The sequence below is a fragment of the Lactuca serriola genome, chromosome 2, assembly GCF_051521515.1.
Source record: "Lactuca serriola cultivar US96UC23 chromosome 2, Lser_US96UC23_V15, whole genome shotgun sequence".
NCBI classification, from domain to species: domain Eukaryota; kingdom Viridiplantae; phylum Streptophyta; class Magnoliopsida; order Asterales; family Asteraceae; genus Lactuca; species Lactuca serriola.
The window spans coordinates 143,315,024-143,455,623 of NC_136409.1; the positions used below are offsets into that span (position 1 = coordinate 143,315,024).

Sequence of the window (140,600 nt, forward strand, 5' to 3'; positions counted from 1 at the left end):
TTGCTTATGGATAGTTACCTTATCATGTTAGATCAATATTAATCCGATTATATGATATTTTTGACAATATTTTTGATCTAATTGAAGATATTTATCAATTAATAAGATAATTGTTTCCTTATAAGATAATTGATTAATTATTTTGAGTAAATTGATAAATTGTTTTGCAAGAAATCATTAAATAAATAAAATATGGATAATTATTTGATTAAATGTTAATTTGAATTATTTGTTATTTGATCCTTGTTGTTATGAAAAGTTTCATATTTTACCCTTTAGGTTTTATAGTTTAAATTTGAACCCAAAAGTTTTGTTGTTTTGAAATTTAAATAGTTAAAACTCTAATGTTTTGAAAAAGGTTTCAAAAATTGCCCTCAAGTTTTGGAATTTAAATTTTGATTAAATAGTTTAATTTTGATGTATATTTAAATTCTAAACCCTAATGTGTTGAAATGTTTCAAAACTTGCCCTCAAGTTTTGAAATTTAAAAGTTGATTAAAAGTTTAATTAGGAATGTTAAATTCTAAAACTCTAGTATAGTTTTGAAAAAGTTCAAATCACACCCTTATGGTTTTATTAATTAATTAAGGTGTATAATTAAAAGAGGTTTAATAAATCCATAAAAGCTTAGGTTTACAATTTAATTGAATTAAAAGTATAATTGTTAAATTAGACCACCTAGTATTTTGAAAGTATAAAATACACCCTATACTATATATAACATTAAAAGTCTAACATTATATATATGTATGAGTAAAAGTCAGTCTTACCATTAGTAGGCCTCATTCATGAAGCTGGTCTATAAGGGGCGTTTAAGGAAATTGCCTATAAAATGGCGATTGAATGGGTATCCACTCTTACCCACCGCACTCTTGACTAGTGGAGGGTCGTTAGCCGAACGGGTAGGATAGGACCAATCCTTCCATTATAAGTATAATGAAGTATAAAGTAACTAAATGTTTTCATAAAATTCCCAATCTTGGTTACTTAGGCAAAAGTGAATTTATGCAATTCCATGAAATTACACTTTGTGCCCTTGCGAAGACGTTAGTGAAGCGTGTGTGGTTTACCGGCACACTAAATGGTTCTAAGCAAAGGTAGCAAAGGGTGACTTAATGTTTGTCATAGTTCGGTGGAGCGTGTGTGGTTTACCGGCACATCGAATAGGTGACTGTAACATGTGAGGGCACCATGTAAGTTTGCATGGTTATTCACACCCGCTTTGTGATCCTTGGCATCCCAGTCACAAACAAGAGGGGCATATCGAGATTTAAACATGCCATTGAAATGTTCAATGAATCTCAAAGGATCTAGGAGTTTTCATAGATTTAAAACTTAAATTCTTTTTCGTTTTTCGTGGTGGAAATTAGTGAATCGTCATTCACTTACCTTCAAATATTCTGCAATTAGGGTTACGACATCCCTCTCCCGAGTTGTAGAATATTGTGTTGGGTCCTAGCCTTAGTATTTCATTTGGGTGATTTACTGAGGACTCAATAAATCAACTAACTTGAATTCGTTTTCTCCCGTATTGTAGATGTCAAAGTTCGACAACTATGGTCTTCCCAAATCCCGTGGAACAAGCATTCCACATGAAGATGATATTCCACGATTCGATCGAGGAACAAGAGATCATGCTTCACTTCCTCCTCCTCCTCCAATTATTCTCCCTAACCCACAAGTTCAAAGGCTTGAAAAGTTCAAGATCACTCAAGCCCTTTTGGCAAGTAAACATAAAGAAGGAAAACCGATGTGTGCACACGTCCTAGGGATGAAGTCACACATTGATAGGTTAAGAATGTTGGGATCCGTTGTCTGTGAGGAAATGGCTATTGATTGGGTTCTTCAGTCACTTCCTAACTCGTATAGTGAGTTCGTAAGAGAGTACTATACGATGAACCGCGACGTGACCCTTATAGATCTCACCTATATGCTTATTGCTGCTGAATCAGCAATGGTTTGGCACAATAGAAAAGCAAAGTTGATCGGTGAATCTGCCTTCAAGACCTCTATGGATAAAGAGAATGGCAACGAAAGACATGCTATGATCGAAAAGTTTGATCATAAGAGAAAGGCAATGTTTGAAGTAGTTCCATGTTCTGTTCCAAAAGAGTCAATTTGCTTTTATTGCCAAAAGAAGGGGCATTGGAGACGAAGTTTCCCTATTTACCTAAGAGATCTAAGAGATGGGAGAGTCAAAACGTATGGCTTTGCTTTAGGTAAAATCCATTGACTAACTCTTTTAATCTTCTATTCTAGATTCTTAATACATAATGTGATAAGATTACAATTGATGTTTTGTAGGATCAAAGAAAAGAAAGAAAGCTTAAGGGAAGAAGTGAGCAGAATCTAACCATGAAGGAATAGATTTCGATCGTATTTCTCAAAGATTAGATTCTTAAGCTACTACTTAGAGTTAGAGTTAGATTGCTAAGAAAGATGTATTAGCATAAGTTTTTCAATGAATTGCATTGTAAGGACAAATTTTTCCGCAATAAAATAAATTTTGATTTTAAATTTTATTTATTTATCCTTATAATGGCGTGTATGAAAAATTGATGTTAAAATGTTTCTATTATTAGCAATAATGGATTTGGTTCTTATGATGTTATTTATGGAAAGTCGAGAATTTACCAAATAGGGAGAGTTTCTCATCGCCCAAAGTTTCAATTGGACATAAATTTAGAATCACGCAACTTGGTTGCACGATGAATGAGAAATTTCATATTTGGAAATTAGACAAATTCATTGACAAAGTGTCAAGTGAAGGACTAGGAGATCGAGTACACAAAGTTGCGTATTGATCAAGCCCACCATAAGAGTAACAAAGATATTCGTCATGATTTACTAAAGGTTTAGTAAATATGATTATAATTACAAGATTAAGTGTAATTCTGAATTGATTAAAGGGTTTAGATCAATAGCAGAACGAATAAGAAGAATCAAGTAGGCAGAAAGATAAAAGTTTCTTCATTCTAAGAAGATGGGAGAGTACCTTTTATGCTTTATGATAGGTCTTAATGATTAAGAACCATATCTCAATTGATCCTCTAAGTGAGTCTTAGTACAATTGTATGTCTAAGAAGAGGAATCAAGAATTGAAGAAATGGTGAAATCAAGAAGTCAATCATACTTCGTTCCGAAAACAAGTCTTAAAGTTAAGATTGTGACAATGAGTGAAAAGTATTAAGAAGGTTTATAACATTCATCAAATGTGGAAAGTTGTGATGTCTTGGATAAGACAAAGACCAACTAGGACCAATTTATGAAGAGTTTTGATAAAAGCTACACTAACTCTTGAATATTTGTTTGTCAAGAAATGCTTATTGACAAGAGAATTGTATATGTCAAGGAGTCAGTGGGAGTCCTAATAGTCTTGAAAGGTTTCAAGAACAAATCAAATAAACCTTGTCGATCCTCACTAGCACACGAGTTGAGGTTTACGACCTATCGTGTTGACATTATTTTGATTCTGTACCAATCCAATCGAGTTAATTATGCATGTGAGTTCTATGAGATCTCATTTTGAACGCATAAAAGGCAAAGCACCTTAATCAATGAAAGGTACATTGATAGGAAAGGGTGAGCTGCTTAACTACTTGGAAGACATGGTGGGAAGCTGTGCTACCATAAAGGCAAGAAATCGAGATCAAGAAAGTTCGATCCATAAGAGTTTGAATTTGTCGTAAACTTTGGTTTTGACAAATTCACATGGATAGGAACAAATACACTGTTTAAATCTAAGTGTCATAAGATTTCCTCCTTCATGAAAATGATTGTGAGGAAATGCTTTCACTAAGATAGATTGTAAAATTGCATTCTCGAATTCAATTATGGTTACGACATCCCTGTCCATAATTTGAATTGTGAGGTTTGGCAATTAGTCTTAATTGTTTAGACACACATATGAACTATTGAAGGCAAATGTGTATAAGTTCAAGAAACCTTGATAAAAGATTATCAAAGCACTAAGTATTAGAAACATGAACTTAAGAAATTCAATAAGCATTGTTTTTCTGAAAGTTAAGATGTTTATGAATACATGTCGAAGCTAGTGGGAGCATAAGTGTTATGTTTTATAATAATCATCAAGATAGTGGGAGCACAAAAGTTATGATTGTATGATTATTAAGGAAAGTATTGCAAGGTTAGCAATATTAATTATAGAAAACAAGAGTCATACTTTGCAAAGTCGCAATAGTTGAAGAGTTGTTTTGCTATAATTAAGGGAGAGAATATTATGCTTCATTTCAAATATAAAGGTTTAGGTTGAGAAATGTTAATAAATTTAGTCAAGGGTACATAGTGTGTTCTTAAAATTTCGATTATGATTACGACATTCCTTTTCATAATTCGAATTTTGAGAACATAGCAAATAAAACATTGTGCGTCGTGTCCCATACGCTTCGGGTATAGGATCGATTGCAAATGCTTTAATGTTTGACCATTCTAAAATTTTCCAAATGTCGAGCACATTTAGAGGTAAAAAGGACTAGAATCGGTTTAGACTAAAATAATTAAACAACTATCAAAGGACAATCCAAGTTCGATGAGGATTGGTCGCTTGTGAGTAGTTGGAAGTATAGTATTGGAAAATATGGAAATGTTTCCATATTGGATAGACCATATCGACATCATTACGAATAGATAAGATTCTATTAAGAATGAGTTGTCATATGGAAAATATGGAAGCGTGTCCATATTGGGAATTGAATATTGAAAAATCTATGACTAGATTAGAAACCTTTATGCAAAGGGATGTTCGAAGGAAAGTACTTTGAGTGAGAAACATCATATCTAAGGAATTGTCTTGCAACAAACTCCGATAGAAGACTTTGTAATATCATTGGAAATAGTCTTTGTGACTTTGGTGCAGTGACATTATGAAAGGATCATTGCATAAAATGTTAGAATCTAGCATATTCTATAAGTAGCAAGAATTTGATATTCTTAAAATTATGAAAAATGGATTTGGAGTTGTGAAATGAGAATGATTGGAAATGTGTCCAATTTGGTCTATTTCACAAATTAAGAACCGTAGGTAAACATTGTGTGCATGCTAGGAGCATAGGACAAGTGTAATAATTCAAGTAAGAAGTTGATTACCCGAAACGACAAATAATGAGTAATCAATATGGTGATAAATAAAAGGTGTTTTATTTATGCTCAAAGGATTGAGGCCATATGGGATTAGTATTATTCTTGTGTTTCACATTTGCATGTTTTGACTTCCAGAATAATTTAGTTTATTAAGAATAATCGAATTATTCAAACGGGCCACAGTTGTTCATATGTTGGAAGTAGATATGAATGAAAACTGTCGTGAATTGGTGTGTGGATTGTCTAAAAGAGTATTAGACATAAGAAAATGTTTGTTGCAACGTTCATGAGTGCTTATGAATATGATTTGAGCATTGGATTAAACCCACGCTCACTTGGATCACTCCATGAATTGTATCACGAGTGATTGGTGAGACGATAACATCTTATATTCTTGAAACCGAGATGTGTGAGTTGTATCTTGCGAATCGGTTGCACATTGATAATATGAAAACGCACCAGTAACTTGGTGTTATAAAACATATTGTTGTGTGTAATTCGGTGAGTGAGTGCAAGCAAGCATTGTATCAAAGTTTATCTGTTCCTTTTATCCAAGGTAGGATAAAAGCGATATCTTTTGGTCCCCTCGATGATTTAGTGATGACAAACGTAAATGCTCGGCCGGGCTAGGGCTAATTTGATTTGTTCAATTAGTTAGTCGTCATAAATCGGGAATCGAGATATAGTACAAAGAGAATGATTTGAAATCATATCTCATACGATATCTAGAATGGAGGAATATATGATCCCTTATCTAAGGACACGCGTATCTGATAGGATCAGAGTTGACAGCGGCTTTGGAAAGCTACGATTGCAGATCAGGATCTGAAGTCATACGCATAATAGTTATTAGACTTATCCAAGTGGGAGACTATTGGATTAGTGTCTAAGTCCATAACTATTTTGGTATGTACTTGACCCGATGGTGCATGGTCCTTTTGGGTTGCCTTCACCAAAGCAACTTGATAGGATGAATTATGGAGAGAAAGGATTAAATATGATTTATTAATATATTATGGGAATAATATATTAAAGGAGAAATCATATTGTTTAATTAATATTAGTCAATAATTAATTGGTAATTAGTTTTGTGACTAAAAGAGATTAATTAAACTTAAGGGACTGGAATTGTAATTATAAGATAATTGCAATTTGGGCCATGGATTGCCTTGAATCAAGAGGTGGACGAATTCTATGGGGAAACCCATAAGGAAATCGTCCATGGGCTTGATTAAAGGAGTCTATAGGTTGCTTAGGGCTTAAGCAACCAAATTAGGGTTTCCTTGTTAGATAACCCTAATAGCCTCACTATATATAGAACCCTTAAGGCTCAAAAAAACGTGGGGGAACTTCTTTTCTAGGGTTAGAACACATTTTGGGCAGCCTCCATCCTCTCTCCACTTCATCCTCTTGCTTATGGTGTTTGTGAACCATTAGAGGGGTGACACTTGTGACTCTAAGCCTTCCAAAGTCAATTCAAAGGAGGAATTGGGATTGTTATTACTACATAACAATTAAGGTAACTTTATAATCCTATTCTAATATCTAATATGATTACTTGAATGCTAGAATTAGGGTTTATAGTCTTGGATTCAAAGCATGTACAATAGAGAAACCTAGATCCAAACATTAGGGTTTGTATGAGCACATATGATGTCTTATGACCAAAACCCATCAGCCTTCCCCTTCGGTCTATTTCAACCGGATATTGGGGACTATTTCACCTCCTACCACTACCATATAAAATCATAACATGCTGGCACATAGAACATATCAGATAATGGCACACCAGACAATTATCACACAGACAATCATCTAATTACAATCTCCTACCAGTGGGCCGACATTGTGGCCTTAGACCAACTTCTACTGGAAGGTAACTCACCTCGAAAACCTGAGTGTCGAACGGGAAGTAACCTCTAACAGCCGCTCTGACTCCTGGCTATCATAATCATAATAATACTTAGTCAACATCTATAATGCCACTTAGGGTAAAATGACCATTTTACCCCTTCGTCCGAGTGGAACATGCTGGATTAGTGTCTAAGTCCATAACTATTTTGGTATGTACTTGACCCGATGGTGCATGGTCCTTTTGGGTTGCCTTCACCAAAGCAACTTGATAGAATGAATTATGGAGATAAATGATTAAATATGATTTATTAATATATTATGAGAATAATATATTAAAGGAGAAATCATAATGTTTAATTAATATTAGTTAAGAATTAATAAGAATTAAGTTTGTGACTAAAAGACATTAATTAAACTTAAGGGACTAGAACTGTCAATTGTATGATAGTTGAATATTGAGCTAATGGACTCCATATTAAAGGGGTGGACGAATTCTATGGGGAAACCCATTAGAAATCGTCCTAGGCCTTTAAGGAAGGAGTCCATGGGTTGCTTAGGGCTTAAGCATCCAAATTAGGGTTTCCTTGTTAGATAACCCTAATAGCCTCTCTATTTAAAGGACCCTTATGGCTCAAAAACGTGGTGAACTTGTTGATTAGGGTTTCCACACATTTTGGGCACCCTCTTTCTCTTCTTTTCTTCATCCTCTTGCTCTTGGTGTTTGTGAACCATTAGAGGAGTGACATTTGTGACTCTAAGCTTTCTAAAGTCAATACAAGAAGGATTTGAGATTGTTATTGCTACATAACAATCAAGGTATGATATAAACCCTAATTTATATGTTATGTTGATTATCATATGCTAGATCTAGGGTTTATAGTCTTGGATGAATTGCATGTACAATAGAGAAACCTAGATCCAAGCATTAGGGTTTGTATTAGCACATAGGATGTTCTTATAGCTAAAACTCATCAGTGGTATCAGAGCCTTGATTGGTTTCTATTGTATTGATGCCTTGTTAACTTGTTCATGCTTGAAAAATTCGATTTTGGTGAGTCTGCCTGATGAACTCGGCGAGTAGGCCCCTACTCGGCGAGTCCATAGGGGTACTCGGCGAGTTCGAGCGTCAGAAAGACAGGATTTCGGGATTTCTTGCTGTTTTACTCATGGATACTTGCCTTATCTGTTTTAGATCATTAAAATCTGATTTTATACATTTATGAGCATATCCTTGATTAAACAAAAGATAATTACCAATTGATTAGATAATAACTTCCTTATATGATTAAAGTTGGATTATTTGTATTAATTGGGTAACTTATTTTGCAAGAAATTGAAATTAGGTCAAATATAGATAATGATAAAATTAATTGTTTAATTTATATTATTTGTTATTTGATCCTTGTGTTATGAAAAGTTTCAATTTTCCCCTTTAGGTTTTATAGTATAAATTTGAACTCAAAAGTTTCGTTTTGAAATTTAAATAGTTGAAACCCTAATGTTTTGAAATGTTTCAAAACTTGCCCTCAAGTTTTGGAATTTAAAAGTTGATTAAAGGTTGAATTTAGGAATGTTAAATTCTAAAACCCTAGTATTGTTTTGAAAAGTTCATATCACACCCATATGGTTTTATTAATTAATTAAGGTGTATAATTAAAAGAGGTTTAATAAATCCATAAAAGTTTTGGTTTACAATTTAATTGAATTAAAATATATTTGTTAAAATTGACCACCTAGTATTTTAAAAAGTGTAAAATACACCCTATACTATATATAACATTAAAATTCTAACATTATATATATGTATGAGTAAAAGTCAGTCTTACCGTTAGTAGGCCTCATTCACGAAGCTAGTCTATAAGGGGTGTTTAAGGAAATTGCCTATAAAATGGCGATTGAATGGGTATCCACTCTTACCCACCGCACTCTTGACTAGTGGAGGGTCATTAGCCGAACGGGTAGGATCGGACAGAAACCTTCCATTATAAGTATAATAAAGTACAAAAGTAACTAAATGTTTTACAAATTCCCAATCTTAGTTACTTTAGGCAAAAGTGAATTGATGCTATTCCATGAAATTACACTTTATACCCTTGCAAAGACGTTAGTGGAGCGTGTGTGGTTTACCGGCACACTGAATGGTTCTAAGCAAAGGTAGCAAAGGGTGACTCAATGTTTGTCATAGTTCGGTGGAGCGTGTGTCGTTTACCGGCACATCGAATAGGTGACTGTAACATGTGGGGGCACCATGTAAGTTTGCATGGTTATTCACATCCGCTTTGTGACCCTCGGCATCCCAGTCACAAACTAGAGGGGCATATCGAGATTTAAACATGCCATTGGAAAGTTCAATGAATCTCAAAGTATCTAGGAGTTTTCAAAGCATTTAAAACTTAATCTGTTTTTCGTTTTTCATGGTGGAAAATTAGTGAATTGTCATTCACTTACCTTCAAATGTTCTGCAATTTGGGTTACAGCATCCCTCTCCCGAGTTGTGGAATATTGTGTTGGGTCCTAGCCTTAATATCTCATTTGGGTGATTTATTAAGGACTCAATCAATCAACTAACTTGAATTTATTTTTCTCCCGTTTTGTAGATGTCAAAGTACGACAGCTATGGTCTTCCCAAATCCCGTGGAACAAGCTTTCCACATGAAGATGATATTCCACAATTCGATCGAGGAACAAGATATCATGCTTCACTTCCTCCACCTCCTCCAATTATTCTCCCTAACCCACAAGATCGAAGAATTGAAAGGTTAAATGTCACTTAAGCCCTATTGGAAATGAAACATGAAGATGGTAAACTCGTGTGTGCACATATCCTAGGGATGAAATCACACATCGATAGGTTGATAATGTTGGGTGCGTCATTCCCTGATAAGTTGGCTGTGAATTGGGTTCTGCAGTCACTCCCTGAATCATATAATGATTTCAAAAGAAAGTATTATATGATGGATCATTATGAAAACCTTATTGACCTAACTTACATGCTCATTGCTGCTGAATCAGAAATGATTTGGCAAAGCAATGGAGCATATTTGTTGGGAAAGTCAACCAACCATGCTTCCAAGGACGTTCTAGGAGAACCGACATGCGTTTGCTGCCAAGTGAAAGGGCGTTGGATACAAGTCTGCCCTAAGAGCCTGAAGAGTCCAGAAGATGGGAGAGTCAAAGAGTATGGTTGTGCTTCAGGTAAAATCCACTATCTAACTCCATTAAGTTCCTATTCGTTGATTCTTAATGCATAATGTGATAAGATTGCATTTGAATGTTTTGCAGGATCAGTGAAAAAGAGAGGAAGCTTGATGGAAAAGCAAGATGAGTCTAATCACGAAGAAATGGATCTCGATCGCATGAATTTGAAGATTAGATTTTGAGCTTAGAAAGTTATGATAGAGTTGTTAGAAATTTTTCCTTATGACTACATAGTTTTCTGTTGATTTTGCATTATAAGGACAAATGTTTTCCGTTGCTTTTATGAATAAAATAAATTTTGTTTTGACTCATTTATTTATTTATTTCCTTGCAATGAAATCGTTATGAAAAATTGATGTTCGCATATTTCTACAACAAATGGATATGATTCTCAATTATGTTATTTATGGAAATGTCAAGAAGTTACCAAATAGGGAAAGTTTCTCATCACCCAAGTTTCAATTGGACAAAAACTTGGAATCATGAAACTTGGTTGCACGATGAATGAGAAATGTCATATTTGGAAATTAGACTAATTCATTGACAATGTGTCGAGTGAAAGACTGGGAGATCGAGTACACAAAGTTGTGTTTTGATCAAATCCACCACAAGAGTAACAAAGATATTCGTCATGATTTACTAAAGGTTTAGTAAATATGATTATACTGATAAGATTAAGTGTAATTATGAATTGATTGAAAAAGTTTAAATCAATAGCAGAACGAATAAGAAGAATCAAGTAGGTAGAAAGATAAAAGTTTCTCTATTCTAAGAAGGGATAGTACATTTTATCATGTTTTATGATAGGTCTTAATGATTAAGAACCATATATCTTAATTGATCCTCCAAGTAAGTCCTAGTACAATTGTTTGTCTGAGAAGAGGAATCAAGAATTGAAGAAATGGTTAAATCAAGAAGCCAATCATACATCGTTCCAAAACAAATCTTAGAGTTAAGATTGTGACATTGAGTGACAAATCTTAAGAAGGTTTATAACATTCATCAAACGTGGAATTGAAAAAGTTTTATTCTCGCACATTTGAAATTGGAAAGTTGTGATGTCTTGGATAAGACAAAGACCAACTAGGACCAATTTCTAAAGTGTTTTGTCTTGATAAAAGCTACACTAACTCTTGAATATTTGTTTTGTCAAGAAATGTTTATTGACAAAAGAATCTTATATGTCAAGGAGTCAGTGGGAGTCTTAATGATCTCGAAAAGTTTCAAGAACTAATCAAGAATAAACCTTATCGGTCATCCCTTTCCATGATTCGAATTGTGAGATTTGGCAATTAGTCTGAATTGTTTTAGACACACATATGAGATATCTAAGACAAAGGTGTATAAGTTCAGGAAGCCTTGATAAAAGATTATCAAAGCATTGGGTATTAGAAATATGAACTTAAAGAAATTGAATATGCATTGTTTGTTTGAAAGTTAAGCTATTTCTGAATGCATGTCAAAGCTAGTGAGAGCATAAGTGTTATGTTTATAATAATCATAGTGATAGTGGGAGCATAAATGTTATGCTTGTATGATTATTAAGGCAAGTATTGCAAGTTAGCAATATTAATTATAGAAAAACAAGAGTTATACCTTGCAAAGTCGTAAGGGTTGTAAAGTTGTTTTGCTATAATTAAGGGAGAGAATATTATGCTTCATTTCAAATCTAAAGGCTTAGGTTGTGGAATGTTAATAAATTTAGTCAAGGATACATAGTGCGTTCTTAAATTTCGATTATGACTACGGCATTCCTCTTCACAGTTCAAATTGTGAGAACGTAGCACATAAAATATTATGACAGAAGATTGATAAAGTATCAAATCTTTTTGTAAGACATTTTGCATCGTGTCCCATACGCTTCGGGTATAGGATCGATTGCAAATGCTATAATATTTGACCATTCTAAATTTTTTTCAAATGTCTAGCGCATTAAGAGGGAAAAGGACAAGAATCGGTTTTGACTAAGATAATTAAACAACTATCAAAGGACAATCCAAAGTTCGCCGATGATTGATCGCTTGTGAGTAGTTGGAAGCATGATATTGGATGGACCATATCGACTATATTATGAATAGATAAGATTCTATTGAGAATGAGTTGTCATATGGTAAGTATGGAAACGTTTCCATATTAGGAGTTGGATATTGAGAGTCTATGTATAGATTAGAAATTTTATGCAAATGGATGTTCAAAGGAATGTACTTTGAGTGAGAAACATCACGTCTATGGAATTGTATTGTAACAATCTCCGATAGAGGACTTTGTAATTCCATTGGCAATAGTCACTGTGACTTTTGTGCTATGGCATTACAAAAGGATCATTGCATAAAATGTTAGAATCTAGCATATTCCATAAGTGGCAAGAATTTGATATTCTTTCATTTGTGAAAAGGATTAGGAGTTGTGAAATGAGTATGATTGGAAATGTGTTCATTTGATCTATTTCACAAAGTAAGAACCATATGTTAGCATTGTGTGCATGTTGAGAGCATGGGACAAGTATAATTGTAATTCAAGGAAGAAGTTGATTACCCGAAACAACAAATAATGAGTAATCGATATGGTGATAAATAAAAGGTGTTTTATTTATACTCAAGGGTTTGGGACCATATAGGATTAGTATTATCCTTGTGTTTCACTTTGCATGTTTTGACTTCCTGAATAATTTAATTGGTTCAGAACAGTCAAATTATTCGAATGGACCACAGTCGTTCATATGTTGGAAGTAGATATGAATGAAGACTGTCATGAATTAGTGTGTGGATTGTCTAAAGAGCATTAGACATAAGCAAATGTTTGCTGCAACGTTCATGAGTGCTTATGAATATGATTTGAGCATTGGATTAAACCCACGCTCACTTGGATCACTTCATGGATTTTATCACGAGTGATTGGTGAGACGATAATATCTTATATTCTTGAAACCGAGATGTGTGAGTTGTATCTTGCGAATCGGTTGCACATTGATAATATGTAAACACACCAGTAACTTGGTGTTATAAAACATATTGTTGTGTGTGATTCGGTGAGTAAGTGCGAGCAAGCATTGAATCAAAGTTTATCCGTTCCTTTTATCCAAAGTAGGGTGAAAGTGATATCTGTGGGCCCCTCGATGATTTAGTGATGGCACCTAAGCGCTTGGCCAAGCCGGGACTAAATTGATGTGTTCAATTGTAGTCTGTTGTCAGTCGTCATAAATCTAAATTCGAGAAACAGCACATAGACAGAGAGAATGATTTAGATCCATGCCTCGGTCTATACGATATCTAGAATGGAGGCATATATGATCCCTTATCTAAAGGACATGCATATCTGATAAGATCAAAGTTGACAGCGACTTTGGAAAGCTACGATTGCAGATCAGGATCTGAAGTCATACGCATAATAGTTATTAGACTTATCCAAGTAGGAGACTGCTGGATTAGTGTCTAAGTCCATAACTATTTTGGTATGTACTTGACCCGATGGTGCATGGTCCTTTTGGGTTGCCTTCACCAAAGCAACTTGATAGGATGAATTATGGAGAAAAATGATTAAATATGATTTATTAATATATTATGAGAATAATATATTAAAAGGAGAAATCATAATGTTTAATTAATATTAGTCAAGAATTAATAAGAATTAAGTTTGTGACTAAAAGACATTAATTAAACTTAAGGGACTAGAACTGTCAATTGTATGATAGTTGAATATTGAGCTAATGGACTCCATATTAAAGGGGTGGACGAATTCTATGGGGAAACCCATTAGAAATCGTCCTAGGCCTTTAAGGAAGGAGTCCATGGGTTGCTTAGGGCTTAAGCATCCAAATTAGGGTTTCCTTGTTAGATAACCCTAATAGCCTCTCTATTTAAAGGACCCTTATGGCTCAAAAACGTGGTGAACTTGTTGATTAGGGTTTCCACACGTTTTGGGCAGCCTCCTTCTCTTCTCTTCTTCATCCTCTTGCTCTTGGTGTTTGTGAACCATTAGAGGAGTGACATTTGTGACTCTAAGCTTTCTAAAGTCAATACAAGAAGGATTTGAGATTGTTATTGCTACATAACAATCAAGGTATGATCTAAACCATAATTTATATGTTATATTGATTATCATATGCTAGATCTAGGGTTTATAGTCTTGGATGAATTGCATGTACAATAGAGAAACCTAGATCCAAGCATTAGGGTTTGTATGAGCATATAGGATGTTCTTATAGCTAAAACCCATCAGAACATTCATAAGTCCTAATTCTAGCTTATTAAGCCCAGCCCTCCCATGGCCCATCAAGGACTCCCTAAGGGCCCACTAATTTCCCAATTTCCGAATTGGTCCTCAACCCCCAAATGGGCCCAAAAAGTTATGAGTCCTAATATAATAATTCCAAAAGGTCCAATCATGGCCCAATAGGCCCAATACTATAATTCTAGATTCCCAAGTCCAAACTTATAGTTCACAGTGGGCCATGGGGCCCAAAAGTCCAGGCCCATTTTTTTAAGGCCCAAAAGCCCAAAACATCCATTTTGCATGCGTACGTGCAGCGTACTTGGCACGTACACCCAGCGTACGTTGGCCTTGACCAAAATGGGGAGTTGACCCAGTACACGAGGCGTACCAGGGAGTACGCCCAGCGTACTGTCCAACTTCTTTGGGACTTCATTTATGACTTAATCCGTTAAGTCTTTACGTCCAAAATGCAGATCCAGGTCCTTTAAGACCTCCTAAACCATAAAGTCACGAACTTTATGTGCTTGCATGCATGATTGGGGTCAAAACATGATTTTGGTCCTTTTAACAAACTTTAAGACCCACTAACACTTGCATGGTTGTGGCTTAACCATCAAGGTCTGATTTTTATGACTCTTAGTGCTTCTAAGAGCCCAAAAGGACAGTTATTATGGTTTGAACTCATTAAGATGCAAGAAGCCTCAACAATGGAGTCCAAAAGTAACTTTAAACACCCCTATAAACAAATCTAAGAATATAATGGCCAAGGTTGGAACTTGATACCTCAAATAAGCCAGGAATGGTGCTAATCTTTTGGATCTACAAGCTCTTGGTGGATCCTTGCTCCTTCTTCAAGTCCCTTTCTCTTCCAAAGCACCAAAACTACACCAAAATACTCTCAAATAGCTCCCAATTCACAAGAACACACAAAAGTAGGCTAGGGTTTTCGTGGAGGCTGTATAAGGGTGAAGGGTGGCCGAACAAACAGGGGTAATGTTCTTTATATAAGGAGTAAACCCTAAATTTTAGGGTTTAAGGAGCTACACACATACGCTTGGTATTTTGTGAGGAGACTCGGTGAGTTGGAGCTTAGACTCGCCGAGTAGGATCGCGGTTCTGGAAGCGGGTTCGCGCCTGGACTCGGCGAGTCCACGCTGTTTAATGAAACCCTAATTTCCCGGTCCTAAGCCCTATTTAAAGGACCTTATGGCCCTTCATTGCGGTTACCTTGTCCTTGAGAGCACCTAAACAGCTGAGAGTTCTTGTGAGTGAGATAACAGGCCATTATTCACCAATTTTGTGTGTATTTGCAAGAAAGGAAGGGGGAAATCAAGATAGGAGAGTTGGGGAGCTTGGATCTACTTCCATTTCGTCAGAGGAAGCTTATTGAGGTATCATTCAGAGCTTATTCTCGTATTTTGTTGATATGGTCAAATCTAGGGTTTCTTCATGCCTTGTTTGACTTGTATTTGGAGTGTGAGAGGTCCCATGGGGATATGGTACCTAGATCTGGACCTTAGCAGGTCCAGAGAGTCCCAAATGCCATGCTTTATGTCCTCCTTTTGGGTTTGGAGACTAGGGTTTCCATCTTGGAGGTCATCTCTCCAAAAAGAGCCTTGTAGGTGTTGCATGGTAGCCAAGACTGTGACTTTACGTGATGAATGAGCTTAGGAGGGTCAGATCTATGAGTTGATGGAGCGGATCTGACCTCAGAAGCGAGATTGAGTTGATGCATGGCATGGACTCGCCGAGTCCGAAGAACAGACTTGGCGAGTAGCATGAAGATTGTCCTTAACCGCCCAGCGAGTGGTCTTGCCGAGTTAAGGGTTGACTCAGTGAGTCAGGGAGAGTTAGAGAGGGTTGACAGGTGGACTGAGTCGACCTGGAACTCACCGAGTTGTTCTTGAGACTCGGCGAGTTGAGTCGTGGTGGCCCCGCGATTCATGCCAGGTGGGACTCGTCGAGTTGGGGTGTACTCGACGTGTCAGGAGGGGATCCTAGAGAGTCAGTGAACACGTATAGACTCGCCGAGTCGCCATAGTGCACTCGCCGAGTCCGGTCAAAGTTAACCGTTGACTGTTGACCAGAGTTGACCCGTGTTTACTTGATAGGGGTAGTCAACCTTAGTGGTAAAAGTGTTAATTAGAGACATATGATGTTATAGGAGGATCGAGCACGAGTGATTTCCGGGATACGCGAGTTATCGAGATATACGAGGTGAGTCTTCTCACTATACTTTACCTTGAGTAGGTAATCAGAGTTATGTGATAGAGTATTTGTATGCTATATGCCTGTTATGTGTTGTACTGCATTATTTCTATGTGATTTATGCTGTGCATGTTTATAGAGTTGGAACCGGAAGGTTCCCAGAGTTAGAACCAGTGGGTTCACAGAGCAGGGTCTACGGACCCACAGAGTTATAGCCTCGAGTGGCTAATATGTGTTATGTGTGGTATTTGAGGAACTCACTAAGCTTTGTACTTACAGTGTTAGTGTTGTTTGTTTCAGGTACTAGTGATGACCGTGGGAAGGCGCCGGCTTGATCTATACACACACATGGGATTTTTATAATATGTGATCTTGGGATTTTGTATGATATGGATTGGAGTTTTAAACTTGATGTTTTATGAACATTTAAATGAAAATGTTTTTATTTCATGCGAAAAATTATTTTGAAATTCACGGTGTTACAATTTGGTATTAGAGCCTTGGTTTGAGGGATTCGAGTACCCCTTCGGGCGTATTTGAACTCAAACTGAGGATTTGAAGAGCATTTTCAAAAAGAATAAAAGATTTTGGAAAAACGCAGAGCATAGTGTGTGTACGATCGGTTCGCGCCCGAACGGTGATTTCCCAAAATACCCTCATATTATGTGCTATTGATATTGATATGATGTATTCGCAAGCTAGAGTAGGCTAAGTATTCCTATTAGGACTAGAGTGGCCTGATTTGTGATGCCTTAGCCTAGGAAGAGGTGAGCTGCTATGAGATGCTTGAGAGTGAGTAGGTAGCAGCGAGAGGCTTATGAGAGATCTATTAGAGAGTAGCCTGTGCATGACAGAGTACTTGGAATTTGGAATCCGAAGAGGAGGACTTGGGGTGTATTCTGATACGGTGCAGACAGTAGTATTGGGCCCGTACTACTGAAAGCACCGGAGCGGTGTACATCCCAAGTAAGAATCTTTGGAATACCAAGGATCAAGGAGGGATGAGTTGTCGAGTGTGAGTATGCTCGAATGGATTCTAATTTATCGTATGTTGTATTTCAGAGGTAGATCATGGTGAGGACACGTTTGATGCCTGAGAGCAGTGATACCAGTGATGAGGAGATCCACCGGATCATCCACGAGGAGGTGGTTGCGGCCATCAGGGCAGAGATACCAGAGATGTTCGGGTCTATTAAGACCATGCTGATTGAGACTTTTGACGAGCGTTATGCCGCTCTTTCTGAGGTTGCTGTTGCAGCGGCCACCGCAGCTATTGTTGTCGCTAGGCCGCAAGGTGGTGATGCGTTGTTGTTCCGGGAGTTCAGCAACACAAAACCACCAGAGTTTGATGGGACCCAGGACCCGGTGGCAACTATGAGGTGGATTTCTGACATAGAGGGGTGTTTCTTCACTTGCTCATCTCCTGAGTATTTGAAGGTTCGGTTCGCGCTGAACCAGCTTCGCTTGGGAGCGAAGGACTGGTGGAAGTTTGTGACGGCGCACTTTACGCCTGCTGAGCTTGCAGCAATGAACTGGGAGAGGTTCACTGCCATGTTCCAAGATGAGTACGTTCCCCAGGTGGAGAGGGAGCGTTTGGCCCAGGAGTTTCTGACCCTCAAGCAGGGTACTGAGTCGGTTACATCGATCACCAGGATGTTCCATGAGAGGGCGATGTTCTGCCCTGAGCACGTGTCCACCGAGCAGGCACGTATGAGCCAATATCTGAGTATCTTGAGGCGAGACATTCGGGATTTCGCGTCGAACTCCTCGTACCGGACATTTGCTAAGCTTCAGGCAAATGCCCGGAAGAGGGAGATTGAGCTAGAGACTCAGGCCAGGGAGGAGGCAGAGTCTCAGGGGAGGGATCGACGACCGGCACAGTCTCAGCCGGCAGCCAAGCGGGCCAAGCCCGCTGATCCCAAACCAGTGAGCCAGAAGGGCCGCACTTGTGGGAAGTGTGGCAAGGGTCATGATGGAGTTTGTAGAGTGGGATCTTGCTACAAGTGTGGCAAGGAGCGGCACATGGCCAAGGGGTTTGCGGTGTGTTTTCAATGCAATCAGACCAGACACCAGAAGGCAGAGTGTCCGCAGTTGCGAGGATTATCTCAGGGAGCACCTCAGGGATCTGCCCCTGCCGCCATCCGAGCTACAGAGAGTCGGCCAGTGAAGGCCGAGGCGCCGAGGGCACGAGGGAGAGCTTTTCAGCTGACCGCGGAGGAGGTCCGCGCAGCACCCGATGCCGTGGCTGGTATGTATTCTTTCATATATTTATTTTGATGTTGAGATATTATGCTTATATTATGTTGTGCGTAGGTACTTTTCTTGTGAATTTTGTACCTGCATTGGTGTTATTTGACTCGGGTGCGAGTCGGTCTTTTGTATCTTTGGCCTTTTGTCAGCATATCAGTGTTAGTCGTGAGGCGTTGAGTCAGCCTTTAAAGAGTGTCCATAGCTGATGAGAGGGTGATATATGCCACAGAGGTTCTCCGAGGGTGCGTAGTCGAGATTTTCGGTGTTGAGTTCCCGATTGATCTAGTTCCTATTGCGATGGGTGATGTCTGTGTCATTGTGGGCATGGACTGGTTGAGCCGATTCGGTGCGGTTATCGACTACGAGCGACAGCTGGTGACCATACGAGACCCTAGTGGGGGAGTTCTTTCGGTGTACGGCGAGGGTAGACATTCAGGATCAGCGTTTTGTTCGGCCGCTAGGGCGAGGCAGTGTTTACAGCAGGGCTGTAAGGGTTTTGTGGCGTATGTGATGGATACGCGGGTGGATTCCGAGAGGCCGAGTTCAGTTGAGGAGGTTCCGGTGGTGCGTGAGTTCCCGGATGTATTTCCCGATGAGTTGTCGGGTGTGCCTCCTATGAGGCAAGTGGAATTCAGTATCGATTTGGTTCCGGGGGTTGCGCCTATCGCTAAGGTGCCCTATCGTCTTGCACCTCCAAAGATGCAAGAGTTATCCTTGCAGCTTCAGGAGCTGCTGGGAAAGGGGTTTATTCGGCCGAGCAGCTCGCTGTGGGGAGCGCCGATCCTGTTTGTCAAGAAGAAGGATGGTTCACCCAGGATGTGCATTGATTACCGGGAGTTGAACAAGCCGACGGTCAAGAACCGTTACCCATTGCCGAGGATCGACGATTTGTTTGATCAGTTGCAGGGAGCATCTTGGTTCTCCAAGATCGACTTGAGGTCTGGATATCATCAGGTTAGGGTGCGAGATGAGGACGTCCAAAAGACAGCGTTCAGGACGCGTTATGGGCATTATGAGTTTGTGGTGATGCCTTTCGGGCTCACCAATGCCCCGGCAGTGTTCATGGATCTCATGAACCGAGTGTGTAGGCCGATGCTGGATCGGTCAGTGATTGTATTTATCGACGACATTCTGGTATATTCGAGATCTAGAGAGCAGCATGAGGAGCACTTGAGAGAGGTTCTCGGAGTTCTGAGATCAGAGAGGCTTTATGCCAAATTCTCCAAGTGTGATTTATGGTTGCGGGAGGTACAGTTCTTAGGACATCTCGTTAACCAGGAAGGGATATTGGTCGATCCGGCCAAGGTTGAGGCGGTGATGAGTTGGGAGGTGCCTAGGTCACCCTCCGAGATCAGGAGTTTCCTAGGGTTGGCAGGGTATTATCGGAGGTTTATCAAGGATTTCTCTAAGATAGCAGTGCCACTCACCAGATTGACCCGGAAGGGTGTTGCTTTTTCATGGGGCCCCGAGCAGCAGGCCTCCTTTGAGTCACTTCGCCAAAGGTTGCGCGAAGCCCCGGTGTTAGCTCTCCCGGAAGGGATGGAGGACTTTGTGGTATACTGTGATGCATCGATTTTGGGGTTGGGAGCGGTGCTGATGCAGAGAGGGCATGTGATAGCATATGCATCGAGACAGTTGAAGCCTCATGAGACGAGATATCCCACCCATGATCTAGAGTTGGGGGCAGTGGTGTTCGCCCTCAAGATTTGGCGTCACTACTTGTATGGGGTTCGGTGTACGATATACACGGACCATAAGAGTTTGAAGTATTTGATGGATCAACCCAACATGAATATGCGTCAGAGAAGGTGGTTGGATGTGGTCAAGGATTATGATTGTGAGATCTTGTACCACCCAGGCAAGGCTAACGTGGTAGCCGATGCATTGAGTCGCAGGGCGGAGAGCACACCGCTGCGGGATGTATGTTTGAGATTGACCGTGATAGCTCCAGTGTTGGATGCCATTCATGGGGCACAGGCCGAGGCTGTGCAACCTGAGATGTAGAAGAGGGAACGGGTTGTTGGTTTGGTTTCAGAGTTCATTACTGATGGTCGGGGGCTTATGACATTTCAGGGGCGTATCTGGGTACCGTTTGTGGGAGGGACGCGTACCATTTTGATGGAGGAGGCACATCAGTCGAAATTTTTGATCCATCCGGGGGCCACTAAGATGTATTTGGATTTGAGAAAGGAGTATTGGTGGCCCTGTATGAAGAGGGATGTCGCGTGGTTTGTTGAGAGTTGCTTGACCTGCCGTAGGGTTAAGGCCGAGCAGCAGAGGCCGCATGGTAAGTTGCAGCCATTGGAGGTTCCCGAATGGAAATGGGAACAGATCACTATGGATTTCATCACCAAATTGCCAAGGACTACCAAAGGAGTTGATACAATTTGGGTGATTGTGGATAGATTGACGAAGAGCGCTCACTTCCTTGCTATCAGCGAGAGTTCTTCAGCAGAGAAATTGGCGGAGGTGTACGTGAGGGAAGTGGTATCTCGGCATGGGGTGCCGATCTCGATTGTTTCAGACCGTGATGTGCGTTTCACTTCCAGATTCTGGAAGAAGTTTCATGAGGAGTTGGGTACTAGACTGCATTTTAGTACTGCATATCATCCCCAGACAGACGGTCAGAGTGAGCGGACGATTCAGACGCTCGAGGACATGCTCCGGGCATGTGTGTTGGATTTCAGGGGTAGCTGGGATGCATATTTGCCCTTGGCAGAGTTTTCCTACAACAACAGCCATCATTCGAGCATTGGTATGCCACCCTTTGAGTTGTTGTATGGGAGGAGGTGTCGGACCCCCATTTGTTGGGGAGAGGTTGGACAGCGGGTGATGGGCAGTACAGAGATCGTGCTTCAGACGTCAGAGCAGATCTAGCAGGTCAGACAGAGGTTGTTGACCGCTCAGAGCCGACATAAGAGTTACGAAGACAGGCGCCGGTCCGAGCTTGAGTTCCAGGTCGGCGACCTTGTACTCCTGAAGGTCTCTCCTTGGAAAGGAGTGATTCGATTCAGGAAGAGGGGCAAGTTGGGGCCCCGATATATTGGTCCTTTCCGTGTGATCGCGAGGGTAGACCGGGTAGCCTATCGTTTGGATTTTCCAGCAGATTTGGGGCAGATTCACGACACTTTTCATGTGTCACAGCTGAGGAAGTGTATAGCCGACGAGTTAGCGGTGGTTCCATTAGAGGATATTCAGGTGGATGCGAGCCTGAATTATGCTGAGAGACGAGTGGCCATCAGAGATCGGAAAGTCAAGGTTCTGAGGAACAAGGAGGTACCCCTGGTGTTGGTTCAGTGGCAGCATCAGAAGGGGTCAGAGATGACCTGAGAGCCGGAGCGTGAGATGCGTGAGCAGCATCCGGAGCTATTTGCAGAGCGAGACTTCGAGGGCGAAGTCTAGTTCTAGTGGGGGAGAATTGTAACAGCCCAGATTTCCAGGTATCTTTTATTCATATATTTTTGGTATTTTGTGAGGAGACTCGGCGAGTTGGAGCTCAGACTCGCCGAGTAAGATCGCGGTTCTGGACGCGGGTTCGCGCCTGGACTCGGCGAGTCCAAGGAATGGACTCGGCGAGTCTGCGCTGTTTAATGAAACCCTAATTTCCCGGTCCTAAGCCCTATTTAAAGGACCTTATGGCCCTTCATTGCGGCTACCTTGTCCTTGAGAGCACCTAAACAGCTGAGAGTTCTCGTGAGTGAGATAAGAGGCCATTATTCACAAATTTTGTGTGTATTTGCAAGAAAGGAAAGGGGAAATCAAGCTAGGAGAGTTGGGGAGCTTGGATCTACTTCCATTTCGTCAGAGGAAGCTTATTGAGGTATCATTCAGAGCTTATTCTCGTATTTTTGTTGATATGGTCAAATCTAGGGTTTCTTCATGCCTTGTTTGACTTGTATTTGGAGTGTGAGAGGTCCCATGGGGATATGGTACCTAGATCTGGACCTTAGCAGGTCCAGAGAGTCCCAAATGCCATGCTTTATGTCCTCCTTTTGGGTTTGGAGACTAGGGTTTCCATCTTAGAGGTCATCTCTCCAAAAAGAGCCTTGTAGGTGTTGCATGGTAGCCAAGACTGTGACTTTACGTGATGAATGAGCTTAGGAGGGTCAGATCTATGAGTTGATGGAGCGGATCTGACCTCAGAAGCGAGATTGAGTTGATGCATGGCATGGACTCGCCGAGTCCGAAGAACAGACTCGGCGAGTAGCATGAAGATTGTCCTTAACCGCTCAGCGAGTGGTCTTGCCGAGTTAAGGGTTGACTCAGTGAGTCAGGGAGAGTTAGAGAGGGTTGACAGGTGGACTGAGTCGAGCTGGAACTCGCCGAGTTGTTCTTGAGACTCGGCGAGTTGAGTCGTGGTGGCCCCGCGATTCATGCCAGGTAGGACTTGTCGAGTTGGTGTGTACTCGACGTGTCAGGAGGGGATCCTAGAGAGTCAGTGAACATGTATAGACTCGCCGAGTCGCCATAGTGCACTCGCCGAGTCCGGTCAAAGTTAACCGTTGACTGTTGACCAGAGTTGACTTGTGTTTACTTGATAGGGGTAGTCAACCTTAGTGGTAAAAGTGTTAATTAGAGACATATGATGTTATAGGAGGATTATAGCTCGGAGGATCGAGCACGAGTGATTTCCGGGATACGCGAGTTATCGAGATATACGAGGTGAGTCTTCTCACTATACTTTACCTTGAGTAGGTAATCAGAGTTATGTGATAGAGTATTTGTATGCTATATGCCTGTTATGTGTTGTACTGCATTATTTCTATGTGATTTATGTTGTACATGTTTATAGAGTTGGAACCGGAAGGTTCCCAGAGTTAGAACCAGTGGGTTCACAGAGCAGGGTCTACGGACCCACAGAGTTATAGCCTCGAGTGGCTAATATGTGTTATGTGTGGTATTTGAGGAACTCACTAAGCTTTGTACTTACAGTGTTAGTGTTGTTTGTTTCAGGTACTAGTGATGACCGTGGGAAGGCTTCGGCTTGATCTGTACACACACATGGGATTTTTATAATATGTGATCTTGGGATTTTGTATGATATGGATTGGAGTTTTAAACTTGATGTTTTATGAACATTTAAATGAAAATGTTTTTATTTTATGCGAAAAATTATTTTGAAATTCACGGTGTTACACTGGGCGTACTCCTGGTACGCTTGGCATACGTGCTTGGCCTCTACGCTTCCTTTCCACGAGTACGCTGGACGTACATGGCAATGTACGCCCCGTGTAAGCGGCTTCCTCAGCCCATTAGCAAGGCCCAAAGTCAAAGCCCAAACCAAACCATTCTACACTTCAGTTAGGATGAATAATACTAATACCTGGAAAATCTCGGATGCTACAAGGTCCTTTTTTTCCATTTACCTGTAACTCTTATTCAAATAAATGTGATTACAAAAGTGAAGGAACAATTCACACTTGATGAACATCTAAGTTCTAAGATGATATTCTATCAAATTGTAACTATGTTTAGATTGTTAACTGTGAATGTTCTATGTGCTACTATTTGGTCTAAAGGTATATTTAATTATACATATTTACTCAGTAACATGATATTAATCATCCAATATTTCTTCGGTCACTTTTTTCTTAATTTTTTTCAGGAGCTGCTATTAACACCTTTATTAAGCTTCATGAGAAAGCGTTTATCTGCCAAGGTATTCATCATTTCCATGTTGTTAGATCTTATCGTTGTTATCTGTTTTGTTTCCTTTTACAATTGGATAATAAAAAAATATTTAAGGTAACTTCTCATAAAACAAATATGGCATAACTTTTAGACCAAACCAATGTGACTAAGATCTTGTATTGATATGTTACGCACAAATAGGAAAATTTGTGTGGAATCTTGCTTGGAAAGGAAAAGTTCCCTTTACTCTTGGAGAATTCAACTGCCAATTATTTTATGAAAACTTTATCAAATAACTCATTTGACCATTTTTGATAAAATTTTTACTTATTATTGTCCATCCAGTTAAATGGAGCTAAAGCATCATCCTTCGAGGTCATACTTGCATCATAAATTGGGTGTTTTGCATTTTTATACATTTGTCTCTTTTGATTCAAGGTAACCAATTCTTTTATTGCAGCTCGAGACATTTTGGAAATGAAATTATTGGGATCGATTTGGGTACCACAAACTCATGCGTTTCAGTCATGGAGGGAAATGTAAGATCTACTTTTCACCTTTTCATGAACACACATGCGCTGATTTTGAATATTTCATAAAATAAAAATTGTTGTTTCTCTTTTATATAAAATTTGTCTCTTGTGATTCAAGCTAACCAATTCTTTTATTGTAGCTCGATACCTTTTGGAAATGAAATTATTGGGATTGATTTGGGTACTAGAAACTCATGCGTCTTTGCTGCCTTATGAGGCAATAGGAGCTGTATGGGTACCTGATTTGAGATGTTTTAGTGGCCAATTTTTATATTTGACATGCTTTAGTTATAAATTTTTATATATGTATGATTACTGTGTACATATTGGTAAATTGGTAATGAATTGAGGATTGGGTTATTATTGTGCAGGGAATACAACCTATCTCACATGCCAACTTCTGGCCTTAGCATGATTATTATGTACACCACCTCTAGATGTTCGTATGCAGATTATATTGCAGCGTGTAACCATATATTGATCCGTCTTTCAAGAAAATTTAAACCTAATTTAGTTCTATTTTCAGCAGGATTTCATGCAGCTTAGTTCTACTAACTGTCAACATTCATAAAGTTATGTCTTTCATACTATATATATTTTTTATTTGTATTTTTGAGCTGATCCACTTATAGCTTTTTCGAAAGGCATGTCTTAATGATTGATTTGGTTATAATAAAATTAAACGTGCGTACCCACGAAAGGATCCGGGCAGAAAAAGTGTAATTTTTAGAAGATGATTTTGGAAGTGTTCGATCAGGTGAACATAAGTAATTTTATTATATTAGAGTTTTTGTCAAAACTGACACCACATTTTTTTTGGTAAAAAATAGTGATTTTAGCGGTTTTTGTCCAAAATGGGTATGCATATTGTTTTTTTGATTAAAAAAATAATAATTTTAATAGTTTTAACCAAAATGCCACTATATACTGTTCTTTTAGTAAAAAAATCATGATTTTAACATTTTTTTTTTGTCCAAAATGTCCATGCATACTGTTTCTTAGATTAAAAAAAATTATTTTAACAGTTTTGACCAAATCGCCCCTACATACTGTTTTTTTTAATAGTTATTTTAAGAGTTTTTGATGAAAATGGCCCTATATACTTTTATTTTTTATTAAAAAATAATGATTTAAACGGTTTTTGTCCAAAATGCCCATATATAATGTTTTTTGGGTAAAAAATTATTAATGATTTTATAGTTTTTGACCAAACTACTCCTACATACAGTTTTTTTGGTAAACGTATTGATTTTAAGAGTTGGTGTGTATACTATTTAACTATATCTAATCTTCTATATTAATTGATCAATGAATTAGCACTTCTGTTTAGTTTAATATTATTACAAGGTTTCATGGAAGTCCTTAACCTAGGACCTTAATATTGAGATTCCCTTGTGGTTAGCATGTGGAGGTGATGGTTATGTGAGTGAATAAATATATAGAATCAATAATTCAATATACCATTGGTTCATTACAAGTCTGATTCTAGGATCCTTTTAGTTGGTTCCGATCTCAACTTTGCGAAGGTGGGTAAGATACTTATTTTTTTTAATTTTATTTGTATTTTTTTCAACAGGTTTCTTTAAATATATTTTCTTATTATGTGTGCCCACATCCTATATATTTTCTTTTAATTTTTTCATAAAAGATTCGTGTAACCGATGTATAATCTTTATATTTGGTTTGAATTTACGTAAGATTTGTTGGAAAGATGTAATTCGTTGAATACGGTCACTATTCAGTAAATATTGAGGACTGGGGTATATGGACAACTACATAGTTAAACTATGCTTCGTTGCCTTTCATGGTGATACGAATGAAAGACATAGAAAGAAGCACAAGTAATCGGCTAAGGTGTATTTCTTCAATTTCAGTCATTTTACTATGTTTCTTACATTCTCTACAGAAAATTCCAGCAGGTAGAAGATCTTAAGCTGATAAATAACAACGAACTTTTAAAGTCCAAGGAAATCACTAATGATTTAAATAAGGAAGTAGATGCAAAAAATATCGAACTATTAAATCTCCAAACTGCCCTTGACAGGGGCGTAACTATGTTTATACAAGGTAGGTCCTAGGACCTACCTTTTTTTAATGCAACAAATGTATATAGAAAAAATGTTATTTTTGTTAAAAAAACCTACCTAGTTTTGCTAAAAGACCTACACATTTTATTTTTATTTACATAAGGAACCCCGTGGTTTTTGGTTCTAGATTCGCCACTGGCCCTTGGTTAGTATTATGTTGAAATAGAAGCTAAGGTAATTTAGTACTCGGTTTTCTTTTTCTTTTTAGTTGGTGTGAATGTGATAACGGAAAGCTGTGACTTCATATGAATGACTAAATTGTAATGTCAGCTCTTAATATTGGTGACAAATACACCCCTGCTACTTTATTGTTGTTATGATCTTCTGTATTCCAAAGTCAATCGGCTTCACCCTTTAAACATTTTTTCCCTCCCGAATAATCAATCAACCATGTAGTGCATGTAAACCCCTTTTGGAAATGGTTTAATTGAATCCGACTCCCGGCAACACGGGGTCACTTTTCTAGTATACCATTAATTATACACTATAAACAAACCTATTAATGTATTACCTTTAATTTTTTTTACATATCCAATTAATAAATTTTAGAAACAGACTAACGAAACACATACTAATTATTATCCTTCTTTGAGATTAAATCAAGAAAATCGGTCTGATGCTACGTTCACACAAGTGTCTGCAAAAAACACATACGGAACCGAACTGCAAAAAACAACTAAATCTCCTTTAATAACCTATAACATTTATAACATAAAAGAAAAACATACATCAACTATTTGACACCAACTCAACATATTTTCTACATATTTCAGCGGCGAGGCATAGAAACTTTTTTCATGGGCATTCTTCAAACCTAAGTTACCTTATTTACACCCAACACCTAAAAATTCATTAATGAATGTAACATAAATGGCAACCATATTCCTATTACAATTATAAGCTAATTTATTTATACATACTAGGAATATTAGTTTCAATGACATGTGGAAAATCAATGGTTGCCATTAAACGACCAAATATAATCTGTAACAAGAACCAACTGAAGAGCATCTCCTAATTGAACCACACGACGGAAACAAAGGCTTCCCAAAGGATGTTCTTAAATAAAGAACCATTAGGCGTACCATGCAGCCTAGAAAAACATTTCTTTTTGAGAAATTAACAAAAATCATTTCAAGTTATATATGATATAAAAAAGATGTGAAACCTATGTATTACATGAGTTTATTAAAAATAAAAGTTTAATACAAAGTTAGAGTGACATAATCAATTGGATGTCTATGTGTGACATCAATGATTTAAGCTTTAATTCTAAAAGATTTGAAACACAAAGGAAATAAACAACTATCGAACATTTATTCAAAAATTTAATATAATTATATACCTTCCATTAGTAAAATGTGGATTTTAAATTTAAAAAAATGAAACACACAAGAAAAATGACATGAAAAAAATAATTCAAAAATCCTTTAATCCAGGTGCTAAAACGTGGGTGTTTTGTATCCATTGAAAAAAGATGGGTTGTAACTGTATAGCATTTGTTAAATTTAATTAAAAAATTTCAATTAAATTGTTAGTTACTAAGTAAGGAAGTGAGGTGAATAATTTTTTTTAGGTGCTTTGGTCCATCCCATATCGATTGGTGTAAGAAACCGGGAAAGGTGAAGGTGGCTATAAAATACAAGGAACTACATTACAAGCAAAAGTCATGGAGAGGTCTGCCAATTTAAGTCTGAGCTCCTTAAGGCATGGTTTCCTCAAGAGATAGGGCTTAACCTTTACTGAGTATTAGTCTTTTTTTTTTTCTTTTTTCTTTTAAGGTCATCTCTAATCAAATCGACCTGTTACAACTTACTGAACCATTCTCAATCGAGCATACAATTTCACATGTAAGACATAACATTTTCTCTTAATACAATTGTAACTAAATAATACCAAATAGAATCTACTCATAAAATTGATTTTCTTATAGCTTATACACCAATATATTATGTTAATAAAACAGAACAGATTTGACAAATAAATTACCCTTGCAAACATTCCAAATCGGGTATTTTATATGTTGGATAGAAGAACATCAATCAAATCCCCAAGAGCTTTAAACGAGGAACCATTTTCCATCAAAGCTTTATTGCTCTTCTCACTCATTTCTTTGACCTTTTTCCTCAACTCACCATCACCACCGTCCATCAACTCCCTCACACCTCGCTCCACATCCTCCGCCAACACCAGATCACCACCCTTATCTCTACTATCCAACCTTATCTCCACACCCAATCCCAGCTCTCGTACCATTTCAAAAGCATTCAATTGTTGCTCTCCATATAAAGGCCACGTGGCAATCGGTACACCATACAATATACTCTCCAAGATTGAGTTCCAGCCACAATGGGAGACAAACCCACCAATCGATTTGTGTGCCAGCACACTCACCTGTGGGACCCACCCACACAACAATCCTATCTCAGCAGTTCGATCAATGAACCCATCTGGAAACAAAGACTCGTCAAGATTTTCATAATCGTTTGGAAGCTTTAGCTTCGCCTTCGCCGGTTCACGTAATGCCCATAAAAACCGGTACCCGGCTCGCTCCAAACCTTTAGCTATTTCTCTCACCTGAACCGGGGTTAAACTCCCCATGCTACCAAAACACAGGAAAACAACAGATGATTCAGGCTGGCGGTCGAGCCATTCGATGGTCTTTTCATGCCCAGACCGGTTTGAATGCCACTTAGCCGGTCCAACATGGTCGATAATCGGTCCAACCGGGTATATTGGAGGCAAATCCATGTAATTGGAAGAGAAAGAGTCAAGCGCGTAGGGTTCGAGCTCCTGAAACGTATTTACAATGATACCCCTGGTCTCTTTGTATCTAAGGGTGTGATGTACAAACGTCGAGTAACCAAATTCGTCTTTTTTGATACAGAACGATGGGAAGATGTTCGACGGAATCGCATTGGCGTAACTAGGTACTGCTAATTCGGTGACGAAAGACTCGGTGGCTGGCAAGGTTGTGAGGTGGAGCATAAAGCCAAGAGACGCCGCCGGAGACGAGAAGAAAAGGTAACACGGAATGTTGAGATCGTTGGCGACGTCGATCATGGAAGTGCAGAACATATCGATGAACAATCCAACGAGTGGCACCGGTTCCGAGTCGGAAACAGTAGTTTGGAGGTGGTTGAGTGTTTGTTTGATTATGGGTTTGTGATTTTCTATATAACCAGAAATAAACTCGATGCCGGAGCTGTACTGATCTGGCGGCGGCGAGTCAACATGGTGGAGCTGGATGAATCGGATTTGTTTGTTGGCGATGCGTGATTGGATGTAGTCGTCGAGGATTGGCCGTTGCGGCATGGAGATGGCGAGAATTACGACGGAGATACGACTGGGATGGTGGTTGATGAGGTGGGTTGCAAACTCCACGGCCGGTATAAGGTTGCCCATGGACGGTGTTGCGATGATCGCTACCTCTGCTCGCCTCATTTCTTGAACTTGGGGTTTTTCTCCGGCGACTATGGGAAACTTCATCAATTGTAATACATACTCTGGAATTTAGATCGATGGTATTTATTATCTTATATTGGTACATGCAAATATCAAAATATGTGTGGACTGAATCACTTACGTGTTACGTGCTTTTGTTGTTTTGCGTTACAAAACTTTTAATTTGCATTTAAAATTTATGAAGTTTTCAACATGCAATAAAGATTTTAGAAACTAACAATTGCGTATTATAATTGATAATTAATAATACACAAGTATATATAATGCAAATATGTTAATTAATTTATTATTAAAGATATTAAAATTAATAATTTTTGTACATTTATAATTAAACCATTTAAAACAAAATTTTTTCAACGTAACGCTTTTGATCATTATGTGTAGGATCAAAAAAAAAAAAAAAAAAAGTACTAAAACCCATATAAAAAACATGTTTTGACGTTGGTGTTGAAAATGGCTCTATACGATATCGTAAAGCTATATGGTATATGAGGGTACTAGTTATAACCGGTGGAAACCATGATCGGTATATTTAAAATTTTTATATAGATAAAAAATAATAAATATAAAAAAAAACAAAGATATCGTCGCTTGTAAGTAATTATGAGTTAATTTGTTAAACAAAATAAACATAATAATGTTATTATGATATGATTTTGTATTTTCAAAATTTGAATTTGAATTGAATTTGATTTGTTACCATAAAAAAAAATAATAAAAATCATAGAAAAATGTCACGTGTCAAAAAGACATTCTAAAAAATTAACACGTGTTATTTTTAGGTTTTATTTATTAGAAAATATAGATTAATGATAAGATCAATTCTCTAAAGAATTCAAAATTTTGTTCACCATAGCGTTTCAATGATGTGTGTCAAGCAAAAAAGACATCCAAAAACACATGTAAAAAGAGGTTCAAAGTCAATAGAACCCTTTCAAAGTGTTTGCTAAGAAGTTTTCCTTCCCCCTTTATTAAATATTAGGTTATAACCCGTGGACACTACGGGTGAAAAATATTAAAATAATTTTTAACAAAATTTTATGGTAACTATTGACCAATAATAATAATAAAAAAAATAATTTATAAATATAGTTGTTTTGTCTGTAAGTTCATAATGATAATTCATAACAATATAATTAAAAAAATTAGGGATGTACCCCCGCGTCGCGGGGGCTAGACGATATTAAATGAGAAAGCCTAGAAAATAAATATAAGAAATAATCATTTAACAAATTCAACACATATATTTGGATAACTCTCATGGCTACAAATTCACCATAATAATTGACTAATTTATTTTGAATGCAAGGTGGAAATGCGTCTTTGACTGAAATATAATTGTACGCTTTCGAACAAAAACCAAGAGAGTGACCCCAGAAATCTACAAACGTTTAGGAAGATTAAAAAAAACTCCTCTATAATTTGGATGAGTGAAAGAATCTCAAAAGCCTCATCAACGCTACAAACAGTAAATAAACAAAAGTAAGATGCTATTTCATGCACCTTTGGCTTGCTACAAGAAGCAATTCTAAAATCTAAGAAGTTGTTCAAGTGATGACATTATTTTCATATCCTTTGGAAAAACTTGGATAACTGGTTTCTTGCCATCAAAAGAGTCGGTCCAAGATGTGGTAAAATTTACATGTAAAATTCAGAAAGCGCATATAGTTTTCCCCTAATTTTTATTAGTAATTCATTATTCCTTTTTCATACATGAGTGGTGTCTACAAGTGTCTTTTGGCACATTAAAGGTTCAATCTGATGTTACTATTAAAGATGAATATAGAAGGTTATTAAAATATATGTAATTGATATTTCAAAGTAACATGCTCAAATAAAAAGAAAAAAATAAAAGTAAGATGCTATAATAAACATATAACTGAAAAGTACATTACTATTTCTTTCCTTTAATAATGCCTTTTCACTTTTTCCGACTTTTTATAAATTAAAGTTTTAGCGTTTACCTAACAAAATCAATCGATTGTCAATCTGATTGCAAAAATTAAAGAAAGCATAGATTCTTTTTTGAGCAGCTTGATTATTGACCTGCTAAAATTACAGAAAAACAACATATGAAAAGAGATTCAACAACAACCTAGTATGGTACATATGTAGCATAATCCCCAACAGAACCATCCTAACTTTCAACAACATAGACAAAACCAGTCGTACTCATCTTAATAGTGTTAACAAAATGAAATTGCATGCATTCATGATTTTTTTTTTCAATTACACACACACACACACACACACACATATATATATATATATATATATATATATATATATATATTCAATCTCACTATGTTGTTAACAAAATGAAATTGCATGCATTCATGATTTTTTTTTCAATTACACACACACACACATATATATTATATATATATATATATATATATATATATATATATATATATATATATATATATATATATATATATATATTCAATCTCACTATGTTGTTAACAAAATGAAATTGCATGCATTCATGATTTTTTTTTTCAATTACATACACACACACACACACACATATATATATATATATATATATATATATATATATATATATATATATATATATATATATATATATATATATATATATTCAATCTCACTATGTTGTTATTTTCTTCATTAGGATTTGAAATTTTTTACATGTGGACAACAATAAGATTTTGAATTGTTAGTTTCCTTTTCCTAATATAGAGGATAATACATACAAAAAGAAGGGATGATACTATGGTAACTACTTTTTTATATCTAAGTGGATTATTAATCATTAAATTCCTTGTTTCGAAATAATGAAAAAAACATGTAAGTTCTATAAGTGCCTCAATTACCATTTTTACCCAAGACCGTTCACAAAAGGGACTTACATATTAACTTTTCCACCGTCACTGAAAAAACAATTTTTTGATGTACGTAAAGTTTACATTTCAAGTTGAAATCTCTATTTGTATACATGTTATTAACTAGTATAATTCATAAGGTGTTAAATCTTAAAATGGCAACATTAGAAATAGGAAATGTGGCAAAAAAGAATCTATGCGTAGAAAAGAATGGTGTTCCATTCCACTAATTTAAATTACACTATAAATTAATGCGAGTATGGAAAAACAGTAGTTCGGAGGTTGTTGAGTGTTTGTTTGATTATGGGTTTATGATTTTCTATATAACGAGAAATAAACTCGATGCCGGAGCTGTACTGATCTGGCAGCGGCGAGTCAACATGGTGGAGCTGGATGAATCGGATTTGTTTGTTGGCGATGCGTGATTGGATGTAGTCGTCGAGGATTGGCCGTTGCGGCATGGAGATGGCGAGAATTACGACGGAGATACGACTGGGATGGTGGTTGATGAGGTGGGTTGCAAACTCCACGGCCGGTATAAGGTTGCCCATGGACGGTGTTGCGATGATCGCTACCTCTGCTCGCCTCATTTCTTGAACTTGGGGTTCTTCTCCGGCGACTGTCGGAATCCTCATCAATTGTAATACGTACTCTCGAATTTAGATCGACGGTATTTATGATCTTCTATTGGTACATGCAAATATCAAAATATGTGTGGACTGAATCACTTACGTGTTACGAGCTTTTGGGCGTGTTTGGCAAAAGTAGCTGTTAGCTGGTAGCGGGTAGCGGTTAGCTGGTAGTGGATAGCTGGTAGCGTGTAGCTGGTAGATGGTAGCAGGAAGTTGTAGCTTTTATTTGTTATATGAATGTTTGGCAAAAGTAGCTGGAAGCTTTTGAAATATATAAAATTACATAAAAGGACAATTGATTAAAAATAAAAAAAATATATAAATATATTTTTAAGGGTAATTATGGAAATTGATTTTAAAAGCTCCGGAGCGTTTTGTTAAAAGCTACATGAAGTAGCTTTTAGAATCGGAGCGTTTTGATAAAACTAAAAGCTAAACGCTCGTACTGCCAAACGAAGCTTTTTGTTTAAACTAGAGCGTTTTGTCAAAAGCTAAAAGTTAGAAGCTCCCAAACACTTTCAAAAGTTCCGTGCCAAACACGCCCATTGTCGTTTTGCGTTACAAAACTTTTAATTTGCATTTAAAATTTATGAAGTTTTCAACATGCAATAAAGGTTTTAGAAATTAACAATTGCGTATTATAATTGATAATTAATAATACAAAACTATATATAATGCAAATATGTTAATTAATTTATTATTAAAGATATTAAAATAAATAATATTTGTTCATTTATAATTAAACCATTTAAAACAAAAAAATTTCAACGTAACGCTTTTGATAATTATGTGTTGGATCCAAAAAAAAAAAAAAAATCTACTAAAACCCATATAAAAAACGTGTTTTGACGTTGGTGTTGAAAATGACTCTATAGGATATCCTAAAGCTATACGGTATATGAGGGTATTAATGATAAGATCAATTCTCTAAAGAATTCAAATTTTGTTCACCATAGCGTTTCAATGATGTGTGTCAAGCAAAAAAGACACCAAAAACACATATAAAAGAGGTTCAAAGTCAATAGAACCCTTTCAAAGTGTTTGCTAAGAAGTTTTCCTTCCCACTTTATTAAGTATTTTCATTTTTTGGGTGATTAATACAAATGTGAGAAGGGAGAAATGGACATCGACAAGGGTTCAAGGTCCCCCCGACCATACTACTGATAGAAAAATGGTGCTCAAATCATGTGCAATGTACAAGACTACAATCATTAATGAAAGAGTACAAGTCATAGACTCATAGTAGCATTATTATCTTTTTTATCTTGTTGCATAAAAAAATCATATACCAGAAAGCTCTATATGATCATAATCTCCTTCAGGCATTTGATTGGACACTTGATTTGCATATATAATTTGGCCACATAACCTAATAAGCAAGAACAACACGAAAAGGATAGCACAAAAAAAGATTCAGTTAACAGTAATACATCTTTTACATATAATCATATGTATAGTTTGATTATTTCAATTTTTGTTACTTATTACCAACCAACATTAACCCAATCTTTTATTAGAAAAAATATTTATACCAAATTTTATTGTTTTTAAGATTATAAAAAAACTAAACATCTTTTTAATTTTAAAATAAACTACAGTTTCGTATATATAATGGTGACAATTTATAACACGACACGACATATATACACGATAAGACGGAATTGGAGTTTGAGTTCATGTTCATGTCATTTTTACGTCATATGTAAAAAACATGACGTCATATCGTGTTCAAGATTTTACACAAAATTGACAAGATAGTAATACGTGTTTGTAATGTTCTTGTGTTTATTGTGTTTTGTTAGATTTATTTTGAATTAAATAAACTTAAAGTTTATTGTATTGTACTTTTTTTTGTGTTTGTCATTTTAATCGTATTTTAATTGGTTTATTTTCGAATTAGTTAACAAAACACGAAATCATACCGTGATATCCTGTTTGTGTTATATAAAAATTGTTATTTTAGCAAAAAAAAAAACATGAGAAAAATGTCTATTTGTCACCCTTAGGTAGCGTTTGGTGGGTGAAACAGAACTAGACTGGACGAAACAAGATTTTTTTAAAAGGCGTTTGACATGTATAGAACAAGAACAAAAGAGGTTATTGACCAAGTTAAATGAGACTAATTCTTAAAAATTTAGTCCAACCAAAAAAGGTAGAACACAATGGAACAATAAATATTTGACCAAAATACCCACCCTAAAACAAATTCTACTCCTCGTTTAACATTTCTTCCATCGTTTTTTACTTCTATTACATTTTTGTTTTGCCTCTTACATTTTCAATTGTTTATTCAAAGGGGCTTCAAGTTGCAAAAATGATAGAATGAATAAACCATCTGCAAAATCGTAGGCTAATTTTGTAATTTCAATTGTTTTGCCTCTTACATTTTCAATTGTCCATCTGCGAAATCGTAGGCTAATTTTGTAATTTCAATTTTTTTTGGCTATTTTTGTAATGCAATTAGTATAAATGGCTATTTTTGTCATTTTCTCTTAAAAATATTATAATTATAATTATTAATAAATCTATCTCAAGTTAATATTTTATTAATAGATATTATCTATTTATCTTTCTCTTTTGCGTATAATCATATATAGTTTGAGTATTTCAATTTCTGTTATTTATTAGTTATTACAAATTTTATCGTTTTTAAGATTACAAAAAAAATAAAATTTTTTTATTTTAAGTTAAACTAAAATTTCATAAAAATTGCTTATCAATATAAAATCAGTATTAGGGACATTGGGAGTTTAATTGCTCACAATGTTAAAAGCTATGCTTGACATAATAACTTAAAAATTAACTAATAGCTAAAAAGTTAATTGATAATATATAAGCTAACTGATAAAAAATAACATTTGCTAAAAATAATTGATAAGTTAGTTTGAAAACGTCAAATGACATACATGAGGATATAGAAAATGCATTTAACAAACATAGTCTAAAGCTCCAATGGCAATATGAAAAAAGTCATTGAACTTTCTTTTTGCCTTTAGAAAATCAATTGTTAATATATATATATATATATATATATATATATATATATATATATATATATATATATATATATATAAAGTGCTCATGTGTATACCATAAAAAAAAATGTCAGTCTTGCATATTAAACCACTTCCTACTAATGGAAGATCTTAAGCCATCAATATTCATTTATAAAATAACAAGCACCAAAATCCTCGCAATCTAAAGACAACAAACAAGTGTTCCTCCTACTAAACACGATCGAACAACCAATTCACGTATCCTCGGTGTCAGTGAACTAAAGCAACAAAGGGACACCTCTAAAATCGATTCTCCATCAAGATAATACACCTACACAACAGAAACACACAAAATCTTATTTGGATGTGATGACGGGTCAGTGTTGACACCAGAGCCGCCCAGTGGAGTGTCTCCCATCATCGCTTAACAGGATGCAGTGTCCTGCTGCTCTGATACCATAAAGAACCGAATAAAGGAAAAACAATAATTACAAGAAATCGATATTGACATTGGATGAAGAAGGGATGTATATAATCCCAAAAGACAACCGGAGTACAACGAGATTTCAAATAAAAGGATAAAACAACTAGTAATTATCTAATGTGATTATCTAATAATGAAACGATAAACTCCTTTTTTATGAGGCTTTGCCAGATTCATGCACAGTATACGCTAAGTGTAGCTACTCGGGAGGGATTACAAACAACTATAAATAACACCACCACAAAATTCAATGAGGGAACAAGTAAGCAACTAAGTTGAGGCTCAAATTTCCCAAAGTAAACAAGAAGTCTGACTATAGGTATCATATGTCAAAAACTACACATTTGTTGGTATACCATGTTCTTATGTTATCAAATGTGGATTGGGGATATTTGTTCATCTATTCAACATTCAAAGGTTGCATATAACTCACCACACAATCAATTAATCATCAATCTTATGTTATCAACACCATCAAACTTCCTAGCTTCCATCCAGAAGAGTTGGTATATATTGAAATCTGGTGTGTTTATTTAAAGCATTCCTTTCCTTAAAAATCATTTATATTATTGAGAAGCAGATTATGTCATTGCGTATTTGCTTTCCTGTGTTTGTTTGTTTATGAGACATGTGATTTCTTAGAGTAATTTTACTTGTTTTAAACCCACATTACATGTTAAGTATTCCATTTTCTTTAGGTGACTACTACACATGCACAAAGGGAAAAACTTGCCATCGACAAGGCTTCAACTCTCAAGTATTCTAATCTGTTTGTTAATGGAACTTGATAAAGCCAAAATCATATACCAGAAAGCTATATCTGATCATAATCCACTTTAGGCTAAACCTTTATGAAATAACACACACTAAATCCTCAAAATCAGAAGGCAACAAATAAGCGTTTCTACAACTAAACACATCAAACCACCAATTCCTCAATCCTCGGTATCAATGAACTAAAGCATCAAAGAGCCATCTTTGACCTCTAAAAATCGATTCTCCATCAAGATAATACACAAACACAACAACAACAATAACAATACACAAAAATCCTATCCCACAAACACAAAGCTCCCACCACATTTATTTTATTTATTTCCACATTCAGCTCTTAAAAATGTGATTTCAACTCATGTCACAAGTGGCATATGAATTGGACTCGAGGGGAAAAATGGCCATACATAAGTACTGATAGAGAAAATGTTGCTTAAATCTTGAGCAATGTACAATCGCTTATACATGAATACAAGTCATAGTAGCATTATTGTCTTTGATTACCTTGTTACAGAAACTATGATTCCAAGTATCATAGTAGCATTGTTGTTTTTCTTAGCTCGTTACAATGCTAATGGAACTTGATGAAGCCAAAATCATACCAGAAAGCTCCAGCATCATAACCTGGTTCAGGCATTTAATCGAACACTTGTTTTGCATATACAAACTGGCCACATAACCTGGATGAGCAAGAATATCACGAAAATGACAGCATAATAAAGACTCTTTGATCATAATCTCCTTCAGGCATTTCATCAAACACTTGGTTTGCATTAGAAAAGGGACCAAAAAAAAGATGAAGTTATCTGTCAGACAACCATGTAGCCAAGCCAGGACCCATCAAGATGGATTGGCAACGATCATCTACTGAGCCATAGCCTAGACCATGAAAGCTCTGTTAATCACACTCTGGTTACATGGTCGTGGTTCATCAACCAGACATGGGTTTCTGTCTTCTTAGGAATCAAGAATACAGAGGTACGAGCCTATAGAACAGATCCTGTTCAAGTAAGGTCGTGCTGATCAATCTCTCCAACCCTCAAATATCGCCGATTTATTTGCACTTCGGAGGCGATGTGGGATGTCGCCTCTAGATTCTTGGCTCTCATGGAATAAAGGGACTGGTAAGAAAATTGAGGGGAACTCATTCACACACTTTAAGCTTTAGTTACTTTTTAAGGGTTTCGTTTTTCCGTTTAATATTTTATTAAAAGATCTAATTTATTTATCTTTTCCCATTTACATATAAAATCATATATAGCAAATTTTATTATTTTTAAGATTATAAAAAATTTAAACATCTTTTATTTTTCAAATAAACTAAAACTTGGTATAATATTGTAGAGGCGGCGGTTCCATGAATCACGACACAGAACAAAAATTGGGACGGAATTGAAATTATGAAATCATATTTGTGTTGTTTTCATGTTAAATGTAAAACATACTATGTCATGTCATGTTATATTCGTCTTCAAAATTCTACATGAAATTGACAAGTTAGTAACACGTGTTTGTCATATTTTCTTATTTTTCGTATTGTATATTTTTGGTGTTTGCCATTTTTATCATGTTTTAATTGGGTCATTATCAAATTTGTTGTTAGTGTCTCGAAAAGGATTGCGGTGGAGAACCGCATTTCCAATGGATCGTGTGAGTTCGCTTTTCAAGCTGATATTCTCACTCTATGTCCGAGTCATAGGAAATTCAGTATAGGATAATCCAAAAGGACATTTGTGAATCTAGTTACAAAGACACAAATCAAATTACTAGACGATTTTGAGTTCATTATAGAACAACAAGAGCTGAGAGACAAGGGCATAATCCACGACTCAATAGAGGAGTCGTATTTATTCTTTGACAGATTAGAGTTTTTGTCTTCTACATTAGTTAAAAGAATCACCGACAAGGGCTCTGCCCCTTAGATCTCGCTAGGAGGCGTTGCCCTTAGGACTCTGCAAAAGAGTGTGACCCCTTGACCTATGTTATTTTGTCGTATCGGCTTATAATTAAATCTTAAATGCACTCCGCATTCACTTATAAAATACAAATAATAAGTCATTCAGCTCACATAGTAGTTCCAATTACTCAAAATATCTTGCGATACCAAAATCACTAAACGTATAATATGGAATACAAATAATAAGTCTTTCTGTTTACATATTGGTTCCAATTACACAAAATATCTTGCGATACTAAAATCACTAACATTAATAAACAAAACACGATATCATATTGTGTTCATGTTGTATAAAAGTTATCGTGTCAGCAAAAAAATATAACACAAAAGCCTAATTTGCCACCTGTAATAATGCGTATGAAAGTCCAAGAAAAAAAATATCCATTTGAAAGGTAAAAACATCATCTTTTGAAAAGTAGATCATCAATGTAAAGTCCATATTAAAGAGCTTGGGAATTTATTTGTTCGTGGTGCTTAAAAGATCGCATTTTTTTCTAAGGTGTGGGGATCGGAGTATATCATAAAGTGATTGGACTTTGTTTTTGCCATTATGAGATCGGTTATTAAAAAAAATGTGCTCATGTGTATACCATAAAAAGTGTCACTCTTACATATTAAACAACCTCCTACAAGCAATTACTAACCATAAAACCCTTTACTACGAAATAACAAGGAACAAAATCACCGAAATTAAAAGACAACAAATAAGCGTTCCTCCTACTAAACACAATTGGACAACCAATCTCGTATCCTTGGTGTCAATGAACTAAAGCAACAAAAAGCCATGTTTTAAAATAAACTACAATTTTGTATAAACATAATGATGTCAATTCATAGCATGAAACGACAAATATGCACACGATAGGATGGAATTGGGGTTTGAGTTCATGTTCATGTCATTTTTATGTCAAATGTAAAAAACACGACGTCCTATCGTGTTCAGATTCTATACGAAATTGACAAGATAGTACCATGTGTTTGTCATGTTTTTGTGTTTATCGTGTTTTGTTGGATTAATTTTGAATTGAATGAACTTAAAGCTTATTGTATTGCATCTTTTTTGTGTTTGTCATTTAATTGGTTTGTTTTCAAATTAGTAGAACAAAACATGACATCATATCCTGCTTTGTGTTTGTGTTATATAAAAATTGTTGTGTTAGCATAAAAAGCACGACAAAACTGTTTGATTTGTCACCCCTTAATAATATGTATGAGAAGTCCAAGGAAAAAATTTATCCACTTGAAAGGTAAAAACCTCATCAATCCATGTGACACCTGGCATATGAATTGGACTTGAGCGCGACTCATCATCTGTACATAAACAATTACCATCATCTTTTAACAAATTGCCCCACCAATCGCCACATTTTTTTCTCCCCTAACACGCCCTTAGCCAGAAAACAATAGATATGCTCTTTTGTCTGTTGTTGATCGGTTTCATTTACTGTCCTTGAATTATATGAAATGGTGGTAAATAAAGTGAGGTCGTTTGGACATGTGAATTTGTCGTCCACAATTTTAGCATTCTTTCTCCATGCAATCGCTAAACTCGGGGGAAAATGCCCTTTATTGGTTTTAGATTTTCACTTGTATAAAAAATAAGAAATTTCCATCCAATCTCTACTCTTTAGTGGTACAAATTTGCTTCCCATATAACATGGTAATTAAGTCGCCAGGAGATACGTAACCATACAAAGCAGAAACATCCAAAACCTATAAACTGTTTTCCGTAAGTCATAAAATAAGAATATAGAGTATAGATTATAAACAACATTATCAAATTGAGAAAAGTGATCCTACAATTTTAATGATAAGATCCATTCTTTAAAGAATTCATAAATTTATTATCAACACCCACAAAGATTACAAACTTCCAAGCTTCAAACCAGAAGAGTTGGCATATATTGAAAAGTTAGGGTGCTTATTTAAAGCATTATTTTCCTTACAAATCATTTCTGTTCTTCAAGTACATAAGAAAGTTCATAAAAAATTGTCATATTTCTATTCCTTAAGCAAACAGATTATAACATTGTTTATTTGATTTCCTGAGTTTGTTTACAGGTTCAAAGTCAATGTAAAAATCATATACAAGAAAGCTGGGCATTTCATCGAACACTTGCTATGCAACCAAAAAGATATAGTTGTCTGTCAGACAACCATGTAGCCATGCCAGGACCCATCAGATGGATTGGCAACGATCATCTACTGAGCCATAGCCTAGACCACGAAAGCTCTGTTAATCACGCTCTGGTTACATGGTCGTGGTTCATCAACCAGACATGGGTTTCTGTCTTCTTAGGAATCAAGAATACAGAGGTACGAGCCTATAGAACAGATCCTGTTCAAGTAAGGTCGTGCTTAATGGTCTCAACAACCAGAATACAACGCCGATTTATCTGCACTTCAGGGGCGATGTGGGATGTCGCTTCTAGATTCTTGGGTCTCCTTTGTTACCTTGTGTATAGGGACAAATTAAGTGGAACTAATTCACACACGTTTTAATCTTTACTTACTTTTTAACTGTCTATATTTTTGTACTTTTCTCCTTTACTAAATTAAAAATATTATAATTATAATTATTAATAAATCTATCTCAAGTTAATATTTTATTAATACAAATTATCTATTTACCTTTCTCTTTTACGTATAATCATATAAAGTTTCAAAATCTGTTACTTATTATCTATTTAAATATTTATCTTTCTCTTTTATCCCACCCATCACATTTTTTTTCTCCCCTACACACCCTAGGTGGGAAACCAGTAAATATGCTATCTTGGCTGTTGATGATGAGTTCCATTTTTTTATTCTGATCAAAGACATATATATATATATATATATATATATATATATATATATATATATATATATATATATATATATATATATATGGTAGTTATACTCAATGACCAAAAATGTAATTTTCTCTATATTATTATTAAAGTATAGGTGGTAAATTACCATGAGGCTTTGCCATGCACAGTATATGCTATGTGTGGCTACTCGGGAGGGATTACAAACAACTATAAGTGGAGGCTCAAATTTCACAAAGTAAACAAGAAGTCTGACTATAGTTATCATATGTCAAAAACTACACATTTGTTGGTATACCATGCTCTTATCTCTTTTAAAATTGTAATTTTTAACATCTAGTAAATAACATAGCAAACTCCATGCTCTTATCTCTTTAAGTAAACAAGAAATCCGACTATAGTTAACATATGTATAGTTTTGAATATTTCAATTTTTGTTACTTATTACCACCAATCTTTTTATTAGAAAAAATTATTTAGAGCAAATTATATAGCTTTTAAGATGATAAAAAAATTAAATACTTTTTAATTTTAAAGTAAAGTAAAATTTCGTATAATATGTATGAGAAGTTCTAGAAAAAAAATATATATTTATCCACCGAAGTCTTACATATTAAATAGCTTTCTATTAGCAATCCAACATTTGATCTTAAACCATAAAACCCTTTATGAAATAACACGCAATAAATCCTCGAAATCAAAAGGCAACAAATAAGCGTTTCTACTACTAAATAAAGATTAACGTGATTGAATTTCTTGATCCGCTCAATAAACATTGACCATATAAATATACAATTGGGATCCTATAACTATGGAAAGTTATACAGATGCAATATGATCTATCCCTTATATATGTCGACTAAGAGTCCCCCGCAGTTTGAGCGGGAGGAAGTCAGATGCTCAAATTGTCACTGAAATCCAGGAATAGTTGTCTGGGTAAACATTTTGTGAAGATGTCTGCATATTGGTAAGCGGAAGGAACATTAAGAACTCGTATTTGGCCAATTGCAACTTTTTCACGAACAAAGAGTATATCCATTTCTATGTGTTTGGTGCGCTGATGTTGGACAAGAATACAAGATTACCGGATAAATAGACGGCAGAGATATTATCACAATAGATGATGGTGGCCTACTGCAACGGAGTGTGTAGCTCAAGCAGGATGTTACGGAGCCAACAAGCTTCGACAACTACATTTGCAACACCGCGATATTCTGCTTCAGCGTTGGATCGAGAGAGAGTGGTCTGTCGCTTAGCAGACCATGAAATGAGATTATCACCAAGAAATATACAATAGCCTGAAGTTGATCGTCTAGTGTCGAGATAACCGCCCCAATCATCATCAGTATAGGAAACAAGTTGTGTAGAAGGAGAACAATGCAGTATCAAACCATGCGTCAGAGTACCCTTAAGATACCGAAGAATGTGCTTTAGCGCATTAAGATGAGGGAGCTTTGGGGCGTGCATAAATAGACATATTTGCTGAACAACATAGGCAATATCAGGACGTGTAAATGTGAGGTATTGCAGAGCGCCTGCTAAGCTACGATATAGAGATGGATCAGACACTGGTTCACCATTATGAAGACTAAGATTGGAGTTGGTGTTAACTGGAGTAGTGACAAGCTTACATGCTTCCATGTTTGCACATCTAAGTATCTCTTCAATCTACTTGTGCTGTGACAAAAACATGCTATTGTTGGTACGAGTGACAGAGATGCCCAAAAAATAAGACAAGAAGCCAATATCAGTCATGTCAAATTTATGTTTTAATCCGGTGATGAGACGTATCTTGAGTGCGGTGGAGGAGGTGGTCAAGACGATATCGTCGACATATAGAAGTAGGTAGGCGATGTCATTTCCCTGTCTATAGATAAACAAAGAAGTGTCACTTTTGCTGCACACAAAGCCAATAGTTAGGAGATAAGATGCAAAACGTTGATACCAAGCACGTAGTGCTTGTTTTAAACCATAAAGAGACTTGCGCAATTTACAAACATGAGTAGGATAGCATGAATCAAAAAATTCCGGTGGTTGGTGCATGTACATCGTTTCTTGCAAGTTCCCATGTAAAAACGCATTTTTAACATCCAATTGATGAATGTCCCAACTTCGTCCCAATGCAAGACTAAGAACTGTTCATATTGTGGCGGGCTTGACGACTGGACTGAATGTTTCGTCATAGTTGATCCCAACTTCTTATGTTTTTCCATTTACAACGAGGCGCGCCTTGTATCGTTCCAATGTGCCATCCACCTTAAACTTATGGCGAAATAGCCAATGACAATGAATTATATTGTGATTCGTTAGTCTTGGCACAAACTCCCATGTTCCCTGTTTCAATAAAGCATTATATTCTGTTTGCATGACATCGAGCCAATTTTGATCCGTAAGGTCAGCCCTAGGGTTTGGTGGTATAGGTGAAACGTATTTGAGTGTGTAGAGTAAATATGGTTTTGGGTTTGACAATCACACTTTTCGACCGTGTTTACATGTATGATGTTGGTGGTGGTGGTGGTGACGGTGATGGTGGTGGTAGCGAAGATGGTAGGGGAGTAGGTGAAGGTGATTGAGGAGGTGAAGGGGGAAGGGTGGGGGAGAATTGGTTGATAGGATATTGTTAGTGGTTTGTGGACTAGGTGGAGGTGAAGGGGGATGGGTGGGGACTATTGAGGAGCCATGGTTGGGGTCTGAGGTTGGTAGTAGGTCAGGGTTAGTGAGATATGGAGATGGATCAGTGGCATCTAAAAAGTCGTATGATTCGGATCAGTATTTGGTGAGATGAGAATATGGAAAAATATGCTCGTGAAAGGTGACATGACGGGAGATGATAGGTTTGGCGGTAGATAGAGAGAGGCAAAGATAACCTCGATGGTTGTCATCATAGCCAAGAAACACACATGGTTGGGAGCATGGTGTGAGCTTGTGAGGGACGGTGGAGGAGGCATTCGGGTAGCACAAACAACTGAAGGTGTGTAGGTATTTATATGTTGGTTTTCGTAGGTAAAGTATTTCTACTGGTGTTTAATTTTTAGTTGCTTAGGATGGCAAGATATTGGTGAGGTAAGTGGATATGTGAAGGGCATAATTCCAATAGGAGGGAGGAAGAGAGGTGTGTATAAGGTAAGTTCAAATCATGTTATTTAGAGTCCGAATGATACGTTCGGCTTTACCGTTTTGAGAGGATGTATACAGACAGGTAAACCATAGTTGTATACCATGGTTTTTACAAAAATCTTTGAACAACCTGTTTTCGAATTCGCAACCATTGTCGCATTGGAAAGATTTAATGGTGGTGGAGAACTGGGTTTGAATTTGATTTTGAAAGTAAAGAAGTGTAAGAAAAGTTTCAGACTTTGCTTTTAAAGGGAATGTCCATATGTAGTGGGAAAAATCATCAAGTAAAACAAGGTAATATTTGTGGTTTAGTTTGCTTGTTATGGGTGACGTCCATATGTCGGCATATATGATATCAAAAGGTAACCGTCAATGTTTTCCCAACGAGCATGCATTACAAGAAAACGAATTGTTTTTAATGCTAGGTAATGAAAGACAAGAATTTAAATGCTGTAAATTGGAGACTGCAGGATGACCTAGACGGATGTGTCATATGTTGGGAGACACAGTGCGATGAACAATTGGAGGATGCTCGTGTGCGGAGGATGGTGTGAGTGGGTATAGGTCACCCGGGATATCACATCAGGTGATAGGTGTCTTTGTGGCTAGATCCTTCACAATAAAACCCGTAGTGTCAAATTCAACATATGTATTATTATCACGGTTAAACTTTTTTACTGAAACAAGGTTTTTAATAATGTTGGGAACATGGTAAACATTGTTAAGTTTGTAAGGATGGTTAAGGTGATAGCATTTCCACGACCAAGAATTGGGACTCGAGTGCCATTACCAACAAGAATATAGTTATTATTATTGAAACAAGAATAGTTTGAGATATTACCCGCGTCGCTTGCGAGGTGCGAAGTAGAGCCCGTGTCCATATACCAAGATCTATCCGGATGATGCATCTACATGGTGTGGAAGGTTGCGGCAAGCTCAGTGGGTGTCATCGGATTGCTGTGGGCCAACTGTTGGTTTGTGGTGAAGTTGGCGTGTGCCGCAATTTGGTCCGGTTGCTGTTGGGTTGCTGGGGATGGTAAGTGGGTCTAAGGCCCATAATTCCAGCCTAAGAGGATGCTATTGGATACGAGGATGGGGGTGCAGCCCAAGGGTAAGGTGGAAACCATTCAGGCCATTGTCAGGTTGGGTGGTAGGATGATGATCGACCGTTTCCTCGAGCGTGTCCTCTGCCGCCACGAGGCCACCTGCTACCGCCACGGTATCTGCCACAAGCTTGACCATGACCACTATAGCCAGAGTTTGGTGTAGATGATATGGTAGGTGTAGTCAGTTTAGATTGTTGAGTGACAAGAGCGTGGGGAGTGGTGGAATTGTGTAACACCCCGAGTTCAGAAGTGCAAGTTCAGGGTGCTGGGTGTAATTAAGGAGGAGCGACTCGGCGAGTCCATGGATAGACTCGGCGAGTCGAGTCGCGATTTTGGTCGCGTGTTAAGTGACCAACTCGGCGAGTCGGCAGCTGGACTCGGCGAGTTGGTGCTGAAGGGAGAAAAACCCTAATCAGGGGTTTGTGTCATATATAAAGCACATTATAGCCACCCTCAGCCTCTTTACCTTCCCTTTTAGTTCCAGAAAACCCTAATTCGTGAGGAGACCCCATTATTGAGTGAATTGGAGCTTGGAGGAGGATATTTGGTATTTGAAGCTTGAAGGTTTGGAGGCTTGTATCAGGAAGCTTGGGGAGATCAGAAATCTACAGTTGGTTGGGCTAATTTCAGGGGTAAGGAACCATTTCCTTAAGCTATTTCTTCATGGATTCATGTATGGTGATTGATATGAGATCTAATTCGAGATAGAAGCTTGGATCAGAGGATGCTACTTCAGATCTAAGCTTGTGATGGTCCTATATGTCATAAAGTTCCTGTATAAGAGTTGTTGGTGAAGCCCTTTTGTCCTTAGCCTTAGCCTTAGAGTGTTTTGAGCTTATATCTCCTTGGTTTCACGTAAACTTTGCAACTTTATGTGAGGGCTAGGCTGTAGAAGAGTGGATCTATAGATTTGAGTCCCTGCATGGATTAAAAAGCCTCTGTATGGAATGAGAACTGAAGAGACTCGGCGAGTTCCATGGGTGAACTCGACGAGTTGGATGAAGGTGTGCATGAACTCGACGAGTTAGAAGAACAACTCGGAGAGTCTGTTGAATATTGCCTTGGACTCGGCGAGTCTGGTCGTAGAGTCCTAACCTTTTTCTGGTTGAATGGTGAATCGGTGAGTCAAGGGATGACTCGGTGAGTTGAGCGAGAAGGAACTTAGAATTGTGGGACTCGGCGAGTAGGGTCACACAGGAAGGTGGACTTGGACTGAGGACTTTGACTTTGACCAAGAGTTGACCAGTTGACTTCCAAGGGTATTTTGGTAATTATTGGTATTTATTGAGTTCAGTCATTTGATATTGATCAGTGGTGGAGTTCGTGTCGAAGGTTGGAACAGCATGATCTTATCTCTTTAGTGAGCAGTTGCGAGGTGAGTTATCCTCACTATATCAACAGGGTCTATGGCACCAAGGCCGACCCTTTATCGGATGGAAATCCGGGTAGTTGTTATGTTATTGCTTTGCTATATGTTTGCATCCTGGTAGTTAGGATGGTATATGTTAGAGACCTGGTTAAGGTCGGAATCCTGGTATATAGGATGATGCTATGTTAGTGACCGGTTAGGTCGGTATCCTGGTTAGAGTGTGTTATGTATGTGATCTGCTAGATCGGTTGATTGGTGATAAATTGCTATATGATTATATGTTTATGTGCACATGGTTGGTTGACTGGGGTTGGGTTGAGGCGGGTCCTGCTTTGTGTTGTAGGCCAACATACCCAGGGTGAACCGGATATCCCGTAGGCCCAGCGAGCGGTCTGGATAGGCTGTAGGCCCCACGAGGGCGGACCAGACGTGCCGAGGCTCGGAGAGTGGACCAGGCTGACTGAAGGCCCGGCGCGGGCGAACCAGTCATACTGTAGAATTAAAGAGTTGACCAGGTGGGTTGAAGGCCCGGTGCGGGCGGACCAACCACACTGCAGACTCGATGTATGTTGCTAGACTCGGAGGGTGGACTAGGTGGACTGAAGGCTCGGTGCGACGGACCAGTCACACAGTAGACCCGAAGTGCATGGCTGTTCTGTTTATGTTATGATATGTTATGAGTAGGGTATATGTGGTTGGTATTTTGGGGGTAACTCACTAAGCTTTCAGGCTTACAGTTTTCAGTGTATTGTTTCAGGTACTTCAGGAGATCGTGACAAGGCGAATGCGTGATCGTACCGCTCCTCATATTTTATGTATTTATGATGTGGTTCTGGGAAATACTCTGATAATAAATGAATTGAAAACCTTTTTGTAATGAATTAATGAATATGGGTTGTTTTTGAAAAGTTTAAATTGGTTGAAAAATTCTGGATGTTACAAATTGGGTTTGTTGCACCGTGTTTCTTCAAGAAGGAGGGAGTATTTCGCTTTGTTGAAAGTGGGGAAGGGGTCATACTCACCTTTGGTGAGACCAAAAACAAGTTGAAGGACCATCTTGGTTTCGGATACAGGGTGCCCAACATTCTCCAGTTGATCTGCAAGGTTTTTGAGTCGAACACAATAATCTGTGATATTGGAGAAAGAAGAGAGGCGAGTATTATTGAATTGTTCCTCAAGATAAACGGCGCGAGCGGTTCGATTATTGATGAAAATTACTTGAAGGTGTTTCCAGAGATGAAGGGCCGAGGCACCTGGTTTCATGATTGTGTGGGCAAGTTCGGGAGAGATAGTGCTATAGTATTTTGTTTGACAAGAGCATCAAGACGATCCCATGTGGTGTTGTCAACATTGGTTGGTTTTTCTGCCTCTTCATCGATGTGATCTTTGACATTGTAAGCACAAACGTGAACGCTAAAGAATTCCACCCATGATGCATAGTGATCATCAGTTTGATTGAGGATGAGGGGTATAGCATTCTTGATGTTACTGACTGTGAAAGTTGAGTGGAAGTTAGTTTTGGGAATGGATATATCACTTTCTGTCACACCCCCGAACTGTCAGAACAGACGGCGGAAACGTCCGGGGGCAGGTGACGTCATGCGTAGTATCACAACAATCGTATCATAGTAATCAAGTAAACACAACCATTACATTTCATATGAATATTTACATATGTTTGAAAATATAGCTTGTATACATCAAAATGTGACAAAAGTAAAAGACGTGACTCCATGATGCTCCGTCTTCTCCAAAAGTTGGCGAGGGTACCTGTCTATTGATGTCCTAAGAATACAATCGGTTTTGAAAGCATATCAACATAAAGCTGGTGAGTTCATAAGCATGTTTTTGTATTGAAAACTAGTCACTGAATTTATACAAATGATTTATTATCATTGTAAGTAAAATATCGTTTGTATCAAAATCCTGGTTACCCCCAGTATGTAAAATGTATTTTGTTTGACAACCATGGCTACCACCAGTAAGTAAAGTATGCTCTGTTAGGAAACCCTGGCTACCACCAGTAAGTAAAGTATGTTCTGTTAGAAAACCTTGGCTACCACCAGTAAGTAAGTTCTTGTTTGAAAGACCCTGGCTATCACCAGTAAGTAAGGTAGTTTTATTACTTAAATTAAAACCAAATGTTGTATCCCTGGAATACCCTCCAGTGTAGTATGTAGGTAGTCTTATTACTTAAAATAAAACTATTGAAGAATGAAAATCCCGTAAACAAAGGTTAGTTTATACTATTGTGAGTTCGTATAACCATGTTAATATGACTGATGACCTCCATGACGTTTCTTCAGGCGTTGTATGTTACAAAATTTGTCACCCCAAGCATGTCTGTCTAACAGTAGCTAACAGTTCAGGTGTGGGATTGTTGGTCCCGAATAGATCTATTCACAAATCTCACGCTCTCCCTCCAGGAGACTCTGGTTATACTAAAAGTAGAGGATTTACCAGTACCCCGAATGGTACAATGAAGAGATGTCTCACAATCCTGTATTAACTAGTTTATGTGTTGTTCTGTTGTTCACATGTTTGAAATCATTTGTGTAATGTGTAGGGTATAAATAACTATACGCAAAGTAATTATTTTAGTATGATACTCTTGTTATCTGTGTGTAATAATAGATAAACCAAATATGTCATAGTTTATGTGTTCGACTTTGTACGTAGTTTGAATCTGTAAAACTGGTAATGAATTCCCTAAACTATACCTATTATAGTTTGACTGGTATGTTATGTTCATGTACTTGTTCTGAAAACTATGCAATTATGTTTAGAAAACATCCCTTATGCTTTGCATATTACAAAAGGGATAAAGTATCTAAATGTTTGATATAAAACAGTTGAAATTGCATCAGTTTTGACTTATGAAAACCTTTATGTTTAGCTTGTATTCCCCCCCCCCCCCACCCACCCCAGAAACGTTTTAAAACTATAAAAGTGTAAGGGTATGAACTCATAGTTTGTTGGTTACAAAGGATTGAACTGAAAGATCCTCGAGTCGATGCACATGGCACTTAACGGAATCCTAATATCAGTGAATACATATATGTATCTAAATTAGCGATTTCGTTAGATAAAATGTCAGGTAAACACTTGGTTTCGGTTAAGGAATGTTACCGGGACTTGGTTGAATCGAGGAAACAGGCTTTTCACCACTTAAGAGCTGTTTACGGCCGTGAACTGGGTTTGCAGCCGTGAACTGGGTTTGCGGCCGTGAATGGAGTTTCCGGCCGAGAACTGGGTTTGCGGCCGTGAACAGGGTTTACGACCGTGAACTGAGTTTGCGGCTTTTGAAGATTAAAGGGTTTACGACCGTAAACTCAAGAACAAGGGTGCTTGTTTTCGATGAAAAAGTGTTCCATATGCTCCCAAACGGCTCCAAATGACGATTTCCGGCGTTTTTCGGGTGAAAGGAGGACTTTTTGGTGTTTACGGTCAAGAGAGTTAGAGAGAGAAAGTGGGTGTTTCCGGCCAAGAAAGTTCAAATGAGGGTGGGGGTCCTATATTTATAAGTCAGGGGTATGGTCAGTAATGGGGTCCACCTGGCACCGATCGCAAACAGGTTGACGACTGTAAACTCGTTCTAGCCGTGAACACGTCGAATTTTCGAGAAATGTGGGTTTTTCGCGCGATTTTTGATTTTTCCGACTCGTATAGAATTATAACTATAACCTTAGTTGATTTTCTAACCCAAGAAGTTGACGGGAAATTCAATAAAATTAAATTTTATTAACGGAGATGGGTTAAAAATAACGGAAGAAATTTTGGGTTGTCACGCTTTCACCCATGATCGATCAAAGAAACAAGAGAAGAAGAAAGATGATAGAGGGAGATAGAGTGGGTTAGGCCAGAGAAAGCTCTAATACCATAAAGATTAACATGATTGAATTTCTTGATCTACTCAATAAACATTGACCATATAAATATACAATTAGGTCCTAAAACTATGGAAAGGATATATATATATATATATATATATATATATATATATATATATATATATATATATATATTATACAAATACAATATGATCTATCCTTTATATATATGTCGACTAAGACTAAACACATCGAACCACCAATTCCTGTATCCTCGGTATCAATGAACTAAAGCCACCTTTGACCTCTAAAATCGATTCTCCATCAATATATATACATATACGCAACAACAATGCCAATGGACCTTGACGAAGCCAAAATCATACCGGAAAGCTCCATCATCATAATCTCGTTCAGGGATTCAATCAAACACTTGTTTTGCATATACAAACTGACCACATAACCCGAATGACCAAGAACATCATGAAAATGACAGCATAAAAAAGACTCTCTTTGATCATAATCTCCAGGCATTTCATCAAACACGTGGTTTGCATTAGAAAAGGGACCAAAAAGATTAAGCTATCTGTCACACAAACATGTAGCCATGCCAGGGACCATCAGATAGGTTAGCAACGATCATCTACTGAGCCAAGGCCTAGACCATGAATCTCTGTTAACCACGATCTGTTAATCACGATCTGGCTACATGGTCGTGGTTCGTGCCTCTTGGCCAGGCAGCCTTGTCCAGCTCCTTTGGGTTGGCCCGAAGCGTGACCTAATTGTCCATTATAAAGTTAACAATACCTCCTCCATGGGGAGGGACCTTACCTTTGGGCTCTACCACCACTCTCCACCTTCAGCCACCACGTTTCTAATAGCTTTGCTCTGTGTTCTTAGATCCTCGTTGTAGCAGCAGTCCAGAATACCTCCTATAGGCTATATTCATGTGAATATATATAACATTTCGGTATCCTCAAGAGATTTGAGTCGCATCATTCGCGATATTTAAGACCAACTTCAACCTTAAGACACAATATTATGGATCTTGGAAATGGTCCAAGTCTCTTATGGTAATTTTGAAAGATCAATTTTTTTTTCTCAAAGAAGAGGGTGTGTAGGATCAAAATATATCATGAACGAGTTGGAAGAAAGTGATTGCACTTTGTTTTTGCCTTTATAAGATCAATTGTTCTAAAAAGAAATATATAATGTTCATGTGTATACCTTAAAAAATATGAGTCTAACATATAAAACAACTTCCTACTAGCAAATTGTTCTTAAACAATAAAACACTATGAAATAACAAGTAACAAAATCCTCGAGGTCAGAAGACAACAAATATGCGTTCCTCCTACTAAACACGATCGAACAACCAATTCCCGTATCCTCAGTGTGAGTGAACTAAAGCAACAAAGAGTCGCCTCTAAAATCGATTCTCCATCAAGATAATACACTTACATAACAACAACAATACACAAAAATCTAATTAGTTATATGTGATATTAATGATATTTTAATTGATAATATATAATCTTTAAGACTACATACCGGCAAACTATTTAAAAGAGCCAACATCAATGACACATGAAAGGTATTCACCAACTTCTCCACTACAACTGGAAAATACACAACACCATAAAACCAGACTGATAGTTTGTTACCCTAATCCAACGTGTCATTGACATCATATCACCTACAAACACAAAACTCCCACCACATTTATTTTCTTTATTTCCATACTCAGGTCTTGAAAATGTGATTTCAACCCATGTGATACCTGGCATATGACATATGGACTGGACTCGACGGCTCATCCTATGTACATAAACAATTACCATCATTTTTTTACCAAATTACCCCACCCATACCCACATTTTTTCTCCCCTAATATGCCATTGAACGGAAAAGTATAGATATGCTCTTTTGTCGATGATCGGTTCCATTTACTATTCTTGAATTACATGAAATTGTAGTAAATAAAATGATGTCATTTGGACATATGAATTTGTTGTCTACAATTTCAGCATTCTTGCTCCAGTCAATCAGTAGTACATTTGGGGCAAAATTCCCTTTATTGGTTTTAGATTTTCCTTGTATAAAAAATAAGAAATTCCCATCCTATCTTTATTCTTTAGTGGTACGAATTTGCTTCCCATCTAACATGGTAATTAAGTCGCCATGAGATAAGTAACCATACAAAGCAGAAACATACAAAACCTGTAAAATGTTTTTCCATAAGTCATAAAATAAGACTATAGAGTATATTATAAACAACATTATCAAATTGAGAAAAGTGATCCTACAACACCAGTGGAACTTGATAAAGCCAATATCATGCCTGAAAGCTCTATTAAATGAACTAAAGCAACAAAGAGCCACCTCTAAGATAGATTCTCCATCAAGATAATACACCTGCACAACAACAACAATACATAGAAATCTTATTAATTTATACACACTATTATTAATATTTTTAATTGATAATATATAATCATTAAGATTTAAGACTACATACCTGGAAAACTATTTAAAAGAGCCAACATCAATGACACATGAAAGATATTCACCAACAATTTCTCCACTACAACAGGAACACACACAACACCATAAAACCAACGAGACTGATTACAAGAAATGGAGGTAAATAAAGTGATGTATGTTCTTCAAGTATACATGAAGTTCATAAAAATTAGTCTTCCTACACACTTGGTTAAGTATTCCAATTCCTTTAGGTTATTAATACAAATCGTGCAAAGGGAAAAATGGCCATACATAACATAAGTACTGATAGAGAAAATGTTGCTTAAATCTTGAGCAATGTACAATCGCTTATACATGAATACAAGTCATAGTAGCATTCTTGTCCTTGATTACCTTGCTACAGAAACTATGATTCCAAGTATCATAGTAGCATTATTGTTTTTCTTAGCTCGTTACAATGCCAATGGAAATTGATGAAGCCAAAATCATACGAGAAAGCTCCATCATCATAATCTGATTCAGGCATTTCATCAAACACTTGCTTTGCATATACAAACTGTCAATCTCCTTCATGCAAGAAGATCATCATAATCTTGGTACAGGCATTTCATCAAACACTAATGAGCAGCAAAAAGGGACCAAAAAGATAAAGCTATCTGTCAGACAACCATGTAGCCATGCAAGGACCCATCAGATGGGTTAGCAACGATCATTTACTGAGCCATAGTCGAGACCATGAAGCTCTGTTAATCACGCTCTGGCAACATGGTCGTGGTTCATCAACCAGACATGGGTTTTTGTCTTCTTAGGAATCAAGAATACAGAGGTACGAGCCTATAGAACAGATCCTGTTCAAGTAAGGTCGTGCTTATTAATCTCTCCGACTCTGGTATATCGCCGATTTATTTGCACTTCGGCGGCGATGTGGGATGTGGCTTTTACATTCTTGGCTCTCCTGGTATAAAGGGACTGGTAAGAAAATTGAGGGGAACTCATTCACACACTTCAATCTTCAGTTACTTTTTAACGGTCTCGTTCATTTTATTAAAAGATCTATTTTTTTTTTTAATCTTTTCCCATTTACATATAAAAATCATATATAGCAAAATTTATTATTTTTAAGATTATAAAAAAAATTAAACATATTTTAATTTTAAAAGAAACTAAAACTTCATATAATATTGTAGGTGCGGCGGTTTATAGCACGGCACGACCAAAATACACGATACGAAACAAAAATTGGTAAGGAATTGAAATTATGAAATCATATTCGTATCGTTTTCATGTTAATTGTAAAACATACATTGTCATGTCATATTGTGTTCGTGTTCAAAAGTCTACATGAAATTGACAAGATAGTAACATGTGTTTGTCATATTTTCTTATTTTTCGTGTTTTGTAAGATTAATTTTGAATTGCATAAACTTAAAGTTTATCGTATTGTATCTTTTTCGTGTTTGCTATTTTTATCATGTTTTCACTGAGTCATTATCAAATTTGTTGTTAGGGTCTCGGAAAGGATTGTGGTGGAGAACCGAATTTCCAATGGATTGCATGAGTTCGTTTTTCGAACTATTACTTCCACCTTATGTCCGAGTTACAGAAAATTCAGTATAGGATAATCCAAAAGAACACTTGTTAATCTAGTTACAAAGACACAAATCAAATTACTAGACGATTCTGAGTTCATTATAGAACACAGGGATATGAGAGAGAAGGGCATAATCCACAACTCAATAGAGGAGTCATATTTATACTTTGACGAATTAGAGTTTTCGGCTTTTAAATTAGTTAAGAGAATCACTGACAGGGGCTCTGCCCCTTGGATCCCGCTAGGGAGCATTGCCCTTAGGACCCTGCAAAGGAGCGCGACCCCCTTACCCATGTCATTTTACCATACCGGTTTATAATTCAATCTTATATTATGCATGCACTCCGCATTCACTAAACGTATAATATAGAATACAAATAATAAGTCTTTCGGCTTACATATTAGTTCTAATTACACAAAATATCTTGTTATACTAAAATCACCAACACTAATAAACAAAACACGATAGCATATTGTGTTTATGTATAAAAGTTATTGTGTCAGCAAAAAAACATAACATAAATGCCTAATTTGCCAAAACATAACACAAATGCCTAATTTGCCATCTTTAATAATGTATATGAAAGTCCAAGAAAAAAATTATCCATTTGAAAGTAGGGATGAGCAAAAACCAAACCGAAAACCGAAACCGAAAAACCGAAACCAAAGCAATAACCGACGGTTTAGGTTTGAATTTTACAAAACCGAAAAATAACGGTTTGGTTCGGTTTTGACGTATAAAACTGCCCATAAAAACCGAACCGACCCACATATATAATATTCATATTATGACTTAAACTTTTAGTTTTAGACTTTAGACTTTATCTTTTTAATACTTTATGTTTATTTTCAATAAACTGTTAATGGTGTTAAACTTTGATCTTTTGAACACTTTTATGCTTTTATAATACTAGAATTTGTACTCTTTATTTTAGTATATTTAAAGTATATACAATACTATTTATCGCAACGTATTTTCACTAGGTTTGAACCAAAAACAAACAAAAAAACAAAACAAAACAGGAATTCATAAACTGTTTAAAACCGAAAACCCATAAACCCAACCCGGAAAAACGAAAAAACCCATGCAAAAACCGAACCTATATGGGTTTAAAAACCGAAAAACCGACTTTCTATGGTTTGGTTTGGTTTTAGCCAAAAACCGACTCATGCTCATCCCTATTTGAAAGGTCATCTTTTGAAGGTTGATGATCAATGTAAAGTCCATATTAAGTAGCTTGGGAATTTATTTGTTCGTGGTGCTTAAAAGATCACATTTTTTTCCACGGGTTGGGTATCGGAGTATATCATAAAGTGATTGCACTTTATTTTTGCCATTATAAGATCGGCTATTCAAAAAAAAAAAAAAAGTGCTCATGTGTATGCCATAAAAAGTCAGTCTTACATATTAAACAACTTCCTACAAGCAATTAATAACCATAAAACCCTTTAATACGAAATAACAAGAAACAAAATCCTCGAAATTAAAAGACAACAAATAAGCGTTCCTCCAACTAAACACGATCGAACAACCAATTCACGTATCCTCGGTGTCAATGAACTAAAACAACAAAGAGCCACCTCTAAAATCGATTCTCCATCAAGATAATATACCTACACAACAACAACAATACACAAAAATCTTATTAATTTATACACAATATTAATAATATTTTCAATTGATAATATATAATCATCAAGACTACATACCGGCAAACTATTCAAAAGAGCCAACATCAATGACACATGAAAGATATTCACCAACAACTTCTCCACTACAACAGGAACACACACAACACCATAAAACCAACGAGACTGATAATTCGTTACCCTAATCGAACGTGCCATTGATAATATATCACCTACAAACACAAAACTCCCACCACATTTATTTTCTTTATTTCCACATTCATGTCTCGAAAATGTGATCTCAACCCATGTGACACCTGTCATATGAATTGGACTCGAGCACGACTCATCATCCGTACATAAACAATTACCATCGTCTTTTACCAAATTGCCCCACCCATCGCCACATTTTTTCTCCCCTAACACGCCCTTGGCCGGAAAACAATAGATATGCTCTTTTGTTTGTTGATGATCGGTTTCATTTGTTCTTGAATTACATGAAATGGTGGTGAATAAAGTGAGGTCGTTTGGACATGTGAATTTGTTGTCCATGATTTCAGGATTCTTGCTTCCTGCAATCTCTAAATTCGGGACACAATATCCTTTATTTGTTTGAGATTTTTGCTTCTCTAAAAAATAGGAAATATCCATCCATTCTTTTGTTGTATGAACGTGGGCCCCGTCTAACATGGTGATTATATCACCGGGAGATAAGTGGCCATACAAAGGTGACTTACGAGAAACATCCAAAACCTATAAAATGTTCCAAAAGCGAAAAAAATATATGTACTATAGATTAGTGTAAGTTACATTTTTAGTCCCTGCGTATAGCTGAATTTGCAAATTTGGTCCCAAATTGTTCTCTTCCATTTTTTATTCTTATTTGTGGTTTTTGTAATGTTTTTGATCCATGTTTAAAGTAAAATGACTATACTTTAAGGACCAAATTTGCGAACATCAAGGACCAAAAATAGTCATTTTACTTGGAACAGGGATCAAAAACATTACAAGAACCTTAAATAAGGACCAAAATTGCAAGACAAACCTTTTTGGAACCAAAATTGCAAAAGTAATGATTAAAGCAAAAATGGTGAATTACCATGAGGCTTTCACCATGGGAGTAAAGTGGATAGACGATGAATGGTAGAAGGAAGAGAGTCAACGCACAAACAAGACATAACTGCAAAAATGGAGTCAACACATGTTGAATCAGAAAAAAAAAATCAAAAAGGGTAATAATGTAATTTGGTATGGTGTGTAATGTGTTAACTTACTGCTGCATTATGCCAGATTCCTGCACAGTATATGCGAAGTGTAGCTACACGTGGGATCATTTGTAGCAAATCATCATTGAAGGCAACAAGTGCACCTGGAAACAGAACTGCCAAAAACACGGCAGTGTACTCAATTTGTATGCCCTCACTGCTACCCACAAAATGGATGCCTACAGGATCAGTTATGAGATCCATTTTCTAAATAATAAATTATTTCAATATGTAAAGAGACATAACAAGAATGAGATTGATTTATAACCTTGTGGCAGAAAGTGCGTGTCCAAGTTCATGTATGGATACAGATATTATGGAAGAGATGCACATGTATCCAATATCAGCAACTGTTATGTTGTATAGTGAAGAGTAGGATCCGAAGATGGATCCATTAAGAATATTGTTGAGCCATGGGATCCCATTGTATAGATTCAAAGCTCTAGCTGATTCCAATAAGATAATCTGTTCAATAAATTGAAAGAAGAGTATTATGATTCTGATATTGAAGGAACATTTAGTAAGATTGTGTGTTTCTTACGAGTGTAACTCCAATTAAAGTGGTCAAACTGAAACCCATTCCGATAGAGAACCATATTCTTAACCACCTACAATTAGATGAGGGAGGAAGTAAGCAAGTTAGTTCAAGCTTCAATTTTCAGCTCAAGATAATGAATCTCAGAATGTGTATACAGGAAGAAATACTATGAGATTTTAAGTCGTTTTAGATTTAGAACGGAATAGATGAGCTATAATTTCTATTCCGATCATCCGATGCCTTAAACTCCATGTTTCCGAACCCTAATTGAATTTTTAATACCACGACTTAATACGACACTGACTGGGGATAAATATAGACCTGAAGTATTTTCGTCCGAATTGAAAGAGAGGTTCGTTGAAGACAGACGACTTGAAGTCACAGTACCTGAAAAAGCACCAATTGTAGAAATATAAGCGGAAACACGAATAAACATATGAGGATGATGATGGTGATAGTGATAATGATTCAATACCAGCAGGAAATGGAGTTGGAGAGGTGGGAGGAGACACGGCGGAGCGGAAGAAGAGTACGTGGGGTTGTTCCTCCCCCTGTTCTTCTTCCAGTCCTTCTCCCTCGTTGAACCTGAATGTTGCCTTCCGCCATTGATGGATTTGAGTACTGCTGAGCTGAAATTTCACAACTCGCTCAAAGGCAATTGGTTATATATAGATTGTCGTCTTTTTAGGGTTAATTGCAAATTTAGTCCCTGCCAGATTTGGTCCTCCAAAAATCCGAATTACCAATTGCAGTCCTTAACCAATTATGTCTAACTAGTTTTGTAACCCATGAAAGGTTCCAAGTTAAATTGTGTCATTGTCGCCCAATAAATTCTGCATTGGCAAAACGATTTATAAGGGTAAATATGTTTCAAAAATATTCAAAACACATCATCGAAGTTTTGCATGTTTTAAAAATAACATCCAAATAAAGGTTTTGTACAAAAAAACCATTGAAGTTTATGATTTGTTCAAATATCACTCACGGGTAACCGATTCTTGTAGGTTGATGACTTGGTTTAATAATTGCTGACATTGCATAACGGTGGATGAGATTGCATTTATTAACCAACAAAATTGATATTAAGATACACTGAATTCCATTCAATTTTCTTATTAATTGAAAAAATGGATGGAATCTGCCGTAGGGATAGGAAAACCTAGCACTAGAGTAGCCATGGATGATATGATGATAATAAGCAGTATGGTGTTGTTGAACTACCTAAGGAAAGAGGGATTCATTTCCTCCCAACCCACTCAACCCACTTCCACATCAATTTTTTTTTAATCTTTCTCCACCCACAACAGATGAAAATCCTATCTTTTTCAACTCATTCAATTATAAAAAATACAAAACAACTAAAATACAAGTCTCAAAACACATGGTATAATAGAAAAGGAGAGAGAGAAAGTAGAGAGAGGATGAAGCGGGTTAGTGAAACCAATTAAACAACCCACCACTCCCAACCCTCCCAACCGAGTGAAGAGGGAGTGGTATTATGGAGGTACCAACAGTAGCTCTATTGCTAATTAAGACTTGTACCTTAGTTTTTTTGTATTTTTTTAATTGAGTGGGTTGAAAAATATAGATTTTCTGTATGTTGTGGGTTGAGAAAGATGAAGAAAAAAAATAGAGAAAAACAGATGTGGTAGTGGGTTGAGTGGATTGGGAAGGAATGACTCCCTCCTTCATAATCATCGTGAAATTAGTCATCGACATCCTCAATCCCTTATTATTGTCGCCACAACTATCGTTAGAGATTCATTTGAATCTCTAGATGAAGACCTCTTCTCATCTCTCATATCTAAGCATCATACAACCCCAATCTCAAGAAGATGTAGCTTCCTCTCTTGACCATCTCTTTCATATCATCATCATCACGCGTTGCTACTAATGTTCCTATAACAAAATTGCATCGCATCACAATTGTCAACCACCATAGATTTTGCAAGTGTTAGTGATAGTAGAGGAGTTGTCCCCCATAACCGGTCTCTCTCATAAAGGATTTCCTCCACCATGAAGAAGAAGAAAGTTGGTCTAAGGATTGGATATGAAATATTAGCCCAATCACAAGATTTCCACCATTGATGTTGATGGTAAGTGGCCACATATTTGTCTCCTATTTCCATCCACATCCCCGTCTCCATCCCTGTCCCCCTCGCTATCACTTCCTATTGTTGCTGCTGAAAAAAAAAACCTTGAACCATGAGAAGAAAAGCATCAAGTCCTTCCTGATTTTGGAAATGATTTCGATTAAACTTTGTCAGAAGCAACCACCTCAGTAGTTGAAGAATGGATTAAGATAAACAAGCCCATTCCTAATTCAGAGTTTGTGGAATCTACATTAAAGAATACACAACGCGAATATAAGACTACAGAAGTACAAAGTAAGGAATATTTAGTGGAGTCTAAATATGGCCAAATTCATAAACAGATTGTTGAAAAACTCAATTGTTCATGTTATATCAGAGGAATAGTTTTGTCTTTTTTTTTTGTAATCAACATTCTTTTTCATAAATGGTATAAAAGGTGTAAGTTTATTTTTCTAGTTTTTTTGGTTATTATTGTTGTTGTGAGTGCTACAAATGGCTTAATCAACCAATTTCAAGAATAGCAACATACTTTCTTCTTAAATTAAAAGGATCAATCTGGGAATATTTCAGAAAAAAAAAAAGCAAAAGGGTAAAAAAAGTATTTGCAAACTTTTTTCAAATGTGCATATAAGCACATTTGAATATGCATGCATGCACATTTATATTTTTTGTGCTTTTTTAACATTTTCAAGGTGTGATTCTCTTAAATTTTGGTGTTAAAGTCTCATTGTTGTATTGGTTTTGAAACAAAAATACAAAATACGCATATATGCACATTTAGATGTACATACATGCACATTTCCCAAAAATTCAACAAATCTTTTTTTTAGCCTAGATATGGAGACACATAATTTAAAGACTAGTGGTGGTCTTTTGTTTTGAAAATGATGAGCGGATTATAAGTTCTCAAGTTCTCGTAATTTTTTTAAGTTCTTAAAATAACTTATATGTAACACTCCGATTCTCAGGTATTGTTCAAATAAGATTTCTTAGATTAAGCCCTACTCGACAAGTTAGTTGCCCTACTCGTCGAGTAGCAGCGGGGTGGGATAGCGAGTTAAGTGACCTACTTGACGGGTCCATATTGAGACTTGGCGAGTAGGAGCTGGCAGATGAAACCCTAAATTCCGGGGTTTGCACCCCTATTTAAAGGAACCTCAACCTCCTTGGGCCTCTTTACAGTTTTAGAGAGTCCTGGAGAGCCCTTATACATGTGTGTGCGTGCCATTATGTGTGTTTGAAGCTTGGAAAGAAGGTTGGATAGAAGAGAAAAGCTAGAAGTGCAAAGGAGTTGAAGCAAGAAAGGTGTGGGAAGCAGAAATTACCTCAGCTAGCATCCCTTGGAGGTATCAATTTTCCATCCTTACTTCCTTTTTCCTTTTGTTGAGTTTTTTTTTTTTTTTTTTTGGGGGGGGGGGGGGTTCATGGATTTTGAGGTTGATAAGGTGGGCTATGGGCTAGATCTGAAGTTGTAACTTCAGATCTGGACCCTCCTTAAGTTTTAGAATCATAAAGTTGTTGTATTGGTCGTGATTAAGGTCCCCATTGTGCATGAAGCCCCATTAAGAGCTTAGATTTGGCATTTAGAGCCTTTAAAGCCATGCATGCATGTAAAGTTTGTAACTTTACGTGATAAGCATGCCCTAGAAGCTTGGATCTGTGATTTGGAGCCGCTGCATGGCTCAAAACGGGTCTATATGGAAAAAGGACTGAATGGACTCGGCGAGTCGCCAGGTTGACTCAGCGAGTCACATGAAGATGTCCGTGAACTCGACGAGTTGGATGAACAACTCGGTGAGCCCGATGAAGATTGCCATAAGACTCAACGAGTTGAAGAACAACTCGGCGAGTCGGATGAGTTTTAACCAGGATATGTGTGTGTGTACATCCATCGAGTTGCAAGGAGGAAACTCGACGGGTGGCCTTAAGGTTTGATCGAGAATCGAAGGAACTCGACGAGTCACCCCGATGACTCGGCGAGTTGGAATGTGCTTCAAGGGACTCGGTGAGTAGCCGAGGGTACTCGACGAGTTGAGGTCAACATGGACTGTTGACCTGACTGAGGACTTTGGCTTTCATCAGGGGTTGACTAGTAGGTTATGGAGTACCTTATAAGGTTAAGGACTTATGAGTATATTGTACTATGATCATAGGTGGCGGAGCCTGTATCGAGTGATCCGAGAGTTGGAGTTTACCTTCCGAGTCGACATCTGCGAGGTGAGTTATCCTTACTATATCGATAGGGTCTATGGCACCAAGGCCGACCCTTTAGTAGTTTAGTTGTTATTGTTATGGTATGCTACATGTGATTATGATCTGTTTGATCGGAATCAGTGTAGATAGTATGTTATGCTTTTATGATCCGTAGGGATTGGTATGTTAGTGACCTGCTAGGTCGGTGCTCTAGTTACGAGAGGATTCTATGATTGATGATCAGTGAGATAGTTGTAACAACCCAAAAATCACTACTAAAAATTTCTTTTAAAGCATTACTAAAACGATATTTATAAAAACGTATCATAAGTCATAACATAATTTTCGAGTATTAATTTCCAAATCATAATCTCATTATTAGAGTAAAACATTTCCCAGGCTAACTGACTATGGTGTGTGCACTGCAATCTCTCCGAGCTCCTCTTTTGAAAACTGAGTACCTGAAACCAAAACTGAAAACCGTAAGCATGAAGCTTAGTGAGCTCCCCCAAACTTCCACATACCATACAATAACATATAAAACACATACTGGGCCTTGCCCACTACATCGGACCGAGGTCCGGACTAACTGGGGCCTTGCCCCCTGCATCGGACCGAAGTCCGGAAACTGATTGGGACTTTGTCCCCCTGCATCGGACCGAAGTCCGGACTAACTGGGGCCTTGCCCCCTGCATTGGACCGAAGTCCGGAAACTGACTGGGACCTTGCCCCCTGCATCGGACCGAAGTCCGGAACTAACTGAACAAAGCATAACATAAACATATCAACTAGCATAACACACATATACTGCATACTGCATCGGGCCGTGGCCCCGGGACACATAACACATAAATCCTGTCCGAGCCACGAAGGCTCCAAACATACTAACTACTGCATCAGACCGAAGTCCGGAAACTACTGATAGCTAAACATGCCGACATTGTGGCCTTAGACCCGTTCCTACTAGAAGGAAACTCACCTCGAAATGATGACTGCTGAAAACCCGAGTGAAAGATCCCCGACTGCTGTCCCGGCTGCTCTCCGGCTATCATGACTAGTCAAACACTAAATCAGAAGGGGAATCTTTTGATGGGTAAAATGACCATTTTACCCCTGCTATGGCATGGGTCACAATATAGCCCAAACCCTCAATTCCTTCCAAGTCCATCCATGGCCCCACTATAGGCCCACTAATGGCCTAGTTTGCTACATTGGGCCCAACCCCATTATTGGGCCTTACCTTAAGCCCAAAACATATACTTGGCCCATAAACACTGACTCCTGATGGCCCACTAAGGCCCAAAGACCTACAGTCCAAAACACACCCCACACCGAGGCCCAACAGCTCAAGGCCCAAATCTGGCAACGTACGCGGGGCGTACTCCTAGGTACGCTGAGCGTACTGGCTGATGGCTTGTACGCCGTGCGTACCTCCTTGTACGCCCAACATATAGCCTCATTAAGTCAACTTTCTAATAAGTTCTTAATACCCCAATTCAGAAGCTACAAACTCAAATCCAAGCCTTATTCCATGCATTAAGCCATAAAGTCACTGACTTGGTGACTTTATATGACCCAAACCAACCCAAACTCTCAAAACACTCTTCTACTTCCATAAAGGGGACTAGATCTCATGCATGGACTTAATAGGACCACAAAGGTTGAAACTTTACTGCTTCTGGGACTCATATGGCTCTAAGGGAGGCAACCCTGGTCTTAGAAACGAGCTTAAGTCATAAAGTCCCAATCTTGGGACCAAAAGGTCCATAAACTTGTACTAAGGAGATCTAAGAGGTTAATCATCAAGCTCAAGACTTTTTACCTTGCAAAGGTCCGAAATGAAGCACTTATCCCAGATCTACAAGCTCTAGCTTCAAAGGTTCCTCTTTGCCAACCTTCTTCTCTTTGCTTCCAAGCTTTAATCCACCAAAATAGGTTCTCCAAGGTCAAGATCTCACAAAATGAAGGTAGGGACGCTCTAGGGTTTCTTCTGAGGTTGGGGAGGCTCATATGGTGCTAGGGTTGGAACCATAATGTCCTTTATATAGTGCTCAATCCAAAATTAGGGTTTCATAACTTTTTAGCATACGCTAGGCGTACCTCCTGGTACGCTGGGCGTACGCCTTGGACATCCGCGACCAAGCTGCCTCATTACGCTGGGCATAACCCAGCTTACGCTGGGCGTACCCACGCGTGTTCCAAACATGCATGAATGGTCTTCTATGCAAACTTTTCTCTTTAAGGGCCATTCTTGCCAAATCTTCAAAGTGTCATAATGTGACAACCCGATATTTCGAGTCAATGTAATGTAAAACCAATCAAATTTAGGTCAAAATGTAACCTCCCTAAAATCTTATTCGGGTTAAATAAAGTAGTAGGAATCATATCAAGGTTTGCGTACATAAAAAGAACGTCCAAATCTGACTTCGGCTGAGGAAGTTATGAATTTTTGAAGAAATTCCTTAATCACGTCATTTTAATAAATAAATAATAAAAATAATTTCGGAATTTGCCAACGGAATCTAAACGAAAGTTATAGATCATGGTCTCACCTTCGCGTGGATATAAAGAACGTCAAAAACGGAGTTCGTATGAGGGAGATATGAATTTTTGAAGTTTATTTAAAATAAATATAAATTTAATTATAAACTCCCGGTATTATCCGAAGGGGAGTCATCGGATAGGACCGAAGTACGCCCTGCGTACCTTTGTACGCCCTGCGTACTGAGATCGAGGGTCTCGGATCGTCCACGTCGCCCTATCCGAGGTTTCCGACCCGGCCGACCCGTCCGAAGCGTCCGACCCGTCCGACCCGACGTCCCATCCGACTCGCTGTCCCGTCCGACCCGCCTCCCCAGCGACCCGTCCCATCCGAAGCCGAGGCAGTCGAGGCTTCGGTCATGCATGACGTACGCGTACGCGCTGCGTACGAGCGTACGCCCCGCGTACCGAGGCGGTTCAGCCTTCCTATAAATAGAATGCGAGGCTTTCCGAAAATTTTGCTCACTTCTCTCTTTTCTCTCACGATCTTGCCTCGATTTCCGTGCCCGTTAAAACCCGAAGCTCTGGTCTTTTTGCTCAAGTCTCGAGGGTCGATTTTACTCCCGAGATTCCCGAGAATCCCGAGAAAAATCCGTTTTCCGAGACGAAACTCTGCCTGGTTTTCCATCTCACTTTCTTCAATCAATCGAGTGAGTTCATACCCCTTAATCTACATTTTAAATACTTTATAAATTCTTTTATATGCTTTCAAGGGGGGGGGGATACAAGTTAAATACTTATAGTTATTGTTTCAATCACATGTGATTGCATTAATCACATGTGATTAATAACTAGGGAAACCAGTGATTTTATCACTGTTCAAACTGTCTATCAAACTGTTTTACTTCAAAATATTTTCCAAACCCATTTACTTTTCAAATTTATACTACAACTGTGATTTAAACAAATGTTCCTTATACTTAAACTGTTTTAATCAAATCTATGTCTAACATCCCCCTCTGGCACGTATCACAATATTGTCCGCTTTGGGCCACTCGACACGAGGACTTCCCAGGGGGTCACCCATCCTGGTACTACTCCCGCCCGAGCACGCTTAACTGCAGAGTTCTTATGGGATCTGCTGCCCTCACGGCTTTAAAACGCGTTGTGACAAGGAAGGTATCCACACCCCTTATAAGGAGATGTTTCGTTCTCCTTCCAAGCCGATGTGGGATCAGATCTAACCCACTTTCACCCCCCATTATAGGGTTCAACGTCCCCGTCGAACACATCGACCCGTGCCCTAGCTCTGATACCATTTCTAATGATATATACATATGTATATATATGTGTACGTATACATGATTTATACTTTATTTTAATACGTAAATATACTACTATAATTTGTAACTCGCTCATACGAACTCCGTTTTTGACGTTATTTATATCCACGCGTAGGTGGAGACATACTCTACAACTTTCGTTTAGACTCCGTTGGTTAATTTTGACTTTATTTTTAAAGTTATATTTTTAACAAGCCGGGACAGGATTGGTCTGTTTAAAATCTCATAACTTCTTCATACAAAGTCAGATTTGGGCGTTCTTTTTATCGATGTTCTTAGTTTAACATATTCTACGACTTTTGTTTAGAGCGCTAAGGCTAAATCTCTATATATCATAAATTTACTATTTACGCTTCCCGGCGCCGTGCCGGTTCCGACGCGAAACTTCGACGGGTCATAACTTCTTCGTTATAACTCGGATTTCAGCGTTCTTTATATGTACGGAAACCTTGTGACATATTCTACAAATTGGTTAAGATTATTTATTCTAAATAATCTTTTTGTCAAAAAGTCGTTTTCGACCCCTATTGCCTCTAAATTGACTAGCCCGGATCTGCGGGCGTTACAATTATCTCCCCCTTAGGATGATTACGTCCCGGAATCATCAACGAAACAGGGCTCGTATAATGACTCCATACGTCATCTTTTCATCCTAGTTAATAATTATAACTTCTATATTCCTTCAAGTCTATCTCTTAGACTCATTGACTGTAAGCAGTACTCGATCGTGCACCTGCTCTCTACCTCGGGCTAGACTTCAAATTATGACCTATCATCATGTGATGCACATTTAGACTTAGGTCTCTTAGAGTTAAATTCTAAAATAGACTATGCCTTCCTTCATGTTCTAATGTGATATAATCACACTTTAACATGTAGCGTTTCTGGCTACCAACTTCTTTAACAACGAACGCGATACTTCTATTGATTGCTTTGATTTCAATCGTTTGGTTTAAGTCGGACGCTACATCAAACTTGGTTCTCTGAACCATGCAACATACTCATCGTAGTCAGACTCAATTCGGTATGACCACTAGGGTCGGAAATCAACAATCTTTTTAGTCATTATCGAAACGATGGTAATGACATACTTGAAAAAAAAACAGAATCAGTTACTAGCTTCTTGGTAACCTTGTGACTTTCCCTGATCCAAGTGTGAGTCCTGTGCTTCCGGTAGTATAGGCCTCTACTACCATTCACACCTACTCATACTCGTCCCAAGTATTGTCCCGCAGTCTCTCCAAGTCACCATACACGAAAAAAAACAACTTAACACATCAGATAACAAAACAAAGGTTTCATATTATTTCTTGAAACGATTACATAGGTGTTCAAGTTCACCCTAGACTATGCCTCTAACAGGCTAAATCATATGATTCTATGGCTACATTATAACTCGATCCTTGGATGTCAAGCCGTCATTCCTGAATCCTCGCATTGTCATCTGCTTCGTCTAGGATCATATGGAATGCTCTTGCCTTCGGTTTTGGCGGAATGTTTGGTTTTTCTGCCTCTTTCTTTTTCGGGCAATCCTTAGCAACATGCCCTTCTTCACGGCATTCATAACACACCCTTTTGCACTCGTTGGCGTAATGTCCGGTCTTCCCACACTTGTAGCAAGTCACTTCTTCGCTACATTTCCCAAAGTGATTCTTTTTGCACTTCTCGCACCATTTCACTTTGTTTCCTCCTCCGCTAGACTCCTTTGAACCAGACTTGATCTTCTTATTGGGCCTCGTAGATTCCTCAAACTTCCTCTTTTCGCCAACCTCAATCTTGTTGGCAGCTCTTCCCTTAATCATATCTTCCACAGACTTGGCAGCCCAGATAGCTGCCTCCAGAGTAGGAGCCTGACGCACTGGCACCGCGTACTCCCATGGAAGTCCCTTTGCGTACTTGTCAATTTTCGTCAGCTCATCCGGAACAAGACGCAAGGCAAACTCCATCTTTTCTGTGAAGTTGTTCGTGTATTCATCGATTGACATGCTTCCCTTCTTCAGGGTTAGAAACTGGTTCTCTAGCTCAAGCAGGTTTTGAGCTGAGCAGTACTTTCGTTTGAATTGCACCAAAAATTCTGCCCATGTCAGTTGCAGGGGCTCATTAGGGCTCAGAGTCTTCCCCAAGGTATTCCACCAACGTACAACACTTCCTCGAAACTGACGCACTGCAAATGTGGTCTGTAGCTTCCCTCTGCAACCGCATGTCATGAAGGCTAACTCCATCTCCGAGATCCAATCCATGACCCCGATCGGATCCTCCTTTCCAGTGAAAGTCGATGGCTTGCAAGTCATAAAATCCTTGTACTTGCATCCATTCCTCTCGACTTTGTCATCTTGGTTGTTTTGTCGAACTATTGGTGGGTTGACTTGACCAACAGTCCCACTGTAGTTTCCTTCCTCAGTCTGCCCTTCGTTCAACTCGGGCTGTTCGATCTGAATAGTGGCTTCCTCACGATTTTGCTGGAGCAAACGTCTAGTTTCCTCCATTTGACGATCCAACATTGCCTGGATCATCGCTTGCACTCCGGCCATCGTTATTGGTCCGGCAGCGGCTTCCACAACTGGTATTTGCTCGATCACGGGGGGTTGGTGTCCGTTCCCATTTGCATTCACGTTTCCACTACGGGTTCTTGCCATCTTGATCTATACACCGAATAAGGTGAATCCAGATCTTTACTTAGGATTGACGGTTAAATCATCCTTATCACTTCGAAACGTTTATATGCTAGTTCTAATATCGTAGTCGTACGTTTAGAATCCTAAACACATAAGGTTTCCAGATCCGGTCGGCAACAGACCATAGATCCGAACAACTAACAGCATATCAGGCACAAGTATTTAGCACATAAAAGCATTTTAGGCACAATTCCTAAAATAAGCTAGTGCTCACACCTCACAATCATCGCTTAGCATTCTAAGTTTAAGTCTAGAAATAAATCCATATTCCTAGTTCGCTTAAACTAATGCTCTGATACCAACTGTGACATCCCCAACTAATGCTCTGATACCATTTCTAACATCCCCCTCTGGCACGTATCACAATATTGTCCGCTTTGGGCCACTCGACACGAGGACTTCCCAGGGGGTCACCCATCCTGGTACTACTCCCGCCCGAGCACGCTTAACTGCAGAGTTCTTATGGGATCTGCTGCCCTCACGGATTTAAAACGCGTTGTGACAAGGAAGGTATCCACACCCCTTATAAGGAGATGTTTCGTTCTCCTTCCAAGCCGATGTGGGATCAGATCTAACCCACTTTCACCCCCCATTATAGGGTTCAACGTCCCCGTCGAACACATCGACCCGTGCCCTAGCTCTGATACCATTTCTAATGATATATACATATGTATATATATGTGTACGTATACATGATTTATACTTTATTTTAATACGTAAATATACTACTATAATTTGTAACTCGCTCATACGAACTCCGTTTTTGACGTTATTTATATCCACGCGTAGGTGGAGACATACTCTACAACTTTCGTTTAGACTCCGTTGGTTAATTTTGACTTTATTTTTAAAGTTATATTTTTAACAAGCCGGGACAGGATTGGTCTGTTTAAAATCTCATAACTTCTTCATACAAAGTCAGATTTGGGCGTTCTTTTTATCGATGTTCTTAGTTTAACATATTCTACGACTTTTGTTTAGAGCGCTAAGGCTAAATCTCTATATATCATAAATTTACTATTTACGCTTCCCGGCGCCGTGCCGGTTCCGACGCGAAACTTCGACGGGTCATAACTTCTTCGTTATAACTCGGATTTCAGCGTTCTTTATATGTACGGAAACCTTGTGACATATTCTACAAATTGGTTAAGATTATTTATTCTAAATAATCTTTTTGTCAAAAAGTCGTTTTCGACCCCTATTGCCTCTAAATTGACTAGCCCGGATCTGCGGGCGTTACACTATGTCTTCAAATTGTTTTATAGATTGACATCAAGTCAATCTTTCTTTAAAAATAATACTTATGTTTCAAATGTCTTATAAATACTTATTTATGATTTTATATTATAAATTGCATGCCTATATATGTATAGATGTATAAATAATGTTTAAAGGGCTTAGGAAGGCCATCCACCCTATTTCCTTTTTCTCGATTTGGATGTGGTCTGGTGGGATTTCGGGTGACCATCCGAAGGTCGTTCCCATATTAATTATATATCAAATATACATATATAGACATAAAAGTACTTCCATAATCATACGTACTAGACGCACCGTTAACAAGTTACCATCGGGGTAACACAGAATCATACTATTACAACTGCTAGATAAATGAGTCAGTTCATTCATGAGTCTATACTAGGAAGAGAATATATATACAATTATACTATGAGAACATATACAACTATACTAGAACGAGAAACATTTCATCACATATGCAAGAATACGATAACAAATGTGATCCACTGTATCGGAGCATGCCTTAAATGTCATGGCCCGAGTTGTAGCCAGAATTCTCTTGGAGGGAGAGCGTTGAGTTTGCGTATAGATCTATACTGGATTGACTATCCTACACCTTGCTGCTAGCTACAGCCGGACCTGCAGGTCTGCGGGTGCCAAACGTCATTCCGTTATTACGACCGTTCTTTATGTCGTTGTTACCAGTCGATATCATGGTGCAATTTATCACATTATACCTTAATATAAATCCGGTTTAAGGTAGTAGTATTTAGTACAGCAGTAGTCTTATTATACCAAGCTACAGTACTACAATGATTTACCCATTACATATTTTAGTGATAACCGCACTTAAGCATTAATGTACAAACTATATTTTAACAAATGATAGTTATACTTGGGTAATTACACACTTTTGCAACAGACGAGTTTACAAAACAGTTTAGCCTTGGTAGAAGGTTACTTTTATAGAAAATATAGGATTTTCTGAGAGATTCAAACTTTTACAAACTCATACATTGAGACAGGTTCAAACGTTTTTGACAACAAACATTGACACTAAAATACTTATGAACTCACCAGCTTAATGCTAATCTACTCTTTCAAAATAACTTGTATTCTCAGGTCATCAGTAGACAGGTACCAATGCCAGCTTTTGAGATGATTGGAGCGCACTCAAGACTCATCATTTTATTATTTTGATTTACGTTATATTTTTTTGGTGTCTAAAACTGTACAGAACACGCATGTATTAAATTTATATATTTAATGCAATGGATGATGTTGTTTGCTTATTTACATTTACTGTGTTGTGATTACCTTACATGACGTCCTCCGCCCCAGAACGTTTCCGCCGTTCTTGGTTTTGGGGTGTGACACATAACTCCTTCATTATAGATCTGATTCCGATGAACTTTATATCCACGGAAAGGTGACGAGAAACCCTACGTTTCTAACAACACAACCCAGCCCGAAAACTTCTCAAACAATAACTCCAAATTAATAAAGGACTAAAATACCCCTGGCCTTGGCCTCTGAAATTCCATAAACGAATATTTTAGAACAGGGTGTTACAATAGATATGCTTGATGTTTGTATATGCCAGTATATGATTGTTATGCGCACATGGTTATTTGCTTGTTGGTTGGGTTAAGGCGGTCCTGCTTTGTGCTAAAGGCCAACATACCCTATGAGCGGTCCGTGGAGACTGTAGGCCCACGTGGCGGACCAGTCATGCCGAAGGCTCGGGATAGATCCAGACAGACTGTAGGCCCAGTAGGGCGGTCCAGTCAGGTCGATGGACCAGTATGCATGTTGATTGATTGATTGTTACTGATATGGTACTGTCAGTGTGGTATTGGTATTTTGGGGGTGGCTCACTAAGTCCTCAGGCTTACAGTTTTCAGTTTATTGTTTCAGGTACTTCAGGAGATCATGGCAAGGCGAAGGCGTGACCGTACCGCTCCTCATCCTTATGTTATGATTTTAGGACACTCTGATGGATATTGATTTGAAAATATTTTTTGTAAACAATGATATTTGATTTTATTTATGATTGAAAAAGTTTAAATTTGGCGTAAATTTATGGATGTTACAAGTTGGTATCAGAGCCTTGGTTTGAGTGAATTGGAGGAACACTCGTGTGAATCCAATCTCAAATCAAGGAGATTTTCGGAAAGTAAGTTTTTAAAATGGTTTTCAAAATAAGGATGGAGGATGCAGAGGGTACGATCAGTCGGAGCCTGTAAGTAAACCCCAAAATACCAGACAGTTATTTGATATTTTGATATGTTAGAACAGCATGCTAGTGCTAGGCTAGGGATCTTCAGGAATCGCATGATATATTTTCCTGATTATATGATGCCTATTAGCCCAGGGTTTCTTGTATATGGAATTGACATCATAACTGTAGATGTTTAGTGTATGCATCACGGCTGCGTATAGTCAAGATATTATAGCCTGAGAATGTCTTATTCGACCATAGTGTAGGATTGGATATTCGAAAGTCTATCGGGTCCAGCGTTATGTGCAGCTAGCATACACTAGCGCTGCAGGGGCTGATGGAAGTTTCATGGATGTGTGAGTTGTGCGGAACTGTAGGATCAGTTGTGAGATAGGCGATGTCCCCTATTAGTGAGGGTTGAGCGCATATTATGTTGAGTATATTATTAGGACGTTGTGGTGATACTTGAGACAAATATGGGTATGTGTTGAAGGTAGTATGGGCCCGTACTACTGGAAGCACAGGACCCATACGCATAGCAAGGAACTCACAACCCCTAGGGTTTGAGGGTATTGGTCTCCCGACAATATATTGTTTATCTGACATATTGAGTATATTGAAGTATGGTGGTGACGAGACGTTTTGCTGATGGATCCGGGTTGGGATATGGGTCAGGATCGGGGATGGGAGACGGAGGGTCGGAGGTGCCGGTAGCACTTAAGCCCATGGTTTAGATTGGGACTGAGGAGCCGGATGCCAGGATTCGGGAGATTCTGCACGATGAGGTCACTGCGGCTTTCCGAGCGCGGCTACCAGAGATGTTTGGGTCGATCAAGACCGTTATGGTTGAGTATTTTGACGAGCGATATGCAGCTCTGGCAGAGACAACAGCCACTTTGGCTGTAACTGCAGCAGGGGTTAGATGAGGAGCCGACAGGGCTTTCCAGTACCGGGACTTCGATAATACGAAGCCCCCGACATTTGATGGTACACAGTATGTGATCAAGGCCATATGGTGGTTGTCTGACGTGGAGGGTTGTTTCTTCACGTGCTCATGTCCTACTAACCAAAAGGTCAGATGTGCTCTGAACCTGCTTAGGCTCGGGGCAAAGGACCGGTGGAGATTGACGACAGTTTCATATTCTGATGATCAGTGGGCTACTATTACTTGGGAGCAGTTCTGGGATATGTTCCGCACCCGCTACGTTCCGTGCGTGGAACGGGAGCGACTTGCTCATGAGTTTTTGACATTAAGACAGGATGGGGAATCTGTGATAGAGATTACCCAGATGTTCACTGAGAGGGCTATGTTTTGCCCGGAGTTTGCGACAGAGCAGTCTCAGATGACTCGTTATCCGAGTATGCTCAAGACGGATATACGACAATTTATGGCTACACAGCATTGTGATACCCTCCTGGAGCTTTAGCAAGCTGTGAGGCGGCGTGAGTTAGAGATAGAGCTGCAGCTGAAGGAGCATCGTCAGGCACCAGCACAGTCTCAGTTGGCGCCTAAGCGGTCTAAGACCGCTGATACATGGTCTGGGGGTCAGCAGAGTCGTACTTGTGGAAAGTGTGGCAGGTTTCATTCGGGAGTTTGTAGAGCAGGAGGTAGGTGCCACATATATGGCAAGGAGGGGCACTATGCCAGAAACTGCCGTCAGTCCGCCCCTCCCGCAGATAGGAGGATTTGTTACCATTGTCATCAGGTTGGTCATGCGAAGACTAACTGTCCGCAGCTCGTCGCCAAGCCGACGCAGGGTTCTGTGCCAGCTATTGTGAGGATTGGAGATGGGAGGCCAGTGAAGGTGGAGCCTCCGAAGGCTCAAGGTCGCGCCTTCCATCTCACGGCCAAGGAGGCCAAGGCAGCACCGGATGTGGTTGCTGGTACATTTCTATTCTCTGTCTCAGTTATTGTATTTGTGTTATGCTTATTGGTTGTACGTGTGATTAGGTACGTTTTTAGTGAATTCTTTGTCTGCTTTGGTTTTATTTGACTCGGGGGCGAGTTGGTCGTTCGTATCTCAGACTTTCGGTAGAGGGTTTAGTGTGCTGATAGATGATCTTGAGTGTCCGTTGCGAGTTTCGATCGCCAACGAGCACGAGGTTTCTACTTCTTCGGTCTATCGGGGATGCGAGTTGGAGATTTTCGGGGTGTCCTTCCCGATAGATTTGATTCCTATCCCCATGGGGGATGTATGCGTGATTGTAGGGATGGATTGGCTTAGCTGTTTTGGCGCCATGATCGACTGTGAGGGACAGCGAGTGGTGGTTCGAACCCCAAGTGGGGGAGAACTTGTAGTATATGGTGAGGGCACCAGGTTATTATATGTATGTGGTTCGGGAACTAAAGGATCATAGTTAGCAATGTGGGATTTGTGATTCTGTTTTCTAGTGGGAACCCCAGGTTATTAGCAGTTGAGTAGCCAGTTGGGAGATAAGTGCAATGAACTCGGTAATGATCCTGTGTAGGAGGTCTGTCAAGGAGACGAACCATCTTGAGACTCCAGATTTCAGATGGAGTACATTCGATCACGTAGTAATGGATTCTCTTATTTTCCAGGTTTTACAACCCTGTGAGGGTTGGATATGGTTGCCTTGGAAGGGCTAGAGTTTTGCTCGGGATTGTAGTCAATTAGTTCAAGTTTTTTGACGTGTAAGGAATGATAAGAAACGATTTCGAGAACGAAATCAAATTTAAGTGGGAGAGAGTTGTAACATCCCGTTTAAAATAATATAATTAAATAATGAACTTGGAACCCGAGAAGCAATTTGTATTATTATTATTATTTGTTATTATTGTCCAAAATTAATTAATAATTTGTGGAGTGTTGGTTTCAGGGTGCCAAATGAGATACTATTGATTTCCGAGGGTTAAAGTGTAAGTGTGGGGGCTTATATTGAAGGATTTTATGGAGTCGGGGATTGAATTGTAAGTTCCGGATCTGGTTTGAAAAGAATTCATTATGGAGGGGCCATATGGTAATTACTTGGACTTAATATGTAAGGATTTCAGAAGGGAGGGTTTAGATTGTAAATTATGGGATAGTTTTGAAAGAATTGGGAGAAGGAAGGGCTAATCCTGTCAATATGGGATAAACTTGTATGGAACTCGGGGTATAAAACCCATCATCCCGGTGAACCCTAACCCTAGTAATGAGCAGCCGCTAACTTCACCTTCACCCTCCTTCAAACCCGGCGCCGCACAACCACCCGTTTCCTTCTCGTTTTCCGACCGACGACATGCCAAACGACCGTCTGCGGAGACGTCATCGCAACTTAGTCGTGCTACCCTCCTGTTGGACGTCGTGGATCACCGGGAGAGCCACCGAGATCAGTGGCAGTTATCATTTCGGTCGCTACTCCCTTTCCGTTGAGTCACAACCATCGTCGCTGGAGTTATCGAGCAACACCACAGCCCTATGCCGATTGTGACATCGTGAATGATCGGAGAACGTTGGAGCGTCATCGCATTTCTCGGATTGCCGCCGCCATTTGTTGAAACACTACCATCTCACTGTTGTATTTGCTGCCGTCATGCGCCCCCTATCGCCGCCATGCGACTGTGACATCGGTAGCCACTGCTGCTTGCCGTTTTCCTTGCTGCCGTCGCCACCGTGGGCCGCCAAGGTGGCTGGAGTGTGTTCTGAATCGGAGATGTGTGTGTTGCAGACGTATCTCGTAGATTGTAGGTGTCTAGGGTTGCTGCTGCCGGAGAAAAGCTAAGGAAAAACCACCATGGCCACCGAACATGGTGGCTGCCGCCTCAAGCACCGCAATGGAGGGTGTGTATTCTTCCGTAGGGTGTTATTTTGTATGTGTGTGTGTGTGTTTACTAGTGTTTGTGTGTGTGTTAAACGGATGGTATTGTAGATTGTAACATGTGGAATAATGGAAGAAAAGTCTAAACCACCACCGTAGGGTGGTGGTTGCTGCCACCGGCCGCCATGTCGGGTGGCGGTGTGTTTTGATTGCGTTTGGACCTCATTTGGGGGATGTTTGGACAATATGGGACCAATGAAACCCTAATGGGCCCAAAGAAACCCTAATGGACCCAATGAGACCTTAATGGGCCCAATGAGGCCCAAAGTGACCTAAAAGCCCAATCAATTGATTAATGGGCTAAGATTGGGTAGGAAACCTTAATTAGCGTTTGGAAAACCCCTAATGACATAAAACCCTAATTTTGAGAATTTATCGGAACACACACGAGATTATTTAATAACTTGAAATATTAAATAATAATCATTGGCAAAATTAACCTAAAAGCAATATTGGACTTAATGGATTAAGTCCTTAGTAGATTAAGTCATTAATGGGTTAAGTAACCCTAATCATCATTTCATGTGAAAGCCCTAATCTCACTTGGGCCTTGATTTGGGCCTTCCTAGTGGGCTTTGGTGATTAGACTATTGATGGATTGTCCACGAACAAGCTAATGGACCAAAATAAGTAGACGGGTTTTAGGATAAGGCCCATGTGAGGACTTGGGCCCAATTTGGAAAATTGGTCCATAATCGAGCCTTTATGACTATGTGATAATGGGCCATGGGAATTGGATTGGAATAATCGAATGGGCCTTAAGGAAAGACCATGTTGAGGTCTGGGCCCAATTTAGAAAATTGGGCCATATGTTGGACTTTGGCCTATTATTTTACTTTTGGGCTTTTGTGGTGTGAGTTAGACCTTGGGCTTGGAACCCAATTATTAATTAGGTATTGTTTTATGTTGACAGTGCGGGAATCTATCAACCTGCAGTTGGGGTTGTATCTACGGGACTTCAGTAGTGCCAGGTGAGTTATCCTCACTATACTAAGGGGTCTAAGGCACCAAGGCCCGCCCATTTGATATGTTATCTTGAGTTGTGTTAGATGATGAGTATGACTTAGTGTTGTATGCTAGTGGTTATGCCTGTTAGGTAGGTCTGTAGGAGTACCTGTGATGTTATATGGTTATTGCATGCTCGATTCTTATGATTTATGTGTTTGTCATATGGGGTGGGTTGAGGTTGTACTGATTTGTGCGGTAGCCAACAAACCCTAGGAGCATTCCAGTTACGGGCTAAGGGAGACCTGTATTGTGGGCTCAGGAGCATTCCAGTTACGGGCTAAGGGAGACTCGTACTGTGGGCTCGGGAGCATTCCAGTTACGAGCTAAGGGAGACTCATATTGTGGGCTCGTGGGTATTACAGTTTGTAGGGTTGTGGATCCGTTATGTGTTGTTCTGTTCAGTTTGTTATGATATGTTATTGCTGACATGGTTATGTGGACTGTATGTGTATTGGTATTTTGGGGGTAACTCACCAAGCTTTCGGGCTTACAGTTTCAGTTTATTGTTTCAGGTACATCAGGGGATCGTGGCAAGGCAAATGCGTGATCGTACAACTCCTCACTTTTTATGACTTTGTTTCTGGGATACTCTGATATGATACATTTTGAAAACAAGTTTGTAATAGTTAACGGATTTGAAATGTTTTTAAAAAAAGTTTAAATTGGCTTGAATTTTACGGGTGTTACAGAAGGGTTCGTTCTTCTGCAAGTTGGAGGGTTCGGTCGATTTTGGTTGCATTGGGGAGTTCGGTTATGTTCCGGATAATGGGTTGCGCTTCTCAAGCTAATTATTGGGATCTGGGTAATGACAAGGAGCGATTTCTAGGGCGAAATCTAATTCAAGTGGGGGAGAATTGTAACATCTTATTTCGAATCGTCCGTGATTTAGGGTTCGTGGGCTGCAACCTGGGCATAAGGAAGCCTTGGGGCTGCAACGAGTTGCTAGAACCGTAGGGCTTCTCACCACCTTTCCGTCTATATGAGGTTCATTGGAAACGAACTTATAACGAGGAATGTAACACCGAAATTTTCAAAACAAAAATTTCATTTAAAATTGCTTATCTCTTTAGCTCTTTTCATAAAAATCTCATTTTTTTATTTAAATTACAATACATGACTCTTTTGTTCAATCAATTAATAAACCAGGATCCTCAAAATAAACGCTTCCTCTGGTGTGTACAATTAAGCCAGTGCCGTCCCGTGATCCTGAGAAAACCTGAAACATATAACACAAAACACTGTAAGCACGAAGCTTAGTGAGTTCCCCAAAATACCACTCTAACACATATTAGCCACTCAAGGTAATAACTCTATTGACCCTCTGGTCAGTGTGTCTTAGTGGGACCCTCCAGTCCCAACTCTCTGTGGGCCCTCTGGCCCTAACTCTATGGACCCAAAGGTCCTAACTCTATGGACCCACTGGTCCTAACTTTGAAAACTCTGAATCATGCATATCATATATCGTAATAAATCTCAACACGTAAATAGCATACAAATACACTAGCACATAACTCTAAGATACACTGTTACATAACTTTGTTACCACTCTAGGTAAAGTATAGTGGGAAGACTCACCTCAACGAAGTCGGATAAACTCTCGTGCGCAACGTCCCGACCTGGCCTCCTCCTATTATTCCAATAACATCCCCGATCAATACTCTCTCATTGTCTCAACTCTAAAGATTGGGTAGAAGACCATTATACCCCTCCTAAACTCTCTTAAGTCAGTCTGACCAAAACCCTAAAGTCAATGAAAGTCAACGGCTAAACTTTGACCCAACTCGTCGATTGCACATGGGCGACTCGGCGAGTCCACACGTGTCGACGGAATCCTCCTCCTAGCCTCGCTTGACATGTCGAGTCAACCCCTTGCTCGACGAGTTACACCTGGTATGAATCTCGGGGCAACCCCGAATCGACTCGTCGAGTCCTCTTATGAACTCGGCGAGTTGCTCCCATGACAACACTCATCTGACCTTCTGAGGTCAGATCCGCTCCTCTAATCCATAGATCTGAGTTCCCTATGACCAATAACCACATAAAGGTCGAATCTTGGTACACATGCAAGGCTCTTTATGCTTATTTTGGTGAAATCCTTAATATCATGACAACCCTAGCTCATAACTCCAAGGAAAAGGCATAAAGCAGAATGGAAGGGACTATCTAGACCTCTTAAGGTCCAGATCTAGGAATCATTTCACCATGGGACCTCTCATACTCTAGATTCAAGCTAAAAAAAGCTGGAAGAAACCCTAGATTCATGAAATCTACTAAACAACGAAGATGGACATGAATCCTTACCTCTCACAGCAGCTCTGAACGAAATGATGGGAGATTTGAGTCCCACAAGACAGCCCAACTCGAAATCCTTCCTTCCCTTTGCTAAGACACTCCAAAGGATGATGAATTAGCCATCCTCTTGCGCTACAAGCTTCCTCTCTGATCTCCATGTTTTCTCAGGGTGTAGTGGCCGCAAATGAAGGCCATAAGGACCTTTAAATAGGTCCCAAACCCGAGAAATTAGGGTTTCTCTGCCCAGCACCTACTCGGCGAGTCCCTCCTCTGACTCGCCGAGTCCACTCATTAAACCCGCGTGAGAAACCCAACTCGACTCGACGAGTTGGATCCTCAACTCGCCGAGTCTCTCCTTTAATCAAAAGATTAAACTACACAATAATAACCCTAAAATCTGGATGTTACAAGGAGGCTATGAGAGTTTGTAGTTTTAACAAGTTAGGTCCCTTAATTGAGAAATGTGGCAGCTGAGTACGCGGGACGTACGCGTGTGTACGCTTAGCGTACTTATGTGCGTCATTTTGAAGCGAAGCCACCTAGTACACTGGGTGTACCAGAGGGTACGCTAGGCGTACTAGGCACATGGTGGAAACCCTAAATGAGGGATGTGTCCCTATTTAAAGAACATGATGACCTCATTTCTGACCACCATTTCCAGCCTTCAACCCTCACAAAACCCTAATATCCGCTCCTCTAGCTTGAGTGTCCATTTATGAACTTCTAAGTGTTCTTTTGGTACCCTTGGAGTGAAGAAGGAACATGGAAGAGAATGAAGTTGGAGTCCAGGCTTTGGATCTGAGCTTTTTTGTGGTTGGAACATCATTTGAATGTATAAAGCTCAAAGCTTTATCATCCTTTTGATTTGAGCATATTATGGTCCATTGTAGGGTTTTTTATCCCAAATTTCGAGGCTTTATGAGTTATTGAACTCTAGAGCCTAATATCTGTCCTTTTAAGTGTTTCTAGTGGAGAGGATTCATAAAAATGAGGCCTTGACTGAGATCAGTCAAGTGTTGGGGGCTCGGGCCCGACTGAAATCGGTTTATGAGCGTGAGCTCATGGCCATTGTGTTGGCTATTCAAAAGTGGAAGCCATATTTATCGGGTCGTAAATTCACTGTTCGAACCGATCAGCGTAGTCTGAAATTTTTACTCGAACAACGTGGCGTTACGGAAGACCACCAAAAGTGGTTATCGAAAATTATGGGGTTTAATTTTTATATTATTTATAAGCCGGGCAGCGAGAATCTGGTAGCAGATGCGCTGTCACGTATCGAACCGAAGGTGGGATTGATCGCGATTACGACATGTGGCGTGGATTGGGGAGAGCTGTGGTCAGATTTGGACGCTGATTTGGAGATGGCGGCAATTAAAAAACGTGTTCGGGATGGGTTGGCTCCAGTGGGGTATTCAATTAGGGGTTGTGTTTGACAGTCGGCTGGTCGTTCCGAAGGGGTCGCGTTGGGTGTCGTTTCTTTGCAAGGAATTCCATGAAGGTGCTCTCAGGGGTCATTCCGGGGTACAAAAGACTTACCAACGGCTTGCAAGAGAGGTCTATTAGGTTGGAATGAAGGGCGATGTGGCTAGGTGGGTGGTGGAGTGTGAAACATGCCAAAGGCATAAGTATTCGACCATGTCACCTAGTGGGTTGCTTCAGCCACTTGAATTACCATCGACGGTTTGGTCGGAGCTCACGATGGACTTTATTGATGGTTTCCCAAGATTGGAGGGTAATACCGTCATTTTCGTGGTGGTGGATCGCTCGAGTAAGTATGCCCGTTTTCTGCCTCTCAAACACCCGTACACGGCCAACACGGTAGCGAATGTGTTTCTACGGGAGATTGTTCGTCTTCACGGGGTGCCGGAGTCCATTGTGTCGGACCAGGATAAGGTGTTTCTTAGCAAGTTTTGGAAGGAGCTTTTCCGGATGATGGGTACTAAGTTGCGGAGTACGGCTTACCACCCGCAAACTGATGGGCAAACCGAAGTGGTGAACCGGTGTTTGGAGACTTACCTCCGGTGTTTTACGGCTGAGACACCGTCTCGTTGGGTTTCTTGGCTACCGTGGGCGGAATATTGGTATAACACTTCCTTCCACACCTCCGCGAAAATGACGCCTTTCCGGGTCTTATATGGGCGGGACTCGCCTCACTTGGTTTATTATGGTAAGGTGAAGACGGTGGTGGGTACAGTGGAGCAATACTTGGAAGAAAGGGATCGCATGTTGCAGGAGCTGAAAAGACACTTGCTCAAAGCCCAACAACAAATGAAAAAGCATGCGGATGGGCATTGACGGAACAAGAACTTTGTTGTGGGAGATCGTGTGTACTTAAAATTACGACCCTACCGGCAGCGAACTGTGGCTAGACGGGTAAATGAGAAGCTGGCACCTCGATACTTTGGTCCTTTCGAAGTCTTGGAAAAAATTGGACTCGTGGCATACCGGTTGTTGCTGCCCGATACAGCTCGAATCCACAATGTTTTTCATGTGTCTCAGCTTAAACGTGCTATCGGTAACCGGGTGGCTACTCCCAACTTACCGGCTACTTTGACAGAAGAAATGGAGGTTTTGTTGCAGTCGGAGGCGGTGGAGGGTGTTCGCGAGGGGGCAGGGATAAGGAAGTTCTAATTCGTTGGCAAGGTTTGCCAGAGTATGAAGCAACATGGGAGGAGTTTGTTGTTTTGAATGGGCAGTTCCCCAACTTCAACCTTGAGGACAAGGTTCAAAATTAGGCGGGGAGTGATGATACGCCTAGAAGTTCAAGTAGGTGGGGCCAGGTGTATCAGAGGAGAAAAATAAAATTATTTTTATTCCAGTTTGGTATTTTTGGTATTTATTTGTTACTTGGGAGATAAGATATTATCTTTCCTATTATCTTTTCTATTTTTTAGGATCTGGGTTTGCAAAACATTATAAGTATGATTGCTTCTAGTTTTAAAGCATCGATGAATAAGAATTGAACCTTAGGGTTTTTTTTTTTTTTTGGAGTTTTTCATGTTCTCGAATTCAGGACCTATCAAAATATATATTATAAAAAAAAATTGTATAGTGATAATCATTTCCAAGGCTAGTGTGGTGAACATGTAGTGGGGTGATGTGGCGCATACGTGACATCACTTTTCTAGTAAATACATTGTGACCATACCCCATGGCCTGATATCATGAATGCGGTCTGTGGTATCTTTATCTGGTCTACTGCCTCTACACCCAATGGTTCTACTTCAGCTCAGTCGCCATCTTCAAGAAAACAACTGATGTATATACTTTAAAGTGTGACTTTTATGTACTTTATTGACCGTTCATCCTTTGACCATCTGGAATCCATTAATCTAATCCAATCATACCAATGTTTTTGAATCATGTACGAAGAATCCTGAACATCTTCTAAACATATATATGACTTCAGATCAATTATTCAGTAACCAAACACATGAACACCATAAATAAAAGGAAAACAAGAGGAACTCCAGACATACCTCATTCACAATTGACATATGAACATGTTTAATCGAGCCAAGGCCTGAATTAACCATGGTTTTTACAAGAAACATGTAATCTTCTATACACAGATTCTGGTTGCGTGCAACAATCTTCGCACACTGTTCGGTGTCCCCCTCGGCCAAATACCAACACTATTAATTAGGGATAAGTTGGTGTTGTCTGATTTTGCCCTAGAAAATGAAATTAACGGCAAGGTCTAAGTGAATCGAGGAAAAAGGAGGAGTGTAATGTAGGCGGTAGCCATGGACGTTAAAGAGAAACCGGAATCGACTTGGTAGAGAGAATCCACAGGTAGGGAATGGAAGGAAGTTGAGGTTTATTGACCGTCTCCAAAAGACGGAGGTAGAATAGACGAGAGAAATAGAAGGCGGTGATGATGAACGGTGAAAGAAACGTGGAAGAATAAGAAGCCAGTGGAGCAAGAAAGAAACAAGTAGCAATTGAGAAGCTGTGGCGGTGGATAGGAACACTAATGTTATTATTGGCTAAAATGGCGAAGAGACATCTTATTAGGTAACAAAGACGATAAAAAAAATTGAAGTGGTCAAATAGAAATCAACTCCTGTTCCTACTTCTCAATTAGTATATATATAAATTGATGTATCATTTATGACAATAATTTATATTTCCATGAAACGAGTGCTCATTTATAATATTTTTATAGACCTTGAGATATCTTTTAATGTTTTTACTTTGCTTGCATAGTGTATACTTATTGTAGAGTGGTGCTTCCAAGTTCCAATACAAAGTTAGTAAATGCATCTTGTTGTTTGTTTTGGTCGTTGATCATTATGTGTTTACGATCTCTTTGTGGTGGTTAACCAAAGAAGTTGACACCCAATGACGAATTAATACTAAACTTTTTGACAATGTGACTAATAGGGAGCAATGACCATCTCTTTTCCAGTTAACATATAAACACTTTTTACAAACTGATTGCATTCTTTTGTTAAACCTTTCATTGCTTCCTCTTTGATCCAAGAAAACTAAATTAAAAAAAGAAAAATAATGCAATAATACTACCCTATTTACACTTGTTTGAAGCTTAAGGCGTTCTTATCAATAATTGGCCAAATTTGTCATATTCTTCAAGATGGTAATTTTTTTTTGTTTTGATGATTTTGATTGGTATTGAAAACCAACAGTAAAGTGGTGAAAAACGTTTTGCATCTCATCAAGACAAAAAAAAAAGGTCAACTATTTGTAAAATCAGAATATAAGTCAAAGTAGAATTTTACTAGTTACATGACAAAAAAAAGGGGCAAACATGATATTTGCATTTTCATATCAGATACTTGAGAGTTGAGAGTTGACACATGCTGTTAGAGTCATGCTATATATTAAAGAATGAATCAAGAATTAACTATAATACTTGTTTAATCCTAATCAACCAATAAGAACAAAGTAAAAAGTAAAAAGGCATGGATTCATTTCAGTCTGTTATGTTAAAACATAACTTAGCCTCATCCCATGGACCATTAATCTCAAACTTATACTCTTGAATCCTAATCAACCAATAAGGACACACCAAATTCACAAAACTCAACACTCCCAACAACAACACAAACATCAGTTTATGCAAACAATAAACACAGCTCAAAGTCATCACCATCAACACCAATGAGAAGAACAGGTGCAACCTTACTGAGTATTTCTTAAGGCAATAAGTCACCAAAGGTGCAAAAAGAAAAACCTGCAATGAAAACAAAATGACAGCAAACACAAGAACCCTTGAAGGAAGCCTAGAAGCAATCAAAAGTGAAGCCACAATGGAAGCATTAAGTGAAATATTACTGGTTAAAGTCGGTTTAATTTCTAAAGCTCCAGGAGCTTTAATGGTGGATCCAGAATAGTTATGGAGGAAAAGATGGAGGATTATGAGTGATGTGGTTAATGCCCATATGGAATCTGAACTTATTGACCTGGTCAACGTGTGGTATATTGGGGATAAGACATAAAGACTGGTTGTGAAAAAGGAGATTTTGATTAAGTAGTTGATGAGGAGAGTGAATGAAAGCATTTTGGCTGTTAAGAGGAGGATAAAGAAGCCGGATGCAAGAAGGGCGACATCAAGAATTAATAAAAAGTTGTGAGAGATGGTGGAATTGAGAGTGTGGGTCCAGACCAAAACCACAAGTGCTACAATGCAAAGGTATTGAGATATGGAAATGGAATCTAGCATCACCTTAAGCATGTCTCTTTTGACAACATTTGCATTCATCACCATTTCTTGAAGGAAAGTGTTGTCTGTGTGATTGTCATCAAAACCAGGCTGCATACCTCCATAAGCAACTTTTCTCCATCTTCTTTGTGTCGAGGAGGGGATTTGACTGATACGATTCTCCATTGCCCCAAACTAGAAAAGCAATCAACATTAGATTTCATATCAAGCAACAACAAGAATACCCAAATCCCATAATATGGGATAAGGGGAGGTTAGATTTATTAATGAATTCTCAATTGTGGATGTCAATAGATCCAAAAATTGACGTATAATCTGAACAATTTTGTTCAGGCATTTTATCAAATAGCTAATGTGCATGTCAAAATGTTACATTGCAATAATCAAACTAAAACATAAACTCATACAGATCTTCAAAGAAATATGAGAACAAGCTAATTGATGGAGCACTAATAATATGTTAATATCGAGCATACTACATGATAAAAATCGGAGTCAAATACTGTGTAAAACATAAATTATCATTGCACATACGAAATCAATTACCTGTCCACAGCAACAGACCGAATAAAATCAATTTCTTTTCTATGTTTTCGGTTATTGACAAGCTGCTGAAGGATTTGAAACTCCAATTTGGATTGAGATTGTTCCCATTAAGGGTTTTAGGGCATTATGCAACGCCCGTTCCCACCAATTCGTGATCTAACCGAAGACATGGTCGATCGAAGCCTATTCAGCAGAATTTTGGGGGAAATACCTTATTGAAATTGGTGGTAAATTGAGCTAGTAATCTTCGCTTTTTCCCCTGATCTTCTTCTGAATTTTCGATAACGATATCATGAAATCTATGCATATGTTCGAAATCTGAGGATTCAACGAGAAATTAATATTATGATCTGTTTAAGCTCTCGAAGCTTAACCAAGCGCCTTTAAAGCGATTAGCACAGAGTCCACATGAGACAGATTGCAGGGGCGGAACACGAGCATCATAATTAAGGGGCCAAGAAATTATCATTTTTTGTGCATTTACAATCTATTAAAATAATAAAAATAAATAAAAATTAAGTTTGTATATCTTATAAGTTTTAATTTTGAGGGTACACAAAACTTTTAATGTTTTTTAAGTTGAATGAAAGTTTATTAGCAATAAATAGTTTTTGGCCTAAAGTTTAACAAAAAAAAAAAAATCATTTGAAATTAAAATCAAGACAAACTAATAATCTTAGACATTCATAGGGAACCAATTATATAAGTTATTTGAATTACTTATACGACGTTTTTTTTTTGAAAGGCAATATTTTATAACCTTCTTTATTTAAATAATATCTTGATGCATTGTTTCATGTATGAGCTTTATATCTAATCTGTTTTAAATAAATAAATAACAATGTTATATACTTATAATAACAATGAGATAAAATTGGATTCATATTTATAATAAATACTACGATACAATATTATTATTCCATATATCTAATTAAAATGTGTTTGATAATATTTCAAATTTCCTTTTCTATTGTTATAAGGATCAAATTTGTAAAAACCTTGGTTTTCATCTCTATATTAAATAAAATGATATATTAAGAGTATGAAAAAGCTGGGGGGCCATGGCCCCCCTAAGCCTCTATAGCCTTCCGCCCATGGACAGATGACGTAGGTAAGCGTAGCGTTAAGGTGGTAGTGGTCGTTAGTTCGTTATTTACCACCGATTGGTTTTCTCCCTATTGTGTTGTCTTTCTAGTGGTTTTAAGAGGTTTGGTTTGGGTTAATCTGCGTATTTCGTTTCTAAGAGCTTTTTCCGATGATCCTTAAGATATATTTTTTGTTACGCCTTTACTTTACTTCAAAGGGATAATGATCAATAAGGGTAATATATTTTTTGAAATATATACATTTAATTCTTATTTTTTTTGTAAAATAAATCCTTATACTTTATTAATATGTACACATTAGGTCCTTAGCACCGGATTCTATAGGTTTTGCTGACGTGGAAGGGTTTATTTTACAAAAAACAAAGAATAATGACTAAATGTGTACATTTCAAAAAGTATCTTACCCTATCAAGTCATTTTCCCTTTCTTTTATTTTGTTGAAATGAAATACCCAAGTGGCATCCACATATTCACAACGAGATTTTTCCAACTTTTATTCATCATGAAAAAGAGGGAGAACCCCAATCTTCGGCGACTCCTTTGTGTGTTCCTACACATCACTGGTAGCAAGGAGGAATGATGGAAAAAACAACAAGGTCGAAGGGGGAGGCAGAAGGAAGTAGAGACGGTAGTTGGCGGTGAGGAGCTGCTCTGGTAGCCCCCTCTTCGGTTCTTTCTTCTTTTTCTGGCAACATATCTCAAAGATGGAGGCAAAGAGAGACAGATCGGAGAAACACAACAGGTAAATGGTGTTTAGTTGTTGCTGTTTCACCAAAAGGAAGAGAGACGAGAAAGAGAAGGGTTGCCGCCCTTTTCTTGTTGTTGGAGGATCACCCACCTCCGGTGACTAAGCTAATTAATTGCTATTTAGTGCCACTTGTGCTTCCACATCAGCAAAACCTGTAGAATCCGATGAAAATGGTCTAATGTGTACATATTAATAAAGTATAAAGGGTTTATTTTACAAAAAAAAAAATAATAAGGACTAAATGTGTATAATTCAAAAAGTATCTCACCCTATCAAGTCATTTTCCCTAAAAGAAAATTCGTATATGACCGGTATACCGGGTACAGCCGGTCACAATGATTGCATTGTTACAAAAAATAAAGTATAAGAGTTTATTTTACAAAAAAAAAAAATTAAGGACTAAATGTATACATTTCAAAAAGTATATTACCCTATCAAGTCATTATCCCTACTTTTTACCATACCTAAAAAAATAAATTACCCTTATTTATTTCTTTTTTAACTTGTTTGTTATTTATTTATTAAAAATGTTTATTAATAAGACGGGACCACTTGTGTAATTTACTGTTAAATGTATTGCCTGTAATTATCCTTCCATTCATCTGATTTATCTCTTGCTAGATTAAACTACCACCCTTATGCCACCAGAAGTCACAACCACCTCTGGACCAGACTAATTACCACCATTTCTCCCACCGAAAAAAAAATCTAAAAACCCAGATGAACCTCGATACCTCAAATTGTAGAATGAATCAAGTCACATTCCACCCATCCGACACCACCCCTGTTTCCGGATGAGTTATCCGATATAAGTCTCCGAGGCAAATCAGACCACTAATTATGGATCGAAGCTTGGGTAATGTGGAGTTGTGGAACGATAGGGAGAATATCAGAATTAAGAGAGTGGTTTAGAGGTTAAATGAATTTTGGAATGGTCCGACGAGGCTAAACACACAGTGACTAGTACTCCGTTAAATTTAGATCTCACGATTTTCCCAAAACCTGATGTTCAAAAACCAATTTCAAAAGACCATATCTGCGAAACTCTTCTTTGTGAGAAATCGATAGTAAAAAACACCTTTAATGATTTTCAGAACCCCTTATATTTGAAACCCGATGAAACAACGCCTTTCATGATTTTTAGAAACCCTTATCTGTGAGAAATCGATTATCAAACCTGCAATAAATGAAAGGGATCGTGTAATCATTTGTGGGCGCATCGGGTTCATCGGTGTTCCAGAACGTTCGTCGGTTCCCCACTGTGATGCTCCGATGAAACCATATACCAACACCAATTGTATATGAGATTCTCGTTGGCAAGAAGATCGTTCAATAATGTATGGAGTTCTCGAAGATGGACAGAAGGGGGATAAGAGTCGCCTACGAGGGTACAGTCGCCGGAGAAGGAGGATTCCGACGTCTCCTAGGTCTGGTGTCAAGGTGTCAAGTAGGGTGGAAAAAAAATAGAGAGGTCGAGATTTGGGAGACTGAAGCGACGATCGGAGGGTGAAGGTAAGGGGTGGGAGTGGGCGCCATCTTATTTAATAAATAATTTTTGATAAATAAATAACAAATAAAGAATAAAGAAATTAAAAAAAGAATAAAAAGGGAGTTGGCCACCTGCCGTGAAGTCACTTGTTTTCTCCTGAGAATATGCGGCATGCATCACCTCGCGTTGTACATTGTCTCGACTGCCACATGACTCCTGTCTCATATACTTTCACTGCAGATCCTCATAACCCAAACTTCTGTTCCACATCAGAGTGAGGATCCTCCCCCACACAATACCCAGTTCTCCTCCACTTAAGGTTTGAACCATCGTCCATTGATATGTCAAACAGATCCTCATAACCCAAACTTATGTACTGTACTATTTTTGCATTTTATAATTCTTGATTTGCAGTGAAAGGCAAAGTTATTAAATTCTTTTGGGAAATAATGATTATAAATAAAGGATTAGAGCTCAGGTCTGCACAACATATACATAAGTAGGGATCATTCATCCATGAAAGGATTTATTACTTGAAGATGGAGAATGGGAAGAGGTTTGATATTTACAACCAGATATTTACACTCTAATGAGTGACGATTATACAGGGGTATATGTGTGATTGTCAGTTACAAATAGCATCATGCTTTTATTTTTCTTTTATTTTTATCACATAATAGCATCATAATTTCATTTTATACCATAATGGCATCATACTTACATTTTCAACCAATAATAGCAACATAGTTTATGTTTTTATCAGATAATTCCATAAAAAAACCAATGTGAATCCAATGATAACATTTAAATATGAATTATGATGCCACGTTACACAAATTCACAAACAAAAGCAACAGCAGTAGCAGGGTACATACAGTAATTCTATAGGACAAAATTGATTTTGCAATCTAACTTAATAAAAACAGTACAACAGTAAGAAAAAGTTGAAAATGGAAAAAAAAATTGTCGGCGTTTTTAGCAGTGACACGGGTAAATGAGACATCATATTTGACTACAAAAACAGATTATAAACTTTATAACTATCACAGGGGTAAAAATTATACTTTATAATTGTTAAAAATCAAAAGTTTATAAAATACAATGCTATATTATGCATATTCTCTAACGTTGCATTGTTTATGTAGTGACAAAGAACATGGTTTAGCATGCAGAATTTAAGTTTGCACAATTGAACATAGTGATTTGGGTGTTTAAGAGATATATTGAATGTATATGGTGTTACACAAAAAGGATCTAGATCTAGACTACATAATTAACACACACTTACACACTCACTTTTACATCTCTCAAGCACACCTCTACAAGTGGACAAACCCACTATTTATAGAGGTGTTTACATGTCTCTCTCTCACTCTCTATCTCTCATGAGTCAAAAGGAAAATACTCCACATGCAAGTGGGTCTACACAAGTCAAACATTTACAAAGTCATGAATGAATAACTTTGCACCCCAACATTCTCCCCTTCAAAGTTAGGAATGAATGACCCACTTCAAATCTTCCAAAATCAAGCACTACGCGGTTCGAGCCTCAAAGGTGACACATGTCGAAACGAACTTCAATCTTCAATTCTTCCATGACTCTTCAATTTGGGCTCTAGGATGTGAGACCATACAAACCAAGCAGCAACGAATGATTAATTCCAAATAATCACCCAAAAGTTGCGCATAAAAACACACCCCAAAAATCTTCAATAATTCCAAACCCATTTCGAATACATCACTTCCGAACTTCCAATTACATCATCTCATAGGCTTCAAAACTTCAAGATCACTTCGGTCATCAAATCCGCGTAATATGAAAAATTCAAGTTCGAATTTCCATATAAAACTTCTCCCTCTTTTTATAATCGAAATTTGATTATAAAACCTCCAAGGAAAAAGAACGTGCTCTATTCGGAAATTTTCATGTCAAAACTCCCCCTTAACATGTGGCATAAACATTGTGCTTCAATCCGAAAAATCCAAAAAATATTGAATTTTTAGCTTCATTCACGGATCGCCTTTGACAAAATTTCTCAAAAATGGGTAGAAATTGTCAATTTCAAAATTCTGCAGTGACCTGGTGCGCCAAAAACAGCCAAATATGCGAAACACACCCCCATTTGCGAAACTGGGTAAAATGTGTAAATTCGCACAAACTACAGGGACCAGATTTGAAAATTCAGCAATTTCAGCATTTTATGACCCCATTTGCGAAGTTGGGTATAAACTGTCAAAAATGCGAAACTACTGGTACTCGTTTTGACAATTTCTGCATGTTCTTCAAACTTGCGAAGTTGGGTAACTTGTGTTATTTCTTGAAAAGAGCAGGGACCAAATGCGAAACTGTTAACTTTCTTCTTCATTGAACTGGTAATAACAGGGAATGCTTCGCATTTTCATTCCCACACCCTTCGCATCCCTTCGCATGTTCCACCCAATTAATCAAATGCGAACTCTCAATTGGAAAATGCGAACCCGATTCATCAGACAAGTGTGTAAATCAAAAATAATTTTGAATAATTGCTGAAACTCATCCAAATGCGAACTCATGTTTTTGTTCTGAAAACAGTTTGCATAATCATCCATGTTTTTGAATAATTTTGAAATTCCAAATGTGAACTCAACTTTGATCTCATATGCGAACCGTTCTTGACTCCAAAATTGATTTCCTTTGGACGCGAACGAACACACATACAACATACAGATCATCGACTCAACCCCTTAAATCAAAATTAACAGTTTGCTTTAACAAATCATCGACTCCAATCATGCGAAGTCTTCAATCGTTCATTCACAGCAAAACATAGTCGATCATTTTTCGTTCATTCTATCATCACCCATCGACTCCAAACACTCGAACAGTATGCCCCAATTCCAAAATCAAATTTTCGTTTTACACGCCTCGATCATTCCAACTCATTCAATCAAAAGATTTCCAATTCTTCGATCACGATCACAGACTGTGGAACAATTATCCAACCCTAAAATTGAAAATCAAATCTTCGAACATCGACTGATCAATTTGTAAATCAAAGACTTTCAATTCAAAATCACAAATCAACAGTTAAAGGTCGAATCCACCAAAAATCTCGATCAACTAGGAGCCTTTGCTTTTGACGATGATGAAAGAAAATTTGATCTTAGTTTCAGTTCGTCAATTAGACATCAAGAACAACATCTACCAAAATTTCCATCATAACTCCAAGATCAAATTTGCAGATCATCAATCGATACTACCAATCGATTTCACATCCTTATTACTCTTTGATTTTACTTCCAAAACTGATATCGATTTTGATTAAAAAAATTTCGTTTGACTTGCGAACGATCTTTCTAATCGATCCAAGCAAAGAAATCAAATACAAATCATAACTACAACTTAGAGTTTTGAAGATAATCAGACTCAAAATAACATGTGAATAGATTCATATTTGAGATACTATCGAGTTCAAACACTGATTACGGAAGAAGAAGAATGAATGAATAAAAGATCTAATAGAGTATGAGCTCATGAACAGTAACTAAAATCCATTTGAGTATCGATGAACAGTAACATATTAATTGTTTTTGGGCTTGAATTTGGGCTAAATGCATTGATCAGATGAACATTGGACTTTCAAATGATATAACAATTGATTTTCAAATTTTGTTTTGAGTTTGATCAATTAAAAAAAATTGGATCATAACAAATGGGTTTTTCAAAGAAAATTTGATCCAATGAGTCAAACGATCACAAATCAAAAACGCAACGCACGAATCAAATATTACGAGAGATCATAGAGAGAGACTCACCAAAATTGCTCAAAATTGTGACAAAAATTGCCAAACCGAGAATCGTTCTTCAAAAATCACCTTGATCTTGAAGACCCGCTCTGATACCAATTGTAGTGACAAAGAACATGGTTTAGCATGCAGAATTTAAGTTTGCACAATTGAACATGGTGATTTGGGTGTTTAAGAGATATATTGAATGTATATGGTGTTACACAAAAAGGATCTAGATCTAGACTACATAATTAACACACACTTACACACTCACTTTTACATCTCTCAAGCACACCTCTACAAGTGGACAAACCCACTATTTATAGAGGTGTTTACATGTCTCTCTCTCACTCTCTATCTCTCATGAGTCAAAAGGAAAATACTCCACATGCAAGTGGGTCTACACAAGTCAAACATTTACAAAGTCATGAATGAATAACTTTGCACCCCAACAGTTTAATTCCATTTATGTTTAAAAAATTCAGAAAAAAGAAAGATAAAATGCAGAAATATGACTTATTATAAGGTAGATTTTATGAGAGGGGTAAAATAGTCAAATTTGTTGCAATATGTGTATTTTATTACAACACATGCAAATATGAAAATAGTCGAATCATATTTTTTTTTTATTTTATTGAAAGAACTGGTAAAATCTTTGGATTTGGTAATTATTGTGATTGGACAAAATTGTAATTTGTTTAAATTAATCAGAAATTTGTTATCTGAAGTGTCTATGTGTGTATTTGTTTTATTATGAATAATGTCAATTCTGGATAAAGGTCATTTTGGTCCTTCTATTATGATTTTTTTTATAAACTAAGTCTGGTCTAGATAACTTGTAAAACATTTTCTGTTTCATTGGGGATCTTCATGAAAATAAATTTATGCGACAAATCAAGTTGCCTAAGTAGCATGACAATTATAATACAATCCAAGTAAAAATCAACTATTTTCGTATAAAATTAGCTGTCAAGCCGGTTATAACAGTCTTTGTTTATACACCTAATTAAGACATAATAAAAACAATGAGAATGGTGTTTTAGGAAACTGAAAAAATTCAGGGGCAAATCAGTAAGACATAGAAAAAGTGTATACATTCTTATGAAAAAATAGTTAAAAGTAAAAAATTTATAAAGTACAACGCATATAATGCAGAAAAAAATGTTAATACGGCAAAAATGTGGCTTATTATAAAAAAAATTATGTAGGGGCAAAATAGTCAAATCTGTTGTAATTTGACTTTTACAAACATGTCGGGAGCATATTTTGGGTTTAAGAGGTTGAAAATAAAATAAATGTGTTGGACTTATAATATGCTAGTCATAATTTAATAATACTCAAATCTGTCTTTATATTTTCATATTGAAGATGCTTCCTTTTCGCAACATCTCCCAGGCTATTGGAAACTATTTTTTAATTGATTAAGGATGTTCAGGAGTTTGATTCCAAGGTAAAAATCATTCATACTTTTCTATAATGTATAATTTTATATTATATAAAAATTATATTTCTAACTTTTTGATTACTTCTCATGTTTTATGTTGTTTCTCTTTTTAGGTTCAACTGTTAAACACAATCTTTGTGTTAATTGCCTATGTTTTTGATATCATCCCATATGCTCTTGATTTGGTTCAATTTTTTTCAGAAGATATTTATTCGAAATACTACATGATCAACTTATAAGTTTATTCTTATTTGTCTAACCGAAAAACTCTCCCTTTTTATGTCTTTGGGAGGAATCTTCTGCTGAAAGCCTTCTACAGATACAAATTCTAACCGAACTCAAGAACTTCATAGTTGCACTTGGGTATAAGTCCCATATATGCTATAATGTTCTACTCCCTGTTTTAGTATTATGGTGTTTGGTATTGATTTATGGAGGGGCTGTTTAGTACTTATAACTTGAAAGCAGGGATTATTTTTGCGAATTTGTGTAGGGGTTGTTTGGTATTTTTCTATTATAAATCAAGGTAAATAAATATCATATGTTCTGCATGTACCTTTCTTTCAAATATGATCATGTTTAACATGTATATGCATGGTAAATCATTAAACAAACAACTTTGAATCAATTAGCTATGCTCTGAAGCAAAAATTTACTGAATTATATCAAGTAGAAGAGTAATTTGAGAAAAAAAAAGGTACAGGGTCATACCTGGTTTAGGTAGACAGACTTAATCAAGAAGTTTTGATGAAATTGACAATTAGATAAGGGTATTCCGCCTCCTGGCACCTGTGGAAGATTAACTGAGAGTAGAGAAAATATTTAGCAACTCAAATCGGAGAGACGAAATAGCTTGGAATCGATTAGGTTAAATGAAATTTCAATTAGCTATTATCGCTTGCCTTGAATAGAAAAGGTACGAAGATAACTAAGTCTTGGAGCCTTCAATGGTGTGAATCGAAACTTTGGAAACGAGATGAACAGTACCAATGAATGGCACTGTGAGCCTGCTACCTTTAATGGCAGTGATTGCCTGATTCCCGACTTAGGGTTGAGAGGAGTATGACGTCGATTGAAAGATCAGATGTAATTGGGTATAGCGTGCTTTTCGTTGAAAAGTCAAATATTGGAAATTATATTGTATGATTTAGTTACAGGGAAATAAACAAAATTTAGCGGGAATTGAAATAAAAGGTTATTTATTGAGAGGGAAAATGAAATTAGATAAGATATGTAAATCAAATTTTTTGAAAATAAATGTACGAAAAATATATTTAAAGAAAATTTGAAGTTTATTTGATAATAATAATTAATATCTTGGATATTATATTTAAATTATATATAGAAGTGTTTTAATTAAATTTTGTTTATTTTATTTTATAATTTAGATTTCAAAATTATAAAACATGGACCTTTACCCTAAAAATTGCATTCATGTTTTAACAATACAACCTTTGTAATAAAAGTTGCAATTTTTAACAAAATTTGTAACCTTTTAGAAAAAAGTTACAGTGTTAAATATAATTTGCAACTTTTTTTAAAAACAGTTACAATTTTTAATATAACTTGCAACTTTTATAAAAAAAGGTTGCAATAAATCTTTTAATGCAACCTTTTTGTTGGACAAGATCTTATTTATAATCAAATGCAACTATTGTTAAAAGGTTGCATTAGACTCATTTTGTAGTAGTGTGAAATAAGCCAACGGCCTCCCGTCTTGCATGAGAACCGCCCCCAAAGCATACCCCGATGCGTCCGTTTCCAATACAAACTCCTTCGAAAAATCCGGAAGAGCTAAAACCGGTAGCTCAGTCATCGCTAGTTGCAATTTCTTAAACGCCTCGGTAGCCTCATCGTTCCACTTAAAGTTATCCTTCTTTAATTCTTCGGTTAAAGGCCACACAATCTTCTCATAATCCTTAGCAAACTTCCGGTAATATCCTGTTAAACCTAAAAACCCACGCAACGCCTTCAAGGTTTTGGGCAGTGACCATTTCAACATGGCAGAAACCTTGCTCGAATCAGCCGCAACCCCATCCTTTGATACAATATGACCGATGTACTCCACCTGTTTTTTTATTGAAATAACATTTTTTTCGGTTTGCATAAAGACGATTTTTTTGCAAAACTCGAAGTACCGTCGAAAGATGATCCCGATGTTCGTGCTCGGTTTTGCTGTACACTAGTATATCATCAAAAAAAACCAGCACGAATTTCCGTAAAAAAGGTCTAAATACCTTGTTCATAAGCGACTGAAAAGTAGTCGGGGCGTTATTCAATCCAAACTAGGGATGTCAACAGGGGCAAACGGGAGCGGGAATAGCTGCCCCTGCCCCCGCCCCCGAAATCACTTTCTGCCCCCGCCCCCGGTCCCGCCCCCGGATCCCCCGTTTACATTGCCCCCCGTCCCGCCCCCGTTCCCCCGGTTACCCCAGTTTATAGGCTTAAAATTGGATTTTTTTTGCAGGCAAAAAAAAAAAAAACACTATTTTTAATAACTTTAAAAGCTTAAAACTTAATCTTTTAGAAGCAAAAAAATAAAAAAAAATCCAACATTACGAATCCAATATTACAAAACGACAATTCCAATAATATTACAAAAAGTCAATTCCAACAATCGTCGATTGATTCGATTCGTCGTTCACTGTTTGGGTCTTTGGAAGAGGAAGACGGAATAAAGCTTAAGGCAACCGTGATTTGTGAAGCCTTAATATTAAAATTAGTTTCCCATAACCCATTTCTATTTTACATTAAATAAATATATATTTTATATAAATATAAACGGGGCCCCCGCGGGAGTACGGGACGGAAATACTTACTCCCGACCCCGGTCCAGAAAATAAACGGGGGTTAATTTCGCCCCCGCTCCCGAATTTTTTTAAAAATTAGTCCCGTACGGTATCGGGGTCCCGCGGGGGTTTTTGACATCCCTAATCCAAACGGAATTACCAAGAACTCGTAGTGGCCCTCATGTGTCCGAAACGCGGTTTCCAGAATATCCTTCGTCTTCATGCGAATCTGATGGTACCCCGACTTAAGGACCAATTTGGAGAAAACCGTCGCCCCGTGAAGCTCGTCCAACAACTCATCTATGACCGGAATCGGAAATTTGTCGAGTACCATTGCTTTGTTGAGGGCCCGGTAGTCTACACGAAACCACCAACTACCATCTTTTTTCTTGACCAGCAACACCGGGCTCGAAAACGGGCTAGTACTTGGCTGAATCACTCCCGCCTTTAACATTTCCTTCACTAATCTCTCAATTTCGTCTTTTTGCACATGTGGGTAGCGATACGGTCTGACGCTGATCGGCCCGTTCCCTCGCGCAAATTAATGGCGTGTTCATGGCTTCTTGGTGGTGGTAACCCTTCCGGCATGTTAAAAACCTCCCCGAAACTGTCCAATATGATATGAGTAGTCCCCGTGTTCTGACCTAAATCGCCTTCATCTTCGATAGTACCCACGTGGATGACGAATCCCTCACCCTCCTTTTGCAACAATTTCCCCAACGCCTTACACGACACAAGGGATTTGGAGAGGCTCGGGTCCCCGCGTATGGTGATCAATCGACCGTCAACCCAGAAACTCATCCACAACTCCCTCCAATTCGATGTGACATTACCCAACGTTTGCAACCAAGTGATGCCCAAAATCAGATCTGAACTTCCCAAATCCAAAGGAATAAAATCTTCCACCACGCTACACCCCTGCAAATCTAGGGTCACTGCCTTGCAAGTACCCCGGGTCTTATCTTTCCTCCTGTTGCCCAACACGACCCTCACCGCTCCTGTATCAATAACCGTCAACCCCAAAATCTCAATTACCTGGTTAGAGACGAATGAGTGGGTGGCTCCACAGTCGATTAATACTACCACCGGGACCCCCTGAATGTTTTCCCGTACCATCATCGTGTGTGGAGGGGTAAGACCGGAAACAGAATTTAAAGACACTTCAATTGCCTCCAAATGCGGGTAGTCTCCATCGTCTTCCTCCTCTACGGTATCTTCTTCATCAACCAACAACACTTGCAACGCCTTGCTAGGACAGCGGTGACCCGGAGAATATTTGCCATCCCAACGAAAACAAATACCCTTAGCCTTTTTCTCTGCTAACTCGATCGGTGTCAGTCTTTTGAAAGTACCACCCTCGTTGTTCGAGCTCGTCTTCTGTTCTAGTACAATACCAGTCGGAGTCGGGGTTTGGGTGGCAATTGTCTTGGCGGCACCACCGTTGTTCCACTTACTTGTACCATACCCACCCACCTTAACCTCTCCCTACCCCTTGTTCTCGTCAATTTTCAAGGCCATGCGGATGGTTTGTGACAACGATTCTGGTTCAGCAATCCGTACAGCGGAACGAACACTTGGCTTAAGGCCTTTTATAAAAGTGCTTTCCTGGACAGATTCTGAGACACCACTTACTTGGACCGCAAAGCTTTCGAAACGATCCACATAATCTCTAACAGTGTCATCTTGTTGGAGAGCTAAGAATTGCTCCAGCAGTCTACCCTCCCGAGATGATTGAAAACGATCTAACAACCTGGTTTTGAACTTACTCCATGAGCTGAATGGTTTCCTGGAGTCTTGCCAACGATACCACGAGAGAGGTGGTCCCTCCAAACAAACCGCTACCACCTTAAGCCGTTCCTTCCTTTTGACCTCCTGGACCTCGAAATACCGTTCGATATGGTAAACCCAACCTTGCACGTCTTCCCCACTGAAAATAGGGATCTTCAATGTAACATCCATAAAATTTACGCCAAATTTAAACATTTAACATTAACAAAAGAAACAAATAGTAATTGTTTTTACAAAACATTTCCAAATCATTTATCATCAGAGTGTCCCAAAACAGATCATAAGGATGAGGAGCGGTACGGTCACGCCTTCGCCTTCCCTCGATCTCCTGAAGTACTTGAAACAATAAACTGGAAACTGTAAGCCCAAGGGCTTAGTGAGCTACCCCCAAAATACCAATACCGTACAGACAGAAACCATATCAATAACAATCAATCAATCAACATGCGTACTGGGCCATCGGCCTGACTGGTCCGCCCTACTGGGCCTACAGTCTATCTGAATCTATCCCGAGCCTCGGCATGACTGGTCCGTCACGTGGGCCTACAGTCTCCCCGGACCGCTCATAGGGTATGTTGGCCTTCAGCACAAAGCAGGACCGCCTCAACCCACCCAACAAGCAAATAACCATGTGCACATACTATCTTATACTGGCATATACAAACATCAAGCATATCTATCTCACTAATCATCAATCATAGAATTCTCTTGTAACTAGAGCACCGACCTAACAGGTCTCTAACATACCAATCCCTACGGATCATAAAAGCATAACATATTGTCTACCCTGATTCCGATCAAACAGATCATATCACGTATAGCATACCATAACAATAACAACTAAAGGGTCGGCCTTGGTGCCATAGACCCTATCGATATAGTGAGGATAACTCACCTCGCAGATGTTGACTCGGAAGGTAACTCCAACTATCGGATCACTTGTCACAGGCTCCACCACCTATAACCATAACACAATATACTCATAAGTCCTTAGCCTTATAAGGCACTCCATAACCCACTAGTCAATTCCTGATCAAGGTCAAAGTCCTTGGTCAAGGTTAACAGTCCATGTTGACCTCAACTCGCCGAGTACACTCGGCTGCTCGTCGAGTCCTTGAAGCACATTCCAACTCGCCGAGTCATCGAGGTGACTCGTCGAGTTCCTTCGAATCCCGATCAAATCTTAAGGCCACCCGTCGAGTTTCCTCCTTGCAACTCGACGGGTATACACGCAAACATATCCTTGGCTAAAACTCATACAACTCGCCGAGTTGTTCTTCAACTCATCGAGTTTCATGAACATCTTCATCTAACTCGCCGAGTTGTTCAACCAACTCGTCGAGTTCATGCTTCCTTCATCTGACTCGCCGAGTTGTTCATCCAACTCGTCGGTTTAATGCACATCTTCATATGACTCGCCGAGTCGGCTTTGCGACTCGCCGAGTCCCTTCAGTCATTTTAACATGCAGACGTCTTTAAGCCATGGCAAGATCCCAAATTGCAGATCTAACTTCCTTAAGCCTGCTTATCACGTAAAGTTGCAAACTTTACGTGCATGCATTGCTTTACAAGCTCTAAATGCCAAAACCAAACTTTTAATGGGTGTTCATGGACCAAGGGGACCTTAAACTCGACTAAAGCTGGAACTTTATGCTTGAATAATCCAAAGAGGCTCCAGATCTGAAGTTACAACTTCAGATCTAGCCCATAGATTGCCATACCAACTTGATACCCTTTCTAAAACCCTAAAACTCATTCAAAGATGAGGTCTAAACTAAAATAACTGAGGGTAATGGTCAAATACCTTCCCAAGAGATGTCCACAGGAGTAAAAATCGGATCTCCTTCCAGCTCCTTGCCTCAATCACTTGATTCCCCAGACTCTCACACCAAAATTCTTCTCTCAAAGCTTCAACACACAATGGGCACACACACACAAACACGAGTTAGAGGTGCAAAGGGGGATGCAAAGGAACTGAAAGAGGCTTGAGCTTCTTTAAATAGGGGTGCAAACCCCGGGAATTAGGGTTTCATTTTCCAGCTCCTACTCGCCGAGTCCCACAAAGGACTCGCCGAGTAGATCACTTAATTCACGATCCAACCCGCTGCTACTCGACGAGTATGGCAACCAACTCGTCGAGTAGGGCCAAAACCCAAAAATATTTTATTTAAATTATTACCTGAGAGTCGGGGCATTACATTCAATTTTCGATACTCTTGCCCGGTACTCCTCTTTTTCTCCTTTTTTTTTTTTATTTCTTTGAGCCTTGTGAAACGTCTGAATCTTCGCTGTCGCTGGTGGTGTCGCTCTGTGACTCCGCTGAAGAACTGGCATCACTTTTTTTTTTTGACCGATCTTTTCATTGCCAAGGCCAAATCGGAAATAGCCCTAGTCAGATCATCCATCTTCGTTGTTACCTCCTCTTTATGTGCCTCAGCCGCATCCAGGATCCGGTTGACAGTGGTTTCCAAAGAGCCCAACCTTTCGGCATTGGTCCCTTTCCTTTCTAGTTTATCGGCCATCGGAGCTTTGATACCAAGATGATAGGTCCTGAATTCGAGAACAGGAAAAACTCCAATAAAAACTCTAAGGTTCAATTCTTATTCATTGATGCTTTAAAACTAGAAACAATCATACTTATAATGTTCTGCAAACCCATATCCTAAAAAATAGAAAAGATAATAGGAAAGATAATATCTTGTCTCCCAGGTAACAAATAAATACCAAAAATACCAAACTGGAATAAAAATAATTTTATTTTCTCCTCCGATACACCAGGCCCCACCTACTTGAACTTCTAGGTGTATCATATTTAGATTAAAATTAAAATAAAAAACTAAATTAATAACATAATTAGATATTTCACATTAAATAAAAAAACATAAAACATAAAATTTCAAATCTAGATTCCGAATTTTAATAAAAAATAAAACTTGAAACCTAAATAACTAAAAACCATAGAAATTAAACATAAATATTAAAAACGTTAAAACCTAAAATTCATGCTTTTCCCGAACTTCTTTTTGGATTTTCAGAAACGCGGCTAAATTTTCCAGGTCGATATCTGGTTGCGGCTTCATGTTTAAAATTTGAAGATCGGTGAGTGCTTGTTTCCGGCGCCGAGCATTCTCCGTTGACTCATATTTTTTTATTTTTTTTGTAAAAAACTTAGAGTTTTGTCAATTTTGTCGGCAAGTATGTCTTCGTTAATCGCTTTTCCGCTTGAAGACGCCGCTTTTTTCCCTTTATCCCTTCCCGGTGGTCGACGAAGTTGGACTTCCGGTGGACCCTCCCCTTCGGTCCATCGAAGTCGTCATTGAGGTCGACACCAAAACCCACATCAGACTCCAAAGTTCTCGGCATTTTGTTGGAGCCGGTAGTCGATTCCGAATGCGAAGTCTCCGGGTTAAGGATCCATTTTGGACCCTTACGACAAATTTCCTACGCTTTTTGGTGGCCAAACGCTTTACCACCGGTGATAACTTTGAACTGTTGGCATGCGGTTGATAAAATATTGAAATTGTTGCTACCACTTTTAAGCATATTTTTCAGATTTTCAAATATGTCGTTAAACATGGTGCACGCCGCTCGTAGTTCACGCCATTTTCCGTTGATCGTGTCATACGTTCGACCCGTTTGCCTTCCCAAGAGCGAGTGAAAGTGATCTAAAACACGAACCCAAAAACTGCTACCCGTTTGCGCGTTGCCCGTCCTCGAGTCGCACGATATAGAAATCCAAGCTTTAGCTAAAGCTTCCTCCTCCTTTTCGATCCAAGTTGTTCCTCTTCTATTTGTAGCTTTTCCTTTTGATTTCCTACGCCTAGATGGTTGTGTTTCTTCGACTGGTCGTCCTCGTCGTTGTCCAAGTTTACACTTGGGGATGTTAGCATTTGAATGTAACCTTGATATTGATCATTTGGAGTGGTTGGGGTTGCTGGGTGTTTGGAGTGGTAGATGTATTTTGATTTTGCTCCATATTTCTGAGAGATAATGAGATAGTAGAGAGATATTATTTGTAGAGAGAGATGTGTTTTGTGTGTTTATGTGTTTGTGTATATATAGTAGAGGAAATACATTGAAAAGTTTTTATTTTTTATTTTTGTTTAATTAACCTAACGGTCAAAAAGGTTTGGCGAATCAGAATCCGCATAACCGTCCATGATACCCATCAATCCGCGTCACATTCACCGGTAGGTAGGAGGGCGATGTTCACGCGTGAATACCCAATACACGTCAAAATACACTCCATAGTCCATACCCCATGACCTTATAACCTCAAAAATGCCTGAGGTAACATGAATCATTCATTCTTTTTATTTATTTTCTTACTTACTTTTCTTTGTTACTAATTACTCCATATTCTAGAACTTGATTATGATGCATATAAAGAATTATTCATAAAATTAAAGAATCTTGCACTATAACTTTTGTGAAAACAATTTCATGATGGGGACCCTCTTCTGATTCCAATTACAACTACTGTCTTTTCACAGGCCTTTGTCATTATTTCGGTTGTAACCATATGGTAATTTTTAACATCATTAATTATACAGGAGTTAAAGTTTGCTCAGGACATATTCTAAAATTTTAAAGTATAACAAAACATAATGAATTATTACTTGAAACTAAAAATTACATTTGATATTGAAAAGCTTATATAATGTGACTTATGTTATTTATTTTTCTGAATTTCTTTATGGCATTTAAAGTGAAATATCTATCATTTTCTACATATACAAAGTATGTTGCAAGTCCTTCTCTGATTATAATTAAATATGATAAGTTTTTTCAGGCCTATAGAAATTCCTATGACTTTGGTAAGAAGGGAGAAGCAGGATTCAATGTGAAGATTTCAATTTTGGGGGCAATCTCATGACCAAAGGGCATTTTGGTCCTTTTGGGGTTATTGTTAAATGTGAAGGATTTATTCTAACCTACATGATGACTATGGCATGCACATGGAAAAAAGAGGTGAGTCTGATGCTTTGAGGATTAGGTGTAACAAAAATTTTAAGGGGTACTTTGGTCTTTTACACGGTTATGATATATAACAGGTTTTTATACGAGCAAAGATTGTCTGCCAAAATGCTTTTTTCTCAAGATAGTATTTAGAGTGGTTATATCCGCTGGGTTTTCCATTTAAATAACATAACAAGTGGAATGATCATTTTTATATCAATTCAAATAGGAACGAAAATTAGAGTAATCAAGAGTTAAAGGTCCATAATGGTAATTTTATGAGAAATGCTATGCAAAAGAAAGACGATGGACTCTAGCAATTTACTTTTTTATTTTTATTTTTTTTTTGTGTATTTTCGTAGTTAGCCATTATTTTTGTAATTTTTTCCTTTATTTAACAATTTCTTTTTTCACCGACTTTTATTATATAATACTGTACTTTATTTTTCATTTTCTTACAAGTCTTGACAAAGCAAATGTTTAGAGTTTTTAGTTTGTGTCTATGTGTGAAAGTACATTGTCCCCTCTTTAACTTTGTGTATATATGTTTAACTGTGTCAGTGTGTGTGTTTTTATAGGTACTGATATGTGTTGTTGATTTCATTATATAAATGCAGATATGGTTGCAGGTATAACAAATGCTTCATTATATGTACTTCCCCATTTTTTAAGGGTAATGACTAAAACTTGTATATATTTTTATAGGTATGGTTTCTTTATAAAGATGTTGACTGTTAAAATGGTATTTTGATAACTTGCGAAATTTGTAACTTTACTTGGGATTTAAAACTTAGGACTTTAAGAAAAAAAACAACTTTACTTCGAAAAATATTCTTCTATTATTTTTTTTTTTAAAAAATTGTTTGTGGTTAAATCCATTCCTTTGAGTGGTTAAATAAAAATACTGACATATTTTCATCAAAAGAGTATTTTCTTACAATGCTAAAAATTATCATTTTTGGTCTCATACACATATATGAAATTATTATCATGTTGCTTCCAATCTTTATTACAAAATGTATAAAGGCGTCTTTCTCTATGGGTTTTCAGTTAATTTTATTGCCAATACACTTGGTGGTTGCTTTTGTATCATATTACCAAGTAATTTGATCACATTTTTTGTGAAATAACCAAAATACCCTTTATTAGTTTTGAAGAAGATACGGACAATTTTGCTTTTCTAATAAACAAGGGAATCAAACATGGGTTTTCCAAATTTAGGCAGAATTTTGTTATGTTATTTTTACAACCAAACACACCATATATTAAAATCTCATGTTCCAATTCTTTAGTTTTTTTTTCTTAAACGTGCACCATAAGGAGTTCTTCAACAGCTGATGGCAGAGAAGTGTGGGAACCTAGGAAGAGCCTAGGGAGTGACCTTAGTAAGATGAGTATGCTAATAGATTAGAGTATTCACTGGGGAGCGACCAAGTTTAACGGGATTGGTGATCGAGAAGGTTGAGCAGCTACTTAGGAAATCTAGGACAATCCGTGTGGAAAGTATGGGTAGATGTGGCAGGTAGTACGGGCCCGTACTACTGAAAGCAGAGGACCCGTACTCGAAGCAGGGAGAGTTCCAGAGGTTCTAAGTAGTAGATCGAAAGGAGATAATATGGTTCAAGTACCATGATTCATAGCAAATCGAGAGGTGGTCACATGGTTTGAGTACCATGACTCATGGCGGTTAAGTGCTTCTGGTTTTACCAGTTATTCCATTGTGATTAATTAGACTAAGATCAAATGTGATAGAGTATGGGGCCAGAGGGACATGTTGAATGAGTTTCAATGGAACATACCTTGAGAGAGTAATCAAGTTAGTTTCTGAGAGATTTTTGGTGAGATGCCAGTTGGAGTCGCAAGGCTCAGGGATGAGTAGAGATGGTACTTTATGGAGGACTACGGTCTGTGTTGAGCAATCGGCCAATAGTGGAGACGTCACTTTCTATGACCAGAGTTGTGCTATTTCTGTTTCCTATGAGAAGCAGAAGAGCCATTGAGCTCCCAGTTTTTGAATTTGAAGGTAAACCCTATGGGGTAGCAATTGTTGCGATCTTTCACTAGAGTATTTGGACAGTATGTCTACCGCAGAGTAATATTATAGCATGAGGGAGGCATCAGTGGGGACTGAGAGGGTTACGGATATACCCTATTTGGGTATAGTAGGGCATATGCTAGCAACAGTGTCGGGCGATAAAGAGGAGTATATCGGGGCGGTGACCCTCATCGTCTATGATGGATATAGAGTGTGGGAGTAAGGTCTCTTCTCTCATGATAATTCTCATGACGGGACGTTGGTTGGGGAATCGAAAATGAGGAGTGTGATAGTTCATTAATTTTCAGACTAAGAACTGTGACTACTACGTGACAGTTGAGACGTCTGGTAGTGTATCAGTATGAGATTTTGAATGACGTTGGGAGACTGGTTGAGAAATCAGAAATGAGGTGCGTGATAGTGCATTATTTCCAAATTGAGAGTCAGGACTGTATCGGGACAGTCGGAGTATCCTGTGGTGTGTCGGTCTGAGGCATTCAAGATGACTAGAGGCAGTCATGTTGGGAGGATTCTGAGGTTTTGTCTGAGATGTGGGATATTTGGAGTTGCTTGGTTCCTATCGAGAAGATCATTGAATGATTACGAGGTTCATTTCAAGGGTCAAGTGTAATATACCTGGTGAAACAGTCTATGGAGTAGATCGTTGGTATGCCTGCGGTGATGGTTCGAACCCTGAGTAGGGGAAGATTCGGGTATTTTATTAAAAGGATCAGAGATTTGTTCAGGGGTGGTTAGAGAACTGGATATCGAGACCTGCAGTACGAGTGCATGAGACCAAGGTTATTGGTGGTCAAGGCGAAGTGCAAAGCGAGGTAATGCATGATGTATATGTTCATGAAAGGATGGGGGTATCCACGACAGGTGGCCGCCGACCAGGGAAATCTATTGAGGTCAAGAATTTTTCTATATTGCAAATGTTTGGGTTCAAGGCGGATGGGTCATTGAGGTTTGGAGTCGATTGTCGAAGTATTAGTTCGATGTATGGATTGTTATATGCATTTCGGGAAGGATAGCAGTTGTTTTGGGCAACCAACTTTAGGGACGTTATGAGTATTATTGCATAGGTTTTGAGCAATAGAGGAGGGAGTTTCGGATTGTCGTCAACGTGTTTCGAGTCATTGGCGATTACTCTGTGTTTCAAGTTGAGGGTTGGAGTATTTCGAAGTTGAGAGTTGTGCGAGAGGAAGATCGGTGGTGGAGTCGAGATATTGTGAAATTCTGGAAGGATACATTGCGGTATCCAAGTATGATGCCATGGGTGGCTGATCAGTGGTTGAGGCAATGCATCGTGAGGTTTTGTGATGGCGTACCGAGGTATTTGAGTATGAGGCCCTTAAATTTCAGGATTATTTTGAGACTTGAGTCATGATATGGCAAGTGGCGTATCAAGTGACGACGGTTCCAGTGGGAGCCCTTCAGCTAACTGTCATCAAGCGGAAGTAATAAAGAGTGTAAACTGCAGCAAGAAAGGTGTTGGTCACGACGATTGACGTCAGGAGTGGTGATGCTTAACCTGGGTGGGTGTGTGTACCTATCTATGTTGAGCCGTGGAGTATTCGATAGTGAACTCAGTGGGGGTTGTGACTCGAGGAGGAGATTATGGGGTGATAAGAGGGTGAGCGGATCCGAGTGGGAGTAATCGCTTCAGATTATCAAGGGAAAACCATAGAGTGAGCTCATGGTGAGTCATTGAGAGAGTGTTGTGATACTACGGGGAGCCGTAGTGTTCACTAGTCAGTGAGAGAGTGTTGTGATACTGCAGGGAGCCGTAGTGTCCAACAGTCCGTGAGAGAGTGTTGTGATATTGCAGGGAGCCGTAGTGTTCACCAGTTAGTGAGAGAATGTTGTGATACTGCGGGGAGTCGTAGTATTCATGAGTCAGTGAGAGAGTGTTGTAGGCCTGCGGGGAGCCGTAGCCCTCATGGGTTAGTGAGAGGGACTGTTATGATACTACGGTAAGCCGTATTATTCGCTAGTCAGAGCATGACGCAAAAGAGTTTTTAGCCTTGGGTAGCCTTATTCTTTAAGTTTCTGGAACCTGGTGGTCGGATCAGGAGCGAGACTGGGGTCTCCATATTCATCGGGAATTGTTATATTCTGAGTTGATGTAACACCCACGAAAATTAGGCCAAATTTTTAATTTTTCAAAACATTCCAATAGTTATAGTTAATATAATTTGTTTCCAAAATAGTCTTTATCAGAGTTTCCCTAGGAATGCATCACAAATATGAGGAGCGGTACGATCATGTCTTCGCCTTGTCTCAATCCCCGGATGTACCTGAAACAATAAACTGAAACTGTAAGCCCGAAAGCTTAGTGAGCTCCCCCAAAATACCCATACACGCAGATATACGAATTATCACAACACAGTATACAATGGGTCCAGTCAACCATCAGGTTGGAATACCCCAGGCCCTCAACCAATAGGTTGGAATGCCACATACTATGAGTCCAATCATCCCCGGGATGGAATACTCACGGCCCACAACCAACAAGTTGGAATGACCAGGTCTGTCGGCTTTCGCACAAAGCAGATAAGCCTCAACCGCTAAACAAACAAGTGCACACATAACAGATAATCACATAACAGCATATAGACAGCACCTGACCTAACGGGTCATACCACATAGCACATAACACCATCTTATCTATCAGGATGCCTATCTAACAGTTCATATCACATATCGTATAATATTATCCTACCCTCTAGGATACCGATCCAATAGACAACGTTAGCCTAACATAACCAGATAGCAATCCAAAAGGGTCGGCCTTGGTGCCTTAGACCCTTGAGTATAGTGAGGAACTCACCTTGCAATGTCGACTCACAGAAATAAGCTCCAACCCTCGGGTCACTGTCACGAACTCCACCACCTATATTTATCACAAACTGCACACGTAAATTTCTGATCCTTCCAGAACTATCCTCAAAAGTCAACGGGTCAACCCATGGTCAATGGTCAAAGTCAACAGTCCATGTTGACCTGACTCTCCGAGTTCCCTCAGCTACTCGCCGAGCTTCCTTGGCTTCCTGTCCACTCGTCGAGTCATCGAGTGACTCGTCGAGTTCTCCCTCGTTTTTCGATTGAACTCTAAAGCCACTCATCGGGTTTCCTAAACGAAACTCGACGGGTACACACGTGTGCATAACTTTGGGGGAAATTCATCCGACTCGCCGAGTTTCATGACGATCTTCATCGGACTCTCCGAGTTGTTCATCCAACTCGTCGAGTTCACGACTTTCTTCATCAGACTCGCCGAGCCATCCTTGTGACTCGCCGAGTCTGTTCGGTCCTTTTTCCATACAGACTTATTCTGAGCCATGCAGTGGCTCCAAATCATAGATCTAGGCTTCTAGGACATACTTATCACGTAAAGTTGCAAACTTTACGTACATGAATTGCTTTAAAGGCTCTAAATGCCAAATCTAAGCTCTTAATGGGGCTTCATGCCCAAGAGGGACCTCATACATGACCAATTATGCGACTTTATGTTGCTAGAGCTTAGAGAGGGTTCAGATCTGAAGTTACAACTTCAGATCCAACCTATTGTTCAACTTATCAACCCTTAAGGTTCATGAAAACCCTAGAACTCATTAAAAGAAAAACCCACAGGAGATATGGTGATTTAGGGTACCTTTGGAAGATGACAACTGAGAATAGTGTTGATTCCACACCTTACTCACTCCAACCTCCTCTTCCTTCAAGCCTTCTCCTTCCAACAATCTTCAAATCAAGCTTCACACACTCACAAAGGCATACACACTCGAATCAGACTTCTCAGGGGACTCTCTAAGACTGTAAATAGGCCCAAGGGAGGTTAAGGCTCCTTTAAATAGGGACACAAACCCCGAGAATTAGGGTTTCACTTGCCAGCTCCTACTCCTCGAGTCCCACTACTGGACTCGCCGAGTCGGTCACTTAATCCGCGATCCAATCCCGCTGCTACTCGACGAGTAGGGCCAAAACCATGAAACTTTATTTGAACAATACCTGAGAATCGGGGCGTTACAGTTAAGTTGTGGTTATCACAATCGAAGGAATTGGAGAAGTGATGTAAGCGTGGGTTGCGGTTCATGGGTCATGAGTTAAGTGCCTTATTGGGACGAGTGGTTCCAAATCTGTGTCGGTGGTGATTTGAGCAGGCGAATGAGATTCCAGATTTTAGAATGGGTTTGAGTTTGACTTGGGTGGTGATTTGAGCAGGAGAATGAGATTTCGGATTCAGAGATGGGTTTCATTTTGAGGAGTAATGGGTGTCATCTGATGTCTTAGACCTGAGTGGGCCAGTTTGTTTGTATGGGGAGGACAGCAAGGCGCACAGAACTAATGAGTAGTAGACGACAGAGGTCAAGGGTGAGACGATTTCAGTTGGGATTGTGGTATCCGTTTAGGGTAAAGTGAACTTCGTGACTTGTATGTCACCATAAAACCCATTTTTTTATAACATTTGGTCCGTGAACTACCCTAAAGGCCCAATGGGCTGAAAACCATTAAATTGGGCCTTATATAATCAGAATCAAACATTTAAGGCCTAATTCACTTCTTTTCCTTCTCCTTTTTGGCCCAACATATCAATATATATATATATATATATATATATATATATATATATAATGATAATAATAATAAAAATAATGAATGGATGATGAAATAAGATGATGACAACACATTATTATCTAGCAAATAACTAGATAAATCACATGTATCAAGAAACTCATTATCCATCATGCAAAAATTCCATTCTTCCCCCTCTCTTCTTATTTTCGGCCAACACACCTTCTCACCACCTCATTTCCTTCAAAATCTAGTAAGAAAGTCTCTCTAGAACACCTCCTTCCTCCTCCAAAAATTTCGAAGATCTAGAGTGCTTTCAAGAGGATTATTCACCAAGATCATTATCCTTGGTAAGATATTACAAACCTAAGTTGATTTATTTCATTTCTAAACTCAAATCACTTCTCTTACCACCTTGATTTCATGAATCATACTCTAAAACTTCCTAGAATTCGAAGATCCTATCAAAGAAACAAGCTAGGCCGAAAACAACATCATCTTCTCATAATTCTTCTTCAAAACCGAAACATCAAAGAAAAGGTGAGTTCATACCCCTTGTTTTCGGTTTTTAAATGATTTTTGGGGGATATTACAAGTAAAATATGTAGATCTATGTGTTATATGCATGTCTTGAGTGATTTCTTAGTTGATTTTGTGATTATGTGTTGTTTTCTTCATAAGTCTAGAAATATGTTAAGAATATGAAGTTTATCACTTGGATCTACAAGAAAACCTTGAGAAAAGTATGTGTTGTCACATCTAATACATGAAAACTTGTAGATCTGGGATTTATACACCTTAAATAGCAAAAATGAGTGTGGGATTCAAAGATCTATAAACTAACTCAAAAATCAGCCCTTGATAGAAAAGTTTTGGTCCAATATCGGACTGTTTTGATCACCTTAATGATAATATTTTTCAAAACTGTTTTACATGCAAAACGTTTAGGTTTATGCCTTTAAAATTACTACTCTCACGTTTTCATACGATTTTTCTACAATTTTTGGCGAATTTTACAAAACTGTCTATCATATTTGAAATAATTTCGGACCAGCCTGTGAAGGTGAGAAATTTCACACTTGTTTGAGGCCATTAAAAATTATGAGAAAAATTGTGAACAAAGTAGACAAAATTTCCAAATATCCAGAATTTACGGATCCAAATTTCGACTTACGATGATTTTCTACAAAATTTTCCAACAACTGAGTCGGAAAAGTCAAAAACCAGAAAATGTGAAATTTCACAAAGATCAAACCAAAAATGAAAACTTTTACCAAATAGGGGCTGAAAAATATCAAAAGTTGTATTTTGGGCTGAAATTATAATTTAAGATTTTATTTGGGCCGAAAATGCCAAGTTAAATAATCTAATGGACTAAAATGTCATTTTTCATCAAAAGGGACTAAAAGTGTCACTTTACACCATTAAGGGCTGAAAATGTAAATTTTGTATGAAAAAGGGACCGAAATGGTGAGATAAACATTTTGGGCCAAATATGTAAGTTTCTAAACAATTTGACCAAGGATATAAATTTTTATAACATGAAGGTTTAAAAATGGTATTTTTATAAAAACTAAGAATACCGTTATAAACCAACATTGAATATTTTAATATCGAAAGTAAACACTAAGTGTAAAACAAATCTCATACTACAACTTGTATCAATAAACCTATGAATGATACGATGGGGTGGCCCAATGTTTCCTATTCGTGCTTATTGGGCTTCCAGTGACCCAGTTACACGATTATTGGGCCCAATATAATCAACACATGTTTATTGGGCTTCTGGTGACCCAATTACATGCCTAATGGACCCTCATTAGCTTTTATATGCTATTGGGCCTTCGTGGCCCATTTGCATTGCTAATATGGTCCAAATCAATTATCATATGCTTGATGGGCTAACGTGTCCATCGCATACTCGACAGTCTGTAATAACATACATGATTAGTGGGCCACAGTTGTCCTTTTTCGTGTTTGTTAGGCTTTATTCATATTCATGTAAACATCAAACGGGTTGTAATCAATGTTATTCAAATTCATGGGGTAATAATAAGTATTTAGTGAGAATTATCGGTTGGCACCAATAAGTGTCGGTCGTAGCCTGTAGTTATAACCAGAATCTCCTGGAGGGGGGGGGGGGGGAGTTTGTGTATAGATCTATACGGGGGTGAATCCCCCACACCTGAGTTGTTCGCTACAGTTAGACTCGGCCAGTCTAGGGTGACAAAATCTTTAATTATCAAAACCGGCGTTTGTAAAAATTCCAAGACAGGCGAAATAGTCATTAGTATGCATGGTTATAACGACTCACATAGAGATCCATTACCATACCATCATTCATGGGAATTCAAATTCATACCTAGTGGGCATACAAAGTGATTCATGCGATAATACAAAACAATCATACTCTTCTAGATCGGAAAATATCGGATTTTCCGGGGAACAACATTATTCATTTTTTTTACATACATCAAATACCATTTAAGGAAAAAGTATAAAAGTCATTCATTTATACATGTTTGAAACCACACACGCACATACATATATTGGATCATCACATCGTATCGCGAACAGTTTTATTACAGAAAATATCGGATTTTCTGTGTTTTACAAACAATACAAACTATTTTATATCAAACGTGCTTATGAACTCACCAAAATTATATATGTTGACCATTTTCAAAATACCTTGTATTCTCAGGTAACCGTTAGAATGTAGGATTATTAAGTGTGTTTCGAAATTTCTTTTGTGAGATGTCAGTCATCAAACAATTTATGTTTTGGGATTAAGTAATGTAAACAATGTACTTGATGTGAACAATGACAGTTGTGTTATGTAACGTTGGTGATGTATGTGTTATGTTTCATTTATATTCATTGTGATGATATTTCAATTGATAGTCACACTAGCCCTCGGACGTTTCCGCCGTCCGGTTCGAGGGTGTGACGGACTTTGACTTGTTTCTACCAGTAGCCACATAAGAATCAGAGGGGCAGTGAGTTATCGAAGTTTGTTATTCAAGGAGCGAGTAACATCGTGATATCTTGAGAGGGTGGTTTGGCAGTGGGACAGGCCACTAGAGTTTCCAGATTCTGGAAAGTCAAAAGGGGTATCGTAGCGGCAGAGGGGTCGGTTTTATTCCGGATCTGGAAGTTCCTGTTTGAATTCAGGTTTCGATGGAGAAAGATATCGGTGTGGTATGAGATCCTTTCAGTGGTGCTTTTCAGGTTATTGGGTTCGATCTATGTGTGGTTGAGGAGCGATTTCGAGGGCGAAATCTAATTCAAGTGGGGGAGAATTGTAACATCCGAAATTTCAGGTATATTATTGTGTGGTTAAATTTTGAAATTTATGGAGCGACTCGACGAGTTGGGAGTCCAACTCGCCGAGTAGGGTCGAGTTGCCATGTGGGAATTAATGAGTGGACTCGATGAGTCAGAGAGCTGACTCATCGAGTAGGTGCTAGTCAGAGAAACCCTAATTTCCCAGGGTTGGTGCCTATATAAGGGAACTTATGCCCCCATTTCCACCTTACCAATTACCCTACACCCCTGAGAGAAAACCCTAATCGCCATTGGAGCTAGAAAGTGAGTAGGGAGCTAAGTTGGTGGTTATTGGTGCATTCTTTGAAGGAGGAGTGAAGAGTATTGAGGTTGGGACAAGAGGAAGCTTGGGATCCACAGGTTCATTAGTGTTTGCTTGAGGTAAATATGCTAACTTGCTCATCTTTTAGGGAGATTTTGAAATGGGAGTTTTTCTAGGGTTTTCTTCCATTGCTTAGAGTCTTTGAGCCTTTTGTGTATGATTTGAAGTTGAAACCTCAGATCTGAAGTGTGGAGGGTCTTGAGAGCCCAAAGGCCTGAACTTTATTGAGCTAGAGACCAGATTTTGAGCACCTAACCCTTTGTTAGACTTTGTATTGGCATTTTGGGCATATATGCCATGCATGAACGTAAAGGTCGAGACTTTAAGCCACTTTGTGCATTTAAGGGCTAGATCTAGAGTCTAGTGTGGTAGATCTGGCCTTGGACATCTGAATGAGAAATCATATCGAAGGAACTCGCTGAGTCCATAAGCTGGCTTGACGAGTCGGTGAGGGTTTGTCCCGATGAGCTTGAGCGTGCAATAACTCGGCGAGTTGGGGGTCAACTCAACGAGTTGAGCTAGACCTGTTGAGAGTTTTGAGGAAATGAGGGGACTCGACGAGTCACAAGAGTGCACTCGACGAGTTGGGTCAAACATGGACTGTTGACTCGAGTTGACTTCCGTTGACTCTAGGGTTTGGTCAACATGAGTAATGGAGACCATGGAGGGGTAAAATGGTCTTTTACCAAATTCAAGAGTTAGAGAGAGAAGGATAAAATTTGGTTACTTAGAGTCGAAAATCGAGTATTAATTAGAGATATTTACCCTATGTGTTAGGTAGTGGCTCGTTCGAGATTCGAGTTCGAGGATAATTGCTTGCTGCTTGCGAGGCGAGTCTTCTCACTATACTTACCATGTGTGGTATCTTTGTGTGAACGAGATGTCTTATGTGCTTATCTGTGTATTGTGATATTCTGCATTATGTCTTTGTGATTTATGCTGAGTATTATCATTATGAGCTTCCTGAGTTAAGTCCGGAGGGTCCACCTAAGTATTGGACCGGAGGGTCCCACTGAGACACATTCACCATAGAGTCTTACAGTGATATAGCCTCGAGTGGCTAAAAAGTTGTGTGTGTGGTATTTTGGGGAACTCACTAAGCTTTGTGCTTACCGCGTTATGTGTTATGTGTTTCAGGTTTTTCTCAGGATCGCGGGAAGGTACCGACTTGATTGTACACACCAGTGAAAGAGTTATGTATTTGAGGATCCTGGATTTTAACCAAACAAATATGGAGTTGCGAATTGTAAATTAAATAAATGAGATTTTTGTGAAATGCATTATGAGAATTATGTGATTTTAAATGCAAAATTTGTTATGAAAATTTTCGGTGTTACAACTATGCACTCACTTGTTGAAGTGATGACTCGAAATTCGGACAACGCTTCGCTTCTAATAATCGTCTTTTCCTTCGATGAATCCTAGTATCATTACCGCTAGATTTTAGTCTGATATTTATAACGACTATTTACGAGAAATATTGTTTTGTAAGTGTTAAACAACAGTTTCCAACTACTATGTATAGACAGGAGCCAGACATGAAACACCGGAGGGCAGGACCATTTTGGCATTATAGCACCTCTGAAATCCAACAACCCTATGCGGCCCTTCAAACTAGATTCTCCGTATCACGAATAGTTAAAATATATTATAGTAACACTTTGTATATTATATTTTATAAATATTTATTGTTTATACGTTATGCTATCAATAGCGCGCTATAGCGGTGCTATAACGACACTATAGCGTTTTGCGGTGATACTGAATCGCTATTTGGAAATAGCATTTACGAATAGCGGTGACACTATTATCGGAGCTATTGGCCGCTATTTACCACAAACCCCATCAACGCTATAGCGACGCTACACCCGCTTTTACAATTTTGTACATTTGGCTACTTTGACAAAGAAAAAACCGATTGTGGGCTATTTCAATATTACATCTGTATTTTTTAATTCATTCACTAAACTTGTTTTTTTAATAAGTCCAAATAATACGTCTAATTAATTGGAAACTACCAAACAACGAATGACAACTTCTCTTTCTCGTCTCTTTTTGTACTAAGAAACCACAAACGACTTGAGTGTAATGACACTTTGACACTTTTTAATTACCATATTACTATATTAGAATATTATATATATGGTTTATGTGATGTTTATATATGTCTTTTTCTATGATATTAATTCTATATTGTATTAATACTCCAATATATCAATTTTATATAAACATATAATATAAATTATATATAATATTAAAAAACGCTATATCACCGCTATACCACCGCGATAACCGCGATTTCAAATTGCGGCATGTGGCCACTATTGAAATTCTGACCGCGATAACTGCTTAGTTTATACGTTATAATAACGATATTGAACTTAAACATAAGCTATACTTGAAGTAGGGTAAGCATAACTCACTTACCGGGAGGTTTGGTTGGGAACCGGGCTCTGTGGGCGCAGAACTTCCGAGCCGAAAGCTCTTGTTCTCGGAGCCTTCTAGTACTCCGGGACTTTCCTCTAGCAATTAGGAGTTACTAGGGCTTTGGGAGAGGTTTAAAAAGAAGTTAGAGAGAGAGAAGGGTTATGGTGTGAGGAAAAAGGGTGAGCTTCACATGGTATTTATAGACTGAAAAATGGCCCAACTCATCGAGTTTGAGCCTACAACTCGTCGAGTTGGTGCCACATGTCACCATCTGGTGGCAAGGCGTGAGGAGAAAGCAATGGTCCAGATTAAAAACCACGTCACCCATTTCACAACAGCACCCTTCCGACTTCTAAATTTTGTAACATTCGCATACGAGCTCCGTTTTCGATGTTCTTTATATCCACGCGTATGTGTTGACAAGATCTACAACTCTCCTTTTGTCTCCATTGACTAATTCTCGATCAATTTTATATTTAACGGTATGAGAAGATTACATTGTTAACGGTCGTGTAAAATTCAAAACTTTTTACATACGGACTCCGTTTTCGACTGTCTTTTTATCGTTGAACTCCTATTTGTGAGATATTCAATTCTCATTTAGGTTGTTCGGCAAAAATCGCTCGATCTAAAATTCGATTTCCGGGTTGTATACTGCTATGCGAAATCTTAGAAAAATTATAACTTCTTCATACGAAGTCAGATTTTGACGTTCTTTTTGTGCACACTCTCGGTTTAACATATACTACAACTTTCATTTAGATCTCTAAGTCTAAAAAGTATTTTATCATAAATTCACTTTTTACGTTACGTGGTGCGGTTTAGCTGTAAAACTTTAACGGGTCATAACTTATTCGTTATAATTCAGATTTCAACGTTCCTTATATGTACGGAACCTTTGTGACATATACTATAACTTGGTTAAGATTATTTACTCTAAATAATTTTCAATCAAAAAGTCATTTTTGACGCTTATTGTCTCTAAATTGACTAGCCCGAATCTGCGGGCGTTACAATTATCTCTCCTTAGGATGATTACGTCCTGGAATCATCAACAAAACAGAGCTTGTATAATGAATCCATACGTTATCTCTGTTGGATTAGGTGTCTAAGCCCATAACTATAATTGGTACTTGACCCGAGAGTAACATGGTCCTTTTGGGTTGCCTTCATCAGAATAATCTGATAGGATGGATATTTGCAAAAGAGGTTACTTGTGATTTGTTAATATATTATAAGTATACCATATAAACAACCGAAATCCATTTGGATTTAATTAATTGAATTGGATCAAACCGATCCATCTAAACGAGCACTCGTGATCATCATGCCATTAAAGTTATGAATTGCCATTATAAATTGTGGCCATAAGCTATTTCCATCCATTTTTATTCTCCACCACCATTTTGAAACATTAAAGTTCCTTAAACACCCAATTTCAAGCCCTCTAATTTCTTGGGAGAAACAACTTTTTTCCATGCCACCCACCTGATTTTTCTATTGGACTCATCTCTAGCATTTTTCCTTGTACTTTCTATAGAACCAATGATGTTTAGTATAAGGGATCTTTATCACATGCTAACAAAATTATGATATTACAGGAGATGCATCTAAAGTTCTTCATATATTTATCACATGCTCTACAAAACAACTCACCAAGTGCACTTTCAATATTTTGTTGAGAACCACATCTAATTTCAAGATTCATGATATTATTGCTAGAGACTAGAGTAATCAAATACTAAAACCCATCTTTTAAATATCCATGATACCTTAAAAAAACATATCCAAGATTTTCTTAAAAAACTTCAACATGTTTAACACTTATGTCAGTACTATTTTTGGTAAGAACAATAAAGTTTTAACAAGTATGAAATTAAGCGTTGTTAAGCACACTAAACAAGTCATGAAATGATGGTCCAAATTAAGTATTTCATGTCTTGTAAAATTGTTTTTACATAACAAAAAGACTTGATATAAAGCCTCTTTTTACTATTTGAAAAGTAGTCTAGAAGACTTTTTTTTCGAAGTCCTCTTATATATTTCAAAGAAAAAAAAATCCTATTTGAAAAATAGTATAGAAGAACTATTTTTCATATTTGAAAAAGTAGTCTAGAAGACTTTTTCTTTTCAAAGTCGTCTTAGATATTTCATAGTCAACTATTAAATGCCAAAGTCAAACTAAATAACACCACTTGTCCTCCCTACTTTCTACGCACACCATTCACACACTATAAATGCACCTCCACCACCCCACTAATTAAATCATACAAACCACCATGAAAACATTCTCCATTCTAATTGTCGTCGGCGTACTTCTCGCCGGTATCCTCCACATCTCCGCCCAGAACTGTGGCTGTAGTCCGGATTTGTGCTGTAGCCAGTTTGGGTTTTGCGGCAGTGACGAAGCGTACTGTGGAGCCGGATGTCAGGAAGGGCCGTGCTTCGGACCTCCTCCGACGAATGATGTATCGGTTGCTAACGTCGTGACAGACTCATTCTTCAATGGAATCGTGGACCAATCTGACGCCAGTTGTGAAGGGAGAGGGTTTTATACACGCGCCGCCTTCCTGGAAGCTATTGGAAACTATCCTCAATTCGGTAGGGTTGGTACGGAAGAAGATTCCAGGCGAGAGATTGCAGCTTTCTTCGCACATGTCACCCATGAAACTGGACGTAAGCTCAATCTTCCACTTGTCTCCTTATGATTAATGGGTTATTTATCATGTAAATAAAAAATCCTTACTAAACTTACCAAATTTTTGAAAACGTTATAAAACCACACAATATTTAAAAAAAAAACGTTACAAAATCATTCAACCATGTAAATAATTTGAGAATTTAGTTTAGAAAATCGATAATAGCAATGTCTTCCAAATAGTACAAAAGTGCAATAGTCATGGTTATATTTTCGCAGATTTCCAAAGTAATATGATATTAATTTGAGTATTTTTTTTTTAAGTAGTAGTGTACATTAATATGCTTTGATAGAAATAAATAAAATGATGATATGCACAAATTAATGAAATTAAGTTGGTTTTTGTATTTAGCCTACTAAAAATTATTGAAGTATAGGACATAACTAAAACCGACATGAACTATTAAATTGAGTACTATATTAACTTTGAATTTGCATGCATGAATGAGCAGATTTTTGCTACATTGAAGAAATAAATGGTCCTTCAAGGGATTACTGTGATGAAAATAACACTCAATACCCATGTAACCCTAGCAAAGGGTACTATGGAAGAGGCCCAATTCAACTATCATGGAATTTCAACTATGGTCCAGCAGGAAGGAGCATCGGGTTCGATGGATTGAACAATCCTGAAATCGTGGCTACAGATCCAATTATCTCATTTCGAACCGCATTATGGTTTTGGATGAACAATGTCCAGTCAGTCCTACTTTCTGGCCAAGGGTTTGGAGCCACTATTCGAGTCATCAATGGACAACTCGAATGTGATGGAGCTAATCCAGATACAGTAAGTTCTCGTGTTAGGTATTACACAGACTATTGCAACCAACTTGGTGTTACGCCGGGTGATAACCTTAGGTGTTAGACTATTTGAACCTATATTTGTATACGAATTACAGATTTGACACTTGTACTTTGAGTTTATTTTTGTATCTCATGTGTTGTTTAACACATGAAAGTTATCTCTATTGATGTATTATATTTTTATTTATATCTTACTCATATAATAGCGGTTAATCTCTTCGACTTCCGGCATATATTGAAAATTTTCAAATGTTTCTTTTAGAGGTACAATATATGGTACTTTTATCCTATGCAAATATGTAACACATTGTGTCCACATGTATCTACGTAAATCAAAAGATCTTATGAGATCATATACATATTTTGTGCAAAAGAAAAATATAATATGCCAAGTGAATATCGATATGTTGTGCAGCTTAAACTTATATAGTTAAAATATGGTGAATACATGTTGAAAACAATTTGTTATTTATATTAACTATGAATAAAATAATATTTTACAACTAATTTGTTATATAAAATCGTAATGATTTTGATATTATTTTTGTACAACTATTATTTTTTGTACAACTACGTAACATACATAATTTATAACTTTATGTTTTGTTGAACTAGTATTATTCTTAACTAATTTAAAACTCATTTATTTGAAATTTTTTGAATTATTATAAAAAATATTTTTTGATATTCTTTTAGTTAATTTGACATGTCAATTTAGGTTTACACTTAAAATAGTTAAGCATTAAGCGTCAATGAAACATTTTATTATTTGTGACTAAAATATTGTTTTTGTGTAAAAACTATTCTAAGCAGCCCCAAACCCACACTATTTTTATGATATTGGTCTTTATTATATCACATATTAAAACAATTTTTTAATTAGATAATATTATTTTATTGAAGAATTTATCAAAATAGCCAAATTTCTTAGCTAAAAATAAAGAGGCTGTTTGGTAGCATCTGGAAGATTCATATCTGAATGATGCAGATACCTGGATGATATAGAGGCTCTTTATAAATCTGTATCTAAATAATAAATTGATGTTTGAATGTCTATCTCTTAATGAGGAAAATGACCATTTTAACCCTCTAAACTATATTTTGCATACAAATAAACATCATACAACATTCAGTTACATATCATACAACATCTAAATTTATCAATTTGATAATTCAAACTATGAATAAAAGATTAAAAGTAGATATAACTTGATCATAAATTTGGATTTCATAAAAATCGAATCTGTCAAAAACACCAAGCTTTGTTCATCAACCTGATCACAAGAAATCAGAACGTACCCGATAGAAATTGCACTGATGTCGACCAAGAATCTGTCAAAAACATAAAAATTGAGTAGAAGGAACACGATTAAAACACCAAACACATAGATAGAGCAGAAGGAACACGATTAAAACACAAATTTCATAGAAAACGAGCAGTAAAAACATGATTGAAACACCAATTTCGAGCAAAAAAACAAATCAAAAAACTTACCAGCGAAGGGGAGGATGCGAGGGGGAGGCGACAAAGTCAGAGATGGAGCAACGCTGCCTGAGGCTGGCAGGGGGAGGCGACGACGAAGCCGGTGGCTAGCAGGGAAGCTGTCGACGGGGATGATGAAGAGGGAGAATGAGGGAGGAGTGGTCGATATGTAGGAAGAAGGTGAAGAATAAAAAAGAGGCGGGCGATGTTTTATTGTTAGGGCAAGGATAATAGATGTAATTTTTTTTAATCCTTAGGTCTTACCGAATCAGATCTATTTTTTGGCACATCTTACTGGTTAAGAGGGTGAAAAAGGTTTAACCAAACACTCTGAATCTTAATCATTTAGATAAAGCCTCTTGATGGGATCATTAAGATGTCAAACAAACAACCCTTAAGACTTTTCCAAAACTAGCTAAAAGAATCCACATCGAGTCTTGCAAATCCCTTTCAAAAACAATTTGAATGCCACATAGGATGAGCCATTTCACTGTCTGCAAGGCTTGCAAAGGCAAACTCTATGGCCCACATGGATATTTAAAATTTAATACAAGGAATATCTTTGATTTTCTAAATATTTTATGAAGACTATTTTGATTTTAAATTGAAAGGCAAATCAATTAAAGCTTGATCACTCGAGAAATAGTGTACATATATTGTCCGATTAAATATAAAAAAGATCGTATTAAAACTATATTTACAAAAAAAGAATACGAATGATATTTGTATGTAAATATAATATTTTTATATTAGAACTTTTGTTACGTTATTTATTTTATTTTTAAATTGGTAAATTCATCTTATACAAAAAAAAACCAAAAACTAGTACTCTATTAAATGTATGGTTCTTGTTTTTTTTTTTTTACTTCAATAACCAATATATATATATATATATATATATATATATATATATATATATATATATATATATATATATATATATATATATATTAGTTGATGTGGCAGTGGGGACCATTTTTGAAAGATAAGTGTTATTGGTGTGAATAGTCATTGCAAAGTTGATGTGTTACAATTGAAAGATTAATGACATTGCACTGATGTGAATGACCTAAGTAAACTAAAGATAGTCAGATAGGGCAAACTCATCTGCAATTTCATTAAATGGATTGCAGAATTGTTGCCTGTTAACCGATTATATTTCAATTCTAGAAAAAGAGTTTCAATCTCATTTTAACATTCAAAGATAAAAGAAAAGTTCTCTTTGATGGCGGAAGACGAGGGTGATTAATAATGTTTTAAATATTTTATATATTGTAATATTGCTTTCTTGATTGGTTTTTATGGTATAGGCTGAAATGTAATAGTATTTTGAATGTCTTTGGCTTGAAATTTGCAAAATAAAGGACTCGTAGATAGCATGGCCACAACAAGTGTAATGCACATAATGTGCATTAACGACTTTTATATTCGCAGATGGCATGACCATCTATGATTTTGTTATTTATTTATTTATTTTTGTTGTTGTTGTTTCATTCTTATGTGGTATCTTCTATCATGTAGTAGTATTTTGGATAAACTCATTGTCCAAACATCAAATTACAAAAAAATTGTTGAAATCACAAGTGAGATGAGAGAAAAATGTCGATGATCTTATGCCATCTGTGATTTCATGTATGGAATAAATGACCAACCGATCATTTTTATAGAAAATATGGAACAATAGATGGCTCGACCATATGGTAGGCATGTTTGCCTCTTCTATGGTTTCATTGACTAGTTTTAGAAAAAAACCGTAATGTTTTGCTATTTTTGGCTAAATAATTAAGAAATTAAGTTATTTTTAAAAAATTTATCTATTTTAATTTGTTTTTTATTTTCTATAACTATCATAAATATTTTATTAGGATTTATAATATTAAAATATAATTTAATGTGATTTTTTAGTGTTTGAGTGTGTGTTTGGAGTTAAAAAGATTGGTTCGAGTTGTCTACTAATATTTCTGCAAATTACAGTTTTTACCTCTAAACTTTAGATTATTGATGTTTTTGCTAGTCTAAAATAAATTAAAATTTGTCTGAAAATTACAATTTTCCCATTAAATGAATATTCTAATTGATTTGTCGATATTAAAAATTAACTTTAAATTATCAAGCAAATATTAACAATTAATAATTCATGACGGATTGAAAAAAATTATAATTGTATACCATTTTACATTGTTGGAAATTAGGTTAAAACTACTTGATAAATTAACTTCAAATTTTCAAGAAAATGTTAAGAATTAATAATTCACGTTGGATTGAAAAAAATGGTAATTTCATACCATTTTACATTGTTTGAGTTTGGTTAAAACTACATGATTAATTATATAAAATTCTATACATTTTATGTGCGCCAAATTTAAGATATAGACATTATTTTATAGAACAATTTATTTTTGTTACAATTTGAATAAGTTATTTTTTAAATTGTTTGGTATTTACAACTTTAATTTAACTTATTTCACCCTTTTAAAATAATATATAATCAACATCTAACTTATATTAGTCACAAAGGTACCCAACTCATTCAACCCATTTAACATATTTGTGATATCATTCAACATTGGTTCTTCTTTATCATCATGTTCAACCCATTTGTCATATTAGTTTCACATCATTTCTTTTTCTCTTTTCTCTCTTTCATCTTTTTCAAGCTACAAAACAAGAAACTTATATTTTCCAACAATATATATATATATATATATATATATATATATATAATATTTTTCACTGCATATCTTTCAATTTGGAAGCATTTTGATGTGTTGAACGACCCGAACCCCCAAGCTACTGCTTAAAGCGATCCATAATCAGTCGTCAAAAATATGACGATTTATGTCGAGTAAGCTGACTATTTTCAAAAGTGTCGATATATGCTCTGGCCAACGTCACTTTTTGATTTCTGACTATTCTACGCATACAATTGGTCTAGGAATAACACAGTTTTAAAAAAAATGAATTGAAATGAGAAAGAAATTCAAAAAGTAAAATGGAATGGAATTGAAAAGAAGAAGACGTGTGGCTTTGAAATTGTATGAAGAGAGTATTTATAATGGTATAAAGAAAAAAAAAATTGAAAATGTAACCGTTGGAGCGAGTTCCACAACCCGCATTAACCTTCTTCTAGCGGTACTCTCTGTGCTTGGATCCATCTCCTCGGCGGTACTGCCCGCTATCCACCAGAGCCCACTTCCGTTACCCTCAATCCGTAGAGGTTTGAATACTGTTTATAAACTACAAACATGCTACTTTTCTTATATAGTACAGAGTTTTTATAAGATAAATAAAATTATTTTGTATAAAACATCTTCTCATTTATGAAACGTGCTATACTAATTTGTATCAAAAACAATTTAGTAAAAATATATATATTAATTTACTATTAAATATTTAACTAGTGCCGTATTAAGAGAAGGTTTTGGTAACAATATTGCATATTTCGGTCCTACAATTATTGACCCAAAAGAAACTAATCTATTTGTAAAAATTAGAGAAAAAACAACATTGCATAAAAAACAGTTGAGCATTAGTTTTGATAATTGGATACCTTACATAGCATAAATAAAAACATGTGTCATATGATCAATTCTCTGTTTGTACAATGTGCAGTTTTTTTTTTGGCGAAGGTGATAAATATATACTGTATAAATGAAATAGATCCAGCCCACTGTTGTATAATTTTGAACATGCCAGCTGGAAGATCCAACTTCCAACGCTTTGGAACAACAAAACACCAAAAGTATAAGTCTTGTTGGGTGACAAAGTTAGTTGGAAATATATTTATTTATGTGAAAACATATCTAAAATTAAACTTGTGACGGTTTGTGTGGTTTTATATTTAGTTATTTGATGAGAAAAGAGTTTTCAAGATATCAAATTACCTTAGGCGCCATCCTCCGCTACTCCAAACTTGCTTTGGGACAAAGCTTTGAACTTCACTCGCTTATCTAATGAAATGAAAAGAAATACATTAAAGGTTTGACAATGATTGCAGAAAAGCAAAACATGAACTATTTATCACTACAACATTATGGTATAGTTATTATCAGCTTTCGAACCCTAAAAAGTAATACATAAGAATGACATCTACATACCTTTAAAGCAAACGGCTTCTCTACCGAAACGTTCACATGATGGCATATATGAATCAAACTCACCCACCATTCGCCATTTTCTTAGGATGTATTCCCCTGTTGTTACCTGAAATCCGCTGAGATCTCCACCAATGATATGATTCCATGACTTGTAATAACCCAACACGTCGTCTTCTTCATATGTTTCTCTGTCATCATACACCAAATTCACCCCACACTCCATTGTAACATGATGACAAATAAATGTGTCTTTATTCATGGTAATAGTAACGTGGTCACCACATTCCATCTCATTCATCCCAAACATCCAATGACTTACCAAAGTGAAACTCTTTCCAATGACATCAACTCTACGAATGTAATGTTCGTATACCCAGATGCGGTTCTTTGTTATATTATTAATTGTGATCGCTGGCAAATAAAAGAACTCATCAGATAGATATGTTAGCACACAGCAGAAATTCAACCCTCTGAGCTTGAACTTGTTTGGTAACGATGGGACACTAAATGATATTGATGGCCCCTTGCTTCTATCCATAATCCAATTTGGCATCTCTCCACCTCCATAAATTGTGCTGAATATTCCAAATTCATAATACATCTGCCAGATATAACCATCTTCATTAATTATACATAAATAAACATTCAAACAAAAACAGATAGTTAACTAGAGCAAACCTGGATTTCAGATTCTTCTGATCCTATACCCGAAACCGAAACATCAGCCGACAAGCGCCTTTCGACGTTAAGGAAGTCTAGCTTAGTCCACCCCAAACTATGTAATAACTTTTCCTCAACACCTTCCAATGATTGGATCTTCACTATGCCTTCAATTTCAAACAATGAAGGTGCTAAAATCTTCCAGTCTATTATGAACTCAAGTGGTGACATTTTTGGATCAAATACAATTTTCCGTAGCAAATACTTATTAGGATAAGAATGGAGGTCCAAATATGTGAGTGATTGTGGAGGATGCTCGACCGATGTCAACATATTACAGTCTCTCATATTAAGTGTCTCGAGGCTAGGAAGACTTCTCACACAATTGGGTAGGGAAACCATAGGATTACCATTTAAATATAATTCCTTTAACATGGATAGACAACTGAAGTCCATGGGAAAAGATTTGGTGGATAAATTATTATTTGCAAGTGACAGACGTACTAAAGATCTCGGTAAAGAAATCGCAAATAACTTTGAATAACTTGGTATAGCCTCCAAACTGGTGGAAGGATAGGTTATTGTGTTTATGCCGATGTTGAAAGCCTTAAGCATATCCAATGGACTCGTATCCCTAATCTTGATTCGAGATTCACCAAGATGGCAACCGTTTAGCAATAGTGTTTTAACTTTTTTTAACATGCCTAAGCTTCTTGGAAATTTTTCAAGCTTGTTGCAGTAGCTCAGATCAATGAGGACAAGTTCAACGCATTGCTCAATTGATTCACAAACCTCAAGCAGACCAATACAACCTTTCAGTATTAACCTCTCAAGTTTAGGGAGATGGTCAAAGCCACGAAGACTATGAAGCTGTTCACAAAAACTTAAATTAAGAATCTTCAATGATCCAAGCAACCTTTTATCTTCCGAGGACGATCCAATCAATTGCTGAAATTGAGATAAGTTAGGATAGTAGTGAATTTTATAAACTCAAGATAGAAGAGTGATAAATGGAGATAAGTTACCTTTAGCCTCGTATGAATTCGTTGTGGATAACTATAAAAAATCCCAAATGATTCAATATTGCTATATGACATGTCAAGAGCAACCAGATTCTCCATCGGTAACTCTGAAGGTAAAGACTTCAAAGGGAACCCATGCATACACAACCATCTCAATTCTTCTGGAAAATTCTTGTAAGATCCGGTGATTTGCAGATAGTTGAGTTGTAGCAGCATTAGCATATCCATCTTACTCAATGCATCTGTTTTCAACTCAAGTGATCCTTGTAACTTCTCTTTCTCAAGCATGCTCATGTCAAGGGTGAGGCCAAGAACATTTTCTGTGCCCTAAGAAAAAAGGGGACACAAAGATATTTTAAAATGTTATAAACATGTATATAGAAAATGCTTTAAATAAGTATACACGACCTCTTACCTTTTTCTGTTTCAACACTCTAAATGAGTCATGACCCCATAATCGACTTCGTTCCCATGGCTTGTAAGGTGATTCTTCACAAACCACAAATTTTCCCATCTCTTGAACCAACTGATGCATCATCAATTCATTATTCCATCTAATACTAAGAAGGCATTTGTCGATGAGATTTGTGATCCCAGTTTTTGTTTCTATATCACATGCTTCTAATATTGTTTCAGTAGCCTCTCTATCCATTCCAACGAAAAAACAAGCAATATGCTTAAACAAGTCTTTATCATTTTTGAATGGCAAAGAGTCAAAACTCATTCTCAAGACATTACTTATAGGGGGGCCATTTTCGTTCTTTAGCCTTTCCATGTACCCCTCCGAGTAAGATACATCACGATTATATAGAGACCTACCCAAAACTTTAAGAGCCAATGGATGTCCTTCACAATACTTAACTAGCTTTTTTGACACCTCCTCATAACCTACCTTGGGATCGTTGCACATAAATGCATGAAAACACAAAAGTTTTTGTGAATCAATCTCAGAAAGGCCTTTAAGCTTGTACGTTGTATGTTTGGGTTTAACATTCTTTTTGAATAGTGCACAACTATTTGTCAACCATGCATCCTTTGTTGTTATTATGATTTTGGTTCCCGGATGAAAACCTTTGCTTCCAACTAACACATTTAATTGGTTGATAGTACCAATATCATCTAGAACTAGAAACATTTTTTTTCGGGCTACTGCGTTCTCTATCATTGAGGTGTATATAGAGCCATCATGAATTTGAACTGAACTCGGTTTTGAAATGTCATCATAGAGTTGTTTTTGTACATCAATCATCCCATTAGATTTTTCATCACATATCCTATTAATATCTTCAATGAAACTGCTTGTGTCAAATTCATGAGAGTGTAACGCATAGACATATTTGGCTAACGACGTCTTCCCGATTCCACCCATTCCCAAAATAGTGAGTATATCTGTCGTATGTGATGATGCATCTTTCAACCATGAAGTAACAAACTTAATGGAATCATCCATCCCAATAAGCTGAGGCAGTGGAAACCTTGAGGATATGTGTAATCTACGGAAGATGTCCTTAACAATTTCATCAATAAGCTCCACCTCTAGCCTGGAATATGACTTAAGTAAGAACCACAAAACCACAATCCAAAAAGCTAACATACCATATTGAGATTTAATTTTTCCAAAGATCCAAATCAAATTCTATCATATTAAGGTATTATTTTTTTTAAGTTTTTCACATCATAAACATTATTGTATTTGCAGCATATGATGTACAATGTCATAATTACTATCTATAATAAGAGCCGAGCTACCAATGTAATCCAAAATTTCATTAATAGTTCACCAAATTTCATCGTGTTTCTACAAAACCATCAAACTCAAAGATACAAACATGGTTTCGCATGATTCAAAACAAAATGTGAGTAGGTGGTTATAAGTTAACCTTTACTACTTACAAGTAAGAGAATTTAATTATCATAATAAAGGATTATATGCTTTGTAGGTGGAATGATAAACAAAATAGTAGATGATATAGAAACTAGATGCATTACCACCATTCTTCTTCTTCTTTTTTTTGTATTTGTTTTTGTTTTTTTTTTTTTTTTGGTAAAAAGCATATAAATAGATTAACCTACCTATGGGGATGAGCTTTATTACCATCGGAACCGAAACTAGACCGAATTTAGTAATAAGGCTCGGTTATCGGTTCTCCACTTTTAGAAAAATCGGTTTTGGTTCTACAAAACCCAATTAAAAATCCGGAACCGGAACGGAATTTTAGTTAAAATCCATGCAAATCTTTTTTGAAAATATCATCTCATTATCCTAATCTATTCCTAATATAAGTGTGTTACAATTTATGAGATGCCTTTGTAGAATTCAGCATCAAATGTATTACTTTCTTTTCCTGTATCATCACTTTTTTTTTTGGAATATGTCCATCTTTTTAAAACGTGCATATCTCTTTCATATTAAGTCGAAATTACTTGATTTTTTTCTAGCATTAGTTTTAGTATTTGTATTTCGTTTTTAAACCGTACAAACACATATTTTGGTTAGATACTGAATCAACTACAAGACCCAAAAGACAGCATATCGTTGCTGCATATTTTCTGTTTCAACACTTTTTGGTTGGAATTTGTCCCTCTTTTTGAAATGCACATAACTCACTCATCTGAAGTCGAAATTAATTGATTTTTCTTTCAAAATGTAATTTGGTGTTTGTACTTCATTTTAAACTGTACAAATACATATTTTAGTTAGATATTGAATCAGCTACGGGCCTGAAAGACAGCATATCAATGTTGCATGATTTTCTTTTTCAGCACTTATTTTTAATTTGGAATCTGTCCACCTTTTTAAAATGTACATAACTCACTCATATGAAGTCATAAATACTTGATTTTTTTTCCAGCATGTAATTTGGTGTTTGTATTTCACTTTAAACGGTACAATCACATATTTTAGTTAGATATTGAATCAGCTGCAGGCCCTAGAAGACAACATATCAATGCTGCATACTTTCAGTTTTTATAACTTTTTTTTTTGGAATCTGTCCCGCTTTTTTAAGATGCACATAATTCACTCATATGTAGTGGGAATTACTTGATTTTATAGTTGAAACTTGGTTATTTGAATTGTATTCAACTCAGTTTTTCATTTTATGGTGGTTGAAAGTGCATTATTGTTCTTGGTTCCATTTTGAAAGTGCATGGTCATTCTTGGTTCCAATTTTAAATAATTGAAAAAATTAGATTCAATTCTTAAGTGTATCTTTATCCAAATTTAAATGCATCAAAAACATGCCTATTTGATGATTATGAAGAAATATATTGAAATGCATAAAGAGGAAGTAGACAATGACTTTTCATGAACTATTTAAACAATATAAAAGGAGTTCAGAAATACGGGTAAGGAAGTAGTCACCTGCCATTTGCATCCACCCCTTTTAAATCAGCAACTTCTGTAAGCGCTTTATTCCATCGGTCCATCTTTTGAGCCCATTGATATCTTTTATCTGCATTTGTCTCCGCCTCCATCATCCGTGTATACTTAGCCATTGCATCTCCAAAGCTACTTTGTTGCTTCCTGACATCGGTCGGCTCAACATGATAAAATATAGGGATTACAATAAGTTTAGATGTCCTACGCTGCTTAAGAATCAACACCAATTCCTCAAGACACCAAGTGGAAGTAGCATAATTCTTGGACAACACAATAATAGAAGCCCTAGATGCTTTAATTGCATTCTCCAATTCTGGTTTCAAATCTTCCCCGGTTTCAATCTCTTCATCATCCAAGAAGGTAGTGATTTTGGCATGAATGAGGGCATTATAAAGGTGATTAGTGAAACTATGACGAGTGTCAACACCTCTAAAACTTAAAAATATGTCATATCTATGAGCTTCAGATGATGAAGAAGATGAAGCTTCTTCAGATATTTCATTGAGCTCAACCATTATGAGTTATAGGTTGATTCTTGTTTAATTCTTGTTTCTCCCAATAAGATAGTATTGTGTTACGAAGCTTTTGAATCTCACGCTTTCCTAAATCTCAGGATCCCACACATAATATCCCTACAAAAAAATCCAAAATTTTAATAACTATGCTACTTAAGTCTAATCAAACAATTTAAACCTTGCTAATGATACCTTATATTCTACAAAATAGAAATTTGAAGTGTTTAAATAACAACACATATGCACCTCATTACGTTTCCATGTGAATTTAATATGCTTCGGAAATAACCAACATATATACAGCTACATATTAATATACTCACCATAACATTAAGATGAAAATTATTTAAAAATTGATTACTCGGTGCAAGAAAAAACATCGAACATATCTACTCAATTAACCTACAAAACCTATATTTTTGATCTGATTAACCCATCATAAGCATTCCTAGAACTGTCTAAACAACTACAAGATCCAGTATTACATACATTCTATAAAAGGAATTGCAAAACGTATAGACCATTTCCAAACTTTCACTAGATATGAACAAACAATTAAAAGATTCAAACGCAAGAAAGAATAAGTTTCTCGACATGATTGTTTATAGATCCCCAATATTAGCAAGAACAATCTTTTCAAATTTGAATTCAATTATCCAGATTGATATGAATTTGAAACCAACTAATCATTCAGCTTTTCAACATTTGATTACAAAGTCTATAATACATGATAATTCGGAGGTATGCAATACTTGATTGATTTCGGATCTAGTCTTTGCCCTAGCAAAATCCTAATTTTGATTCAAAGAATATAACACCCAAAAATTCTTTAAAGGAACCCACGTGTCTTACAATATGGATTAACAGATCAGCAAGTTTTGAACAAGGGGAAAATCACCAGAAACCTTAGCATTATTACAATCGCATATTAAAAACACTCATATGTAGAAAATCTAATCATGTTTGTGAATTGGATTATATAGAGGAAGTAAGGAAGTACATGTTCGACTATGTACTACAACCCTAAAATGATATACAAAAATGAACAAAAGTAATTGAAATAATCAAAATAACAATTATCTGTTAACGAACAAGCAAATGATTATGATGTGAGAAGTACAGTGCGAACGGAGGTAATCCGACCGGTAAACGGCGAGTCAACGACGGATGAAGAGAGGGAGACGGTAGAATCAGAAAAGAAAAGGAAGGAAATATAAACAACTTGTTTAAAAAATACATAAATAAATATAAATATAAATAAATAAACAACAAAACAAACTAGTAAAAGTCAAGGAATCTTGATGAACAGCGAAGACTCCGTAAAACCCTTCAAAAAGAACTGGGCTTGCGGAAAAAATAAAGACTAAAACCTTTCAACCATTCTTTAATTAAACTAATGGATTATTTAAAATAGGGTGTTTTTATTAATCGATTATCTTTCTGGGACTATGAATATGTCATTAGATTTTGGTTTAGATGATTTGATTTTAGAAGGACTAAAAATATATTGTATGTTTGGTTGAATTTTTTTTTTTTTTTGAAAGGAATATATTGTATGTTTTAAAACTCCTCAACCATCCCTTTAAAGTGATTGTTGGTAATAATAATAATAATAAAAAAGATATGGTGTTTTATATTAATGGATTATTTTCCTGGGACTATGAAAGAATATGTTGATGGATTTTGGTTTTTAGATGATTTTATTTTAGATGGATTGAAAATATAATGTATTTTCTTTTAATGGAATTAAAATCCATGCTTTTTCGAGCTTGTTTGGCTTGTAATTTTTTTTTAATATTATATATATATATATATATATATATATATATATATATATATATATATATATATATATATATATTACCAAAATATGTATGTTAGGCAATTTACTATTCATTACCTGTAAGCATAATCATTTTTTAAGTTTTGATACTTATGGTTCTTTTTACATTTTTCTTCCTTTATTTTATTTGTTTTTATATTTTGTATCCTGAACAAATTTTGATATAACAATTTTTATCCTTATAGTTTTAAAATTTTATATATATTAATTACCAAAATAGGTATGTGAGGCAATTCACTATTTATTCCACCTAAGCATAATCATTTTTTAAGTTTTCATACTTGCGGTTCTTTTTACATTTTTCTCCCTTTACTTTTATTTGTTTTTATATTTTGTACTCTGAATTAATTTTGATATAACAATTTTTATCCTTATAGTTTTAAAATTTATATATATTTATATTCTTTCTCCTTAATTAATTTTTATTTAACAGTTTTCACCCATTATAATTTTAAAGTTAAATTATTAGTATTTTATACATTATAATATCAATTGTTTGTATCCATATTTTATTTTGATATTTTTGTGTTTCACTTTACATGATTTAATTATCTTAATGATATATATGGTGTCAAACTACATTTTTTAACATACCGGATCTTCTGCAGCAACGTGCGGATGGTCTAAACCCTAGTTTATGTTAAAAATAAAAATATTGATTTAGATTTTTCTTTTACGCATTTGTTGTTTAATAAATAACAAATAAAATAAGTTACAAATAAATATAAAAGAAAAAAACATTCTCTAAAAACATTCCAAAATATAAATAAATTACAAATAGTTGTTAGACCTCCTCGATCAAAAACTTACTTTTTGACATAATCAAAAATGATCTATATGATATGTATTTTTTATGTGTTTTTGTTTAAAGTATAACTTTTTTGGATTGTGAATCCTTTTTACTATTTTGTATATAAAAAAAGTATTTCCTCAAATTGAAAAAACTATTATATCCTTCTTCATTTTTTTAATAATTTTTTAAATTTCTAATAAATAATAAAATAAAATGGGTCTCTCTCTCTCTCTCTCTCTCTCTCTCTATATATATATATATATATATATATATATATATATATATATATATATACACACACACACACACACAAAACTTCATTCCACCATCATCTTTACATATCAAATAACATCATCATTCAAAATTATCTTCACTTCCATCGATTATCAAAAGAAAAATTCACAAATCTTAATCCATTTCAAGAATCGTCATCGATTATCATAATCATTGAATTAATCTCCAAATCGATTTCAAGGGTAAGGACTGAATGTCAAATCAGAACATCAATTTGAATTCAATCAAACATAAGAACAACATTTTATCAATCCAAGTACAAATAAAAATAAAGAAAAATATGATCCTTGTATATGAGATTAGTCTAACAGGAAACAATAATGAATCGGCAGATGAGGTAGAATCAATTTACAAATTGTAAAGCAAATTGTGAATGATAAAACAAATCGCGTGATCTAATGATGCATAGATGGAACAATTAGATATCATCATCAAGGAATCGATTGGGATATTTCTTTATTTCGAGATACAAGTTGCATAATTCAGAACATACGACTCAAGAACAAGAAAAGTCAAATAAAAAAACACCCCTCTTGTTACCATTTCATTAGAGGAAGAAGATAGGGCTCCACTGTTCATCATCTTCTGTGAACTATACCAAATTTTCTCGAATTAACCATCAACACTAACTGAATCCAACTAGTAACTTTAATATTTCCCTAGCTAACACCCATCCATATAGTTTATATGGCGTCCACGTCCCATTTGGTCAACAAGAACAAATCTCAACTTTTCATAAATTAGAAATTTTAGTCCCTCTAACAAAGTTAATTCAATTTGACTCTATTTAACATCTAATTGATTTTTACCATTAAGGGAAATTTCCACAAAAGTCCTAATATTTTACCCTAATTAACGAAAAATTCCCAAACTAAAACTTGTTTATGAAAAAGCATGAATTACTGATAAAAATGATGATTTGACCTATTTTTTCTCTGTTTACCGGTTTCATTACTTACCTGATTCCAACATAGTTCCATTATTTTACCATAATTTACGAATAAGTCCCAAAACCAAAATTAAGTGATGCTTTGGCCCTTTTCTCCATATAACATACATTTTATCGGTTTCGTTGTTGACCTAGACACTTGGTCATTAAATGAGCTAATGAGATGGATATGTTGGGTTATATAATGTTATGTTTACCATAAAACTTAATATCATGATGTATTGTATATTTTTTGGAATATAAAATGCATCCAACGAACACTACAATAATTATATAAGCTAGCAACAACTTCGTCATTTTTTAAGTTTATAAGAAATTTCAAATCATCTGTCTAATTTTATGTAATCCAGTATATCAATCTCATTGGCTCATCCCCCCCCCCCCCCCCCACACACACACACATATCTTACCGATCTCATTACTGACCTGGATACATAGTCATAAATTAGCTGATGAGATAGATGTCAAATTTAATGATAAACATAGCATTATATAACTCATCATATTTATCTCTTATCAGCTCATTTAATGACTAGACGTCCATGTCAGCAATGAAGTTTGGTAAAATGTATGTTACATGGAGAAACAGTTAAATCGTCACTTAATTTTAGTTTGAGACTTATTCATAAATTATGGTAAAATAATGAAACTTTAATGGAACCAAGTAAGTAATGAAATCGGTTAACTGGAAACAAGGGGACAAATCATCATTTCTACTGGTAATATGTTTTTTCATAAACAAAATTTAGTTTGAAATTTTTTCGTAAACTAGGGTAAAGGTTTAGAACTTTTCTGGAGATTTCTCTTATATTTATCATCAATATCTACCTAATTATATTTAATTTACTTAATTATTACTTTTTTATTTTATTAATTTATTTCTGAACAATATTTATTAAAAATGGCCCAAACTTCAAATGAGTTGTGGAATAATAAATAGGCCGAGTAAAAGTCGCATTTGATGCAGAAAAGCCTTATCAAGCTGTGAAATGAGCCTGTTGTGGTCATTCTATAAATTGTAAAAAAAATCATTTTCTCATTTTTTTACACTATCATTTTGTTTCACACATATTAAGAAATTCTCTCTCAATGGAACAAGACGACAACAATTTACCGGATAAAGTAGGTTTTTCTGTCTTTTAGGCCGGACGGAGTGGACTGCAGGGAACCCGCGGGATCGGTTCCCGCACTTAAGCACACCGCACCGTGGGTGCGGGAAAGGAACGGTGGGAAGAGGCTGGGGGAGAGAGAGTCCCGCTCTCTCTCTCTTCTAACCATTGGGTGACACGTTTTTTTTTACTCCAAACGGCTATATAGCCGTTATATATATATATATATATATATATATATATATATATATATATATATATATATATATATATATATATATATATTCTTTTTTCCTTCCCTTTTCTTAATCTATAAATACTCAAACATTTTATCATTTTTTTAACCTATAATCTATATTTCTCTCTAAAAAATATTACTCAAAATATCATCATCTTCATCAACCGATTTGACGGCGGTAGAGGATGTTAAGTTTATCGGTTCCGTCATGGCGAAAATGGTTGCATACTATCAAAACCGACTAGGTGAAACATCACGTGCATGACCTAACCTAAGAAAGCAGCTGTTACGTAGAAATCACGAAGTCGGACATGATCGTCTTATAGAAGATTATTTTGTAGATGACACCGTCTACGCTGTAAAGTTTCGACGTCGGTTCCGGATGAGGAAAGAACTATTCTTACGTATTGTTGGCGATTTGGAAGGTCGCTTTCCATATTTCCAATGGAAAATGGATGCAAGGCGGGTAAAAGGTTTCTCTCTCATTCAAAATGCACGGCTGCAATTCGTCAGCTAGCATACGGCATGGGCGCAGATAAATGGGACGAGTATTTTAGGATGTCAAAGCGTACCATGCGAGAGTGTGTGTACAAGTTCTGCAAAGCGATCTGTTTGGTTTATGGGCAACGATATTTGCTCAAACCAACTATCAACGATATCCACCAATTGTACACGGTGCATGAAGGCAAGCATGGATTCCCTGGAATGCTAGGTAGTGTTGATTGCATGCATTGGAGTTGGTCATTATGCCCCAACGCATGGCGTGGTCAGTACATGAGAGGTGACCAAAAAGTGTCGACAGTCATTCTAGAGGCTATTGCATTACATGATCTTTGGATATGGCATGCATTCTTTGGTCCAGCTGGTGCAAACAATGACATCAATGTGCTAGACAATCGCCGGTATTCAATGATATCTACCTTGGAAAGTCACACGATGTATCTTTTCAAGCAAATAGGGTAGCATATAAGCGTGGATACTATCTTGCTGACGATATATATCCTCCCTTGTCTGTTTTTGTGAAATCGTTTACATGTCCTAACGACCCGAAAAGGAAAAAGTTTAAAGAGGCACAAGAGTCAGCTAGGAAGGATGTGGAGCTAGCATTTGGTGTACTTAAGAGACGTTGGCAAGTACTAACGGTCGGGGCAAGGTCATATGAGGTGAAAAGGTTACAACACGTAATGTATGCATGTATCATATTGCATAATATGATTCTTGAAGACAAAGGAAGAGCGATATGTCGGTACAACGAGAATGAAGTTATTCCAAATGTTGAAGGAGTAGTCGTTGGTACACAAGAGTATAGGGTGAATAGAAGAGAAGTACACAATCGCGACATTCATCACGCCTTTCGTGCTGATTTGGTGGAGCACATTTATAGGGCTCATATTCAGCCCCCGTTAGAGTTTGTGACAACCGGCAAACTTTTGGTCAAAGTCAGAGTAAAGTCAAGGTCAACGGACCATCTGGTCAACTCAACTAGTGCTTATATGTTAGGAGATTCTTTATGTTTCCTAATGTTCAACTATAATTCCTAATGAAAAGTAACACTTGAAAGTCTCAAAAGTTCAAAATTTAAAACCCTGATTTGATTTGGGGAAGTAACAGCTCAATAAAGCACTATTGAGTGCCCTTCGGGGGTGTATAACACGCAAAATAGAATATATCTAAGTCTAAGGACCTTGCACTACGAAGAAAAACACTAATAAATGCTCCCGACCAAGTCTCTCCCAATCTCTCCCACTGTATCTCTCTCTCACAAATCTCTCCAAGAAAATGAAGTCTTTTCTCAAATCTCTCCAAGAATATCAAATCTCTCCAAGTATGTGAAATCTCTCCCAAATCTCTCCAAGTACGAGAAATGTCTCCCAAATCTCTCCAAGTATGTGAAATCTCTCTCAAATCTCTCCAAGTATGTGAAATCTCTCCCAAATCTCTACAAGTACGAGAAATCTCTCCCAAATCTCCCTACGTACCTTCCTTAATCGAAAACAACCCAAAACCGGAGGAGAGAACCCAAAAGGACCCTCTTGGTTCGAAACCCTCTTGGTCCTGAACCTCTTAGTCCAGAACCCTCTTGGTCCGGAATGCCTTCTAAGGAACCAAGAGGACTCGCTAGTTCAGAATCCCCCCTAGCTTCGGACTGTAACATCCTGTTTAGAATATAATAATTAAATGATAAACCTGGAACCCGAGAAGCTGATTGTATTATTATTATATGGCATTGTAGCCCAAAATCAAATAATAATTAGTTGGGAGTGGATTTCGGAAAGCCAAATGGCAGGATTTGAATCTCCGGGGATCAAAATGTAATTTTGGGATTTATTTTGTAAAGATTTATAGAAGTTAAGAGTTAAAATGT

General features: G+C 37.3%; 4 protein-coding genes, 2 long non-coding RNA genes, 3 other non-coding genes and 3 pseudogenes across 13 annotated transcripts; 1 reads left to right on the forward strand and 11 right to left on the reverse strand.

Annotated features, from left to right (window-relative positions):
- Positions 1-28,963: 28,963 nt before the first annotated feature.
- Positions 28,964-30,611, reverse strand: LOC145086912 (UDP-glycosyltransferase 43-like). The gene has a single exon (XM_079024764.1). It carries the CDS (start codon positions 30,560-30,562, stop codon positions 29,090-29,092), a length of 1,473 nt encoding a protein of 490 aa, XP_078880890.1. The 5' UTR covers positions 30,563-30,611; the 3' UTR covers positions 28,964-29,089.
- An 8,465-nt stretch (positions 30,612-39,076) lies between these two features.
- LOC145090998 (small nucleolar RNA U3) lies at positions 39,077-39,291 on the reverse strand. Its single transcript, XR_013701914.1, has one exon. It is a non-coding gene; the product is annotated as a small nucleolar RNA U3 (small nucleolar RNA).
- Positions 39,292-42,372: 3,081 nt separating this feature from the next.
- Positions 42,373-42,586, reverse strand: LOC145090997 (small nucleolar RNA U3). Its single transcript, XR_013701913.1, has one exon. It is a non-coding gene; the product is annotated as a small nucleolar RNA U3 (small nucleolar RNA).
- Positions 42,587-54,677: 12,091 nt separating this feature from the next.
- Positions 54,678-55,945, reverse strand: LOC145090481 (uncharacterized). The gene is made up of 2 exons (XR_013701605.1): positions 54,984-55,945; positions 54,678-54,880 (listed from the first exon to the last, which is right to left on the reverse strand). It is a non-coding gene; the product is annotated as an uncharacterized LOC145090481 (long non-coding RNA).
- LOC145090999 (small nucleolar RNA U3) lies at positions 55,603-55,815 on the reverse strand. The gene has a single exon (XR_013701915.1). It is a non-coding gene; the product is annotated as a small nucleolar RNA U3 (small nucleolar RNA).
- A 1,954-nt stretch (positions 55,946-57,899) lies between the features above and the next one.
- On the reverse strand, positions 57,900-60,607 carry LOC145086913 (Peptidase M50 family protein). The gene is made up of 8 exons (XM_079024765.1): positions 60,448-60,607; positions 60,294-60,359; positions 59,976-60,042; positions 59,703-59,899; positions 59,444-59,591; positions 59,269-59,349; positions 58,251-58,922; positions 57,900-58,154 (listed from the first exon to the last, which is right to left on the reverse strand). Exons 1-8 carry the CDS (start codon positions 60,576-60,578, stop codon positions 57,990-57,992), a joined length of 1,527 nt encoding a protein of 508 aa, XP_078880891.1. The 5' UTR covers positions 60,579-60,607; the 3' UTR covers positions 57,900-57,989.
- Positions 60,608-67,789: 7,182 nt separating this feature from the next.
- LOC145091023 (5S ribosomal RNA) lies at positions 67,790-67,907 on the reverse strand (annotated as a pseudogene).
- A 3,231-nt stretch (positions 67,908-71,138) lies between these two features.
- On the reverse strand, positions 71,139-71,256 carry LOC145091017 (5S ribosomal RNA; annotated as a pseudogene).
- A 14,989-nt stretch (positions 71,257-86,245) lies between these two features.
- On the reverse strand, positions 86,246-88,005 carry LOC145086914 (phosphatidylinositol N-acetylglucosaminyltransferase subunit C pseudogene; annotated as a pseudogene). The gene is made up of 2 exons (XR_013700668.1): positions 87,569-88,005; positions 86,246-87,196 (listed from the first exon to the last, which is right to left on the reverse strand). The product of XR_013700668.1 is annotated as a phosphatidylinositol N-acetylglucosaminyltransferase subunit C pseudogene (transcript).
- Positions 88,006-88,525: 520 nt separating this feature from the next.
- LOC145086915 (uncharacterized) lies at positions 88,526-97,237 on the reverse strand. Of its 2 annotated transcripts, none has more exons than XR_013700669.1 (3): positions 97,026-97,237; positions 96,835-96,912; positions 88,526-89,574 (listed from the first exon to the last, which is right to left on the reverse strand). It is a non-coding gene; the product is annotated as an uncharacterized LOC145086915 (long non-coding RNA). The 2 variants fall into 2 exon arrangements; XR_013700670.1 differs by having other exon boundaries at positions 96,835-96,926.
- A 23,362-nt stretch (positions 97,238-120,599) lies between these two features.
- Positions 120,600-122,072, forward strand: LOC145086917 (endochitinase EP3-like). The gene is made up of 2 exons (XM_079024766.1): positions 120,600-121,024; positions 121,499-122,072. Exons 1-2 carry the CDS (start codon positions 120,628-120,630, stop codon positions 121,909-121,911), a joined length of 810 nt encoding a protein of 269 aa, XP_078880892.1. The 5' UTR covers positions 120,600-120,627; the 3' UTR covers positions 121,912-122,072.
- Positions 122,073-126,279: 4,207 nt separating this feature from the next.
- On the reverse strand, positions 126,280-134,228 carry LOC145086918 (disease resistance protein RUN1-like). Of its 3 annotated transcripts, none has more exons than XM_079024767.1 (8): positions 134,130-134,228; positions 132,477-133,126; positions 129,528-130,653; positions 129,116-129,439; positions 128,109-129,038; positions 127,431-128,031; positions 127,218-127,283; positions 126,280-126,570 (listed from the first exon to the last, which is right to left on the reverse strand). In XM_079024767.1, exons 2-7 carry the CDS (start codon positions 133,007-133,009, stop codon positions 127,219-127,221), a joined length of 3,579 nt encoding a protein of 1,192 aa, XP_078880893.1. In that variant the 5' UTR covers positions 133,010-133,126; positions 134,130-134,228; the 3' UTR covers positions 126,280-126,570; position 127,218. The 3 variants fall into 3 exon arrangements, with proteins under 3 accessions (XP_078880893.1, XP_078880896.1, XP_078880894.1); XM_079024770.1 differs by having other exon boundaries at positions 126,280-126,581; XM_079024768.1 differs by lacking the exon at positions 126,280-126,570 and adding an exon at positions 126,841-127,051.
- Positions 134,229-140,600: the final 6,372 nt, after the last annotated feature.

Excerpts from the sequence above, each read along its gene's own strand:
- LOC145086917 (XM_079024766.1), top strand. The coding sequence starts at position 120,628 with ATGAAAACATTCTCCATTCTAATTGTCGTCGGCGTACTTCTCGCCGGT. Across the intron at positions 121,025-121,498 it reads TGTCACCCATGAAACTGGAC|ATTTTTGCTACATTGAAGAA; the intron begins GTAAGCTCAATC and ends ATGAATGAGCAG.
- LOC145086913 (XM_079024765.1), bottom strand. The coding sequence starts at position 60,578 with ATGGCGGAAGGCAACATTCAGGTTCAACGAGGGAGAAGGACTGGAAGA. Across the intron at positions 59,592-59,702 it reads CACGCACTTTCTGCCACAAG|TGAGGGCATACAAATTGAGT; the intron begins GTTATAAATCAA and ends TGTGGGTAGCAG. Across the intron at positions 59,350-59,443 it reads GAATCTGGCATAATGCAGCA|TTATGTCTTGTTTGTGCGTT; the intron begins GTAAGTTAACAC and ends CCATTTTTGCAG.
- LOC145086918 (XM_079024767.1), bottom strand. The coding sequence starts at position 133,009 with ATGGTTGAGCTCAATGAAATATCTGAAGAAGCTTCATCTTCTTCATCA. Across the intron at positions 130,654-132,476 it reads GGGGTGGATGCAAATGGCAG|GCTAGAGGTGGAGCTTATTG; the intron begins GTGACTACTTCC and ends GTCATATTCCAG. Across the intron at positions 127,284-127,430 it reads AGAAGCCGTTTGCTTTAAAG|ATAAGCGAGTGAAGTTCAAA; the intron begins GTATGTAGATGT and ends TCATTTCATTAG.
- LOC145086912 (XM_079024764.1), bottom strand. The coding sequence starts at position 30,562 with ATGAAGTTTCCCATAGTCGCCGGAGAAAAACCCCAAGTTCAAGAAATG.